Source organism: Haliotis rufescens, unplaced genomic scaffold (assembly GCF_023055435.1).
Source record: "Haliotis rufescens isolate VD_foot unplaced genomic scaffold, xgHalRufe1.0.p SCAF_4, whole genome shotgun sequence".
In the NCBI taxonomy this organism is placed as follows: domain Eukaryota; kingdom Metazoa; phylum Mollusca; class Gastropoda; order Lepetellida; family Haliotidae; genus Haliotis; species Haliotis rufescens.
The window spans coordinates 3,192,181-3,336,359 of record NW_025964112.1 but is presented as its reverse complement, the minus strand read 5'-3'; the positions used below and the strand labels follow the sequence as shown (position 1 = coordinate 3,336,359).

The 144,179-nt window shown below is 43.3% G+C and overlaps 1 protein-coding gene across 1 annotated transcript; it reads left to right on the top strand.

Moving 5' to 3' along the window:
- Positions 1 to 93,872: 93,872 nt before the first annotated feature.
- Positions 93,873 to 94,829, top strand: LOC125372411 (extracellular matrix protein A-like). Its single transcript, XM_048382354.1, has one exon. It carries the CDS (start codon positions 93,873 to 93,875, stop codon positions 94,827 to 94,829), a length of 957 nt encoding a protein of 318 aa, XP_048238311.1.
- Positions 94,830 to 144,179: the final 49,350 nt, after the last annotated feature.

The following is a 144,179-nucleotide window of genomic DNA, read 5'->3' as shown; positions in this document are numbered from 1 at the left end:
TACAAGTTTAAGATGGTACACAGTCACACAGGACACACATTGACATACAAGTTTAAGATGGTACACAGTCACACAGGACACACATTGACATACAAGTTTAAGATGGTACACAGTCAGACAGGACACACATTGACATACAAGTTTAAGATGGTACACAGTCAGACAGGACACACATTGACATACAAGTTTAAGATGGTACACAGTCAGACAGGACACACGTTGACATACAAGTTTAAGATGGTACACAGTCAGAAAGGACACACGTTGACATACAAGTTTAAGATGGTACACAGTCAGAAAGGACACACATTGACATACAAGTTTAAGATGGTACACAGTCAGACAGGACACACATTGACATACAAGTTTAAGATGGCACACAGTCAGACAGGACACACATTGACATACAAGTTTAAGATGGTACACAGTCAGACAGGACACACGTTGACATACAAGTTTAAGATGATACACAGTCAGACAGGACACACATTGACATACAAGTTTAAGATGATACAGTCAGACAGGACACACATTGACATACAAGTTTAAGATGGTACAGTCAGACAGGACACACATTGACATACAAGTTTAAGATGATACAGTCAGACAGGACACATATTGACATACAAGTTTAAGATGGTACACAGTCACACAGGACACACATTGACATACAAGTTTAAGATGGTACACAGTCACACAGGACACACATTGACATACAAGTTTAAGATGGTACACAGTCAGACAGGACACACATTGACATACAAGTTTAAGATGGTACACAGTCAGACAGGACACACATTGACATACAAGTTTAAGATGGTACACAGTCAGACAGGACACATATTGACATACAAGTTTAAGATGGTACACAGTCAGACAGGACACACATTGACATACAAGTTTAAGATGGTACACAGTCAGACAGGACACACATTGACATACAAGTTTAAGATGGTACACAGTCAGACAGGACACACGTTGACATACAAGTTTAAGATGGTACACAGTCAGAAAGGACACACGTTGACATACAAGTTTAAGATGGTACACAGTCAGAAAGGACACACATTGATATACAAGTTTAAGATGGTACACAGTCAGACAGGACACACATTGACATACAAGTTTAAGATGGTACACAGTCAGACAGGATACATATTGACATACAAGTTTAAGATGGTACACAGTCAGACAGGACACACATTGACATACAAGTTTAAGATGATACAGTCAGACAGGACACACATTGACATACAAGTTTAAGATGGTACACAGTCAGACAGGACACACATTGACATACAAGTTTAAGATGGTACACAGTCAGACAGGACACATATTGACATACAAGTTTAAGATGGTACACAGTCAGACAGGATACATATTGACATACAAGTTTAAGATGGTACACAGTCAGACAGGACACACATTGACATACAAGTTTAAGATGATACACAGTCAGACAGGATACATATTGACATACAAGTTTAAGATGATACAGTCAGACAGGACACACATTGACATACAAGTTTAAGATGGTACACAGTCAGACAGGACACACATTGACATACAAGTTTAAGATGGTACACAGTCAGACAGGACACATATTGACATACAAGTTTAAGATGGTACACAGTCAGACAGGATACATATTGACATACAAGTTTAAGATGGTACACAGTCAGACAGGACACACATTGACATACAAGTTTAAGATGATACACAGTCAGACAGGATACATATTGACATACAAGTTTAAGATGATACAGTCAGACAGGACACACATTGACATACAAGTTTAAGATGATACACAGTCAGACAGGACACACATTGACATACAAGTTTAAGATGATACAGTCAGACAGGACACACATTGACATACAAGTTTAAGATGATACACAGTCAGACAGGACACACATTGACATACAAGTTTAAGATGATACAGTCAGACAGGACACACATTGACATACAAGCTTAAGATGGTACACAGTCAGACAGGACACACATTGACATACAAGTTTAAGATGGTACACAGTCAGACAGGACACACATTGACATACAAGTTTAAGATGGTACACAGTCAGACAGGACACACATTGACATACAAGTTTAAGATGATACACAGTCAGACAGGATACATATTGACATACAAGTTTAAGATGGTACACAGTCAGACAGGACACACATTGACATACAAGTTTAAGATGATACACAGTCAGACAGGACACACATTGACATACAAGTTTAAGATGGTACACAGTCAGACAGGACACACATTGACATACAAGTTTAAGATGATACACAGTCAGACAGGACACACATTGACATACAAGTTTAAGATGGTACACAGTCAGACAGGACACACATTGACATACAAGTTTAAGATGATACACAGTCAGACAGGATACATATTGACATACAAGTTTAAGATGGTACACAGTCAGACAGGACACACATTGACATACAAGTTTAAGATGATACACAGTCAGACAGGATACATATTGACATACAAGTTTAAGATGATACAGTCAGACAGGACACACATTGACATATAAGTTTAAGATGATACACAGTCAGACAGGACACACATTGACATATAAGTTTAAGATGATACAGTCAGACAGGACACACATTGGCATACAAGTTTAAGATGGTACACAGTCAAACAGGACACATATTGACATACAAGTTTAAGATGGTACACAGTCAGACAGGACACACGTTGACATACAAGTTTAAGATGGTACACAGTCAGACAGGACACACATTGACATACAAGTTTAAGATGGTACACAGTCAGACAGGACACACGTTGACATACAAGTTTAAGATGATACAGTCAGACAGGACACACATTGACATACAAGTTTAAGATGATACAGTCAGACAGGACACATATTGACATACAAGTTTAAGATGGTACACAGTCAGACAGGACACACATTGACATACAAGTTTAAGATGGTACACAGTCAGACAGGACACACATTGACATACAAGTTTAAGATGGTACATAATCAGACAGGACACACATTGACATACAAGTTTAAGATGATACAGTCAGACAGGACACACATTGACATACAAGTTTAAGATGGTACACAGTCAGACAGGATACATATTGACATACAAGTTTAAGATGGTACACAGTCAGACAGGACACATATTGACATACAAGTTTAAGATGGTACACAGTCAGACAGGACACACATTGACATACAAGTTTAAGATGGCACACAGTCAGACAGGACACACATTGACATACAAGTTTAAGATGGCACACAGTCAGACAGGACACACATTGACATACAAGTTTAAGATGGTACACAGTCAGACAGGACACACATTGACATACAAGTTTAAGATGGTACACAGTCAGACAGGACACACACATTGACATACAAGTTTAAGATGGTACACAGTCAGACAGGACACACATTGACATACAAGTTTAAGATGATACAGTCAGACAGGACACACGTTGACATACAAGTTTAAGATGATACAGTCAGACAGGACACACATTGACATACAAGTTTAAGATGATACAGTCAGACAGGACACACGTTGACATACAAGTTTAAGATGATACAGTCAGACAGGACACACGTTGACATACAAGTTTAAGATGATACAGTCAGACAGGACACACGTTGACATACAAGTTTAAGATGATACAGTCAGACAGGACACACATTGACATACAAGTTTAAGATGATACAGTCAGACAGGACACACATTGACATACAAGTTTAAGATGATACAGTCAGACAGGACACACATTGACATACAAGTTTAAGATGGCACACAGTCAGACAGGACACACGTTGACATACAAGTTTAAGATGGTACACAGTCAGACAGGACACATATTGACATACAAGTTTAAGATGGTACACAGTCAGACAGGACACACGTTGACATACAAGTTTAAGATGGTACACAGTCAGACAGGACACACATTGACATACAAGTTTAAGATGATACAGTCAGACAGGACACACATTGACATACAAGTTTAAGATGGCACACAGTCAAACAGGACACATATTGACATACAAGTTTAAGATGATACAGTCAGACAGGACACACATTGACATACAAGTTTAAGATGATACAGTCAGACAGGACACACATTGACATACAAGTTTAAGATGGTACACAATCAGACAGGACACACATTGACATACAAGTTTAAGATGGCACACAGTCAAACAGGACACATATTGACATACAAGTTTAAGATGATACAGTCAGACAGGACACACATTGACATACAAGTTTAAGATGGTACACAGTCAGACAGGACACACATTGACATACAAGTTTAAGATGGTACACAGTCAGACAGGACACACATTGACATACAAGTTTAAGATGGTACACAGTCAGACAGGACACACATTGACATACAAGTTTAAGATGATACAGTCAGACAGGACACACATTGGCATACAAGTTTAAGATGGTACACAGTCAGACAGGACACACATTGACATACAAGTTTAAGATGGTACACAGTCAGACAGGACACATATTGACATACAAGTTTAAGATGGTACACAGTCAGACAGGACACACATTGACATACAAGTTTAAGATGGTACACAGTCAGACAGGACACATATTGACATACAAGTTTAAGATGATACAGTCAGACAGGACACACATTGGCATACAAGTTTAAGATGGTACACAGTCAGACAGGACACACATTGACATACAAGTTTAAGATGGTACACAGTCAGACAGGACACACATTGACATACAAGTTTAAGATGGTACACAGTCAGACAGGACACATATTGACATACAAGTTTAAGATGATACAGTCAGACAGGACACACGTTGACATACAAGTTTAAGATGGTACACAGTCAGACAGGACACACATTGACATACAAGTTTAAGATGGTACACAGTCAGACAGGACACATATTGACATACAAGTTTAAGATGATACAGTCAGACAGGACACACATTGACATACAAGTTTAAGATGGTACACAGTCAGACAGGACACATATTGACATACAAGTTTAAGATGGTACACAGTCAGACAGGACACACGTTGACATACAAGTTTAAGATGGTACACAGTCAGACAGGACACACATTGACATACAAGTTTAAGATGGCACACAGTCAGACAGGACACACATTGACATACAAGTTTAAGATGGTACACAGTCAGACAGGACACACATTGACATACAAGTTTAAGATGGTACACAGTCAGACAGGACACACGTTGACATACAAGTTTAAGATGGTACACAGTCAGACAGGACACACATTGACATACAAGTTTAAGATGGCACACAGTCAGACAGGACACACATTGACATACAAGTTTAAGATGGTACACAGTCAGACAGGATACATATTGACATACAAGTTTAAGATGGTACACAGTCAGACAGGACACACATTGACATATAAGTTTAAGATGGTACACAGTCAGACAGGACACATATTGACATACAAGTTTAAGATGGTACAGTCAGACAGGACACACATTGGCATACAAGTTTAAGATGGTACACAGTCAGACAGGACACACATTGACATACAAGTTTAAGATGGTACACAGTCAGACAGGACACATATTGACATACAAGTTTAAGATGGTACACAGTCAGACAGGACACACATTGACATACAAGTTTAAGATGGTACACAGTCAGACAGGACACATATTGACATACAAGTTTAAGATGATACAGTCAGACAGGACACACATTGGCATACAAGTTTAAGATGGTACACAGTCAGACAGGACACACGTTGACATACAAGTTTAAGATGGTACACAGTCAGACAGGACACACATTGACATACAAGTTTAAGATGGTACACAGTCAGACAGGACACATATTGACATACAAGTTTAAGATGGCACACAGTCAGAAAGGACACACGTTGACATACAAGTTTAAGATGGTACACAGTCAGACAGGACACACATTGACATATAAGTTTAAGATGGTACACAGTCAGACAGGACACATATTGACATACAAGTTTAAGATGGTACACAGTCAGACAGGACACACGTTGACATACAAGTTTAAGATGGTACACAGTCAGACAGGACACACATTGACATACAAGTTTAAGATGGTACACAGTCAGACAGGACACATATTGACATACAAGTTTAAGATGGTACACAGTCAGACAGGACACACGTTGACATACAAGTTTAAGATGGTACACAGTCAGACAGGACACACATTGACATACAAGTTTAAGATGGTACACAGTCAGACAGGACACATATTGACATACAAGTTTAAGATGGTACACAGTCAGACAGGACACATATTGACATACAAGTTTAAGATGGTACACAGTCAGACAGGACACACATTGACATACAAGTTTAAGATGGTACACAGTCAGACAGGACACATATTGACATACAAGTTTAAGATGGTACACAGTCAGACAGGACACACATTGACATACAAGTTTAAGATGATACAGTCAGACAGGACACACATTGGCATACAAGTTTAAGATGGTACACAGTCAGACAGGACACACATTGACATACAAGTTTAAGATGGTACACAGTCAGACAGGACACATATTGACATACAAGTTTAAGATGGTACACAGTCAGACAGGACACACATTGACATACAAGTTTAAGATGGTACACAGTCAGACAGGACACATATTGACATACAAGTTTAAGATGGCACACAGTCAGACAGGACACACATTGACATACAAGTTTAAGATGGTACACAGTCAGACAGGACACACATTGACATACAAGTTTAAGATGGTACACAGTCAGACAGGACACATATTGACATACAAGTTTAAGATGGTACACAGTCAGACAGGACACACATTGACATACAAGTTTAAGATGGTACACAGTCAAACAGGACACATATTGACATACAAGTTTAAGATGGTACACAGTCAGACAGGACACACATTGACATACAAGTTTAAGATGGTACACAGTCAGACAGGACACATATTGACATACAAGTTTAAGATTGTACACAGTCAGACAGGACACACATTGACATACAAGTTTAAGATGGTACACAGTCAGACAGGACACACGTTGACATACAAGTTTAAGATGGTACACAGTCAGACAGGACACACGTTGACATACAAGTTTAAGATGGTACACAGTCAGACAGGACACACATTGACATACAAGTTTAAGATGATACAGTCAGACAGGACACACATTGACATACAAGTTTAAGATGATACAGTCAGACAGGACACACGTTGACATACAAGTTTAAGATGGTACACAGTCAGACAGGACACACATTGACATACAAGTTTAAGATGGTACACAGTCAGACAGGACACATATTGACATACAAGTTTAAGATGGTACACAGTCAGACAGGACACACGTTGACATACAAGTTTAAGATGGTACAGTCAGACAGGACACATATTGACATACAAGTTTAAGATGGTACACAGTCAGACAGGACACACGTTGACATACAAGTTTAAGATGGTACACAGTCAGACAGGACACACATTGACATACAAGTTTAAGATGATACAGTGAGACAGGACACACGTTGACATACAAGTTTAAGATGGTACACAGTCAGACAGGACACACATTGACATACAAGTTTAAGATGATACAGTCAGACAGGACACACATTGACATACAAGTTTAAGATGATACAGTCAGACAGGACACATATTGACATACAAGTTTAAGATGGTACACAGTCAGACAGGACACACGTTGACATACAAGTTTAAGATGGTACAGTCAGACAGGACACACATTGACATACAAGTTTAAGATGGTACACAGTCAGACAGGACACACATTGACATACAAGTTTAAGATGATACAGTCAGACAGGACACACGTTGACATACAAGTTTAAGATGGTACACAGTCAGACAGGACACACATTGACATACAAGTTTAAGATGATACAGTCAGACAGGACACACATTGACATACAAGTTTAAGATGGTACAGTCAGACAGGACACATATTGACATACAAGTTTAAGATGGTACACAGTCAGACAGGACACACGTTGACATACAAGTTTAAGATGGTACAGTCAGACAGGACACATATTGACATACAAGTTTAAGATGGTACACAGTCAGACAGGACACACGTTGACATACAAGTTTAAGATGGTACACAGTCAGACAGGACACACATTGACATACAAGTTTAAGATGATACAGTCAGACAGGACACACATTGACATACAAGTTTAAGATGGTACACAGTCAGACAGGACACATATTGACATACAAGTTTAAGATGATACAGTCAGACAGGACACACATTGACATACAAGTTTAAGATGGTACACAGTCAGACAGGACACACATTGACATATAAGTTTAAGATGATACAGTCAGACAGGACACACATTGACATACAAGTTTAAGATGGTACACAGTCAGACAGGACACATATTGACATACAAGTTTAAGATGGTACACAGTCAGACAGGACACACATTGACATACAAGTTTAAGATGGTACACAGTCAGACAGGACACACATTGACATATAAGTTTAAGATGGTACACAGTCAGACAGGACACATATTGACATACAAGTTTAAGATGGTACAGTCAGACAGGACACACATTGACATACAAGTTTAAGATGGTACACAGTCAGACAGGACACATATTGACATACAAGTTTAAGATGATACAATCAGACAGGACACATATTGACATACAAGTTTAAGATGGTACACAGTCAGACAGGACACACATTGACATACAAGTTTAAGATGGTACACAGTCAGACAGGACACACATTGACATACAAGTTTAAGATGGTACACAGTCAGACAGGACACACATTGACATACAAGTTTAAGATGATACAGTCAGACAGGACACACATTGGCATACAAGTTTAAGATGGTACACAGTCAGACAGGACACACATTGACATACAAGTTTAAGATGGTACACAGTCAGACAGGACACACATTGACATACAAGTTTAAGATGGTACACAGTCAGACAGGACACATATTGACATACAAGTTTAAGATGGTACACAGTCAGACAGGACACACATTGACATACAAGTTTAAGATGGTACACAGTCAGACAGGACACATATTGACATACAAGTTTAAGATGGTACACAGTCAGACAGGACACACATTGACATACAAGTTTAAGATGATACAGTCAGACAGGACACATATTGGCATACAAGTTTAAGATGGTACACAGTCAGACAGGACACACATTGACATACAAGTTTAAGATGATACAGTCAGACAGGACACACATTGACCTACAAGTTTAAGATGGTACACAGTCAGACAGGACACACACATTGACATACAAGTTTAAGATGGTACACAGTCAGACAGGACACACATTGACATACAAGTTTAAGATGATACAGTCAGACAGGACACACATTGACATACAAGTTTAAGATGGTACACAGTCAGACAGGACACACATTGACATACAAGTTTAAGATGATACAGTCAGACAGGACACACATTGGCATACAAGTTTAAGATGGTACACAGTCAGACAGGACACACATTGACATACAAGTTTAAGATGGTACACAGTCAGACAGGACACATATTGACATACAAGTTTAAGATGATACAGTCAGACAGGACACACATTGGCATACAAGTTTAAGATGGTACACAGTCAGACAGGACACACATTGACATACAAGTTTAAGATGGTACACTGTCAGACAGGACACATATTGACATACAAGTTTAAGATGGTACACAGTCAGACAGGACACACATTGACATACAAGTTTAAGATGGTACACAGTCAGACAGGACACACATTGACATACAAGTTTAAGATGGTACACAGTCAGACAGGACACATATTGACATACAAGTTTAAGATGATACAGTCAGACAGGACACACATTGGCATACAAGTTTAAGATGGTACAGTCAGACAGGACACACATTGGCATACAAGTTTAAGATGGTACAGTCAGACAGGACACACATTGACATACAAGTTTAAGATGATACAGTCAGACAGGACACATATTGACATACAAGTTTAAGATGGCACACAGTCAGACAGGACACACATTGACATACAAGTTTAAGATGGTACACAGTCACACAGGACACACATTGACATACAAGTTTAAGATGGCACACAGTCAGACAGGACACACATTGACATACAAGTTTAAGATGGTACACAGTCAGACAGGACACACATTGACATACAAGTTTAAGATGGTACACAGTCAGACAGGACACATATTGACATACAAGTTTAAGATGGTACACAGTCACACAGGACACACATTGACATACAAGTTTAAGATGGTACAGTCAGACAGGACACACATTGACATACAAGTTTAAGATGGCACACAGTCAGACAGGACACACATTGACATACAAGTTTAAGATGGTACAGTCAGACAGGACACACATTGACATACATGTTTAAGATGATACACAGTCAGACAGGACACACATTGACATACAAGTTTAAGATGGTACACAGTCAGACAGGACACACATTGACATACAAGTTTAAGATGATACACAGTCAGACAGGATACATATTGACATACAAGTTTAAGATGGTACACAGTCAGACAGGACACACATTGACATACAAGTTTAAGATGATACACAGTCAGACAGGATACATATTGACATACAAGTTTAAGATGATACAGTCAGACAGGACACACATTGACATATCAGTTTAAGATGATACACAGTCAGACAGGACACACATTGACATATAAGTTTAAGATGATACAGTCAGACAGGATACATATTGACATACAAGTTTAAGATGATACACAGTCAAACAGGACACATATTGACATACAAGTTTAAGATGGTACACAGTCAGACAGGACACACATTGACATACAAGTTTAAGATGATACAGTCAGACAGGACACACATTGGCATACAAGTTTAAGATGATACACAGTCAAACAGGACACATATTGACATACAAGTTTAAGATGGTACACAGTCAGACAGGACACACGTTGACATACAAGTTTAAGATGGTACACAGTCAGACAGGACACACATTGGCATACAAGTTTAAGATGGTACACAGTCAGACAGGACACACATTGGCATAATAGTTTAAGATGGTACACAGTCAGACAGGACACACATTGACATACAAGTTTAAGATGGTACACAGTCAGACAGGACACACATTGACATACAAGTTTAAGATGGTACACAATCAGACAGGACACACATTGACATACAAGTTTAAGATGATACAGTCAGACAGGACACACATTGACATACAAGTTTAAGATGGTACACAGTCAGACAGGATACATATTGACATACAAGTTTAAGATGGTACACAGTCAGACAGGACACATATTGACATACAAGTTTAAGATGATACACAATCAGACAGGACACACATTGACATACAAGTTTAAGATGGTACATAGTCAGACAGGACACACATTGACATACAAGTTTAAGATGGTACACAGTCAGACAGGACACACATTGACATACAAGTTTAAGATGGTACACAGTCAGACAGGACACATATTGACATACAAGTTTAAGATGGTACACAGTCAGACAGGACACACATTGACATACAAGTTTAAGATGATACACAGTCAGACAGGACACACATTGACATACAAGTTTAAGATGGTACACAATCCGACAGGACAGAGACATTGGAATACAAGTTTTAGATGGTACACAGTCAGACAGGACACACATTGACATACAAGTTTAAGATGGTACACAGTCAGACAGGACACACATTGACATACAAGTTTAAGATGGTACAGTCAGACAGGACACACATTGACATACAAGTTTAAGATGGTACACAGTCAGACAGGACACACATTGACATACAAGTTTAAGATGGTACACAGTCAGACAGGACACATATTGACATACAAGTTTAAGATGGTACACAGTCAGACAGGACACATATTGACATACAAGTTTAAGATGGTACACAGTCAGACAGGACACACATTGACATACAAGTTTAAGATGATACACAGTCAGACAGGACACACATTGACATACAAGTTTAAGATGGTACAGTCAGACAGGACACACATTGACATACAAGTTTAAGATGGTACAGTCAGACAGGACACACATTGACATACAAGTTTAAGATGGTACACAGTCAGACAGGACACACATTGACATACAAGTTTAAGATGGTACACAGTCAGACAGGACACACATTGACATACAAGTTTAAGATGATACACAGTCAGACAGGACACACATTGACATACAAGTTTAAGATGGTACAGTCAGACAGGACACACATTGACATACAAGTTTAAGATGGTACAGTCAGACAGGACACACATTGACATACAAGTTTAAGATGATACACAGTCAGACAGGACACACATTGACATACAAGTTTAAGATGGTACAGTCAGACAGGACACACATTGACATACAAGTTTAAGATGGTACACAGTCAGACAGGACACACATTGACATACAAGTTTAAGATGGTACACAGTCAGACAGGACACACATTGACATACAAGTTTAAGATGGTACAGTCAGACAGGACACACATTGACATACAAGTTTAAGATGGTACACAGTCAGACAGGACACACATTGACATACAAGTTTAAGATGGTACACAGTCAGACAGGACACACATTGACATACAAGTTTAAGATGATACACAGTCAGACAGGATACATATTGACATACAAGTTTAAGATGGTACACAGTCAGACAGGACACACATTGACATACAAGTTTAAGATGATACACAGTCAGACAGGATACATATTGACATACAAGTTTAAGATGATACAGTCAGACAGGACACACATTGACATACAAGTTTAAGATGGTACAGTCAGACAGGACACACATTGACATACAAGTTTAAGATGATACACAGTCAGACAGGACACACATTGACATACAAGTTTAAGATGATACACAGTCAGACAGGACACACATTGACATACAAGTTTAAGATGATACAGTCAGACAGGACACACATTGACATACAAGTTTAAGATGATACACAGTCAGACAGGACACACATTGACATACAAATTTAAGATGATACACAGTCAGACAGGACACACATTGACATACAAGTTTAAGATGATACAGTCAGACAGGACACACATTGACATACAAGTTTAAGATGGTACACAGTCAGACAGGACACACATTGACATACAAGTTTAAGATGGTACACAATCAGACAGGACACACATTGACATACAAGTTTAAGATGGTACACAGTCAGACAGGACACACATTGACATACAAGTTTAAGATGATACACAATCAGACAGGACACACATTGACATACAAGTTTAAGATGATACAGTCAGACAGGACACATATTGACATACAAGTTTAAGATGGTACACAATCAGACAGGACACACATTGACATACAAGTTTAAGATGATACAGTCAGACAGGACACACATTGACATACAAGTTTAAGATGGTACACAGTCAGACAGGACACACATTGACATACAAGTTTAAGATGGTACACAATCAGACAGGACACATATTGACATACAAGTTTAAGATGGTACACAGTCAGACAGGACACACATTGACATACAAGTTTAAGATGATACACAATCAGACAGGACACACATTGACATACAAGTTTAAGATGATACAGTCAGACAGGACACACATTGACATACAAGTTTAAGATGGTACACAGTCAGACAGGACACACATTGACATACAAGTTTAAGATGATACAGTCAGACAGGACACACATTGACATACAAGTTTAAGATGATACACAATCAGACAGGACACACATTGACATACAAGTTTAAGATGATACACAATCAGACAGGACACACATTGACATACAAGTTTAAGATGATACAGTCAGACAGGACACACATTGACATACAAGTTTAAGATGGTACACAGTCAGACAGGACACACATTGACATACAAGTTTAAGATGGTACACAATCCGACAGGACAGAGACATTGGAATACAAGTTTTAGATGGTACACAGTCAGACAGGACACACATTGACATACAAGTTTAAGATGGTACAGTCAGACAGGACAGAGACATTGACATACAAGTTTAAGATGGCACACAGTCAGACAGGACACACAAGTTTAAGTTGGTAAAGTTAGAGAGGGCACACACAGATATTTGTAGTCAACCCATGGCCAGGTTCCCGGCACGTGCGACTCCATGATGACAGTTCAAAGTTCTGTTTCTGTATCTCTGTTACTGACCTGGATCAGAACACTCCTTTCCATCGCTCACGCTTCATCGCCCCAAAATTAAGGTGTTTAATATAGGCTGGTACAATTTGAATAATGAATCTTTTAATATTTATTCATGAAGGCATCTACTCGATTTTAATGTCGTGATTCATTATTTGCACGTGAATGTTAGTGAACACCACACAATAATTGTTTCACTACCAGGCGCTCATCCAGCACTTTCGTTTTACGGTTAAGATAACGCTTGCTCTACGCGCAGTGGATATTTTGCAAATAGGAATGACGCAAAAGGAAGTTGCCAGATATGATTGAAACGTAATGTCACCTTTTTGAAAACGTGATCTACAGCAAGGCAACAGTCATGACATGGCACGGACCGGTCGTCCACGGGTGACGTGTAGGGCATCACAACGCTCAACATGGGAGACGACATCGTTCGAGGTCATGTTCTACCCTTACGGCAAATGCAGGGACGTAACGTCACGTTGCAGCAGGAAATACTGAGCGTAAACACTGTGTTGCAACATAACCACTTCACAGTTGTAACGTTAATACAAAACTTTTGTAACGTTTACTCTGCCCTGTTGTAACATTAATAATGCCCTTTTGTAACGTTAATAATGCCCTTTTGTAACGTTAATAATGCCCTTTTGTAACGTTAATAATGCCCTTTGTAACGTTAATACTGAACTTTTGTAACGTAAATACTTCACAGTTGTAACTGAAACACTTCACAGTTATGACGTAAACACGGCACGGTTGTAACGTAAACACTGCCCAGCCGTGACGTAAATTCTACACATTTGTGACCTAATAAATCCCCTGTTGTAACATTAACACTGCACTGTTGTAATGTAAACATTGCCCCGTTGTAACGTAAACACTGCATAGTTGCAATGTAAACAGTTCACAGTTGTAACGTAAACACTGAACAGTTGTAACGTAAACACTGCACAGTTATAACGTAAACACAGCACAGTTGTAACGTAAACACTGCACAGTTGCAATGTAAACACTGCACAGTTGTAACGTAAACACAGCACAGTTGTAACGTAAACAATGCACAGTTGTAACGTAAACACTGCACAGTTATAACGTAAACACAGCACAGTTGTAACGTAAACACTGCACAGTTGTAACGTAAACACTGCACAGTTGTAACATAAACACAGCACAGTTGTAACGTAAACTCTGCACAGTTGTAACGTAAATACAGCACAGTTGTAACGTAAATACAGCACAGTTGTAACGTAAATACAGCACAGTTGCAACGTTAATACGGCACAGTTGTAACGTAAACATTTCACAGTTGTAAAGTAAACACTGCACAGTTGTAACGTAAACAATGCACAGTTGTAACGTAAACACAGCACAGTTGTAACGTAAACACTGCACAGTTGTAACGTAAATACAGCACAGTTGTAACGTAAATACAGCACAGTTATAACGTAAATACAGCACAGTTGCAACGTTAATACGGCACAGTTGTAACGTAAACATTTCACAGTTGTAACGTAAACACTGCACAGTTGTAAAGTAAACACTGCCCTGTTGTAATATTAATAATGCCCTTTTGTAACGTTCATGATGCCCTTTTGTCACGTTAATACTGAACTTTTGTTACGTTAACACTTCACCGTTGTAACGTTAATACAGCACAGTTGTAACGTAAATACAGCACAGTTGTAACGTAAATACAGCACAGTTGTAACGTAAACATCGCCCAGATGTAACGTAAACACTTCACAGTTGTAACGTAAACTCTGCACAGTTGCAATGTAAACCCTTCACATTTGTATCGTAAACAATGCACAGTTGTAACGTACACACTGTCTGGATCCCAAAATTGTATAAAGTGGTACTACCTTGGGTGGCAAAATCTCAGACTGAGTATAATATTTTTAAAGTCATATATCCATAGATAAAAAAAAACCTTTCAAAGCAAACCGGGACTCACAGCTTAGTGGTAGTAATCACCACATAAAGGCGGACCCTTGAGTCGAATCCACGGGACCAGATTTCAGGGTAAGGGAAACTTACCCCAGGTAGTACCAATATCTGGTCTGGCTCATTTTCTAAAAAACGTTCCTTGTCCTGTAATACAAATATCTATTGATTGTTCTCATGTTAACTTGTCCCGAGATGCAGCAGTGAAAACGGAAGGGGAATATCCAAGTTAAATTTCCTGCACAAAACATAAATCTTGTCTTCAGAGCAACAAACAATAACCTAGTAAACAACGTCCTCATTTTGTGCCAAACAGATCATTTAAAAATATCACATAACTTCATAATTGTCTAAGTAAGGATAAGAATTTATGGATGAACAACTTCTTTATTACAATTAAGAGCGACGTTTCGGTGTAGGTTCGAACACCGTTATCAAGCAAGCGACTACACCGAAACGTCGCTCTTAATTGTAATAAAGAAGTTGTGCATCCATAAATTCTTATCCTTACTTAGTACTCCAACTTCTAAATACCTATCAAAGAAGTTATTCATAATTGTCGTCTCTAACCAGGGCTCGAAGCCAAATCTAGTCCTTTTTCCTCCTGTAAATATTACAAATTTGGCAACATGTCATGACCCGATTTAAGACTATAATTTATGTGGAATGGGATTATATTTATGAAATGTATAAGACATGGTAAATGAGAAAAACATAAATGTTTCAGAAGAATAATTCCAGAACCGTTATGGTGTATTTGTACACATATCCGTTGTTCGTATAACGGTTGTCTGCATGTCCCACATGACCATATGCTAAATACAGGTATCTATTCATGCACTGTGTTCATTCTGAATGACTGACATTCACTACCTGTGACAGAATACATCCAGTATTCGTAATACGTCACATCCAGTATTCGTAATACAACACAACCAGTATTCGTAATACAACACATCCAGTATTCGTAATACAACATATCCAGTATTCGTAATACAACACATCCAGTATCCGAATACAACATATCCAGTAGTTGTAATACAACACAACCAGTATTCGTAATACAACCCATCCAGTATTCGTAATACAAAACATCCAGTATACGTAATACAACGCATCCAGTATTCGTAATACAACACATCCAGTATTCGTAATACAACACAACCAGTATTCGTAATACAACACATCCAGTATTCGTAATACAATATATCCAGTATTCGTAATATAACACATCCAGTATTTGTAATACAACACAACCAGTATTTGAATACAACACATCCAGTATTCGTAATACAACACATCCAGTATTCGTAATACAACGCATCCAGTATTCGTAATACAACACATCCAGTATTTGTAATACAACACGTCCAGTATACGTAATACAACATATCCAGTATACGTAATACAACACATCCAGTATTCGTAATACATCACATCCAGTATTCGTAATACAACACAACCAATATTCGTAATACAACACATCCAGTATTCGTAATACAACACATCCAGTATTCGTAATACAACACATCCAGTATTCGTAATACAACACATCCAGTATTCGTAATACAACATATCCAGTATTCGTAATACAACATATCCAGTATACGTAATACAACACATCCAGTATTCGTAGTACAACATATCCAGTATTCGTAATACAACATATCCAGTATTCGTAGTACAACAAATCCAGTACTTGGGCCACTAAGAAAGGGTTTCACACATTGTGTCTATGTCGAGTAGAAGCCGGGGTTTCGGGGAGACGAGCTAACGCTTGCTCTGACCAATGAGGTAACTTAGAAACGTCAACGTCATCATCATCAGTCTCCATTATTTGCCGAAACGGTATATTGATGAAAATTACATGGCCGCTACTTGTTGAGGTAATATATCTACATATCCACTATTCCTTAGGGTAAAACTATCTACATATCAACAATTCGCCAAGATAATTTGATCTACTTGAGCTAGTGCACTATTCGTTTAGTAAATTGTGCCTATATTGAGGTAAAATTATCAAGATATCCTCTAATTGTTCAGGTAAAATTATCAAGATATCCATTATTTTATCTTGGCTACATATCCGCTTTTCGCTATTCGTTGGGGTAAAATTATCTACATACCCGGTAATTATACAGGTAAAATTATCTACTTGTCAACACTGCCCAGGTAAATGATTTACATACTCAAGTACACATGTTATTAAGTAAATTATCGCTGTAAACACACCGTTCGTTTAAGTAGTATTATTTACAGATCCACAAATTGTCCATGTTATTGACACATCCACTATCCGTTGAGTTAAATGTTTGGGCAAAATGTCGAGTTTAATATTATCTACCTTTCAACGTTGCGCTGATAAGTATCAGCATATTCTCAACACACAAACGCCTGTCATCTCTCCTCATGGTTATTGTTTCCTCTGTAAGCTCAGATACATATATGCTCCTGGCTGTTGTCATGATGACTACTACGCGCCAACCTTACCACCAGACAAATCCCTTTGTTGCAATCACTTACTTTTTTTGCAAAAAGTCTGACGCACAACTATAGAAAAAAAATACAGTTCAAAGAAAATATTTCTTATATTTTAATTACAGGGAAATATAAGCCTTCATCCCTGCCAATAGCCACGTCATTATGGCCTCAGAAGGGCCCCACAAAGGCTCCTGATCTTTATTTCCCCGCACTCATAACCTCCATAATTATATTCCTCAAACACAACTTGAAAAGACATATCTAGTGTTCCTTGGCTTCAAAGAAAATGTTAATAACTGTTTAATGATTTCTGCCGAACAGATATCATACGGAGAATGAACAAAGATGAAAGAGGCGTGATGCCTGGTGTATTTGTGCACGGCGCGGACAGCGGTATTACATCAGTACCAGGAGCATCTCGGGCAAGTACCCGTAGTTCCACCACACCGTGCTGCCAGAGAAACGTCACTCAGAAGCATGGTGCAAGTATTGATTAATATACAACATCCACTGGAGGCAAACCCATTGAGTGCCGTATACATTCAACATATGTACGACTCGATTAACGTACCCAGGTCCTCGGAAGGCAAAAAGGCGTTGTCAACGTGAGCGGTCGTCGTGTTGACGCGCTGTACGTCGATGAGTGAACATGAAGATTACGTAAAACGTCAACGCCTGAGAATAAAGCGTCTGGGTTATCTAAGAACGATACGCCTCGGTCCTGAAAATCTCATTTTGGTTTGACATACGGTAGCTTGTACCTTGTAAAACACGACAGCGTGCTGGGTTTATGATTCACGAGATCGTTTAATATGTTTAAGGTGAGGTGAAATGGGGTTTAACGTTGCGTCCAAGATTATTACACTTATATAGCGACGTGCAAGCACGTGTGTGTGTGTGGCTGCTTGTACTAGTCCGGACTGATGCCGATTTATAGTGCTAGCCCACTGAGATACCATGCCGCAGTTTAACATGAATACCCAACTCAGACACGAGCCAACCAGTCCTTGTTTTAGCCCCCTAATGCAGAGCGCCAGGCAGCGCAACAACAAATGCCATCTTTTAACGTCTTTTGGTATGATGCGGCCGGGGATCAAACCCCGGACCTTCCTCTCTCCGGGCGGATGCTGTACAACTAGAACACGCAGGCGGTCTTCAATGTGTTTGAAAACTTGTACAGTTCTCTCTCCCCCCCCCCCCCCCCCCCCCCCCCCCCCGCCCCTGTATTGATGTTGCTCAAAGCGGTGTCTACCCTGCCTGCTCATGGCCTGAATTGGCTGCACGTGCAGAACCACCGCAAACCGCAACCTAATTTAAAGAAGTTCAAATATATCCTGTTACAAAAACCCAGACAAGCTTCATCATTTCTCAACACTCAACATTACTTTAAACCTAAAAATACATGATAATGGTATTCTAATCTTGGAGATATAATGGTTTTCTTTGAGTGGTTCAGTTCAAGCTATCAGACGAACTCGAATGCAGTTGTTCCTAGAATGCAATTACAATTATAAACCGTTACCAATGACGTCATTGAATGTTCCAGTAATGTTATCCTAAAGAGGAGAAAACTAAATTTTGACTTGTATTTGTCCGATTGGATAGTGTTTTAAAAAAAACCTAATTAAAACTTTGATATTTTGCAAAGGGAGGAAAGATGTCATTGAAATGACGAGCTTCTCTCCACAAGACAGACGGAATTAGTTAGATGACATGGAACCGTTGGAAGAGCTTGATTAAGTTACCAGTGAATTTACTGCATACCAATCACGTCTCCTAAAGTACCCTAGCAGAGGTTATCACATTTTACTGCTACAATGAAATGGGGTTGGCTCCAGAGCAACAATTGCCTTACTTTATATTTGGCCTTCACAAACCAGCACGTGCTATGTGCGTTAATCCGTCGTGCTTGTAAAATCAACATGTCGTAATTCTGTCATGGTGTGACAACTCCGTGAATACGTTCATATTGAGAGTGTCGGACTAAACTGCTCTTGTCTCATATCAATCCAGTATAACCGACAAATGTGCATCTCCATCGAGACAGCAGCGCTGCCCAAACTAGCAGTATTCATTGCGGGCACGAATTTGGGCTGATCTAATATTGTTCTGCGTGATTCAACTAAGACCGACGAGTGGAGGAAGAGGTGGAGGGAAATCAATGTAGGTGTCGCCGAGTCGATGAGCTTATTGTTCAGTGAATCACTTGGCATTTTTATGTTGACGGATTCCACGCTGCAGATCTCAGCTGTAAATCTGTGTTCCTACAAAGTGTTAAGCTAAATATGAAGCTGGACAACGATGCTATGTATATCTTGTCAACTGAATAAGGAGGGTAGACATTAGTGTACTTACAACCCCACCACCCGCTCCCCATCCCACCGCCCGTACCCCCGCACAACTCACTCACTCACTCAATGTAAACTTATATATACTCGCTGATAGAAAGATACAAACAGTTGGTGCAGTTGGTTGACTTACTCGTAGGTTACCTGGGACCTGTGCTAACCAGGAGACCTGCATCGCTTCGGGCTTCCATCGCACATTAAGCTGACACGCCGCGATATAACTGTAATACTGTTTAAGCGGCGTTAAACCCAACTCACTCACTCACTCACTATGCTAACCAGGGACCTGACAGACGGATTCATCGATTACTGAGGACTACCAACAACTAGAATGTCATGATGGTACGGGGAGCTTTGCTGACTTCAGAGTTCCAAACAACTGTGGCATCATGGGGTAACGGGGAGCTATACTGACCTCAGACCTCCAACAACTGTGGCATCATAGGGTAACGGGGAGCTATACTGACCTCAGGCCTCCAACAACTGTGACATGGGGTAACGGGGGATCTATACTGACCTCAGACCTCCAACAACTGTGGCATCATGGGGTAACGGGGAGCTATGCTGACCTCATGCATCCAACAACTGTAACATTATGGGGTAACGGGGGAGCTATACTGACCTCAGGCCTCCAGCAACTGTAACATGGGGTAACGGGGGATCTATACTGACCTCAGACCTCCAACAACTGTGGCATCATGGGGTAACGGGGAGCTATGCTGACCTCAGACCTCCAACAACTGTGTCTTCATGGAGCACCGGGGATCTATACTGACCTCAGACCTCCAACAACTGTGGCATCATGGGGCACCGGGGATCTATACTGACCTCAGGCCTCCAACAACTGTGTCATCATGGAGCACCGGGGATCTATACTGACCTCAGACCTCCAACAACTGTGTCATCATGGGGTAACGGGGATCTATACTGACCTCAGACCTCCAACAACTGTGTCATCATTGGGTAACTAGGAATCTATACTGACCTCAGGCCTCCAACAACTGTGTCATCATGGGGTAACGGGGGAGCTATACTGACCTCAGACCTCCAACAACTGTGTCATTATGGGGTAACGGGGGATCTATCCTGACCTCAGGCCTCCAACAACTGTGTCATCATGGGGTAACGGGGGATCTATCCTGACCTCAGGCCTCCAACAACTGTGTCATCATGGGGTAACGGGGATATATTCTAATCTGGTACAGGCTGCTCTAGGATGCCATGTGCCCGGATTCAGACATGAATTGTCTCACTAAATTTACATCTTTTTCTGCGCAAATAATACCATAATGAGTATATAATCTGTCTAACTACATCGATTGAACTAGCCAGATAAAATAATAATAATAATGTTCTGTTAATAGTTAATGCTTGCAGATGACATCTGTGCTGACAGAAGAGTCTAGGTGATGCTGCGTTATCCCCTGCCTGCAATGAATGATGCATAGGGCATCTATATAATCATCTACTTATCACGGAAACAGAGCTGGTATTTCCATCTTCACTTCACGATAATCATCAACTGCTCTCTCCAGAGGCTCCGTGCGCTCCATTTAACCACTTCCCCTATCTATATTGACTGTGTCGCAAGGGAATAGTATTAATGTTGGTGATAAACTGATAGTTATTTCAACGGAGCAAGCATTTCCAAATATCCCCCGTAGACCGGAAAAGGTTGATTAAAACATACCAGAGCCATATTGTAAATTTAACTGGGAATTGAGATTCGACCCCGTTTCGTAATCCACGTGTAGCAGAAACATCTCCATGCCCCCCACCAGCAGAATACACTGCTCGGACACAGAGTGAGTGAGTGAGTGAGTGAGTGAGTGAGTGAGTGGGTGGGTTTGAGTGAGTGAGTGAGTGAGTGAGTGAGTGAGTGAGTGGGTGTGTGGGTGTGTGGATGGGTGGGTGGGTGGGTGGGTGGGTGGGTGGGTGAGTGAGTGAGTGGGTGGGTTCGTGGGTGGGTGGGTGGGTGGGTTTGAGTGAGTGAGTGAGTGAGTGAGTGAGTGAGTGAGTGAGTGAGTGAGTGAGTGAGTGAGTGAGTGAGTGAGTGAGTGAGTGAGTGAGTGAGTGAGTGAGTGGGTTTGAGTGAGTGAGTGAGTGAGTGAGTGAGTGGGTGTGTGTGTGTGTGGGTGGGTGGGTTTGAGTGAGTGAGTGAGTGAGTGAGTGAGTGAGTGAGTGAGTGGGTGGGTGGGTGGGTGGGTTGGTGGGTGGGTGGGTGGGTGAGTGAGTGAGTGAGTGAGTGAGTATTGCGGGATCAATGCCGCGGGTGACATCATGAATGCAGGGCGACGTTTGTTTAGTAATATTCAAATCATATGATGGCGGCCTGTTAATAGACGCGTCTGGACAAGTGAATGAAATCAGTAGCAGTGAACACGGTTCCATGTTATCCTAATGACCATGTGGTGAGCGAATCATGGTAAAGAAGGATACCACCCACCCCCCACCCCCAACTACCCACCCAGCCATCCACCCAGCCACCCACCCCCAAACACACACCAACCTCTTGTACCCCACACACTCCACAACCGCCCATTCCTCTCATACGTAGATTATTTTTGTACGTTTTGAAATATTGAAAAGCCACGAGGTGTTTTTAAACAACAAGAAAACACCACCTGAATCGATACTGGATTATGATAACTATGTGTGTCGACATTCTGCCAAAGGCCAGATATCATTTTATAAGTCTCGACTGGTTATTTCTAAACCCCTTCCCTGATTAACGATAAAGCCGTTACCATCAAACATCGTTATCTGCCATTTCCGTGGCACCAAATTCCAGACCTCAAAATCCCAGCCAATCGTTTCACATAACAAATTCTATAATGTAAAACATGCCCCCCGATAATCAAATCTTGGAATTTCTTTTTGAAATATGCACCACGAGTTACAAGCTTGTTAATGATTTTACATTAGAAATGATACAGATCAAAGGTCAAGGTCGCGTGTTTCAAGCCCTCTGCCTTCACCCTGTGTCTTTAGCAGGAACATAAATAGCTATATCTAATTACATAAAGAAATTGAACATGAGATGAGATCACTTCCCGTAGTTACAGGCCTCGTATGGAGACGCGCAACACTTATAATCGATGTGCCGATGCTGGTAATGAAATCAAACGCAGTCATTTAATCGACTTAGTCTAGACAGGGGAATCGCAGTGGTTGCCATATGGAGGCTAACAATGGATAGATAGGTGTGATTGATAAAGTCACAGCCGGTTTCATGAAGGGTGTTATCTGGGCCTAACAATCCCGCAATCTGTGGAAACGGTAGCCTCCTAACTAGCCTTCGTAGCTTACATGGATATTGTGCGCTGACTTCATAGCTGATGTATCACCACCCTCACTGAAGAGTCAGGGCAGGGTCCGCCCCCCGGGGGCCCATGATGGCTCTGTGCACAATGCAGCCCCCTGACCCTGTTGTGGAATAAGTACTGGAGACATTTGTCTCAGTGGAGTTCCAAATATTGATTCTTTGGTTCACGTATATCTTGAGTTAGTGTTTCGGTGTCTATTTGAACACTGCATGGAAACGCTATATGTCGCTATCTGTATACAGTTGAGACATGGTCGGATATACTTGTGTGTAACTACAGACTACCGTCATTACAGGAAACTATCCTCAGACTACCATCACTACTACAGACTACCGTCAGTACTACAGATTATCAGCACTACTTCAGACTACCATTACTACAGCAGACTACCATCACTACTACAGACTACCGTCAGTACTACAGACTACCGCCACTCTTACAGACTACCATCACTACTACAGACTACCGTCAGTACTACAGATTATCAGCACTACTTCAGACTACCATTACTACAGCAGACTACCATCACTACTACAGACTACCGTCAGTACTACAGACTACCGCCACTCTTACAGACTACCATCACTACTACAGACTACCGTTACTACAGCAGACTACCGTCAGTACTACAGACTACCATCACTACTACAGACTACCATCACTACTACAGATTATCATCACTACTACAGACTACCATCACTACTACAGATCACCATCACTACTACAGACTACCATCGCTACTACAGATTATCATCACTACAAAAGACTACCGTCACTACTACAGACTACCATCACTACTACAGATTATCATCACTACTACTGACTACCATCACTACAGCAGACTACCGTCAGTACTACAGACTGTCATCACTACTACAGATTATCGTCACTATTACATATTACCGTCACTACTACAGATTATCATCCCTTCTACAGACTACCGTCACTACTACAGATTACCGTCACTACTACAGACTACCATCTCTACTACAGATTATCATCACTACTACAGACTACCGTCACTACTACAGACCACCATCACTACTACAGACTACCGTCAGCACTGCAGACTACCATCACTACTACAGACTACCATCACTACAGCAGACTACCATCACTACAGCAGACTACCGTCACTACTACAGACTACCATCACTACTACAGACTACCATCACTACTACTGACTACCATCACTACAGCAGACTACCGTCAGTACTACAGACTGTCATCGCTACTACAGACTACCATCACTACTACAGACTACCATCACTACTACAGACTACCATCACTACAGCAGACTACCATTACTACTACAAACTATCATCACTATTACAGACTACTAGTGACTACATCAATACTACATACTAATACAGACTTCAGTACATATCTGTTTGTACAATCACTTTGGTTTTCTTCGATGCATAAACTAACGTGTTTAATGTGGAGTTTCATTATCAATGAGTTGTCATCAACTTTGTCTAAATACGATTTGTCTTCATAGCAAGAGCCCACCAGTCGTTAGAATAGTAAAGACGATGATTACGATGCTGTAGATGTCAGTCTATTTTCAGTGTCTCTGTGTCTCAGTTTGATGTAAGGAAATACTTACATTTATCTGGTTGTCAAGTCCGTCATAATATCAACTGTCAGTGCGCCATAACGAACAACAGGAAGGATGGCTGTCGCTTCATTTGTTAGTCGCTCTGACATCTGAGTTCATAATCCCACGAAATATCGTTCAAAAATTACTTGATGCTGCTGCATAAATAACTACTCTAACACAGATCTATCGACAGATCTTGAAACGTGCATTTCTCAATACATAGACATGCTGCCCTAAGCGCTCTTTTGCTTTGTTTTTTACATCGGTCTGACAGTCTTAAAGATAACGTACTGGGCACGTATCGAGTAACTGGCATAGCTGAGTAGGAGGAGATTATCGTGTGATATGAACAATGAGTCATTCACCAGAAGTCCAGTAGCATGCATATAAACACTTATCTTGGTTTAAATGCTTGAATCATTTGTATGAGTATGACACAGTTTATTATACAATATATTTGCACAGAGCACTTTCAACTGCATAGTGAGTGAGTGAGTGAGTATGGTTTTACGCCGCTTTTAGCAATATTCCAGCAATATCACGGCGGGGGACACCAGAAATGGGCTTCACACATTGTACCCATGTCGGGAATCGAATCCGGGTCTTCGGCGTGACGAGCGAACGCTTTAACCACTAGGCTACCCGACCGCCCCTTCAACTGCATAACTGATCAATACGCTTAGACCACGATACGTATTATTATTATTATTATTATTATTATTATTATTATTATTATTATTATTATTATTATAATTATTATTATCCCGTCACCGGGTCAGTCAGCACCCCGGGGAGATTAAGAAGGTTAATAGTCACCTACCAGGTACCCAGTCACTGCTGGTGATCATAGTCATTTTGCGACCAGCAGGCTTGCCTTAGGAGACAACACATGCGTCCTTGAAACTCTCACGAGTCAGCTACCGAACACGGTCACCCATCCACCTACTCTCCGCGCCCAACGCTGCTTATCTTCACCTGATTTGTGGCCTGCGCGCTAAACATAGGACTAGTGCCACCAAAGGACGGACGGACTGCCCAACGCGACGCAGATTCGTGGACGTTGACAGACCAAAGATCATCATGGAAACAAGACTGAGATTCGAACCAATAGGAAAGCAAAATGGTTAACGCTTTGTCGCGTCACGACTCAGACCGTGTTCGAGTCCTACACCCATACATTGTTTCCCCTACTGGTATGAGGCTCGATTGTTTCTAAGAGCGGGTTGAAGTTCACTCAGTCACGCTTGGCTGCTTCATGTATTAACCCATCTTCCCGAAGCAAGTGAGTTAACTGACTATAAAAGTCCACTTTCCGACCTTGCCGAACTAGGCTGGTATTATGGAGTTACATTTTGGCTGGACTAACGAGTCTTTGCATAGTCCAGTCAAAATTGCGCACCGAAATCGAAATCCGGTTTGTAAAATGTCGTGCAGATTTCGGTCGATTGCAGGATTTGCAAAGCATGTGCACCGCCAACTCGTTGTCAACAGATATTTTCCAAGTCTTTTCATGTTTTTAATCAAGGTGCTCACGTGATTTGATGCACTTCGCTATGTAAGACCCGTTTTGTCACAATATATATCTTGATTATCAATCAGATCGTTTTGACTGGGCGCCACCATTTTGTTTGAAACAAATGCAAGTGATACGAGAGGTGAAATCTGATTGGTCCATAGGAGAGGCTTAGAAGGAACATAACTCGTAATAACCACTGGTGGCGCTACGGTCGAGCCCAGGAATTCCAGCTTAGTTCGGACTTTTATAGTCAGTTAACTCCCTTGCCTCGGGAAGATGGTATTAACCCATCAGGATGTCGGGTTATGATCATGAATCAGTCAGCACGTTTGCTACGACACAGAAAGATGTAAAAAGATGGTACTTGTTGTTGCCTTGCCTGACACTCCGCATTAAGGGGTTTAAAACAAAGACTGGTCGACTTGGTATAGTGTGTCTTAGGGGGCGTCGGTGTAAGACAACCCCTTCTGTGGTGGATACGTCCGGGCCAGTGGAAGCAGACACTCAGAGACAGGCAGACATAAGTGTAATAACCTTGAAGACGTTACTCCCCATGTCGTCTCACCTCGCCTCATTTCCGATGATGACAAACTCTTCGAAGAGTCCATAAAAGTCCCTCGGTCGAATTTTGCTCACCTTTCGGAAACTAGGTAAAGGCTGTGTTTTTTTATTCTCATCCCGGTCAATAATAAAACAACGGAAACCATGGATAGAATTAGGGGGAATGGGATTTATCGTCTCGTTCCAGATTATTTCACAGACTGATTAGGCAACGTACATGCCCTTGTGTGTGTGTGTGTGTGTGTGTGTGTGTGTGTGTGTGTGTGCATGTACTACTCTGGACTAATGTGGGGTTTTAGTGCTTGTCCACTGAGATATATTGCCGCAAATTGACATGGATACGTCACACAGACACATGCCAGGCAAGGTACCATCTTTTAACGTCTTTTGGTAGGAACAGGGAATAAACCCACGTACTTCCCCAGTACACTGAGTTTGACATGAAGGGAAAATATATAGTGACGTGCTAGTATACAGAGGTACGTGGTGCAATATAGAGGGACATGGTGTTATAATAAGGGACATGACGTTATGTAGGGGTCATGGTGTTATACAGAGGTACATGGTGTTACATAGGGGAACATGCTCTTATTGAAAGTAGCTATTACCGGGTGCAATACAGAAGTGCATGGTGTTTTACAGGCATGGTTGGAGGTATAAACACACGCGCATAGGTGACCCGAGGACAGGGCGGCATGGTCGGAGGTCTATACACACATGTGATCGAGGACAGGGCGGCATGGTCGGAGGTCTATACACACATGTGATCGAGGACAGGGCGGCATGGTCGGAGGTCTATACACACATGTGATCGAGGAGAGGGTGGCATTGGTGGAGAGCTATACTCACATGTATACGTGACCCGAGGACAGGGCGGCAGGGTTGGAGGTCTATACTCACATGTATACGTGACCCGAGGACAGGGCGGCATGGTCGGAGGTCTATACACACATGTGACCCGAGGTCAGGGCGGCATGGTCGGAGGTCTATACACACATGTGATCGAGGACAGGGCGACATGGTCGGAGGTCTATACACACATGTGATCGAGGTCAGGGCGGCATGGTCGGAGGTCTATACACACATGTGATCGAGGAGAGGGTGGCATGGTTGGAGGTCTATACACACATGTATACGTGTCCCGAGGACAGGGCGACCTGAGGATAGGGCGGCAGGATTCGAGGTCTATACACACATAGGACCTGAGGATAGAGCGGCAGGGTTCGAGATCTATACACACATGTGACCTGAGGATAGGGCGGCAGGGTTGGAGGTCTACACACATGTATACGAGACCAGAAGACGGGGCGGCAGGGCTGGAGGTCTATACACATGTATACGGGACCCGAGGACAGGGCGACATGGTTCGAGATCTATACACACATGTATACGAGATCAGAAGACAGGGCGGCATGGCTGGAGGTCTACACACATGTATACGGGACCAGAAGACAGGGCGGCATGGTTGGAGGTCTATACACATGTATACGGGACCAGAAGGCAGGGCGGCAGGGTTGGAGGTCTATACACATGTATACGGGACCAGAAGGCAGGGCGGCATGGTTGGAGGTCTACACACATGTATACGGGACCAGAAGACAGGGCGGCATGGTTGGAGGTCTATACACATGTATACGGGACCAGAAGACAGGGCGGCAGGGTTGGAGGTCTATACACATGTATACGAGACCAGAAGGCAGGGCGGCAGGGTTGGAGGTCTATACACACATGTATACGGGACCCGAGGACAGGGCGGCAGGGTTGGAGGTCTACACAGATGTATACGGGACCAGAAGACAGGGCGGCAGGGTTGGAGGTCTATACACATGTATACGGGACCCGAGGACAGGGCGGCAGGGTTGGAGGTCTACACACATGTATACGGGACCAGAAGACAGGGCGGCATGGTTGGAGGTCTATACACATATGTATACGGGACCCGAGGACAGGGCGGCAGGGTTGGAGGTCTATACACACATGTATACGGGACCCGAGGACAGGGCGGCAGGGTTGGAGGTCTACACACATGTATACGGGACCCGAGGACAGGGCGGCATGGTTGGAGGTCTATACACATGTATACGGGACCCGAGGACAGGGCGGCAGGGTTGGAAGTCTACACACATGTATACGGGACCAGAAGACAGGGCGGCATGGTTGGAGGTCTATACACACATGTATACGGGACCCGAGGACAGGGCGGCATGGTTGGAGGTCTATACACACATGTATACGGGACCCGAGGACAGGGCGGCAGGGTTGGAGGTCTATACACATGTATACGGGACCAGAAGACAGGGTGGCAGGGTTGGAGGTCTATACACATGTATACGGGACCAGAAGACAGGGCGGCAGGGTTGGAGGTCTATACACATGTATACGGGACCAGAAGACAGGGCGGCATGGTTGGAGGTCTATACACATGTATACGGGACCAGAAGACAGGGCGGCATGGTTGGAGGTCTATACACATGTATACGGGACCAGAAGACAGGGCGGCATGGTTGGAGGTCTATACACATGTATACGGGACCCGAGGACAGGGCGGCATGGTTGGAGGTCTACACACACATGTATACGGGATCAGAAGACAGGGCGGCATGGTTGGAGGTCTACACACATGTATACGGAACCAGAAGAGAGGGCGGCAGGGTTGGAGGTCTATACACATGTATACGGGACCCGAGGACAGGGCGGCAGGGTTGGAGGTCTACACACATGTATACGGGACCCGAGGACAGGGCGGCATGGTTGGAGGTCTACACACATGTATACGGGACCCGACGACAGGGCGGCATGGTTGGAGGTCTACACACATGTATACGGAACCAGAAGACAGGGCGGCATGGCTGGAGGTCTACACACATGTATACGGGACCAGAAGACAGGGTGGCAGGGTTGGAGGTCTATACACATGTATACGGGACCAGAAGACAGGGCGGCATGGTTGGAGGTCTATACACATGTATACGGGACCAGAAGACAGGGCGGCATGGTTGGAGGTATATACACATGTATACGGGACCCGAGGACAGGGCGGCATGGTTGGAGGTCTACACACATGTATACGGAACCAGAAGAGAGGGCGGCAGGGTTGGAGGTCTACACACATGTATACGGGACCAGAAGACAGGGCGGCATGGTTGGAGGTCTATACACATGTATACGGGACCAGAAGACAGGGCGGCATGGTTGGAGGTCTATACACATGTATACGGGACCCGAGGACAGGGCGGCAGGGTTGGAGGTCTACACACATGTATACGGAACCAGAAGAGAGGGCGGCAGGGTTGGAGGTCTACACACATGTATACGGGACCAGAAGACAGGGCGGCATGGTTGGAGGTCTATACACATGTATACGGGACCAGAAGACAGGGCGGCAGGGTTGGAGGTCTACACACATGTATACGGGACCAGAAGACAGGGCGGCATGGTTGGAGGTCTATACACATGTATACGGAACCAGAAGACAGGGCGGCAGGGTTGGAGGTCTACACACATGTATACGGGACCAGAAGACAGGGCGGCATGGTTGGAGGTCTATACACATGTATACGGAACCAGAAGACAGGGCGGCAGGGTTGGAGGTCTACACACATGTATACGGGACCAGAAGACAGGGCGGCATGGTTGGAGGTCTATACACATGTATACGGGACCAGAAGACAGGGCGGCAGGGTTGGAGGTCTACACACATGTATACGGGACCAGAAGACAGGGCGGCATGGTTGGAGGTCTATACACATGTATACGGGACCAGAAGACAGGGCGGCATGGTTGGAGGTCTATACACATGTATACGGAACCAGAAGACAGGGCGGCAGGGTTGGAGGTCTACACACATGTATACGGGACCAGAAGACAGGGCGGCATGGTTGGAGGTCTATACACATGTATACGGGACCAGAAGACAGGGCGGCAGGGTTGGAGGTCTACACACATGTATACGGGACCAGAAGACAGGGCGGCATGGTTGGAGGTCTATACACATGTATACGGAACCAGAAGACAGGGCGGCAGGGTTGGAGGTCTACACACATGTATACGGGACCAGAAGACAGGGCGGCATGGTTGGAGGTCTATACACATGTATACGGAACCAGAAGACAGGGCGGCAGGGTTGGAGGTCTACACACATGTATACGGGACCAGAAGACAGGGCGGCATGGTTGGAGGTCTATACACATGTATACGGGACCAGAAGACAGGGCGGCAGGGTTGGAGGTCTACACACATGTATACGGGACCAGAAGACAGGGCGGCATGGTTGGAGGTCTATACACATGTATACGGAACCAGAAGACAGGGCGGCAGGGTTGGAGGTCTACACACATGTATACGGGACCAGAAGACAGGGCGGCATGGTTGGAGGTCTATACACATGTATACGGAACCAGAAGACAGGGCGGCAGGGTTGGAGGTCTACACACATGTATACGGAACCAGAAGACAGGGCGGCAGGGTTGGAGGTCTACACACACATGTATACGGGATCAGAAGACAGGGCGGCAGGGTTGGAGGTCTACACACATGTATACGGGACCAGAAGAGAGGGCGGCATGGTTGGAGGTCTACACACATGTATACGGAACCAGAAGACAGGGCGGCAGGGTTGGAGGTCTACACACATGTATACGGGACCAGAAGACAGGGCGGCATGGTTGGAGGTCTACACACATGTATACGGGACCAGAAGAGAGGGCGGCAGGGTTGGAGGTCTACACACATGTTTACGAGACCAGAAGACGGGGCTGGAGGACAGATATTACTGGAACTGCTGGGTCATTAACCACATGTATAATTGAATGTCAGTAAAGTAGCACATTTACCGCACTCTTGCAAACAGTTTAGTACGCGTACAGTGCTACATAATACAGCCTGTTGGAAATTGGATTACGCAAATCGTAAATGTTGTTATATAATCTCTAAGCGGCATTTTTTTAATCCCACGTTGTATTACTAAACGTACGTTGGATGTATCAGCAATAGCTGTATAGGATGGTAACTTCACACTCATTCCCGTGCTCATCAAGAACACAACGGGCGACAAATCAAGAACTTTCGATTCCCGCAATCCCACATGCCACGTGAATCATTTATACTCCCTGTACTGTGTTCCCCTTGTTTTTCGTTATACATATGAAACGGAATTTCTGCTCGGATAGGTAAAGTCAAAACAAGGTAATTTGGCCAAGAACATTTAATTAAGCTTCATGTTAATCGATGTTCTGATATCGTTCAGTAACCCTCAAAAAGCCAATTCCCTTCCACTGATTTACCACTTGAACTAAATAAAGGTGACCAGTGAGACGGCCTCATTTGTTTCATATTAAGATCTATACATAAAGATTCAGAGTGACAAAATGCTCTCCACTGAGTGTATGACAAGATGGATGACGTCAACTTTCCAACAGCCTTGGCAGTTCCAGCCTTTGGTGTTCAATGGAACGCGCTCTTTCCACCAAGATTTCAAAGAGCGTCACACGACTCTTGCTCAGAAGTAGTTTTAACAAGATTACACCATTCATGCTTTCAAAAAACTTTATGGAGGACATGTGGAGAACATTTCCAAATTTGACAGATCAGTGACAAAAGTTTTGTCCGATGCTGTCTCCTATTTTGACGTGTACCAAATGGTTTTTTGGTTTTTTTTCAGGTGAACAACTGACCTACCTTGTGTTTGTGCATGTGTTTGTGACGGTTGCCACCGGGCAGGATACGCTCACCTTTTTGCGAACACCTGGTATCATCACTATTTGATGATGTGATTCATAAACACATGCTCATAATGGTCGCAATCGTACAATCGACTTTGCTTTTGACAGAGATTTCTCACGAATATGGAAAGTTATTTGACATTGCGTTTACTTGGTTGACCGTGGACGTATCTGCGTTTTTGTGCATTTGTTAAACGTGCTCTAGACATTACCCATCCATTTTGACAGGTTCGAGACCTCCACGTGACGTAGACACCCAAAAGACACGATCCAAAACTCCACGTGACTTAGACATCAATTAGGCACGGTCTAAACCGCCGCATAATGTAGACACCCATTAGACACGCCCTAGACCGCAACGAGATAGATAGATAGATAATTATTCTTTATTTCCTCCAATTGAATGAAGATAACAATATGCAGATATGATTATGTTACATGTTTAACATGAATTGGGGGTATATTTACACATGTGCATAAGCATACAAGTTTTTTAGCAGGTATCGCCATTTCCTTATAAAGCGGCTTACATTAATTATTACTTCTGCCCACACATCTCTTTCTAGTTTCAGGGGCGGTTGGGTAGCCTAGTGGTTAAAGCGTTCGTTCGTCACGCCGAAGACCCGGGTTCGAATCCCGACATGCGTACAATGTGTGAAGCCCATTTCTGGTGTCCCCCGCCGTGATATTGCTGGAATATTGCTAAAAGTGGCGTAAAACCATACTGTCTCACTCACTCTTTCTAGTTCCTTCATACATTCTATTGGACATCCACCAAGTAAAAACACAAGAATAACATCATCATCTTTCTCCCAAATCTTAACAAAATCATTTACATCCAGGATATCACATATGGTGGTAAAAAGTAAATTTCGGTCATTCATATTGATCGTGCAGGACATAAACACGTGCTTGACAATATCATTGGCAACAGTTTTACAATAGCATTCTCTAGAGACAATTTCAGCCGATCCATAGAATACAAGCCTTGCAATATTAGTTAAATGGTCATACTTCTCCAAGGCTAGTTTCCAGAGATAGGGTTCATTACTTGATCTTATTCTAACATATCTTGACAGACTGAGTCTTGAATTAAGATGGACATAAAATACATCATCTCGATGAGATTTAATAGCCTCATTCACGGCCTTGGACCAGCATTTCTTGTTAATAAATTGACAATTATTGACATAGTTAACAAGTGTATCACTTAGGTTATACTTCTGTACAAGCTGTAGCATATTATATATCGGAGATTTTCTACTCCATACATTGCATGTAAAACTATCTGTACACATAAATTGACCCAGGCGAACTAGAAACATTACTTTAAAAACACAGTTATACTGTGCATTACATAGTTTTCCTAAGAAGTAGAGTGCTCTTTTATCTATGTAATACTGTAGTGGCATGATGCCGATAGCATCCAATACAACAATACTGGGAGTGCGCCTGTGTAGTCCCTGAACTTTTTTACAAAATTGACGTTGTACAACTTCAAGCATTTCATACCCTTCAAGAGGAAGTTTACCCCATACGCTGCATCCATAGAGGTCACATCATAAGATTACCCTCTCCCAGATACGTGCTGCAGATAAAGGATTCAGACCACCAAAGTACAGCCCATTATTATGGTTAGTGTTGATGAGTACACGTAACTTTTCGCATGCAGATTTTGTACGTTCAAGTGATGATTTATCTGTACTAAGATATACATCTCCATATTTAATAGATTTCGTTTGTGGAACATGCATATCGCCAGTTGATACATTAGTGGTTTGAACCTTATTGTTTGGGCATCCAAAGTATAGAACTGCACTCTTGCTTACATTATATTTTAGCTGCCACATATGAGCATAGTTTTGAACGACATCAAGACGATTTTGCAGGCCTTTATTTGAGATACTCATAAAGTAGTGTCGTCAGCAAGAAGGATCCCAGGGCATTTACCCCATGGCAGAATTAAGCGAGAATCTGAGTTTTCAAGTTCATATAGAAGGTCATTAATAAATAGCGTGAAAAGCCAGGCGGACATTACTCTACCTTGACCTACTCCTTGATTCACGGGGAATGCATCCGACTTAAATCCTTCAAAACACCCAAATGATTTCATAGAGCTGTAGGAGAGCCTTAATATTCTCCATAGTTTACCCGTTATTCCTATATCAAACAGTTTAATAAATAATCCATGAAGCCATACCCGATCAAATGCTTTTTCGTTATCTAAGAATGCACAGTACACAGGCGACATCCTTTCATTGTAATATGCAATATTTTCTGTTAACGTAAGTACAGCCGTTTTAGCACCATAGTGACGTCTAAATCCAAATTGCAAAGGATGGGGAAATTCTATGTTATTATCTACCCACGACTCTATTCTGTTGAGAAGAAGTCTTTTTAAGAGTTTGCTTAATACAGGCGTCATTGTTATTCCTCTATAATTGGCAGGGTCATATTTATGTTTACCATGGCCTTTGTGTATAGGAAGAATTTGACCTATAGAAACTTATTTTGGAATGTATTCAAAGTTAATCATGGCATTGAATAGTAAGGCAATATGATACAGCAGAGATCTACCAGCCTTCTTTAAATGCTGATTTACAATACCGTCAGGACCAGGCGACTTTCGAACTTTAAGTCGTTTTACTGCACAGTGGATTTCATCTTTAGTGAATGGACAATGCAATGGCGATCTGGTGTCGTTATCTATATCCTCTATTGTTTCAATATTAGCACTCTGAGCATGTGCATAGTCACATTTAACATCAGGGCAAGGAGTAGCTAGTGTATGAAAATACAGTCCAAACAGATTGCAAATATCCTTTCCCTCGTAACAAGTTTGAGTGCCATAGACAAGCTTTTCAGTATTACCTTTATAGCGTTTGTAACGTTTTGTCGTTTTGTAGAATTCTTTGACATCTACTTCTGCTGCCGCGGATATTTCATTAAATTTATCCTTAGATAACTGGTGTTTTGCATGGCGATGTTTCTTACGGAAGAGACGTTTACTTTCTTTATATTTTGCATAGGCAGCATCGTTTTTGTGTCTAACTTTACCATTAGTAACCCATTGACGGCGATACTTTCGCATTTCTTTATGTAGATAATTAAGACCATCTTTCTTCCAGTAAGGTTTGAGATAGGGCCTAAAGCGTGTGGATGGAATACTACCGGTCTATGTAGACACGCATTATAGACACGCTCTAGACCGGCACGTGACGTAGACATCCAGCTCTTGGACGTAACACTACGCAGGCACTAATTATTCAGGCTCTTGACGTACACGTGACGTAGACGCCAATAAGCCACTATCTAGACCTACGCACGACGGAAGACGTTGCCCTTGACCTATGCATAGTTAGGTTTGAACATTCGTACAATGGCGTGATAGTTCAATGTTGGAGGAAAGCTCGGCATGGCGCATGATTAATGTTTACAACTTTGTGGAAACCATGAGCACTGTGATGGCGATAACAAACCAAGAATCAAAATCAGGGTGTAAGTAGCTCGAGCAAACGATCCTGGACCCCTAAGGGACGCAACTCTGCATTGTGAATTGCGGCGCCTTTGGCGACTGGGGCAACTATATCCCTCGATCTGAAGTCTATGATTTACGACCTGTTGTGTGACGGGTACTCTAAAGTCATCAAAGACAGAGATTGTCTTAATGTAAAGAAGTCATTAAGCTGTCAGATTCGAATCCAGACTTCGGTTGAATTATTATCCCCAAGGATATCAGTACTATACGCATCCTCGTGGCTTTTAAACTCCATGACACACGATACTGCCTGACTCACTTGTTAGCTTTCCTGCTAAGTCTAGTGGTCGTGAGAGGACATATATATGATAAAACCCATCACCATTCACCAACGACATAACACCACATGTCTAGCTGCCACAGTTTCTATATTCACCAACTACATAACACCACATGTCTAGCTGCCACAGTTTCTATATTCACCAACTACATAACACCACATGTCTAGCTGCCACAGTTTCTATATTCACCAACTACATAACACCACATGTCTAGCTGCCACAGTTTCTATATTCACCAACTACATAACACCACATGTCTAGCTGCCACAGTTTCTATATTCACCAACTACATAACACCACATGTCTAGCTGCCACAGTTTCTATATTCACCAACTACATAACACCACATGTCTAGCTGCCACAGTTTCTATATTCACCAACTACATAACACCACATGTCTAGCTGCCACAGTTTCTATATTCACCAACTACATAACACCACATGTCTAGCTGCCACAGTTTCTATATTCACCAACTACATAACACCACATGTCTAGCTGCCACAGTTTCTATATTCACCAACTACATAACACCACATGTCTAGCTGCCACAGTTTCTATATTCAATAACTACATAACACCACATGTCTAGCTGCCACAGTTTCTATATTCACCAACGACATAACACCACATGTCTAGTAAGAAGGCGTTGGCAGGAAGTAGGCGGTATTAAGTTGACGTTGGTAGTAAGTAGATCTTGGTAGTAGGTAGATGTTGGTAGTGAGTAGACGTTGGTAGTAAGTAGATGTTGATAGCAAGTAGATTGGTAGTAACTAGATGTTGGTAGTAAATAGATGCTGGTAGTGAGTAGACGTTGGTACTGAGTCGATGTTGGTAGTAAGTAGACGTTGATAGTGAGTAGATGTTGGTAGTGAGTAGACGCTGGTAGTAAGTAGATGTTGGTAGTAAGTAGACGATGGTAGTAAGTAGACATTGGTAGTACATAGACGTCGGTTGTGAGTAGATGTTGGTAGTAAGTAGACGGTGGAAGTAAGTAGACGTTGGTAGTGAGTAGATGTTGGTAGTGAGTAGACGGTGGAAGTAAGTAGACGTTGGTAGTGAGTAGATGTTGGTAGTAAGTAGATGTTTGTAGTAAGTAGACGTTGGTAGTAAGTAGATGTTGGTAGTGAGTAGACGGTGGAAGTACGTAGACGGTGGAAGTAAGTAGACGTTGATAGTGAGTAGATGTTGGTAGTAAGTAGACGGTGGTAGAAAGAAGATGTTGGCAGTAAGTAGACGTTGGTAGTAAGTAGATGTTGGTAGTAAGTAGACGGTGGTAGAAAGTAGATGTTGGTAGTAAGTAGACGTTGATATTGAGTAGATGTTGGTAGTGAGTAGATGTTGGTAGTAAGTAGACGGTGGTAGAAAGTAGATGTTGGCAGTAAGTAGACGTTGGTAGTAAGTAGATGTTGGTAGTAAGTAGACGGTGGTAGAAAGTAGATGTTGGCAGTAAGTAGACGTTGATAGTGAGTAGATGTTGGTAGTAAGTAGACGGTGGTAGAAAGTAGATGTTGGTAGTAACTAGATGTTGGTAGTAAATATATGTTGGTAGTGAGTAGACGTTGGTAGTACGTAGATGTTGATAGCAAGTAGACGTTGGAAGTACGTAGACGGTAGAAGTAAGTAGACGTTGGTTTAGCGTAGCCTGCTACGTGTTCACCCCTGCGGTCTGTAAATCCCCACATATTGGCCAGCCAGTTCACTCATTGTCATCACCAACCTTGTGATACAACAAGTATGTCCCGGAAATCCTAAGGGAGTGATGTCTACACGCTATGTGTAAGTTTTTTTCTGGGACAGCTGCTACATTGAAATCAATGCATCAACGAAGAGAAGGCTTCTACAAAGGGCGGGGTCCACCAGCGGCGTGTTCATGTGTAGCCCCAGTGGGGAAATAATACGTTTAGCAATAGTTAAGCAGAAACTTTGTTTTCAGTTAAAAACGCATTATTTATTTATAGCTAATGTGATAATAAATGAATGATTACTTCAAGAAAAGGAATTATTTGCATAAAAGCAATACACATCGTGCAATGCAATGAAATATATTAGCGATAATAGTCAGTAAAACAAAGGTCCAGAAGAAAGTCTGATATCCCCACAGCGTTAAGTTTACCGCCATTGTGGCCGTGTGCTCATTATACATGCTGCAGACCTCGCCCTATAAACACACTACATATTGCATGAAGTAAAGTAGATGGAATGCAGTCAAGTCCGACATCGCATAATGTAATCACGGAAAACACAAATAAACCCCTTTGTTGAAATAGGATCCGCGGGAAGGAGCGAGACCTCCCGAGATTTGGAACGTGACATGAATTCCACCGCTCTGTTTTATCCTCGACGTTCATGACTGACATTTGGCAGCATAGAAGTTACAACAAAAGCCATGGGTTCCTTCAACGATAGCTGTGGGAATTTCTCCACAACACATACTCCTAACATTATCTAACAACAAACTTGGAGATTGGTGGGTTTTTTTTATCAAGCCTGACCTGCTTCGGGATTGGGTAGCATTTCTTAAGATTTCATTGAAAAGAAATATTTTCAATAAGTTAGAAAATGGTATTATAGAATACACTGATAGCATATTGGTAAATAGTCGATGACTGCTTACGTTTAGACAGACACATTACGTCAGTGAGTGAGTGGGTCGGTTTAACGCTGTACAGTATAGATCACTATTTCATGGCATGACAGCTTGATGTGGAAGAAAAGCACTACTTGATGCAGGTCTTAGACGTTAACCAGTTCGCTGAAACCCGCGAATACGAGCATGTCAATCACTGGATTGTCTGGTCCAGACTCGCGGTCGAATTCCTGGAATATTGCCCAGCGCAAACCATTAATCTGACAGTTATCAAGGACGAATCAGGGCTACTTAGTACAAGGACTACATGTTATGATAGAAGTTCAGTAAGCACAGCAACCGTTTGGAGATCAAAGACTGACGGTTTCCAGACTGACGTCGACATCCCAGGGTTGACAGTGTCCCTCAGTATCAACAGGTGCCCGTTGGACGTCCTCCAGCTAGTTATTCACAGAATACGTCTGACCACACATCTGCAATATCATATTTACCAGTGCTACTGTGGCCCTACGTTGATCAGAACCAACAGACGTAACACAACCAACCGCCGTTTATTTTCTGTAAATGTACCAGTAAGATTGCAATTCGTGTTAACTTTCGACATTGATTTTCTCTCTTGTGACGGTGAATAGATGCTGCAATGTGTAGGGTGTAACTCAAGTGCACGAACCCCGCTGAAACATAGTGCTATTATATGTTATGTTGACGGTGCATAAATGTTGCACACATCACTACAATTAAGTTACCCAACTTGCCAATTACCGTGCGCCGTGTACATTGTGACAACACTTTCCCTCCCGACGACAGATTAGTTAGTTTCATGTGTAGGGTCTCTGTATCAGGCAGTCTTGGGCCTGCTGTTGTGATAAACTTGACAATGTGTTCCATGTCGCTATTCAAATACACTCGTGTACGCCTCAAGGGTCCTTGTGCCAAAAGAATGCTGCAATCCTGTAGTTGTGAAATTGGGTTTGATGTCGCGTTCAAGATTATACACTTCTATAGCGACGCGCATGCACGTGCATGTGGGCGTGTGTGTGCGTGTGTGTCTGCTTGTACTAGTCCCGACTAATACCTGTTTTAAAGTGCTAGCCTACAGAGATACCATGCCGCAGTTTAACATACCCAGTATACAGACTTCGAGCTCAACTTTCTTGTTTTACTATTTAATTATATAATTTCGAGCGGCAAGAGGGGCGGGTAGCCTAGTGGTTAAAGCGTTCGCTCGTCACGCCGAAGACCCGGGTTCGATTCCCGGCATGGGTACATTGTGTGAAGCCTATTTCTGGTGTCCTTCGCCGTGATTTTGCTGGAATATTGCTAAAAGCGGCGTAAAACCATACTCACTTACTCACTCACTCGAGCGGCAAGCAGGGAAACAACAAGTACCGTCGTTTAACGTCTTGTGGTCGAATTACCTACCTTCCGCTCTGCGGGCAGAGGTTCTATCCACAGGACCATGGAGGCAGTTTTATCCCACACCGACCAATAGTCTGTAAACCCAGTTACTAATTTCTCTGTCCTCTCAGTATACATGTCAGCAGACTTTACTAATCAGTTCATATGTTTTAACTAGGTGGACTAAGCAGTAATCAGATATACTTTCATTGTCAGCTTCATGTATGAAGGAAATACGATCGGGCATACAGCAACAACGCATTGATGAACACAAAGAATTTTAAACCTCGGTGGGATTCGAAATTGCAACCACTTAATTTGTAATCCGTCACGTTATCGCCTGTGCCACGAGGCTGTTGTCACATGTGTCAATTTTGCCAGTCACCATTAGCATGGTTTATTTGTACATTTTTATATTAATATTGTACCAGGTTCGTTGTAAGTGAGGTGAAATGGGGCTTAACGTCGCGTTCAAGATTATTGCTCTGATATAGCGACGTGCCGAGTTCATTGTAAGTCCTGGTGGTATATGTGTTATGCAAGTGCCTGTGAATCTGATTTGCACGTCTAATTTCAATACATATACATCTCATCTATATTTGACTTATAGGTTGATGATATGCTTTATATCGAACATGTTTAAATTCTAATAGTTGGAGTATGGGGGTGTTTTGTTCAGGTGGTGTTTAGCTATGAGGCGATAGCTCATTTCATGTGTTTAGACCCTAAACGTGTTTAGATAGAACACACAAAATGTGCTTTCCGTTTAGGGTTGAAACTGATCCCTAAACATGTCTTGTATGTATCTCCCTTCTTAACGCATTTTTACAGTGTGGTTAAAACAGTGAATTATACTGATTTAATAAGTGATATTGACTAATCCTCAGCATCTTCGTGCAATCTACCAGCCAGGATAGTGAAATCGCAGTTTACTAACCTTCTAGCCGTCGTTACTAATCACGTTAATAAAATTCACTGAACTTCTTTACTCAGTGTGATGCCTTGAATGTTGTAGTGAGTGACTATGGTTTTACGCCGCTTTTAGCAATATTCCAGCAATATCACGGCGGGGGACACCAGAAATAGGCTTCACACATTGTACCTCTGTAGGAAATCGCACCCGGGTCTTCGGCGTGTCGAGCCTTTAACCCATTGTCTACTCCCACATTAAGCTGACACGACGTGATATATCTGGAATACTATCAGAAGCTGCGTTAAACCCAACACACACACACTCACTCACATTCATTCATATCGAGCGTGAACAAGGCACCTGCTGTGTGTGTGTGTGTGTATCGGAGGCAACAACTGCTTGAGTATTTGCCGACATTGACTTCGTGTCTTAATGGCAAAATTAATGTAATCTTTTAACATAGTTTAGTCGTTTGTTTGAAAGTTGAAAGTCGACACTAAAATCTGTTTATACATACGGTGCCTCCATCCTCGAGTCCCTAGAGTAATTAATTTATACAGGGTTTATCATAACAAGTGAACTGCCGGGAAAAAGAAAGTATACACCCATGTTTGATGGTGGCTAAAATTTTAACAAACAAGAAAAGGCCTTTCGACGGATCTCAATTTCATACGGGTATGATAGTTGTTTGTAGGGCTGTGACGGGTAGCTCGGGTACCCGGGTCGGGTGGGTACTGAGAAGGACCCGGGTACCCACAGGACCCGTGGTTAGTCACGTGGTATCTTGTTTAAGGACAAAAAGTATCTAAAACTCTATGTTTAAACTACAAGTCACTCATGTTCGCAGTTCTTCCTGACTACTACGCCCATTCCTTCTGACTTTAATATGTTTGAATAAAAATAAAACTTCAGTGTATACACCAGATCGTTTCATACATGTATCTAAACACATTTTACCAGAGCTACGGTCAAACTTTTCCCAATTGGACAGTTTGCACCTACCTCTTGAGACCTACAGTGGGTACCCGGGTAGGGTCAGGTAATACGGGGGTGGGTACCAGGTAGTAAATTTGGACTCGTCCCAGCCCTAGTTGTTTGGCGAATATTTTCAGCATAGTTACGTTTTGATATGTTTTGTGTTAATTCCAAAAGTGTATACTTTCTTTTGCTCGGCAGTTACCTTTCACCAATTTGCTACCCCCGTTGTGAGTCCGAATAGAAGAACCACGTCACAGAAATAGGCGACTAATCAAGCTACACCCTTGTGTTGGAAGTTGCTGAATAGAGTGGTGAAAATGGTGAAGTCACTGCCGAGAAAGGATAGAATGGACACTGGACAATCGAGGATGTTTGCTTCCCCTGTGTTGTGTAGTTAGTGTCATACAAGAGCGTAGCAGTATCTCTTCAAATGCGCACATTTCTGATGGCTTTTTAGTTTTGTATCAATGTAATAAAGCTTTGCACTCGATGGTATTATATGCCACCCACTAAGATAGTTTAATTGTCTGCACTTTCTGACCAGTTTACCTAATCGAATAAACCTAGATATAATGTGTTTGGTCATAGTTTCTCGTCAAGGACTGCAGGCGTCTTGTTCACCGCCAGATGGCGTGTGACGGCGCCTGCAGCACGCTGAGGGTTCCACGAGGGATTTAATAACGGCGGTCCTCGACACTAAACATTCGGATCATCTCGTTTCCTTTACATTCGGAGTCACTCGTGTCCCAATCATGAAGTGAAGCCCGGGTTTGTTCCGACACACAACTCTCAGGAGGAAAGTAGCAACATGTGACGACTAAGATGAAAGGGTATTAAATGGTTTTTTCTACTGTTTTTGTGTTGGTATAGCTCCCCGCTGACCTCGCTGTTATTTAGGTTAACGTAGCTGGGAGCAGAGGGGGATGAAGAAAGATGTTAGCGGTCTCCCGCGGCCGCCCTCAGTGCAGCTCGAGTTGTCATGTCATTAAGCTTCTTCGACTGGTTTTTCTGCTCTGCCACACTTACCCCCCACCCCTACCCCCACTTTAGTACTGCGTTTACAACAATAGTCGCATTGTTATAGGATCGCGCTCATCAGCATCACACGAAGTTAAGGGTACAGCAACGTTTTTTTTATATTGACGTGACGACTTTTTATGAACATGGGTTGAACGTATCTCTGTTTAGTATACAGCTTTACTCCGAGCTGAACCAACACATGAATTATGTTGGTCTGATAGAGTACATCGCATATATTGTGATGCTGGAGTGTCTTGGTATCCACTGAGTCCCACGACGGAGTCATCTGTCTTACTAGTGATTGCACTGTTGATGTATCGGTACATGTGGTCTGTGCTATGGCAGAACCGTGCGATTACCTCCCATATTAATCTGCCAACCGTGATACGACTGGAACAGTGTTCATAGCGGCGTTAACATCACTCACTCACTCTAAGCGGCCGGTCTTTGGAAATTCTTCACTACTGTTATAGTCAAAACTGCTACTACTGCATGTACAACTGCTGTTATAGTCAAAACTGCTACTACTGCATGTACAGCTGCTGTTATAGTCAATACTGCTACTACTGCATGTACAGCTGCTGTTATAGTCAATACTGCTACTACTGCATGTACAGCTGCTGTTGTAGTCAATACTGCCTCTTATGCACATACAACTGATGTTACAGTCAATACTGCCACAACTGCATCTACAGCTGCTGTTATAGTCAATACTGCTACTACTGCATGTACAACTGCTGTTATAGTCAATACTGCTACTACTGCATGTACAGCTGCTGTTGTAGTCAATACTGCCTCTTATGCACATACAACTGATGTTACAGTCAATACTGCAACAACTGCATCTACAGCTGCTGTTATAGTCAATACTGCTACTACTGCATGTACAACTACTGTTATAGTCAAAACTGCAACAACTGCATCTACAGCTGCTGTTATAGTCAATACTACTACTACTGCATGTACAACTGCTGTTATAGTCAATACTGCTACTACTGCATGTACAGCTGCTGTTGTAGTCAATACTGCCTCTTATGCACATACAACTGATGTTACAGTCAATACTGCAACAACTGCATCTACAGCTGCTGTTATAGTCAATACTGCTACTACTGCATGTACAACTACTGTTATAGTCAATACTGCCACCACTGCTACTACTGCACGTACAACTACTGCTATAGTCAAAACTGCCACAACTGCATGTACAGCTGCTGTTACAGTCAATACTGCCACAACTGCATGTACAACTGCTGTTGTAGTCAATACTGCCTCTTATGCACATACAACTGATGTTACAGTCAATACTGCAACAACTGCATCTACAACTGCTGTTACAGTCAATACTGCCACAACTGCATGTACAACTGCTGTTAAAGTCAATACTGCTACATCTGCATGTTCAGCTGCTGTTATAGTCGATACTGCTACTATTGCATGTACAAGCACTGTTAAATTCAATACTGCTAGTACTACAAGTACAACAACTGTTATAGTTAATACTGCTACTACTGTTGTTACGGTCAGTATTGCTACTACTGCATGTACGACTGCTGTTATAGTCAATATTGTTACTATTGCGTGTACAACTGCTGTTATAGTCAATACTGCTACTACTGCATGTACAACTACTGTTATAGTCAAAACTGCTACTACTGCATGTACAACAACTGTGATAGTTAATACTACTACTACTGCATGTACAACTACTGTTATAGTCAATACTGCTGCTACTGCGTGTACAGCTGCTGTTATAGTTAATACTGCTATTACTACATGTACAACTACTGTTATAGTCAAAACTGCTACTACTGCATGTACAACTACTGTTATAGTCAATACTGCAACAACCGTCGTTATAGTCAATACTGCCACTAAGGCATGTACAACTGCCTTTATAGTCAATACTGTTAATACTACGACTACATCAACTGCCATAGTTGATACTGAGACATATATACGTGGTTGAAATGTATTGAAGAATAACGACGGATAGTAAGATACTGATGTTTAATCCATCGCGGGTGGGCAATTATTATCAGAGATTTGGGTCAGTATTACCATAACCAAATTAATTAACCTATTCTAATTGTTTTCAGAGTGTCGAACCTCCCACCCCCTGCGTCCTAGACACTCCCCCCCCCCCCCCCCCCCCTCTGTGATACAACCAACACACCTGTTCCAGTCGAGTTAAACCCATACCACACACCTGTAGTACAACGCGTCATTTTACCCCTGTCTCCGTGGATAGAAGGCAGAAGACACGCCCTTTTTGGTTTGTCGTCACAGCGCTGATGACGTCAGATATACTGTCAGTGAGTAGACTTGTACACATGTTAAATGTTGATATACACAGATGTACGTGTGTATATCAACACTTAACATGTGTACAGGTACATCTGTGTATATCAACACTTAACATGTGTACAAGTACATCTGTGTATATCAACACTTAACATGTGTACACGTACATATGTGTATATCAACATTTTACATGTGTACAAGTAGATCTGTGTATATCAACACTTAACATGTGTACAAGTACATCTGTGTATATCAACATTTAACATAGGTACAAGTACATCTGTGTATATCAACACTTAACATAGGTACAAGTACATCTGTGTATATCAACACTTAACATGTGCACACGTCTATCTGTGTATATCAACACTAAACATAGGTACAAGTACATCTGTGTATATCAACACTTAACATGTGTACAAGTACATCTGTGTATATCAACACTTAACATGTGTACAAGTACATATGTGTATATCAACATTTTACATGTGTACAAGTACATCTGTGTATATCAACATTTAACATGTGTACAAGTACATCTGTGTATATCAACATTTAACATGTGCACACGTCTATCTGTGTATATCAACACTTAACATAGGTACAAGTACATCTGTGTATATCAACACGTAACATGTGTACAAGTACATCTGTGTATATCAACACTTAACATGTGTACAAGTACATCTGTGTATATCAACATTTTACATGTGTACAAGTACATCTGTGTATATCAACATTTAACATCTGTACAAGTACGTCTGTGTATATCAACATTTAACATGTGTACAAGTACATATGTGTATATCAACATTTTACATGTGTACAAGTACATCTGTGTATATCAACATTTAACATGTGTACAAGTACATCTGTGTATATCAACATTTAACATGTGCACACGTCTATCTGTGTATATCAACACTTAACATAGGTACAAGTACATCTGTGTATATCAACACGTAACATGTGTACAAGTACATCTGTGTATATCAACACTTAACATGTGTACAAGTACATCTGTGTATATCAACATTTTACATGTGTACAAGTACATCTGTGTATATCAACATTTAACATCTGTACAAGTACGTCTGTGTATATCAACATTTAACATGTGTACAAGTACATATGTGTATATCAACATTTTACATGTGTACAAGTACATCTGTGTATATCAACATTTAACATGTGTACAAGTACATCTGTGTATATCAACACTTAACATGCGCACACGTCTATCTGTGTATATCAACACTTAACATAGGTACAAGTACATCTGTGTATATCAACACTTAACATGTGTACAAGTACATCTGTGTATATCAACATTTAACATGTGCACACGTCTATCTGTGTATATCAACACTTAACATAGGTACAAGTACATCTGTGTATATCAACACTTAACATGTGTACAAGTACATCTGTGCATATCAACACTTAACATGTGTACAAGTACATCTGTGTATATCAACATTTAACATGTGTACAAGTATATCTGTGTAGATCAACATTTAACATGTGTACAAGTACATCTGTGTATATCAACATTTAACATGTGTACAAGTATATCTGTGTATATCAACATTTAACATGTGTACAAGTATATTTGTGTATATCAACATTTAACATGTGTACAAGTACATCTGTGTATATCAACATTTAACATGTGTACAAGTACATCTGTGTATATCAACATTTAACATGTGTACAAGTACATCTGTGTATATCAACACTTAACGTGTACAAGTACATCTGTGTATATCAACATTTAACATGTGTACAAGTATATCTGTGTATATCAACATTTAACATGTGTACAAGTACATCTGTGTATATCAACATTTAACATGTGTACAAGTACATCTGTGTATATCAACATTTAACGTGTACAAGTACATCTGTGTATATCAACATTTAACATGTATAAAAGTACATCTGTGTATATCAACATTTAACATGTGTACAATTGCATTTGTGTATATCAACATTTAACATGTGTACAAGTACATCTGTGTATATCAACACTTAACATGTGTAAAGTCCATCTGTGTATATCAACATTTAACATGTAGACACATACGTCTGTGTATATCAACATTTAACATGGTCATGTAAAGTGTTTACATTCACACTCATACAGGGTCACGTGTTATGTGTTGATATACACAGATTTGATAGCTCTTATTGTATACTCAGGTATACTTAGTCCTAAGGTTGCTGTAGATATACTCTTATTAATATTAAGATTTCATACTATGCAGCCATTATGTCCGCCCGATCTCCAATTAGGGCTTCCCATGCAGAAGCAAACACAGGCCACCATGGACTGCCGTGGTGCATCATGGGTAATATGTGCGACAGAGCGTGCATGCCGTGGCGGAGACTCAGTAGCTGTTGTTATAGTGTTTAACTGTTTCCCTGTCATCTATGTCTGTCAGTGTTATCTAAACCAACTCATTTATTATTCAAGGCCTAAACCAAACGGGATTTCACCTTCTTGAAACAGAACAACTGTTGTCTACTCCTCATTATTTTCCATTTTTAAAGTTAGTAATGTAAAAACACCTGATCTATCAAACAGCCGAGCGAATACTTAAATGTGAGACAGCCAAGATGTCTGAGCACCCGAGGAAGGAAGGAGCTCGTCCATCTCCTTACGCGTGTGAGCCGTCAATATTCCCACTGTGACCATAAAACATAACTCAATATCTCAATAGTTGATCTGTCGTCATGTTATACCAACACATAAATCATTTCAATGGAAAACAAAACTTGAAACAAGAGTGAAAGGGGGATCTCCCTGTGGTCTCTTATGTGTTCTGCTCTTTCAGAAGGTAATTGACTCCCCCCGACGATCCCTCACAAAAGAGGGTTTATTTCATTGTGTTGCAAGGTGCTTGTCCAGAATACATGATGCTGAATGCTGCATTTGTCTTGTGTGCTGCAGCTGATATGAATAGCCCTTGTCACTGGACTGTGTATTATTAATGACTGACTGGCGACACCTCCAAACAACACGTGGTGTATCGAGGCGTGCCCGGAAACGCATCAGAGCCATGCCCTCAGTGTTCTATACAGACATCGCTACAAGCGACCTGCAAACATCTTTCAGAAATGAGATCTAGTTGTGTGGCTGATGGAAGGGTTATTCCGACATTAAAAGTAATCCGGTGGGTTTGAATCCCAGATTCAGCTCGATTCTGATTCTTGGTTTGTTGGTACCTTACACGTTGTTTTGCTTGAGTTTTTTGGACTTTTGTCCTTTTGAGATTTCGTCCAACATTGGCATGGTGCATTAAATACATGTTAACCTGGCGAAAAAACCCAACTCACTCACTGACTGACAGTATATCTGACGTCATCAGCGCTGTGACGACAAACCAAAAAGGGCGTGTCTCCTGCCTTCCTATCCACGGAGACAGGGGTAGAATGACGCGTTGTACTACAGGTGTGTTGTATGGGTTTAACTCGACTGGAACAGGTGTGTTGGTTGTATCACAGAGGGAGGAAAGTCTAGGACGCAGGGGGGGGGGGGGGGGGGAGGGGAGGTTCGACACTCTGAAAAAAATGAGAATGGGTGACACTGTAATTGATTGGGTAAGATAATACTCACCCAAATCTCTGATAATAATTGCCCACCCGCGATGGATTGAACAACAGAATCTCACTTACCATCGTTATCCATTATAGAGTCGGATTCTTAAATACATTTGAGCAACGTATATATGTCTCAGTATCAACTATGAAAGTTGATGTAGTCGTAGTATTAACAGTATTGACTATAAAAGCAGTTGTACATGCAGTAGTGGCAGTGTTGACTATAACCGCTGTACATACAGTAGAAGCAGTTTTGACTATAACCGCAGCTTTAGCAGTATAGACTATAAGAACAGTTGTACATGCAGTAGTAGCAGTGGTGGCAGTATTGACTATAACAGTAGTTGTACATGCAGTAGTAGCAGTATTGACTATAAGAACAGTTGTACATGCAGTAGTAGCAGTATTGACTATAAGAACAATTGTTCATGCAGTTGTAGCAGTATTGACTTTGACAACAGTTGTCCATGCAGTAGTAGCAGTATTGAATATAACAGCAGCTGTACATACAGTAGAAGTAGTTTTGACTAAAACAACAGTTGTACATGCAGCAGTAGCAGTATTGACTATAACAGGAGTTGTACATCTAGTAGTAGCAGTATTGACTACAACAGCAGTTGTACATGCAGTAGTGGCAGTATTGACTATAACAGTAATTGTATATGCAGCCGAGCAGTATTGACTATTACAGTTGTTGAACATGCAGTAGTAGCAGTATTGACTATAACCGCAGCTGTAGCAGTATTGACTAGAAGAACAGTTGTACATGCAGTAGTAGCAGTGATGGCAGTATTGACTATAACAGTTGTTGTACATGCAGTAGTAGCATTATTGACTATAACAGAAGTTGTACATGCAGTAGTAGCAGTATTGACTATAACAGTTGTTGTACATGCAGTAGTAGCATTATTGACTATAACAGGAGTTGTACATCTAGTAGTAGTAGTATTGACTATAACAGTTGTTGTACATACAGTAGAAGCAGTTTTGACTAAAACAACAGTTGTACATGCAGCAGTAGCAGTACTGACTATTACAGTAGTTGTGCATGCAGTAGTAGCAGTACTGTCTATAATAACAGTTGTACATGCAGTAGTAGCAGTATTGACTGTAAGAGCAGTTGTCCATGCAGTAGTAGCAGTTTAACTATAAGAACAGTTGTCCATGCAGTAGTAGCAGTATTGACTATAAGAACAGTTGTACATGCAGTAGTAGCAGTATTGACTATAAGAACAGTTGTCCATGCAGTAGTAACAGTATTAACTATAAATGTAGTTGTACATGCAGTAGTAGCAGTATTAACTATTACAGTTGTTGTACATGCAGTAATAGCAGTACTGACTATAATAACAGTTGTACATGCAGTAGTAGCAGTACTGACTATAAGAACAGTTGTCCATGCAGAAGTAGCAGTATTAACTATTACAGTTGTTGTACATGCAGACCCAATTACGACTAACAATGGGGCTCCAGCGTCACATTCAATCATGGGTCCCCATGGGTCTCCATGGGTCTCCAATTACGACTATCAATGGGGAGCCAGCGATACATTCTATCATTGGTCCCCATGGGTCTCCAATTACGACTTTCAATGGGGAGCCAGCGATACATTCTATCATTGGTCCCCATGGGTCCCCATGGGTCTCCAATTACGACTTTCAATTGGGAGCCATCGACACATTCTACCCAAGGCCCCCCATGGGTCTCGAATTATGACTATCAATTGGGAGCCATCGACACATTCTACCCCAGGCCCCCCATGGGTCTCCAATTACGACTTTCATTCGGGAGCCATCGACACATTCTACCCCAGGCCTCCATGGGTCTCCAATTACGACTTTCAATTGGGAGCCATCGACACATTCTACCCCAAGCCCCCCATGGGTCTCCAATTATGACTATCAATTGGGAGCCATCGACACATTCTACCCCAAGCCCCCCATGGGTCTCCAATTATGACTATCAATTGGGAGCCATCGACACATTCTACCCATGGCCTCCATGGGTCTCGAATTATGACTATCAATTGGGAGCCATCGACACATTCTACCCCAGGCCCCCCATGGGTCTCCAATTATGACTATCAATTGGGAGCCAGCGACACATTATACCTCGAGTCCCAAAAGGTCTCCATTTACGACTATCAATGGGGCACCAGCGACACATTCTACCCCAGGTCCCCATGTGTCTGACTGTGTGTTGTACGTTATAAAGACGGTAAAACAGCAATGAAGTGCAACAAAGGACCTGTCTATTTGTTCATGATCATTCAGCTTATGTTATTACATCCCTGTGTTTGCAGTGGTTCCCCTTGTCGATGTATGAATTATACATGCTTCACTATCAGTCCTGGATCTTGGATTCACAGAGACAAAAACCCTCATTTACAAGAAAAACTCACTATTTATATATATAAACTGGAAAAGGAGATAACTCAAAGATACCACAAAGATATACACTAGAAAATAGAAGTTATCAGGGGTTTTGTATCGTTTTATATCTTTTATTGTTTTTTAATTGCACTGTCAGGGTAGTATAACGTGAAGCACACAGATTATTTATCCTTCAGTATTATTTTGAGAGTGCATGGAGTCTTATACTCTCCCCAAAATAGGAGGTCATGAAATATATATGTTATGATCGATCGTATGAAGAAAGATTAGCTTTAAGATATTACTGCCAGGTATCACGGAAACAAAACCTAACGTCCAACACACCGGAAACACAGCACGTGGACCATGCACTTCCTCCGTGCGCGTGGGTAGGGGGTCATTCTTGATTTTGACAATTCAGTGAGAGGTCGTCAAATCGTCCTGAGCCATTAGTATTGTTGATTTTCACTAGCCACAGTAACACGTTAGATCTCTACTCTTGCTTTAACACTATATTTGTGATCAGATTGGGAATGTGTCGCCTTCAACGTGATGAGAAATGATCTGCATGCAGCTGATCTGCATGATCGGCGACCACGTGTTTCACCTCCATTAACAAGCCGACACATTCCTGCCAGATGCCAATGGAAATCGCAAATGGTCGCGTGTTATGTTTTTAGATGAGTCCAGATTCACTCTGGACTTTCTGGATAGGTGTCTGGAGGCGTCCTAACGAACGCCATGCAAACCTCAACGTGAGGCAACATGACAGATTAGGCAGGTGGGTCAGTAATGATATGGGTCGGGACTATTATGATTGCCAGAACGCCACTGTTACTCGTCGGAACTGTCTACCTACAGCAGCAAAACATCACCAAAGGCTATGGTCAGCCATGAGTCATGACCTTTCCCCATAGAGCACGTCTGGGACATGAATGGGATACGTGTACATCGACGTCAAAGGACACCCTCTACGTCACCAAAACCAGTGGACAAGATACCATTAAATTGTCATGGGGAACATTGTTCGGACAAAGCCACGTCGTATAAACGGCATTACTAATCCAAACATATCAACCGTTACACATGTTATATTTTTTGGATAACACTTTCTTAATACAGATGATCGTCCCACCCGGGATTCGAAACAACTCTGTCAGAGTGAGGCACCAAATCGCCAGCACACAGAGGGGTACAAAAAGTACATGATGACCAGTTTTCGGACCTTCATTTTTGTGGAAGCCTCGGTGGCTGAGTGGGTTCCATCGTTGACTTTGTGTGCTGGCGATTAGGTGCCTCACTCTATGGGCTCGAATCCCGGATGGGGCTCAAACCCAACATTTGTTACAATTGACCACTTTCTAAATGGCATTCGTGTGTTCATCTCAAACGATCACTTTTCGACGACACAAACATGTCGTCATTCTTTTCTGTTTACAGCATACCGCCAACACCGACTCCTTTCTTTTTGCTTATCCACTCATTCCCATTACTTCATACCGTCACCACAACGTCACATTGACACACCGTCACCATACCACAGCGTTGCAGTGACACACCATCACCATACCACAATGTCACACTGACACACCGTCACCATACCATAACGTCACACTGACACGCCGTCACCATACAACAACGTCACAGTGACACACCGCCACCATACAATGTACCATAACGTCACACTGACACACCGTCACCATACCACAACGTCACAGTGACACACCGTCACCATACAACAACGTCACAGTGACACACCGTCACCATACCATAACGTCACAGTGACACACCGTCACCATAACACAACGTCACAGTGACACACCGTCACCATACCACAACGTCACACTGACACACCGTCACCATACCACAACGTCACACTGACACACCGTCATTATACCACAACGACACACTGACACAAAGTATTGATATCACTACGTCTCACAGTCCCGGCCTCACTACATCACTATGTCAAAGTTTCCCACCTTCATTATATCACTACGTCACACAATGACCCGATGGGGTGGTCGCGTAGCCTACTGGTTAAAGCGTTCGCTTGTCACGCCGAAGACCCGGGTTCGATTCCCGACACGGGTACAATGTGTGAAGCCCATTTCTAGTGTCCCCCGCCGTGATTATCGCTAAAAGCGGCTTAAAACCATACTCGCTCACTCACTCACTCATACATTGACCCACCGTCACTATATCACTACGTCACACAGTGTACCACCGTCACTATATCACATGTCAAAGTGTACCACCGTCACTATATCACTACGTCACACTATGCCCCACCGTCACTATACCACTACGTCACACGATGCTCCACCGTCACTATGTCACTACGTCACACAATGCCCCACCGTCACTATATCACTTCGTCACACAGTGTACCACCGTCACTATGTCACATGTCAAAGTGTACAACCGTCACTATATCACTACGTCACACAATGCCCCACCGTCACTATATCACTTCGTCACACAATGCCCCACCGTCACTATATCACTTCGTCACACAGTGTACCACCGTCACTATATCACTTCGTCACACAGTGTACCACCGTCGCTATATCACTACGTCACACAATGCCCCACCCTCACTATATCACTACGTCACACAATGCCCCATCGTCGCTATATCACTACGTCACACAGTGTCGGACCGTCACTATATCACTACGTCACGCAGTGTCCCACCGTCACTATATCACTACGTCACACAGTGTACTACCGTCACTATATCACTACGTCACACAATGTCCCACCCTCACTATATCACTACGTCACAGTGTCCCACCGTCACTAAATCACTACGTCACACAGTGGACTACCGTCACTATATCACTACGTCACACAGTGTACTACCGTCATTATATCACTTCGTCACACAATGTCCCTCCGTCACTATATCACTACGTCACAGTGTACTACCGTCACTATATCACTACGTCAAGGTGTACTACCGTCACTATATCACTACGTCACACAGTGTACTACCGTCAATATATCACTTCGTCACACAATGTCCCTCCGTCACTATATCACTACGTCACAGTGTACTACCGTCACTATATCACTACGTCACAGTGTCCCACCGTCTCTATATCACTACGTCACACAATGTCCCACCCTCACTATATCACTACGTCACACAGTGTACTACCGTCACTATATCACTTCGTCACACAATGTCCCTCCGTCACTATATCACTACGTCACACAGTGTACTACCGTCACTATATCACTACGTCACACAGTGTACTACCGTCGCTTTATCACTACGTCACACAGTGTCCCTCCGTCATTATATCACTACGTCACACAATGTCCCTCCGTCACTATATCACTACGTCACACAATGTCCCACCCTCACTATATCACTACGTCACAGTGTACAACCGTCACTATATCACTACGTCACAGTGTACTACCGTCACTATATCACTACGTCACACAGTGTCCCACCGTCACTATATCACCACGTCACACAATGTCCCTCCGTCACTATATCACTACGTCACAGTGTACTACCGTCACTATATCACTACGTCACAGTGTACTACCGTCACTATATCACTACGTCACACAGCCCCAGCCTCACTATATCACTACGTCACAGTTTCCAACCGTCACTTTATCACTACGTGACACAATGACCCACCGTCACTAGATCAGTACGTCACACAGTCACACCCTAACTACGTCACCAAATGATCCACCGATGTGTGACCTGATCCTCAAGTACCTGAAAGACGGTTGTGTGACCGTGACGTATCCCACATAGACTAGTGTATTACCGTGACGTAACCCACATAGACTGGTGTGTGACCGTGACGTATCCCACATGGACTGGTGTATTACCGTGACGTCTCCCACATAGACTGGTGTATTACCGTGACGTCTTCCACATAGACTGGTGTATTACCGTGACGTATCCCACAAAGACGGGGGCGTGACCGTGACGTATCCCACATAGACGGGGTGTGACCGTGACGTTACCCACATAGACTGGTGCATGACCGTGACGTCTCCAACATAGACGGGGGTGTGATCGTGACGTATCCCATATAGACGGGGGTGTGACCGTGACGTATCCCACATAGACTGGTGTGTGACCGTGACGTCTCCCACATAGACGGGGTTGTGACCGTGACGTATCCCACATAGACGGGTGTGTGACCGTGACGTTACCCACATAGACTGGTGCATGACCGTGACGTCTCCAACAAAGACGGGTGTGTGACCGTGACGTATCCCACATAGACGGGGGTGTGACCGTGACGTTACCCACATAGACTGGTGTGTGCCCGTGACGTCACCAACATAGACTGATGTATGACCTCTCCCCCATGTACGGGTGTGTGGCCTCTCCCCCATTGTGTGACATTTCCCCCATGGACGTGTGTGTGACCTCTCCCCCATGGAAGGGTGTGTGACCTCTCCCTCAGGGACGGTTGTGTGACATCTCCCCCATGGACGTGTGTGTGACCTCTCCCCCATGGACGGTTGTGTGACATCTCCCCCATGGACGGTTGTGTGACATCTCCCCCATGGACGGTTGTGTGACATCTCCCCCATGGACGGGTGTGTGACCTCTCCCCCATGGAAGGGTGTGTGACCTCTCCCCCATGGACGGGTGTGTGACCTCTCCCCCATGGACGGGTGTGTGACCTCTCCCCCATGGACGGGTGTGTGACCTCTCCCTCAGGGACGGGTGTGTGACATCTCCCCATGGACGGATGTGTGACATATCCCCCAGGGACGGGTGTGTGAGCTCCCCTTCGTGAAGGGTGTGTGACATCTCCCCCATGGACGGGTGTGACCTTCCCCACATTAACGGGTTGCCATCGACAAAACACTCTCGCGTTATATCAATTAATGACTGCAATATACATTTGGAATTCGTGAATAATGAATGTTTGGCCATCACAGATTTAGCCTTGTTAATATGTTTGTGTTCGTGGCACAATGTTTTCGACATCAGCAATAACGAGGCCTACACTAATTCACTGTTTTGTTTTATTGATGTTTTGTCGTATTTTGTTCACGGGGCACCCTTGTTATTTCAGAGGAGCGAATTTGTCTTTTTTCCACATGAAGAGTTCATACGCCTTTTTCAGGCGTGTATTCTGCTGATACGAGTGTACAGATTGCAATCCCGGGCTTGTTAAGTGATTGTCTCTATTTCCAGCACAGAAATCCGCCTATTTCCTCCTGGTAATCCGGGATTGTTATTACACTGATTTCATGGCACTCATTGAAAGCTACCGACATCGACAACGGGCTGAAATCAACATCGACAGTTCGGTGTCAATATCTGACCTGATGTCAATAAACATGTATGTGGCGTTAGCCTTGATTAAGTTCGTGACGTCTAAACCTGGGGCTGTGGAACTGAGAGGAGATGGTCACGTCTCAGAATTGACCGGTCGGTGAGAATTGACCAGTCGTTCCTCGTATTGACCACCCGGGATACTTTGTCTATTTCAAACCGTGTTAATTCACTTACAGCTCAGGCAGCTTGCTATTGTGGATTCAATTAGACATGGCTGGCACCACCTTGGGATATCACATTTATAGATTAATTGGGTCTCCCTTTAGTCAACGCCGCTTATCTAAATTGCAATCTTCGTCTAAAATGCTGACTATTTGGTCAAACCACTTGGGAGCCCATCACAGATTTAAGTTGCACTGATTACATTTTATTCCGTTCAAGGGGAAGATGTACATGAGAGTCTTGGTTCACGTCAGTGCCGGGCTTACAGCTGGATCACAACGGTTGGCCGTCTGTGGGGGAGTCCATCACTCTACGTCCGCCACTTGACTGAGCCCAGCTCCCTGTTTTCAAATTAAAGGATTTTGAATTGTTTTTGGAAACAGAAAAACGAGCTGTAAATCTTCTGGAGTGTTAAGTTTTTGGGAAAATATAAGAAATTAGCAATATACAATAACATCAACACACATCACGACAATATACAAAAACACCAACACACATAACGATTATATACAATAACATCAACATACATCACGACAATACACAATAGCATCAATACACATCTCGACAATATACAATAGCATCAACATACATCACGACAATAAACAATAGCATCAACACACATCACGACAATACACAATAGCATCAACACACATCACGACAATAAACAATAGCATCAACACACATCACGACAATACACAATAGCATCAATACACATCTCGACAATATACAATAACATCAATACACATCTCGACAATATACAAAACACAAACACATAACGATTATATACAATAACATCAACATACATCACGACAATACACAATAGCATCAACACACATCACGACAATACACAATAGCATCAACACACATCACGACAATAAACAATAGCATCAACACACATCACGACAATACACAATAGCATCAATACACATCTCGACAATATACAATAACATCAATACACATCTCGACAATATACAAAACACAAACACATAACGATTATATACAATAACATCAACATACATCACGACAATACACAATAGCATCAACACACATAACGATTATATACAATAACATCAACATACATCACGACAATACACAATAGCATCAACACACATCACGACAATAAACAATAGCATCAACACACATCACGACAATACACAATAGCATCAATACACATCTCGACAATATACAATAACATCAATACACATCTCGACAATATACAAAACACAAACACATAACGATTATATACAATAAAATCAACATACATCACGACAATACACAATAGCATCAACACACATCACGACAATACACAATAGCATCAATACACATCTCGACAATATACAATAACATCAACATACATAACGATTATATACAATAACATCAACACACATCACGACAATACACAATAGCATCAATACACATCTCGACAATATACAATAACATCAACATACATAACGATTATATACAATAACATCAACACACATCACGACAATATACAATTACATCAACACACGTAACGATTATATACAATAACATCAACATATGTACACACGATGACAATAAAACATTGATAGCAGCTTGCATTTAAAATTAAAACTTTACAAGTAAAAGGACAGTGTCAGAATACGTAGAACAATCACTGAACATGACGTCATAAACGTCCTAATAAAGATATACAAAAAACACTACATATTTAAACTACTTGACAAAGTCATACTCACACTACCTGACAACGTCATACTAACACTACCTGACAACGACATACTCACCCTTCTTGACAACGTCACACTAACACTACTTGACAACGTCATACTAACACTACTTGACAACGTCATACTAACACTACCTGACAACGTCACACTAACACTTCTTGACAAAGTCATACTCACACTACTTGACAATGTCATACTAACACAACCTGACAACGTCATACTCGCACTACCTGACAACGTCATACTAACACTACCTGACAACGTCACACTAACGCCTTTAAATCGTCACCACAAAACACACATCGCACTGAAAACAAGCGATCATCCCTCAGCAACGTCATACCAAAACAATATACAAGAGCCATCGTTTGAAATCTTGAATATCAATAAAACACATCTTAATCAATCAACATGAAGTAGTTATCATTTCAAAACATCACGGTAAATTGAACATAACATTGTACATAACAGTACCCGAAAATAAGCCCACCCCGAAGGTAGAACGTAAAACATCACTCTCCACATGTACAATCCCCAGGCCATTCTCACTGCAGACATACACCGTCACGTACCCGTATGTACAATCCCCAGGCCATTCTCACTGCAGACATACACCGTCACGTACCCGTATGTACAATCCCCAGGCCATTCTCACTGCAGACATACACCGTCACGTACCCGTATGTACAATCCCCAGGCCATTCTCACTGCAGACATACACCGTCACGTACCCGTATGTACAATCCCCAGGCCATTCTCAATACAGACATACACCGTCACGTACCCGTATGTACGACCCCAGGACATTCTCACTGCAGACATACACCGTCACGTACCCGTATGTACAATCACCAGGCCATTCTCACTACAGACATACACAATCACGTACCCGTATGTACGACCCCAGGACATTCTCACTACAGACATACACCGTCACGTACCCGTATGTACGACCCCAGGACATTCTCACAACAGACATACACCGTCACGTACCCGTATGTACGACCCCAGGACATTCTCACTACAGAAATAAACCGTCACGTACCCGTATGTACGACCCCAGGCCATTCTCACTGCAGACATACACCGTCACGTACCCGTATGTACGACCCCAGGACATTCTCACTACAGACATACACCGTCACGTACCCGTATGTACGACCCCAGGACATTCTCACAACAGACATACACCGTCACGTACCCGTATGTACGACCCCAGGACATTCTCACTACAGACATAAACCGTCACGTACCCGTATGTACGACCCCAGGCCATTCTCACTGCAGACATACACCGTCACGTACCCGTATTCACGACCCCAGGCCATTCTCACTACAGACATACACCGTCACGTACCTGTATTCACGACCCCAGGCCATTCTCACTACAGACATACACCGTCACGTACCCGTATGTACGACCCCAGGACATTCTCACTACAGACATACATCGTCACGTACCCGTATTCACGACCCCAGGCCATTCTCACTGCAGACATACATCGTCACGTACCCGTATGTACGACCCCAGGACATTCTCACTGCAGACATACACCGTCACGTACCCGTATTCACGACCCCAGGCCATTCTCACTGCAGACATACACCGTCACGTACCCGTATGTACGACCCCAGGCCATTCTCACTACAGACATACACCGTCACGTACCCGTATGTACGACCCCAGGACATTCTCACTACAGACATAAACCGTCACGTACCCGTATGTACGACCCCAGGACATTCTCACTACAGACATACACCGTCACGTACCCGTATGTACGACCCCAGGACATTCTCACTGCAGACATACACCGTCACGTACCCGTATTCACGACCCCAGGCCATTCTCACTGCAGACATACACCGTCACGTACCCGTATGTACAATCCCCAGGCCATTCTCACTGCAGACATACACCGTCACGTACCCGTATGTACGATCCCAGGACATACTCACTACAGACATACACCGTCACGTACCCGTATGTACGACCCCAGGACATTCTCACTACAGACATACACCGTCACGTACCCGTATGTACGACCCCAGGACATTCTCACTACAGACATAAATCGTCACGTACCCGTATGTACAATCCCCAGGCCATTCTCACTACAGACATAAATCGTCACGTACCCGTATGTACGACCCCAGGACATTCTCACTACAGACATAAATCGTCACGTACCCGTATGTACGACCCCAGGACATTCTCACTACAGTGATAGTGGTAGAGGGAAATCTCAATGGACAGCGCTACCGCGACGAGATCATCGGCCCTGTTGTTTTACTGTTTTTGCGTCGTCATGGCCCAGGCATTACCTTTCAACATGACAACGCCCGGCCTCATATTGTTCGACTTGTTCAGGATTCTCTTCAACAAAACAACGTGAATGTCTTCCCCCGGCCGGCTCGCTCCCCTGATCTTTCACCAATTGAGCACATGTGGGAAGAGATGGATCGGCGCCTTCGACGTCAACCACGTGTTCCACAGAACTTCGAAACATGCTCCAGCAGAAATGGACAGATATCCCAAAGGACTTTGCGCGACGTTTGGTCCATTCCATGAGACGAAGATGTGTTGATTGCATCGCAACCAGAGGTGGACACACACGCTTTTGATTTGTAAATTGATATTTTGGCACGTTCATGGTTTTTTTTATGAAATCACGCATTTTCTGAAGTCAGTATGGCAAATTAAACCATTTAAACACTTACAGGAGTCTTTCATCTGTTGCAAACCAAAATTGTTTCAGATTTGGTAAAAAACATAACTTTGCATTAAATCTTATTCAATGTCACAGGAACTTTTGTTGTTCAGTATACTACACACCCACGAAGGTACACGTGTGTACAACACCAGACATTCTTTCGTCATACACAGTCACATTACCCATATGCAATGCACCAGACATTCTCACGTCATACACAGTCACATTACCCATATGTATGGCACCAGACATTCTCACGTCATACATCGTCACATTACCCATATGTATGGCACCAGACATTCTCACGTCATACACAGTCACATTACCCATATGTAATGCACCAGACATTCTTTCGTCATACATAGTCACATTACCCATATGTGATGCACCAGACATTCTCACGTCATACACAGTCACATTACCCATATGTATGGCACCAGACATTCTCACGTCATACATCGTCACATTACCCATATGTATGGCACCAGACATTCTCACGTCATACACAGTCACATTACCCATATGCAATGCACCAGACATTCTCACGTCATACACAGTCACATTACCCATATGCAATGCACCAGACATTCTCACGTCATACACAGTCACATTACCCATATGCAATGCACCAGACATTCTCACGTCATACACAGTCACATTACCCATATGTATGGCACCAGACATTCTCACGTCATACATCGTCACATTACTAATATGTATGGCACCAGACATTCTCACCTCATACACAGTCACATTACCCATATGTAATGCACCAGACATTCTTTCGTCATACATCGTCACATTACCCATATGTGATGCACCAGACATTCTCACGTCATACACAGTCACATTACCCATATGTATGGCACCAGACATTCTCACGTCATACATCGTCACATTACCCATATGTATGGCACCAGACATTCTCACGTCATACACAGTCACATTACCCATGTGTGTGCCACCAGACGTTCTCACGTCATACACAGTCACATTACCCATATGTATGGCACCAGACATTCTCACCTCATACACAGTCACATTACCCATATGTATGGCACCAGACATTCTCACGTCATACATAGTCACATTACCCATATGTGTGCCACCAGACATTCTTTCGTCATACATAGTCACATTACCCATATGTGATGCACCAGACATTCTCACGTCATACATAGTCACATTACCCATATGTATGGCACCAGACATTTTCACGTCAAACATCGTCACATTACCCATATGTATGGCACCAGACATTCTCACGTCATACATCGTCACATTACCCATATGTATGGCACCAGACATTCTAACGTCATACACAGTCACATTACCCATATGTATGGCACCAGACATTCTCACGTCATACACAGTCACATTACCCATGTGTGTGCCACCAGACGTTCTCACGTCATACACAGTCACATTACCCATATGTATGGCACCAGACATTCTCACGTCATACACAGTCACATTACCCATATGTATGGCACCAGACATTCTCACGTCATACATAGTCACATTACCCATATGTGTGCCACCAGACATTCTCACGTCATACATAGTCACATTACCCATATGTGATGCACCAGACATTCTCACGTCATACACAGTCACATTACCCATGTGTGTACCACCAGACATTCTCACGTCATACACAGTCACATTACCCATATGTATGGCACCAGACATTCTCACGTCATACACAGTCACATTACCCATATGTATGGCACCAGACATTCTCACGTCATACATCGTCACATTACCCATATGTGTGCCACCAGACATTCTCACGTCATGCATAGTCACATTACCCATATGTATGGCACCAGGCATTCTCACGTCATATACACTCACATTACCCATATGTATGGCACCAAAGGATACAACATGAGTATCCGTATGCATACATCACCATATACAACATCACCATACATCAAAAGACAAAAAAACATCAGACCCTAGCCTACACCAGACCACACAACAACTGGTATCGTTAACGCGAGTTTTTATATATACATGTAGTATAGTTCTATAAGTGATGTCAAGTCGTATGTGTCCATATCATTCTCGTGCGAGATGAAAACCAGTTGAAGTAACACCGCCACATGTGCACACTGCTCTTAGACGGATGGAATGTGTGATCCACACAATTATTTAATCCCTACTGAAATGTGACTGTCTCCTGGTCGCACGTGACATGATACAACAGATGCTCGCTGTTGCTGTAGCGTTACCAGAGACTGTAGTGTTACCAGTAGTGTTACCAGTTGCTGTAGTGTTACCATATAATAGATATGGTCCCTGGTGTTACAGAGCAACCTCCGGTCACACCGGGGACTTTATTTCCCCTGTATGATTCAACACGAGTGACACACAGTCAGGTACTTGTGATCAGCTGACGCCTCTGATTAGTCCATGTACATGCTTGTTTAACTAAACTGTACAAAAACGTATACATTGAAAGATTACGTAGCCCTTTTTTGGAAATCCGAAACGTATGTTTAGTGTTAACGTTGTGGTTGAAAAGGGTTTAAATAGATTACCGGACTTCACATTCCAAGCGAAAGATGACTCAGTGTGTGGTTTGATTGTTAATTGTATAGAATACAAGTAAGATCTGACAATAAGCCACGAAGCGTCCATTAGCTGCTGTGAATTACACTCCTTGTTAACTGTTGTCTATTACATCCCTTGTTAGCTGTTGTCTACATTCCGTGTTAGCTGTTGTCTACAATCCGTGTTAGCTGTTGTCTATTACATCCCTTGTTAGCAGTTGTCTATTACATCCCTTGTTAGCTGTTGTCTAATACATCCCTTGTTAGCTGTTGTCTATTACATCCCTTGTTAGCAGTTGTCTATTACACTCCTTGTTAGCTGTTGTCTATTACATCCCTTGTTAGCAGTTGTCTATTACATCCCTAGTTAGCAGTTGTCTATTACATCCCTTGTTAGCTGTTGTCTACATTACGTGTTAGCTGTTGTCTACATTCCGTGTTAGCAGTTGTCTATTACATCCCTTGTTAGCAGTTGTCCATTACATCCCTTGTTAGCTTTTGTCTATTACGTCCCTTGTTAGCTGTTGTCTATTACATCCCTTGTTAGCTGTTGTCTACATTCCGTGTTAGCTGTTGTCTGTTACATTCCGTATTAGCTGTTGTCTACATTCCGTGTTAGATGTTGTCTACATTCCGTGTTAGCAGTTGTCTATTACATCCCTTGTTAGCAGTTGTCCATTACATCCCTTGTTAGCTGTTGTCTACATTCCGTGTTAGTTGTTTTCTACATTACGTGTTAGCTGTTGTCTATTACATTCAGTATTAGCTGTTGTCTACATTCCGTGTTAGCTGTTGTCTATTACATCCCTTGTTAGCTGCTGTGCATTGCATCCCTTGTTGGCTGGCCATGTGTTCCAATCCCAGGTTCTATCTGATAATAATTCGTTAACAGGTGCGCTCATTGATTTCACCAAGCCAAAACGTCAACGGCAGCAATGGCTTGTTTTGTCCTTCCAAATTCAGCTGATCTCTCCGGCGTGAAACCCAACTCCGCTTTTTGAATTTTCTGAATAGCAAAATGTCGTTTGGATACACAATACGTTTCATTCTGCCGAGATATCAGTTCAATGACTGTTACATTATCTATGCACAGGTCGCCTTTGGCGTGCACAGGGACGTTTGACCTTAATCACACGAAGGCCTATATTCAATAGGGTGGTCTTACACGACGTGAACAGTTTATTTTAAACACGTTTTATGTAGAGTGAGTCCGCGCCTGTTTTCGCTATTGTTGTGCATCGGGGTAAGCATTGTATCAAAGTGAACCCTGTTTGACGATATGTGTCCAAGTGAAATAGTTCAGTTTAACACATTCTATGATGTAGGAAGTAGTTAGTAGGCAAATGCAAGTACAATGTATGTAGTGTGGCTAAATGGCGGCGTTTGGCCACGTGTAGGTATCGCGGTATATGTCAGCCCAACTCAACCACAAGTTCAACTGCTTGCTCAAATTACATGTATATGTAACGAAAATCTTCTTGTGTAAGGTAAACTTCAATCTTTCTGAAACTGAAAGTATTATTAATAATTATATAACATCCATTTTGACACTTAGCAGCACACCGGTAAAGGATGTCCTCTCTGAGATTTCATTCAGTTTAAATAAAAGATTAACGAGTCATAGAACTGCAGCAGCGTCTCTCTGTATATATGTAGACGTCCCCAATTGCCCGAAAGGGCGGTCGGGTAGCCTAGTGGTTAAAGCGTTCGCTCGTCACGCCGAAGACCCGGGTTCGATTCCCGACAAGGGCACAATGTGAGAAGCCCATTTCTGGTGTCCCCCGCCGTGATATTGCTGGAATATTGCTAAAAGCGGCGTAAAACCATACTCACTCACTCACCCAATTGCCCGACGGGCGGACGAAAGCCGTCCCTTTTAGCGAGGTTGTACTGTATTCGATCGCAAGTTATGAGTCTAACAATGACGGCTGTACAGTACTCCCTTTAACAGTGTGCACGTTGTGAAGTGCAATACTTCCCATGCTAACAGGCTACAAAAAAAACACAACCAGCAGTATATTGTATTTTCTCCAGGTATGAAGTGTAAGTTTAAGTGAGTGTATGTGAGTATGGTTTTACGCAGCTTTTTGCAATATTCTAGCAATATCACGTCGGGGGACACCAGAAATGGGCTTAACACATTGCATCAATGTCGGGAATCGAACCCGGGTCTTTTGTGTGACGAGCGAACGCTTTAACCACATGGCTACCCGTCTGCCCTTCCAGGCATGGAAGTGACTAGGTATTCACTGTTGATTAAAACGGATAAAATGGGCAACCGTGAAGTAAACAGGTATCTCAAACTGAAATGGCTTACTCCATCAGCTACCTATGCGGACATGGGTGAGGTGGGGTTTAACGTCGCGTCCAACATGTACAAGATTATTGCACTCATATAGCGTATATGCGCGTGCATGTACGTGTGTGTGTTTGTGTGGCTGCTTGTACTAGTCCGGACTGATGCCGGTTAATAGGGCTAGCACACTGAGATACCATGTCGCAGGGGGGTGGGGGGTGGTTAAGAGTGAGCCCCCAAGATGATCCAGGATCAGCAAGGCCTTCACCTGCCAACACCACGGGAAATTTTGATAAAGTGATAGCATTAGGATGATAGACGCCTCATGTCACACGTCACATAGCCAATACAATGGGCATCTTTTATGAGAGTTGAGAACATTCTGGGGAATGAGCTGGGCATGACAAATGTTTCAACATGCTGAGCTCCAGGACATTTTGAATCAGATCCAGCTGATGTTGAGCGATGTGTAACCAATGGATGAGTCGTGGGTTCCGCACTATCAGCCAGAGACTAAACACCAGTTGAAGCAATGGAAACAGCTAACGTGTCTTCCTGTTCCATCAGCTGGCAAGGTGATAGCTTCAGTTTTCTGGGATTCTGAAGAAATCCTACTGGTTGACGACCCTCACGAAAGGACAGGCTATTAATGGTCAATATTATGCAAATCTGTAAGGCAGCTGTGTGAGAATATCAAAGCTAAACGACAAGGACAACTATCTAAAGGTGGGTTGATCCATCAGCACAATGCTCCTGATCACATGACTGGTGTTACCATGGCAACACTGTGGCTTTGAGTTGATTGAAACATCCTCAGTATTCACCAGATTTGGCATCGTCCGATTTCCACCTCTTCTTAAACTTGAAGAAAGACCTGTGTTGCAGGCAAATGAGGATTAAAAGATTTCTGCTGCGGAGGACTTTGGTCACACCAGGGGGAAGTTCTCTTCTTTCACTAAGTCTAGATCAAACTAACCAAGTCTAGTTTGCTTGATCATAGGAAAGGTTCTTTCGAGAAAAAAATTTGAAGACATGTTTTCATTGACTAAGTGTTAGTCTATAATTCAGCCCACACATCCAGTTCGAGCCTGTAAATCGAAAACACTTCTAAACTGTTTTTGTTTACGCATTTGTGATATCGATCTCAAATATCCGCCTCACATTGCTATCCACATAGCTATTAAATCACCATTTATTGATGAACGCTTTGTCTATTTCATAATTAACAAAACATGAAGCATTATATGGAGATTTAATGAAGCATCGAGATCTGAATCAGTCGCGAATTCGGTCAATATCACGACTCGACATCACAGGATCGCGTCAATAGAAATCTGACTGGGGGCCTTCAAGACTTCAAAGCTTGTGTCATGTATATTTCTGCCCATTCTGCAGTTACAGGCGCTCCATTCGCGGCTCCATCCGTTTTCCTCCATTTGGCAAACTTCATTTCATGGCCTGTATATCGACCCCGTACATCAACAAGGCGAGAACGCCATTATGTCTTGAGTACCGCGCGTGTTCAGTAACAGATATATGTCAATACAATGTGTGTGTTTCCTACCCAACCGTGGTTCCATTTCACGTCTACTGATGTCCAATACGTATACAGTAAACTACGGTTATAACGAACACGCTTATAACGAACTGACGGATATAACGAACTTACTTTTTGGTCCCGACTACTTGCTGTAGTCATGCTGTATATGTACTTATAACGAACTACGGTTATAACGAACTAAAATTAGTAGTCCCTTTGAGTTCGTGATAACCGTATTTTACTGTATTTGTATTATTGTTTGTAGGGGTGCTGTCCATACTATGTCCATGTGTCCACAACACGCAAGGACAGCATACAACATATACTGGGTGTTGTATACTAGTGAGTGAGTGAGTGAGTGAGAATGGCGTTACGTCGCTTTAAGCAATATTCCAGCAACACCACGTGGGTGACACCAGAAATGGGCTTCACACATTGTATCCATGTGGGGAATCGAACCCGGGTCTTCGACGTTACAAGCGAACGCTTTAACCACTAGGCTACCCGACCACCCCTGTTGTACACGATACACATGAGTTGTACAGTCGACATGTTGTACAACTGATACGTGTTGTACTCTACTGAGACTAGCTTGGGTGTGTCGTATGGTGTTCTGGATACAACCTAACTATCGTGTTAAATATATATTTTCGTAGCGGCAAAGCGTTTCGTTACCCAGTGTATTAATAATAGCGCAATATGCTAATCTAGATTGTGTTTGTGTTGAATATGACACAGATGAGTATTCTAAGCTAAATGACACTGTCTGGGTTCGAATCGGTCTCAAGTAACCATTGCTTGTCGCAACATAAAATAGCGTCGTCGAAGTCGTCCCTCGGTGATGTGGATCGTCGTTCATGCCACCAGTAGGATTTAGAATCATCTTCTTGAAGGTACGTTTCTAACGTATTCTGTGACATACAGCCGAGATATGTATTTATTCAACCTGTTGATCACGTATTGATTTTGGGCGTTTAGTTGCGTTATCACGAATCTCCGCATGTTCATCAGGTGTAGGGTCTGCCGTATGGACACAGGTGCAGGCTTAGCAGATAACAGCTCCAGGTCACGGGTTATTCCGCAATGAAAGTCCCAGACAATAACCGTGCACAGATGTATTGGAACAATATAAAAAATCACGGTGTTCTCATTGTCGTCCCGCATTGTCCTCGCTTCGATAACAGTAGAATATTTGCTGCACTATCAAAGCTTGGAGGAAGTACTGTATTACCAGATTAGGGCACGTGACAAGGCCACACGGATTACACCTGTGATCACGTGTTCCTGGCGCGTCTATTGCAGCATTGTTACGACATGACGCATGCGCACTTGTTACCCAAGGGGCCATGCCAACTGAGCTCTGTATTCATTGGACAGTTATAAGTCGGACATTGACACGAGTCGACTGGTAGACTTGTCAGATGTCATTTGACTTAAACTTCATACACAATATTCCATGCAGGAGAGGTTCACTCACGACTCTTTTGTACTCAATCTTCTTGTGCCATCTCGGTGAAGAGGTCATCAAGGTGGTGGTCAAGCTTTTTGACCGGACGGATTGCCCCGATGGCGTTGATTATTGCTCATATTATCAGTCATCTGTTTGCCTGGTCACGATTCAGGCAGCGCGCCCATCTATCCCCTTTTGAAGCATGGAAACCATTTACACGTTCTGAACATGTATACCGGGTGTATGACTGTAAACGCGCAACTATGACTAACGATATGAACGCTGTATTGATTACCAAATTGAAATACAGGCTAGCCAGAAATCGGTACGCATAGAACAAAACTGTGAAATCAGTAAATGCCTACACAAGATCAATAAATAATCAATAAATTGTATCTAAACACACAAGTTTATGTTTACAATAAAAAAAGGCAATACAATGGGTGAAGTAGGTGGCAGCAGCAACAAGTTACAGTCCCTGGAATAAATGTTAGTGCTCTCACGAATGTCCGAAATATTGTCATCGTAGAATGCCCTGATAGAGGCCAGATCGAGGCCTGATAGAGGCCAGATCGAGGCCTGATAGAGGCCAGATCGAGGCCTGATAGAGGCCAGATCGAGGCCTGATAGAGCCCTGATAGAGGCCAGATCGAGGCCTGATAGAGCCCTGATAGAGGCCTGATAGAGGCCAGATAGAGCCCTGATAGAGGCCAGATCGAGGCCTGATAGAGGCCAGATAGAGCCCTGATAGAGGCCAGATCGAGGCCTGATAGAGCCCTGATAGAGGCCTGATAGAGGCCAGATAGAGCCCTGATAGAGGCCAGATCGAGGCCTGATAGAGGCCAGATAGAGCCCTGATAGAGCCCAGATTGAGGCCTGATAGAGGCCAGATCGAGGCCAGATCGAGGCCTGTTTCTTCTGGCATCCAGGATAGTGCTGGGAGCTGGCAGGAATTCGAGTTCTCCATTTTGGTGTACACACTGGATTAGGCAAGTAACGTTGAAACATATCAGGTCCACAAGGCCTCCGATCGCACTCTTGTCGCTCCTGGAACAATCATACCCACCATATCCTTGTTCACAACACGGACAGACAACTCTAGTTCTAGTACAAAACCGTTCTGGAAAGCTCCATTCGCAGGTGTTACGATGTTGTTGTTATTGTACCTGTGGCTCAAACGTGCTTCCACTGATGATTACTACAAACATATTTACAGCAGTTCCTATCGCCACCAACATGGGCGATATTTTAATTTATCTTCCATTCACTAACTCCCTAGGTGACTGACTATACACGACCCCACTCTGCAAGAGGACTTACAGTGAGATCGACCAGAGGTTATCAAGACGTAAAGACCATTGTCAAGCAGGATTAAAGTCTCCTCTTGACTGCTACCTGACATTTAGTCAATATGGACACGTTCTGTTGATGACCGAAACTGTTATAGTACGTCTGAAATTGTCACATAAATAGAAAATATCAAACAAATCCTGTAACCATTTTAGTGAAATAGTGGTGACGAGGAGGAGTGTGCCACTTTCTTTCAAGGTTGAAGGTAATCATTTAGAAACCAACTGGTTCAACAATTTCTACTTTTAAGACTGTAACGATCAGTACTACCGACCATGATAACGTAATGTTCAAAATAAACAAGAAGTAAATAAAAGCGACAAAACCCTTCCAATACTCAGCAAAACGTCGATTGTACGATATTGATTATATCAGGAGCATGTGGTTATGAATCACTATTACATCGTGAGAAAACCAGGCAACCTGAAGTCACTGATCTCTATGTTGGTGTGTGTAATATGGTTTGGTGCATGGTGTATAAAATAGATTGTATGGGTGATTGACGGCTGTTTCAGAAACTTAGATTTTTTTATATCATGTCTAATAAATAGGCTTACTACAACACTTGCCTTAAACTGATGTTGAAAATATAGACATAGCAGGATCTTGCATGGGTTTTGAGGAAACTAGTTATCATGATACCAAAACAAGAACATACAATATACACAACTTTTGGGGAAACGTCACTCTGATTTCGTGTTTGTTGGTACGTATCGGTGTAATTTTCCACTACTTCACGGCACACAGGTTTTGTATGGGACAGAATATGGGTAGATCTGTTGTTTTAAACTTCGATGACTGGTATGTATATTGCAACCGAGTAACTGATTGGTAGATTTGCATTTGGTATATTGCTTATTATTTTTGCAATAGTTTAGGGCCCACTTGCACAAAGCGATCTTAGCGCTAAGATGATCGTAATTCCCATACTTTAACATAGTCTTACAATAGTTGTAGCGCTAAGATCGCTTTGTGCAAGTGGGCCCTGGTCTTGTCGTGGTAAATGACACACTCTTTACTGAAGTGATGTTACCCTAGAACGACTCGTTGTTGTCTGGTGTAGTGAGGGTTCCCCTCCCGTTAAGATCCGGGTTAGAATTGATCCTCAGCAAGCCATGCTTGTCGAAAAAGGCAACTAACGTGATCGAGTGATCAGGTGCGCTAACTTGTTGGATACATGTTATTGTATCCCAATTGCATGGATCGATGTGCATGATGTCAATTATTGGATTGTCTAGTTCCATCTTCCCGAGGCAAGAGAGTAAACTGACTATAAAAGTCCAGTTTCCACCCTTGCCGAACTAGGCTGGTATTATGGAGTTACATTTTGGCTGGACTAACGAGTCTATGCATAGTCCAATCAAAATCGCTCACGTGATATGATGCATTTCGCGATGTAAGACCCGTTTCATCACAATATAGATCTTGATTATCGAGCAGATCGTCCTGACTGAGCGCCATCACTTTGTGTGAAGCAAACGCAAGTGATACGAGAGGTGGAATCTGATTGGTCCATAGGAGAGGCTTAGAAGGGACATAATTGGTAATAGCCACTGGTGGCGCAACGATCGAGCCCAGTAATTCCAGCCTAGTTCGGCAAGGGTGGAAACTGGACTTATAAAGTCAGTTAACTCACTTGCGTCGGGAAGATGGTCTAGTCCAGACTGGATTATTTTCAGACCGCCGTCATGTAGCTTAAATACTGCTGTGGGCGTCGTTAAACAACAAACAAACAAACAACGGTTCTCTGTTAATCCTTTATTCAAACACTGTCGTTTTCTACAGAATATCTGAAACTGGAACATGTGTTGTGACTGCTAGTTTAGAATAGCAACGTTTGTTTAGTCTGCAACTAAAACACAAACTGACACGGTGGAAGGTCATGGGGAACATGGGACAAAAGGTCACCTAGACTTACACAGTCACTCACTCATGATGAACCAGGACACGGTTAAACTGACAAACAAACAATAATCATACTAACAACTTTTGTCCACCAGCACGCTGGCCTCCGTGGTATTACGAAGTGGAGTGACGGCTGTGGTTGCCGATGAATGTTGATCTCTATCGTGAGCAGCAACACTAGACTAAAATCTAGTCTCTGAAATGAACATATCGTACATAAAAAAAACAGTTGTTCAGTTATCTCAATAAAAAATATAATAAAAAGGAGCCCAGTGACTCTCTTCATTTTCAGATACTGCAGTGATCTAGACTTGCCAAACATTATAGACTTGCATGGGCTGTATTTGATATATATTTGTATCAGGGTCTGTAAGACAGACTACAGCAACACGTACATTCTGTGATGAGTTCTTTGTGTTTTCGACTGTCGATTTAAATCGCACAGTTTACCAACTGAAAATGAAAAGTCAGTGTTTGAAGTTATGAAGGTGAAGCAGACAGATTATTTGAAGCAGACCCTCTCTTACTCGCCGCTATGTGGTGTATTCAGGGAAGACAGTGATCGTAGCTTCATAGGATTGGTCCTGGTTATTAACTTTGGCTGTAGCTGACGATGATCTCAGTGAACACGAGCGTGGTGTCTGTGGGTGAGTGGCGCCGGTATGTGCCCTACGCTCATCTGTGTCCGTGCGTCCGGTACAGGCACGTCATACACATACAGTATATCATTTCCAATGTACATGTGATCACATTAGATTTTTTTGTAAATAGAAGAAGGTAGAAGTACTTCTTCATACACATAACTTAACAGAGTTTAGACACACGGCACATGGTGCTCACAGACCTAACACCACACTCACCTCACGTCACGAGCAACAAACAACACCACACACACCTCATGTGACGTACCCCAAACAATAAACAGCACCCCTCACACCTCACGTCACGAACAACAAACAACGAACAACACCACACACACCTCACCTGACGTTCCCCAAACAATAAACAACACCGCACATACCTTACGTGACGTACCCTAATCAACGAACACCACACACACCTCACGTCACGAACAACGAACAAACGAACAACACCACATACATCTCAGGTGACGTACCACATACAATAAACAACACCGCACACACCTCAAGTGACATACCACATACAATAAACAACACCACATACATCTCACGTCACGAACAACAAACAACGAACAATAACACACACACCTCATGTTACGAACAACAAACAACGAACAATAACACATACACACCTCACGTCACGAACAACAAACAACGAACAATAACACACACACACACACACCTCACGTGACGTACCACATGCAATAAACAACACCACAACGGAACTGATCACACCCCGCACACACCGAGTAACACCACACAACGCATCCCATACCATACCACACCACACACAACACAACACAACACAACACAACACAACACAACACAACACAATACCACACCACACCACGCTTCCCACAACAAACCACATATTACAAACCACATCACACATACCATACGACACCACAAACAAAACACCTTGCATACCACACAACGCCATGCATTTTGTACCACAACACATATCCCACACTACACCACACCACAACACACCACACCACACCACACCACACTACACCACACCACACCACACCACACCACACCACACCCCATATTCCATACCCCACCACTGATCCCACACCGCACGTTGCATCATGTACCACACCACATCGTCTATCCCTCACCACATTAAGCATAAATCAAACACCACTCATCTTGCACATTACACAAATACACAGCAATCGTAAATATGTTTGGATCACTGTTTATGGTGTTTGTTTCAGTCACGTGACAAGTGCATTAAGTGCGATGTAATAAAACGAAAACTCAAAACAGTTATTATTTCATCGTCCTTGACAATTTCCTGAATTGTATTAAATAACTCCTTTGGGGTGGGGGTGGTTTGGGGAAGCCCCGTCCCTGCTCCACCGGGTGGGGGTGGGTGAGCCGACAGACTGCCATCCCACGAGACAGCCCCTCGGCTGGGAAACGAGCAAGCAACACGGTATCTCCGGGTTCGTGAATATTAAAACGTGCGACATATGTGCACATAAAGATGAACGTAATTGAATATGATGATATCAGCAGGTATTTGCCTGAGGGTGACGGAGTGCGGCGGACTAGGCTGAGGTCGCCCGGTGCTGTGGTGATGCTCCTACGGTAACGTTCTTTCCTCCACCGTCGTAATGTGTTGGTAACGCGATGTAACAGAAAGCACCCATTTCACAGTAGCTGTTGGAGGGTTGAACCGGTACACACTTAACCTGTCGAATTCCCTGGTCGAACGTGAGTCGCCATCCAACAGGTGTGTGTATTTCCAGATGGCGCTAGGCACAGTTTTGTAAGGTGCTGCGAATCGCCATGCAGAGTTGAGGATCCAACATTTTCCCTCGATATTATGATTAATATTTGTCAGAACCATACTCGTGCTTATGTCTGTAAAGGTGCTGGAATGGAGTCACATTGGACTTATCCCCATATTAACCCGCCGTGAACTCACTCACTCATTCACTCGTTCACTCACTCACTATATTCTTACGCAGAATCCCCAACGGAAGGCGAGCATTGGTCCAGAATCCCCAAGGGGAGACAAGCATAGATTGCTGGGATCCTATGTTTTTACCTTGAATCCCCATGGGGAGACAAGCATAGATTGCTGGGAACCTATATCCGTACCCAGAATCCCCATAGGGAGACAAGCATAGATAGCTTGGAACCTAGATCCGTACACAGAATCCCCATGGGGAGACAAGCATAGATTGCTGGGAACCTATATCCGTACCCAGAATCCCCATAGGGAGACAAGCATAGATAGCTTGGAACCTATATCCGTACCCAGAATCCCCATAGGGAGACAAGCATAGATAGCTGGGAACCTATATCCGTACCCAGAATCCCAAATGGGAGGCAAGCATTGGTTCTTACCAAGAATCCCCATAGGGAGACAAGCATAGGTAGCTTGGAACCTATATCCGTACACAGAATCCCAATGGGGAGACAAGCATAGATTGCTGGGATCCTATGTTTTTACCTTGAATCCCCATGGGGAGACAAGCATAGATTGCTGGGAACCTATATCCGTACCCAGAATCCCCATAGGGAGACAAGCATAGATAGCTTGGAACCTAGATCCGTACACAGAATCCCCATGGGGAGACAAGCATTGGTTGCTTGGAACCTATATCTGTACCCAGAATCCCCATGGGGAGACAAGCATAGATTGCTTGGAACCTAGATCCGTACACAGAATCCCCATGGGGAGACAAGCATAGATTGCTGGGAACCTATATCCGTACCCAGAATCCCAAATGGGAGGCAAGCATTGGTTCTTACCAAGAATCCCCATAGGGAGACAAGCATAGGTAGCTTGGAACCTATATCCGTACACAGAATCCCAATGGGGAGACAAGCATAGATTGCTTGGAACCTAGATCCGTATATAGAATCCCCATGGGGAGACAAGCATAGATTGCTGGGAACCTATATCCGTACCCAGAATCCCAAATGGGAGGCAAGCATTGGTTCTTACCAAGAATTCCCATAGGGAGACAAGCATAGGAAGCTTGGAACCCATATCCGTACGCGGAATCCCCACAGGGAGACAAGCATAGCTTGCTTGGAACCTATAGTTGTACCCAGAATCCCCACAAGGAGACAAGCATAGGTTACTGGGGACCTACATTCTTACCCGGAATCCCTTCAGGGAGACAAGCATAGGTAGCTGGCGACCTATATTCGTACCCGGAATCCCCTCAGGGAGACAAGCATAGGTAGCTGGCGACCTGTATTCTTACCCGGAATCCCCACAGGGAGACAAGCATAGGTAGCTGGTGACCTGTATTCTTACCCGGAATCCCGTAGGGTCCGGGGAATGCATACGGTGACGTCGCGTGTAGACGTGTGCCCATCGATCCCGCAACCAGGGGCCTCAGCTTGACATAGGGTTGTAACTATACACTGCGAGGTACTACAGTCCAATGTTTTCTCATGTGACCCACTATTAATAATGTGAGGGGAGACATGTTGTTAGAAACAATATGTTTTCGTTCAAACACGCAAATAAAACCTCTGAAGTAAGCTCGTTTCAAATTGCTCAGGATGAGAATAAGACTTCACAACACCAGTTTGTTGTGGGCATCTTATACTCTTATGCTTCGTGTCATGTTTATTCTTCAACAGCTGAAGGTATATGTACTCACCGCCAAAAGAAACGTGAACATAAAAACAGAAAGAGAAATGTGTACGTTAAATAGAGATGTTTCCAATGTGTACCACTTATGACAAAACTATCAATCAGTCAAGTTTTACCACAGTTTCTTTATTCTTATCACGATATGCTGCACGTGATTACCCCACTTTACATGCTAATCCTGCACGAGACAAATGGTGCATCCGGAGTCATGGATCTATGACGTCAGATGTGATGCGTTCATGAGCGTCGATTCACACAACATACCAGTATGTTCGTGTGTGCATCGAACCAATCTAATATCTCTGGAATATGAATAATTCTTCATATATTAACCAACATATATGGTATTCGCGTTTCTTTTGTCGGTGAGTATATATGGCGGTACGTTCCTCATTGTTTGTCATGGTGATTGACAAGGCTAAATGCAAGCGGGGAAACTAAGTGACACATATCCAAACGTGTGAATAACGCATGTATTGATATGTTATTTGCAATGATTATTTATTATTTATTATTCTCTTTATATTTAAACATGAATGCCAAGTTGGAGTTTCATGACTGACGCTGCCTTTCACTGCCTCGTCATGAAGTCTGTATACGTAGGTCTCAAGACACAAGAGACGATGAGGGCCGGATTGATTGCTTCAATGTGTGAACTGGTTTACTGTGTGTGCTCCGAATTGCTCATGTCATCAATCACTGGATTGCATGGTCTAGACGAGACTATATACATGACGTAATATTAGATGACGCTGTTGCACTGCTGGCTATGATGTAAAGATATTGCACTCGCTTGCACTCTTGACATAACTCAGCGCTAAAACCATAATTTATACAAAAAAACGTTTATTTTTATACTACCGATTCGAAACTGGCTATGGTTGTCTGAAGACGTCTTTTTGTATGACATAGGCTCAAGGTAAAATTTGATTTAAAGGAATCGCTTGCTTCTAAATGTAAATGCGAAACATGAATTAAATTTCAATTTATTCTCGTTGTGCCCATGTCAGACAGAGGGTACACCTCAATTTATTCTTACTGAATATGACACACGGCTACCCAGGTACATACGTTAACCAACAGAACTTCTATGTTTTGCATAAAAAGACTTGTATTCATATTTAAAAATAAATGTACTGGTATGGACGTTCATTATGTTAAACTATCCAACATCATCGAAAGTGGCAATGAATTCAAAGCCGCAGTATTCTTTTCATGTCTATTTGCGAAGGTTAGTTTCGTACAGCTAAAATCCCCAAATCACATTAATCTTTCCACATGAATGAATACCTCTACACCCACACAAGTGTAGAGGTCTTAGGTTAAGCTCCCGAAGTACCGATAATATCAACAAAAGATCGAGTGTACGTTATTGCAGTACATGTGAACATACAAGTGAGTGAGTGAGTGAGTGAGTGAGTGAGTGAGTGAGTGAGTGAGTGAGTGAACATTCCACTTTCTGTGTCCTGTGAAGTTATCTGTGGCAAGTTGAAATTCAACATTCAACACTTCAACAAATCAGTACCAATGTAATACGATACTCGCGATTCAGTCAATTTTGATCTTTCGAGATTAATATGTGTAATTTATTCATCGCTTTGTCGTTCTTCAAATATTTCTTGAGTCCTTCTCGCGTGGAAGGATGCTACAACATTATATCCAGGTGTGTGTGTGACACAACGTCATTAAATTATAACAATATAGTCACTAGGCAGGCATCCCAATTGTGTAGTTGTACCTGCCACAACCACCACGTATCAAAGTAGTGTAGTTATACCTGCCACATCTAACAGGTGACAAAGTAGCGTAGTTGTACCCGCCACATCCAACACGTGTCAAAATAGCGTATTATACCTGCCACAACCACCACGTGTCAAAGTAGTGTATTATACCTGCCACAACCACCACGTGTCAAAGTAGTGTAGTTGTACCTGCCACACCCACCACGTGTCAAAGTAGTGTATTATACCTGCCACAACCACCACGTGTCAAAGTAGTGTAATTGTACCTGCCACACCCACCACGTGTCAAAGTAGTGTATTATACCTGCCACAACCACCACGTGTCAAAGTAGTGTAGTTGTACCTGCCACACCCACCACGTGTCAAAGTAGTGTAGTTGTACCTGCCACATCCACCACGTGTCAAAGTAGTGTAGTTGTACCTGCCACACCCACCACGTGTCAAAGTAGTGTAGTTGTACCTGCCACACCCACCACGTGTCAAAGTAGTGTAGTTGTACCTGCCACACCCACCACGTATCAAAGTAGTGTAGTTGTACCTGCCACACCCACCACTTGTCAAAGTAGTGTAGTTGTACCTGCCACACCCACCACGTGTCAAAGTAGTGTAGTTGTACCTGCCACACCCACCACGTGTCAAAGTAGTGTAGTTGTACCTGCCACACTCACCACGTGTCAAAATAGTGTAGTTGTACCTGCCACACTCACCACGTGTCAAAGTAGTGTAGTTGTACCTGCCACACTCACCACGTGTCAAAGTAGTGTAGTTGTACCTGCCACACTCACCACGTGTCAAAATAGTGTAGTTATACCCGCCACATCCACCACGTGTCAAAGTAGTGTATTATACCTGCCACACCCACCACGTGTCAATTTAGTGTAGTTGTACATGCCATACCCACCACGTGTCAATTAGTGTAGTTGTACATGCCACACCCACCACGTGTCAAAGTAGTGTAATTGTACCCGCCACACCCACCACGCTTCAAAGTTGTGTAGTTGTACCCGCCACACCCACCACGTGTCAAAGTAGTGTAGTTGTATCCGCCACACCCACCACGTGTCAAAATTGTATAGTTGTACCCGCCACACTCTCTAAGTATCAAAATATTTTAGTGTTAACCGCCACATCCACCACGTGTCAAAGTAGTGTAATTGTACCTGCCACACCCACCACGTGTCAAAGTAGTGTAATTGCACCTGCCACACCCACCACGTATCAAAGTAGTGTAATTGTACCCGCCACAACCACCACGTGTCAATTTAGTGTAGTTGTACATGCCACACCCACCATGTGTCAAAGTTGTGTAGTTGTACCCGCCACACCCACCACGCTTCAAAGTTGTGTAGTTGTACCCGCCACACCCACCACGTGTGAAAATTGTGTAGTTGTATCCGCCACACCCACCACGTGTCAAAATTGTATAGTTGTACCCGCCACACTCTCTAAGTATCAAAATATTTTAGTGTTAACCGCCACATCCACCACGTGTCAAAGTAGTGTAATTGTACCTGCCACACCCACCACGTGTCAAAGTAGTGTAATTGCACCTGCCACACCCACCACGTGTCAAAGTAGTGTAGTTGTACCTGCCTCACTCACCACGTATCAAAGTAGTGTAATTGTACCCGCCACAACCACCACGTGTCAAAGTAGTGTAATTGCACCTGCCATACCCACCACGTGTCTAAGTAGTGTAATTGTACCTATCACACCCACCACGTGTCAAAGTAGTGTAGTTGTACCTGCCACACCCACCACGTATCAAAGTAGTGTAATTGTACCCGCCACAACCACCACGTGTCAAAGTAGTGTAATTGCACCTGCCACACCCACCACGTGTCAAAGTAGTGTAATTGCACCTGCCACACCCACCACGTGTCAAAGTAGTGTAGTTGTACCTGCCACACCCACCACGTATCAAAGTAGTGTAATTGTACCCGCCACAACCACCACGTGTGAAAATTGTGTAGTTGTATCCGCCACACCCACCACGTGTCAAAATTGTATAGTTGTACCCGCCACACTCTCTTAGTATCAAAATATTTTAGTGTTAACCGCCACATCCACCACGTGTCAAAGTAGTGTAATTGTACCTGCCACACCCACCACGTGTCAAAGTAGTGTAATTGCACCTGCCACACCCACCACGTGTCAAAGTAGTGTAGTTGTACCTGCCACACCCACCACGTATCAAAGTAGTGTAATTGCACCTGCCACACTCACCACGTATCAAAGTAGTGTAATTGCACCTGCCACACTCACCACGTATGAAAGTAGTGTAATTGTACCCGCCACACTCACCACGTATCAAAGTAGTGTAATTGCACCTGCCACACTCACCACGTATCAAAGTAGTGTAATTGCACCTGCCAAACTCACCACGTATCAAAGTAGTGTAATTGTACCCGCCACACTCACCACGTGTCAAAGTAGTGTAGTTGTACCTGCCACATCCACCACGTGTCAAAGTAGTGTAATTGCACCTGCCACACCTACCACGTATCAAAGTAGTGTAGTTGTACCCGCCACACTCTCTAAATACCATAGTAATGTAGTTGTACGCGCCACACCCACCACGTGTCAATTTAGTGTAGTTGTACATGCCACACCCACCACGTGTCAATTAGTGTAGTTGTACATGCCACACCCACCACGTGTCAAAGTTGTGTAGTTGTACCCGCCACACCCACCACGCTTCAAAGTTGTGTAGTTGTACCCGCCACACCCACCACGTGTGAAAATTGTGTAGTTGTATCCGCCACACCCACCACGTGTCAAAATTGTATAGTTGTACCCGCCACACTCTCTAAGTATCAAAATATTTTAGTGTTAACCGCCACATCAAACCAGTATGTCATTTTTACTACAGACATTCTAACTACGGTAAGTCGTCACGGCGAAGACCCGGGTTCGATTCCCGACATGGGTACAATGTGTGAAGCCCATTTCTGGTGTCCCCCGCCGTGATATTGCTGGAATATTGCTAATAGCGGCGTAAAACCATACTCACTCATTCACTACCGTTAGATTAATTTCCACATGGCACTTATCCACGTACAATATGTTTGAGTCATGGCTGTGTGCTCTTTCACAGGATGTCTTTTCTGATTAAAAGAAAAATATTACAACTACATTGTGGAGATTTATTGCCTATGTTGTCATTCACTGAATATGAAAAATCGGGGTGTTGTTCAAATAACGTCAGCTTATGTGAAGCCTCTTAAGGGAACTCCGACACCTCCCAACCACACTTACCCTTCCTCGAATTTCAAATGGTCGGTCCGTCACCGTTACGATTATTGTCCGAAAATGGCAATATTGAATGAATAAAAAACCGTAACCGAAAGCCCTTTGACTACCCCAACCTGTTCAGTATGACGTCATACATACCTGTGACATGTTTTTCCAACCGAAGTCATGGGTTATTAATCTTTGTCAAGATCGGGCAAGTCATGCAGTTCGTCAGGTGGGGTTTTAGCGAACAAACATCTCCATATTTGTCTCATTTGTTCAGCACAACAATGGAGTCTGTCATGGGCCAGGGGAGACACGTGTTCCCGTCACTGGGTGGGGATGATGATGAAGGAACTGGACCAGTGTCATGTCCACTGCCCCCTTTTGTCTGGGCGTTCCACATCTGTATCCCGCGACCTTACACGAGGGATGTACGTGGTCTGACACGACAGAGGTGGTTAGAGTACACTGGACAAGATGCTAGATTCATAACAAGGTATAGGTGACCAATGTTCATTGGACAAGATGCTTGACACACAACACCTTAGAGGTGGTCAGTGTAGAGTGGACAAGATGCTAGACACACAACACCTTAGAGGTGGTCAGTGTACAGTGGACAAGATGCTAGACACATAACACCTTAGAGGTGGTCAGTGTACAGTGGACAAGATGCTAGACACACAACACCTTAGAGGTGGTCAGTGTACAGTGGACACGATGCTAGACACATAACACCTTAGAGGTGGTCAGTGTACAGTGGACAAGATGCTAGACACACAACACCTTAGAGGTGGTCAGTGTACAGTGGACAAGATGCTAGACACATAACACCTTAGAGGTGGTCAGTGTACAGTGGACAAGATGCTAGACACACAACACCTTAGAGGTGGTCAGTGTACAGTGGACACGATGCTAGACACATAACACCTAAGAGGTGGTCAATGTATATATATATATATATATATATATATATATATATATATATATATATATATGCCAAAGTTATCGAACTTTCGCCATCACAGTTAAAGTATTTTTATTCGTAAATACGAATAACAGGGGTATGATTGCTCTGGCCTGTGTAGGTCTGTGTTACTCGGCCGGGACAAAATTTGCCGATCCTGGGTAAGAATATTCTTATCTACCATTTTTCACAGTGGTCCCATCTCAAACCTTGCGTCCACCTGAACAGCCGTAAACCAAACTCACTCATTCAAAAGTTTAAAATGCCAGTAACATTTCATGTAGATTCAAGTCACCAGTGCACGCTGGTTCTGTTACAAGCATTTACCCCCCACAGAAACCACATCACATGAACTGACACCGATATCCTAATTATTGGAAACATTCATCGTCATTATAAGAAATTATGTGGACGCACTAAGAAATTATGTTGTCATAGTGTCATGGGGCTGCAGTTGCGACGACAATCATGACAGCGGATTAAAATAATTATCCCGACCTATTGGAGCGATCTGTATGCATTATCCGCGTGCCGCTCCACGGTCCTGCTGTCCTCTACGCCCCCTCTCCATACATGTCGGTTCTTGGGATCTCATTTTTGTTATATTCTGTAATAACGAAATTATGACCAATTTTGTTTAAAAAAATATATTTTCAAGTGGTATGTGCCGTTGTGTCTTTATGTACGTGGGAGGACGGGCAGCTAAAGCGTGTCAGATACCTAATGACATCTGAGTGAGTGAGTGAGTGAGTGAGTGAGTGAGTGAGTGAGTGGGTGGGTGGGTGGGTGAGTGAGTGAGTGAGTGAGTGAGTGAGTGAGTGAGTGAGTGAAAAGACATCTGAGGGAATACATGACACTTGTTTTTGGACAGCAACTTCTTTTACAAGGTTTCAGAGCGACTTCCTGCTCCTTCATCGGGTGAATGTCAACAGTTTATACAAAGTGAGGTGAAATGGGGTTTAACGTCGCATCCTAGATTATTGCACTTATATGTGTGTGTGTGGCTGCTTGTACTAGTCCGGACTGATGCCGATTTATAGTCCTAGCACACTGAGATACCATGCCGCAGTTTAACATGAATACCCAACTTAGACACAGCATACTGACTCCGAGCCGACCAGTCCTTGTTTAAGCCCCTTAATGCCGAGCGCCAGACAGGGTAACAACAAGTACCATCTTATCGTCTTTTGGTATGACGCGGCCAGGGATCGAACCCCGGACCTTCCGCTCTCCGAGCGGACTCTCTACCATTAGACCACGGAGGCGGTCACAGTTTATACAAGATATGTATACATCAAGATGTTTCCACAACACAAGGTGGGATGAATGACCAATGCCAGAGACATAGGGTTAATGTACAAAGATAACAATACACTGACGAAGCCAATTGGGAAGGATATCTAAGTGTCTAGGTCTCTAGGCATCACACCCGTGCTCTTGGGTTTCACCAAAGTGGTAATCCTCTAAGAACTGCACCAAATGAGGCTTTACCCCAACATCAAGCTGCCGAGCTGGGAAATAACTCATTCACTCACTCACTCGCTCACCTAAAACTCACCCACCTAAAACTCACCCACCCCAAACCTCACCCATACAAAACTCACTCACTCACTCACTGAATGTGTATGTGTAGCATATAAACCACGTTTGGTATAACATGCTGAAGACATACCACATGCTTCCCTGTATACCCGGGGGAGATTAAGACTCCGGAACGGTTTAGCTTGGCGTAGGCAGAGACTGAACAGAACAAACTCGTGGTTAGTCTCGGTCACTTGGCTGTTTGCGTGTCGTCTTACCCCGAGGGCGTTGGGATGTTGCTCATGACTTCACTCACTGGTTTAACACGATCTTTGGCCGCCGAGATACATCGCAAATATTGCTGACTTCGGCTGGTGACAAAGCATTTGACTTCCATTGTTACCCTGATAACCTGTCATGGATCACTCCTCACAGCCGTGTGTAGCAGGCTGGATTCCATCATGGTGATGTAGAGACAGCGGCTTGCAATCCCACTGAGACGCACTGTAGACGCCATAAAGGTCATGTCGACCGTAATTAGATTCTGACTGACGTCAGGTTAGGCGTCATATGACACGAATAGGTGCTTGGTAAGTAATTGTATCTACCAAAGACTTCTCATGATTTAAACAATGCACTTCGTCGGATATCCAATAACTTGTCTTGCACAACTCAGCGGTAGTTTCAAAATTTAGAAAAATTGTTAATGCTAATCAGAAAGAGAATTACAGTTAACCTATGTTGCTATGGATACGGAGCGCGCCCCCGAGACATCAATGTCCCATAGGGAGCATCCAAACAACGACGTCTGTCGATATATGGGATTGACATCGGGTTTTAAAGTAGATTAGTATTTTAGTTTATTACCAATGTCGATTTTTATTTCAGCACTTTCTTTATTGAAAGAAGGGCAACTTCTCACAGTGTCACCACGATTTGTCTTTTTGTAAGGGAGAGGTCATAACCTCGTGTTGCAGGTTGTCACCTTACAGATGTATTGTGTCCGTCTAGGGCATGTCATAATATTGTTATTGGAGGTTGCCACCTAACAGATGTATTGCGTCCGTCGATGGCATGTCATGACATTGTTATTGGAGGTTGCCACCTTACAGATGTATTGTGTCCGTCGAGGGCATGTCATGACATTGTTATTGGAGGTTGCCACCTTACAGATGTATTGTGTTCGTCGATGGCATGTCATAATATTGTTATTGGAGGTTGCCACCTTACAGATGTATTGTGTTCGTCGATGGCATGTCATGACATTGTTATTGGAGGTTGCCACCTTACAGATGTATTGCGTCCGTCGAGGGCATGTCATGACATTGTTATTGGAGGTTGCCACCTTACAGATGTATTGTGTTCGTCGATGGCATGTCATAATATTGTTATTGGAGGTTGCCACCTTACAGATGTATTGCGTCCGTCGATGGCATGTCATGACATTGTTATTGGAGGTTGCCACCTTACAGATGTATTGTGTCCGTCGAGGGCATGTCATGACATTGTTATTGGAGGTTGCCACCTTACAGATGTATTGTGTTCGTCGATGGCATGTCATAATATTGTTATTGGAGGTTGCCACCTTACAGATGTATTGTGTTCGTCGATGGCATGTCATAATATTGTTATTGGAGGTTGCCACCTTACAGATGTATTGTGTTCGTCGATGGCATGTCATGACATTGTTATTGGAGGTTGCCACCTTACAGATGTATTGCGTCCGTCGAGGGCATGTCATGACATTGTTATTTGAGGTTGCCACCTTACAGATGTATTGTGTTCGTCGATGGCATGTCATAATATTGTTATTGGAGGTTGCCACCTTACAGATGTATTGCGTCCGTCGATGGCATGTCATGACATTGTTATTGGAGGTTGCCACCTTACAGATGTATTGCGTCCGTCGAGGGCATGTCATGACATTGTTATTGGAAGTTGCCACCTTACAGATGTATTGTGTTCGTCGATGGCATGTCATAATATTGTTATTGGAGGTTGCCACCTTACAGATGTATTGTGTTCGTCGATGGCATGTCATGACATTGTTATTGGAGGTTGCCACCTTACAGATGTATTGCGTCCGTCGATGGCATGTCATAATATTGTTATTGGAGGTTGCCACCTAACAGATGTATTGCGTCCGTCGAGGGCATGTCATAATATTGTTATTGGAGGTTGCCACCTTACAGATGTATTGCGTCCGTCGATGGCATGTCATAATATTGTTATTGGAGGTTGCCACCTTACAGATGTATTGCGTCCGTCGATGGCATGTCATAATATTGTTATTGGAGGTTGCCACCTAACAGATGTATTGCGTCCGTCGATGGCATGTCATAATATTGTTATTGGAGGTTGCCACCTTACAGATGTATTGCGTCCGTCGATGGCATGTCATAATATTGTTATTGGAGGTTGCCACCTTACAGATGTATTGCGTCCGTCGATGGCATGTCATAATATTGTTATTGGAGGTTGCCACCTTATAGATGTATTGTGTCCGTCGAGAGCATGTCATAATATTGTTATTGGAGGTTGCCACCTTACAGATGTATTGTGTTCGTCGATGGCATGTCATAATATTGTTATTGGAGGTTGCCACCTTACAGATGTATTGCGTCCGTCGATGGCATGTCATGACATTGTTATTGGAGGTTGCCACCTTACAGATGTATTGTGTCCGTCGAGGGCATGTCATGACATTGTTATTGGAGGTTGCCACCTTACAGATGTATTGTGTTCGTCGATGGCATGTCATAATATTGTTATTGGAGGTTGCCACCTTACAGATGTATTGTGTTCGTCGATGGCATGTCATGACATTGTTATTGGAGGTTGCCACCTTACAGATGTATTGCGTCCGTCGATGGCATGTCATAATATTGTTATTGGAGGTTGCCACCTAACAGATGTATTGCGTCCGTCGAGGGCATGTCATAATATTGTTATTGGAGGTTGCCACCTTACAGATGTATTGCGTCCGTCGATGGCATGTCATAATATTGTTATTGGAGGTTGCCACCTTACAGATGTATTGCGTCCGTCGATGGCATGTCATAATATTGTTATTGGAGGTTGCCACCTAACAGATGTATTGCGTCCGTCGATGGCATGTCATAATATTGTTATTGGAGGTTGCCACCTTACAGATGTATTGCGTCCGTCGATGGCATGTCATAATATTGTTATTGGAGGTTGCCACCTTACAGATGTATTGCGTCCGTCGATGGCATGTCATAATATTGTTATTGGAGGTTGCCACCTTATAGATGCATTGTGTCCGTCGAGAGCATGTCATAACATTGTTATTGGAGGTTGCCACCTTACAGATGTATTGTGTCCGTCTAGGGCATGTCATAGCATTATTATTGTAGGTTGCCACCTTACAGACATATTGTGTCCGTCGAGTTCATGTTTTAACATTATTCTTATAAGCTGTCACTTTACTAACGTTGAGTGTCCGTCGAGGGCATGCCATGACATTATTGTTGCAAGCTGTCACCTTACTGACGTTGAGTGTCCATTCATTATGCACATGCCATCATAATCTACTTACAGTGTATCCAGGACTATTTGAATGGATTATGTTTAGCAGTAACAAATAAGACCATATACCTGACCACAAGCTGAGTGCAGAGAGGGCTCTCCTCGGATCATCAAAAACTCCTTATGTTGATCAGCTGTTGAATCACGTCTACGAAGCGACCTTCTACTGTGTGAGTATGTTGTGGGGTGGGATGTTGGTAGGGGCGAAAAGCAACGACTACAGCGTTCAAAACATTACACTAATCTGATTAGATAATAACCAAATGGAACGTGAAATCAAATTCTGTTTGAGCTATGTGTCAGTAAAGGTCATTGATAAGAATGTCCACAGTAAGTCAACTTTGGTTGTGACATGCGTTCGGCTGAGCCTGTTCAACCTTACACACCGTCATCTTCTACAATGTGCAGTCACTACCACACAGGCTACAGCACAGGTCTGCAAACAGTTTATGGTGGCTGTCAATCATTTAAAAATATGAATATGTACATCCACGTCAGACTTGTTACTCATACAATGAACTCTTCCGCCGGAACAAAGACCCTGCTATATCATGTGCTGGTTTCGCGTCAGATCTCGTATTTTTCACACCATTTTCCGTGCTGTGTCATCATTACCAGGGATATTTCAAACCACACAAAGGAAACGAGTACATGGGTTGCACGGGATATGAAGGAGAAGTATGTATAATTCAACGATATCAACGGTTTGAATGTCACGTCATGAATTAATAAATAACATCGATGTGACCAGGCGGGCAGTGACTGTCTGACTCTCTTGTGTGTTCACTTGAGTCTCTGTCTGACTCAGTGTCTACCTGACACTGTCTACCTGACTTTCTGTCTACCTGACTCTCTATCTACCTGACTCTGTCTACCTGACTCTGTGTCTACCTGACACTGTCTACTTGACTCTGTCTACCTGACTTTCTGTCTACCTGATACTGTCTACCTGACTCTGTGTCTACTTGACTCTGTCTACCTGACTTTCTGTCTACCTGATTCTGTCTACCTGACTCTGTGTCTACTTGACTCTGTCTACCTGTCTCTGTGTCTACCTGACTCTGTCTACCTCATTCTGTCTACCAGTTTGTTTCTCTGTCTCTCATTTCGTCAGTTCATCGCTCGATCTGTTTGTCTGGTTATTGCTCTCTGTGTTTTTATCGGTCTCTCTGTTTAGTCTCTCTGTTTGTTTATATGTCTCTCAGTTTGTCTGTTAATAGCTCGATCTGTTTCACTGTTTATCGGTGTCTCTGTTAACCTTCCGATTCCATGTTTGTTTATGTGTCTCTCTGCTTGTCTATTCACCCATCTCTGTTTTGTCTCTCTGCTTGTCTATTCACCCATCTCTGTTTTGTCTCTCTGCTTGTCTATTCACCCATCTCTGTTTTGTCTCTCTGCTTGTCTATTCACCCATCTCTGTTTTGTCTCTCTGCTTGTCTATTCACCCATATCTCTGTTTTGTCTCTCTGCTTGTCTATTCACCCATCTCTGTTTTGTCTCTCTGCTTGTCTATTCACCCATCTCTCTGTTTTGTCTCTCTGCTTGTCTATTCACCCATCTCTCTGTTTTGTCTCTCTGCTTGTCTATTCACCCATCTCTGTTTTGTCTCTCTGCTTGTCCATTCGACCCTCTCTCTGTTTTGTCTCTCTGCTTGTCTATTCACCCATCTCTGTTTTGTCTCTCTGCTTGTCTATTCACCCATCTCTCTGTTTTGTCTCTCTGCTTGTCTATTCACCCATCTCTCTGTTTTGTCTCTCTGCTTGTCTATTCACCCATCTCTCTGTTTTGTCTCTCTGCTTGTCTATTCACCCATCTCTGTTTTGTCTCTCTGCTTGTCTATTCACCCATCTCTCTGTTTTGTCTCTCTACTTGTCTATTCACCCATCTCTCTGTTTTGTCTCTCTGCTTGTCTATTCACCCATCTCTGTTTTGTCTCTCTGCTTGTCTATTCACCCATCTCTCTGTTTTGTCTCTCTGCTTGTCTATTCACCCATCTCTCTGTTTTGTGTCTCTGTTTGTCTGTTTATTGGTCTCTGTGTTTTGTCTCTCTGTTTGTCTGTCTATCGGTCTCTGTGATTTTATTAGACTCTCTGTTTGCCTTCAGCTCTCTTTGTCTCCCTGAGAGTTCTTATCAGTGTCTCTGCCTGTTACCCTATCAGTTTGTTTACCCGTCGCTGTTTGTGAGTCTCTCGTTCTTTGTCTCTCTTAGTTTGCCTCGATCCCAGAGATATCTATACAGTAAAACAATTTCTAGTTGACATCACGTGCACCTACCACATGTTACCCGGCTGCCTGTTGTCTGGACGTATACCATGCCGGCCCATCAACATTTATCACGATCCGGCCACTCACGCTATAAATATACGCCAATGATATTTCATGATGTGGATATTACAATGTTACCTCTGTCAGTCCTATTGTTGTAGTCTGCAAAACAAAACCACGCTTAGCAATAGACACGTTCACATCAGCATGCACGAGAAGGACAGGTTGTACCGTACACACCCATATCACCTTACACTCCACAGCAGGTCCACTAATTAATCAGCGGGTCATATTACACCTAAATGTGACGACAGACTATATCGGTTGTTTGGTTGGTTGGTTTGATGTTTACAGCCGCACTCAGCAATATTCCAGCTATATGACGGCGGTCGGTAAATAATCGAGTCTGTACCAGACAATCCAGTGATTAATATCATGAGCATCGATCCACGCAATTGGGATCGATGACATGCATCAACCAAGTCAGCGATCCCGTTAGTGGCCTCTTACGACAAGCGTAGTCGCCTTTTACGGCATGCATGTGTTGCTGAAGACCTGTTCTACCCCGGATCTTCACGGTTCCACAGACAAAATCGGACGATTGAAAAACATACTAGTGAAGTATATGATACAATTATATGTCATTGGTGTATTTGCCACACTGTTTAATTGTGGACAAAACATCAAACCACAGTACATGAGACAGAAACTAGAACAGGTACCCGATATGTCGTTGAACAGAGTAAGATGTCGCTCGGCTACGTGACTATAAACGCAGTGTAACAGTGTAATAGACACTGTGCCCTTCCTGACAGATGTAGTAACACAACGTGACTATAAACGCAGTGTAACAGTGTAATAGACACTATGCCCTCCCTGCCATATGTAGTAACACAACGTGACTATAAACGCAGTGTAACAGTGTAATAGACACTATGCCCTTCCTGACAGATGTAGTAACACAACGTGACTATAAACGCAGTGTAACAGTGTAATAGACACTATGCCCTTCCTGCCATATGTAGTAACACAACGTGACTATAAACGCAGTGTAACAGTGTAATAGACACTATGCCCTTCCTGCCAGATGTAGTAACACAACGTGACTATAAACGCAGTGTAACAGTGTAATAGACACCATGCCCTTCCTGACAGATGTAGTAACACAACGTGACTATAAACGCAGTGTAACAGTGTAATAGACACTATGCCCTTCCTGACAGATGTAGTAACACAACGTGACTATAAACGCAGTGTAACAGTGTAATAGACACTATGCCCTTCCTGCAATATGTAGTAACACAACGTGACTATAAACGCAGTGTAACAGTGTAATTGACACTATGCCCTTCCTGCCAGATGTAGTAACACAACGTGACTATAAACGCAGTGTAACAGTGTAATAGACACTATGCCCTTCCTGACAGATGTAGTAACACAACGTGACTATAAACGCAGTGTAACAGTGTAATAGACACCATGCCCTTCCTGACAGATGTAGTAACACAACGTGACTATAAACGCAGTGTAACAGTGTAATAGACACTATGCCCTTCCTGCAATATGTAGTAACACAACGTGACTATAAACGCAGTGTAACAGTGTAATAGACACTATGCCCTTCCTGACAGATGTAGTAACACAACGTGACTATAAACGCAGTGTAACAGTGTAATAGACACTATGCCCTTCCTGACAGATGTAGTAACACAACGTGACTATAAACGCAGTGTAACAGTGTAATAGACACTATGCCCTTCCTGACAGATGTAGTAACACAACGTGACTATAAACGCAGTGTAACAGTGTAATAGACACTATGCCCTTCCTGACAGATGTAGTAACACAACGTGACTATAAACGCAGTGTAACAGTGTAATAGACACTATGCCCTTCCTGACAGATGTAGTAACACAACGTGACTATAAACGCAGTGTAACAGTGTAATAGACACCATGCCCTTCCTGACAGATGTAGTAACACAACGTGACTATAAACGCAGTGTAACAGTGTAATAGACACTATGCCCTTCCTGCAATATGTAGTAACACAACGTGACTATAAACGCAGTGTAACAGTGTAATAGACACTATGCCCTTCCTGCAATATGTAGTAACACAACGTGACTATAAACGCAGTGTAACAGTGTAATAGACACTATGCCCTTCCTGACAGATGTAGTAACACAACGTGACTATAAACGCAGTGTAACAGTGTAATAGACACTATGCCCTTCCTGACAGATGTAGTAACACAACGTGACTATAAACGCAGTGTAACAGTGTAATAGACACTATGCCCTTCCTGCCAGATGTAGTAACACAAAACAATCCGTGGAGCCAGATTACGTGTACTGATATACAGACTGTCTGGCTGTACACACATCTTGTATACGTACATCTGTCAAGGTTGGCTATACACAATGGTTTAGTACAGCTGTCAAGCTAGTCATAAGTATAAACAAGGGTTTCGTGTGTGTGTCAAGCAAGGCTAAGGACGAGTGTATAGCCTACCTTGACAGGTGTACTAAAGACGAGTGTATGGCCTACCTTGACAGGTGTACTAAAGACGAGTGTATAGCCTATCTTGACAGGTGTACTAAAGACGAGTGTATAGCCAACCTTGACAGGTGTACTAAAGACGAGTGTATAGCCTACCTTGACAGGTGTACTAAAGACGAGTGTATAAACTACATTGACAGGTGTACTAAAGACGAGTGTTTAGCCTACTTTTACAGATGTACTAAAGACGAGTGTATAGCCAACCTTGACAGGTGTACTAAAGTCGAATGTATAGCCTACCTTGACAGGTGTTCTAAAGACGAGTGTATAGCCTACCTTGACAGGTGTACTAAAGACGAATGTATAGCCTACCTTGACAGGTGTACTCAAGACGAGTGTATAGCCTACCTTGACAGGTGTACTAAAGTCGAATGTATAGCCTACCTTGACAGGTGTTCTAAAGACGAGTGTATAGCCTACCTTGACAGGTGTACTAAAGACGAATGTATAGCCTACCTTGACAGGTGTACTCAAGACGAGTGTATAGCCTACCTTGACAGGTGTACCAAAGACGAGTGTATAGCCTACCTTGACAGGTGTACAAATGACGAGTGTATAGCCTACCTTGACAGGTGTACTAAAGACGAGTGTATAGCCTACTTTGACAGGTGTACTAAAGACGTGTGTATAGCCTTTCTTGACAGGTGTACCAAAGATGTGTGTATAGCCTACCTTGACAGGTGTACTAAAGACGTGTGTATGGCCTACCTTGACAGGTGTACCAAAGACGAGTGTATAGCCTACCTTGACAGGTGTACTAAAGACGTATGTATAGCCTACCTTGACAGGTGTACTAAAGACGTGTGTATAGCCTACCTTGACAGGTGTACTAAAGACGTATGTATAGCCTACCTTGACAGGTGTACTAAAGACATGTGTACAGCCTACCTTGACAGGTGTACTAAAGACGTATGTATAGCCTACCTTGACAGGTGAACTAAAGACATGTGTACAGCCTACCTTGACAGGTGTACTAAAGACGAGTGTATAGCCTTCCCTGTCAGGTGTAACACGTAACTTTATTGTCTGTGCATATTGCAATCTTTTTTCTATCATGAATTTGGAAAATCCTCGACTTTTAATGAGGTATCAAATCACAATAAAACCACTCTGATTGAAACAACCGATTTAACAGGTGCATCACGGCGCAAACTAATATTTTCAGAATAGTACTTTTTTTGCAGTCATTGTCGGTACAATACATTTCATGCGGTCAACACGATGGAAATCTACAAGGAGAATGTATTTCAAGTTGTGAGGATAACAGAGAGCTTGCTATTAGACGCTTCTATATATACGACTGTGCCGTCATATTTTGTGCGTCACAGTGAGCGATATGACGTCATAATAGTGACGCACAGTGTAGAACGAAACCTTTCAAAGGCTTGCTTATTTTTCTTTAGGGGTGCCCGCCTTATGTCACCTTACAAAGTTGCCGTACAACATGCTTTCAATGCCTGTCATTAGCTCGTGTGAAGTATTATGTTGTAAACAAACTGCTTGAGCATATAGAGCGTCATAGTTTGTTTAAAGGTTGTTATCGGGATTCCGTAATTCAGATCGACAACCAACTCAAAACACTAGACTCAATCTATGTCACTTCACTCTATATACTTGCTGGGGGCACGGGTGGCCCAGTCGTCTAAGGCGCCGCGATTCGCTGTGCAGAGTTGCGTCCCTTGGGCACGCCAGAAACCAGAAACCAGAAATCATTGTGGGTTCGAGTCCCGGTTCGCCCTGATTATGTTTCTAGGTTAGTCAGCACCATACCCGTGCTCGTGGGTTTCACCGAAGTGGTAAACGTCTGAGACCTGCATCACTTCGGGCTTTCCTCCCACATTAAGCTGACACGCCGCGATATAACTGGAATACTGTTAAAAGCGGCGTTAAACCAAACTCACTCACTCACTCACTATATACTTGCTAACACCAAAGAGTTCGGGTTTTACTTAGTCATGGTATAACATACAGTGTTGTGTTTCAATATGGGGCTTTATATATAGATTTAACCGCGCTAAATTGAATTTGGAACCGAAAGCGCTGCGGTTAAAAATACAGGTGATCTAACTCTACTTTGAAAACACAATCTGCTAATCCAGATCGAGAAAATAAAGAATATCTATCTATATATCAAATACGTGTGTTCAACTTTCCAGACAGGTGTACTAGTAACATCAATGAAGATTACACTTGTATGTCGCGGCATAATTTGGTTACGAAGAACGCTCTGTTTGTTTTTCTATTCTGTTTTAGCAATAGCATGGTTTACTGTTAATCAATATCGGAACCCGTTAGTCATACTGCCTTAGCATGGCCAGCACTTGCAGCAGGGTGTACGAATCAATCAATACATGTGTTTCTGCATGACTTGCCAGCTACACTGGGCGGCTGATGCAACACCATCAGCTGGGCTGACATCAGCGCTGTGTATTGTAACCGGGCTGATGTGAGCAGTGCACTAAGAGAACTCCGTGCGGGGACACTGGGCGTTGTAAACACACTCTGGCAGACTTAGTCGTTGTTGATGTGTACAATGCACAGCTGATGACGTGTTGGCATTGCATCTGATTATTCTCTGACAGCCACAAACGCGTCATCCTTTCATCGAAGCAATGCGTGAATTATTCAACGACTGGTATCGACGTATTTGCCTTCTTAGTTACATATAGTCCGTCCTTTGTATTGTAAGCACTTGTTTAATCACTGACTAATTGGAGGCTGGACACTGACCGGTGTGTGTACTTTACGCTGAATAATGTATGTCCAATATATCCACATCTATTTGGACACAGTCCTTGCCATACGTCCTATATATCCACATCTGTATGGAAACAATCGTTATCATACGTACTATATATCCATATCTGTATGGGAAAAGTCCTTACCATACGTCCTATACATCCATATATGTATGGGAAAAGTCCTTACTATAGTCCTGTACATCCACATCTTTATGGACAAAGTCCCTACCATACGTCCCATATATCCGCATCTGTATGGACAAAGTCCTTACCTTAGGTCTTATATATCCACATATGTATTGACAAAGTCCTTACCATACGTCCTATGTATATATACACATCTGTATGGTCAAAGTCCCTACCATACGTCCTATATATCCACATCTGCATAGGAAAAGTCTTTACTATAGTCCTCTATATCCACATCTTTATGGACACAGTCCTTACCATACGTTCTATATATCCACATCTGTATGGGAAAAGTCCTTACTATAGTCCTCTATTTCCACATCTGTATGGTCAAAGTCCCTACCATACGTCCTATATATCTATATATGTATGGGAAAAGTCCTTACCATACGTTCTATATATCCACATCTGTATGAGAAACTATCTTACCATATGTCCTATATATATCCACATCTGTATGGACAAAGTCCCTACCATACGTCCTATATATATCCACATCTGTATGGACAAAGTCCTTACCTTAGGTCTTATATATCCACATATGTATTGACAAAGTCCTTACCATACGTCCTATATATATATACACATCTGTATGGACAAAGTCCCTGCCATACGTCCTATATATCCACATCTGTATGGACAAAGTCCTTACCTTAGGTCTTATATATCCACATATGTATTGACAAAGTCCTTACTATACGTCCTATATATATATACACATCTGTATGGTCAAAGTCCCTACCATACGTCCTATATATCCACATCTGTATGGGAAAAGTCCTTACTATAGTCCTCTATTTCCACATCTGTATGGTCAAAGTCCCTACCATACGTCCTATATATCTATATATGTATGGGAAAAGTCCTTACCATACGTTCTATATATCCACATCTGTATGAGAATCTATCTTACCATATGTCCTATATATATCCACATCTGTATGGACAAAGTCCCTACCATACGTCCTATATATCCACATCTGTATGGACAAAGTCCTTACCATACGTCCTATATATATCCACATCTGTATGGACAAAGTCCTTACCATACATCCTATATATCCACATCTGTATGGACAAAGTCCCTACCATACGTTCTATATATATCCACATCTGTATGGACAAAGTCCTTACCATACGTCCTATATATCCACATCTGTATGGACAAAGTCCTTACCTTACGTCCTATATATCCACATCTGTATGGACAAAGTCCTAGCCTTACGTCCTATATATCCACATCTGTATGGACAAAGTCCCTACCATACGTCCTATATATCCACATCTGTATCGACAAAGTCCTTACCATACGTCCTATATATCCACATCTGTATGGACAAAGTCCTCACCATACGTCCTATATATCCACATCTGTATGGACAAAGTCCTTACCGTACGTCCTATATATATCCACATCTGTATGGACAAAGTCCTTACCATACGTCCTATATATCCACATCTGTATGGACAAAGTCCCTACCATACGTCCTATATATATCCACATCTGTATGGACAAAGTCCTTACCATACGTCCTATATATCCACATCTGTATGGACAAAGTCCTTACCTTACGTCCTATATATCCACATCTGTATGGACAAAGTCCTTACCTTACGTCCTATATATCCACATCTGTATGGACAAAGTCCTAGCCTTACGTCCTATATATCCACATCTGTATGGACAAAGTCCCTACCATACGTCCTATATATCCACATCTGTATGGACAAAGTCCCTGTCATACGTCATATATATATCCACATCTGTATGGACGAAGTCCCTACCATACGTCCTATATATCCACATCTGTATGGACAAAGTACCTGCCATACGTCCTATATATCCACATCTGTATGGACAAAGTCCTTAACATACGTCCTATATATCCACATCTGTATGGACAAAGTCCTTACCTTACGTCCTATATATCCACATCTGTATGGACAAAGTCCTTACCTTACGTCCTATATATCCACATCTGTATGGACAAAGTCCCTACCATACGTCCTATATATCCACATCTGTATGGACAAAGTCCTTACCGTACGTCCTATATATATCCGCATCTGTATGGACAAAGTCCTTACCTTAGGTCCTATATATCCACATCTATATTGACAAAGTCCCTACCATACGTCCTATATATCCACATCTGTATGGACAAAGTCCTTAACATACGTCCTATATATCCACATCTGTATGGAGAAAGTCCCTACCATACGTCCTATATATCCACATCTGTATGGACAAAGTCCCTACCATACGTCCTATATATCCACATCTGTATCGACAAAGTCCTTACCATACGTCCTATATATCCACATCTGTATGGACAAAGTCCTCACCATACGTCCTATATATCCACATCTGTATGGACAAAGTCCTTACCGTACGTCCTATATATATCCACATCTGTATGGACAAAGTCCTTACCATACGTCCTATATATCCACATCTGTATGGACAAAGTCCCTACCATACGTCCTATATATCCACATCTGTATGGACAAAGTCCTTACCGTACGTCCTATATATATCCACATCTGTATGGACAAAGTCCTTACCTTAGGTCCTATATATCCACATCTGTATGGACAAAGTCCCTACCATACGTCCTATATATCCACATCTGTATGGACAAAGTCCTTACCATACGTCCTATATATCCACATCTGTATGGACAAAGTCCTTACCTTACGTCCTATATATCCACATCTGTATGGACAAAGTCCTAACCTTACGTCCTATATATCCACATCTGTATGGACAAAGTCCCTACCATACGTCCTATATATCTACATCTGTATGGACAAAGTCCCTACCATACGTCCTATATATCCACATCTGTATGGACAAAGTCCCTGTCATACGTCATATATATATCCACATCTGTATGGACGAAGTCCCTACCATACGTCCTATATATCTACATCTGTATGGACAAAGTCCTTACCATACGTCCTATATATCCACATCTGTATGGACAAAGTCCTTACCATACGTCCTATATATCCACATCTGTATGGACAAAGTCCTTACCTTACGTCCCATATATCCACATCTGTACGGACAAAGTCCTTACCTTAGGTCCTATATATCCACATCTGTATGGACAAAGTCCCTACCATACGTCCTATATATCCACATCTGTATGGACAAAGTACCTGCCATACGTCCTATATATCCACATCTGTATGGACAAAGTCCTTAACATACGTCCTATATATCCACATCTGTATGGACAAAGTCCTTACCTTACGTCCTATATATCCACATCTGTATGGACAAAGTCCTTACCTTACGTCCTATATATCCACATCTGTATGGACAAAGTCCCTACCATACGTCCTATATATCCACATCTGTATGGACAAAGTCCTTACCGTACGTCCTATATATATCCGCATCTGTATGGACAAAGTCCTTACCTTAGGTCCTATATATCCACATCTATATTGACAAAGTCCCTACCATACGTCCTATATATCCACATCTGTATGGACAAAGTCCTTAACATACGTCCTATATATCCACATCTGTATGGAGAAAGTCCCTACCATACGTCCTATATATCCACATCTGTATGGAGAAAGTCCTTAACATACGTCATATATATCCACATCTGTATGGACAAAGTCCCTACCATACGTCCTATATATCCACATCTGTATGGACAAAGTCCCTACCATACGTCCTATATATCCACATCTGTATCGACAAAGTCCTTACCATACGTCCTATATATCCACATCTGTATGGACAAAGTCCTTACCGTTACGTCCTATATATCCACATCTGTATGGACAAAGTCCCTACCATACGTCCTATATATCCACATCTGTATGGACAAAGTCCTTACCATACGTCCTATATATCCACATCTGTATGGACAAAGTCCTCACCATACGTCCTATATATCCACATCTGTATGGACAAAGTCCTTACCGTACGTCCTATATATATCCACATCTGTATGGACAAAGTCCTTACCTTAGGTCCTATATATCCACATCTATATTGACAAAGTCCCTACCATACGTCCTATATATCCACATCTGTATGGACAAAGTCCTTAACATACGTCCTATATATCCACATCTGTATGGAGAAAGTCCCTACCATACGTCCTATATATCCACATCTGTATGGACAAAGTCCCTACCATACGTCCTATATATCCACATCTGTATCGACAAAGTCCTTACCATACGTCCTATATATCCACATCTGTATGGACAAAGTCCTCACCATACGTCCTATATATCCACATCTGTATGGACAAAGTCCTTACCGTACGTCCTATATATATCCACATCTGTATGGACAAAGTCCTTACCTTAGGTCCTATATATCCACATCTGTATGGACAAAGTCCCTACCATACGTCCTATATATCCACATCTGTATGGACAAAGTCCTTACCATACGTCCTATATATCCACATCTGTATGGACAAAGTCCTTACCTTACGTCCTATATATCCACATCTGTATGGACAAAGTCCCTACCATACGTCCTATATATCCACATCTGTATGGACAAAGTCCTTACCGTACGTCCTATATATATCCACATCTGTATGGACAAAGTCCTTACCTTAGGTCCTATATATCCACATCTGTATGGACAAAGTCCCTACCATACGTCCTATATATCCACATCTGTATGGACAAAGTCCTTACCATACGTCCTATATATCCACATCTGTATGGACAAAGTCCTTACCTTACGTCCTATATATCCACATCTGTATGGACAAAGTCCTAACCTTACGTCCTATATATCCACATCTGTATGGACAAAGTCCCTACCATACGTCCTATATATCTACATCTGTATGGACAAAGTCCCTACCATACGTCCTATATATCCACATCTGTATGGACAAAGTCCCTGTCATACGTCATATATATATCCACATCTGTATGGACGAAGTCCCTACCATACGTCCTATATATCTACATCTGTATGGACAAAGTCCTTACCATACGTCCTATATATCCACATCTGTATGGACAAAGTCCTTACCATACGTCCTATATATCCACATCTGTATGGACAAAGTCCTTACCTTACGTCCCATATATCCACATCTGTATGGACAAAGTCCTTACCTTAGGTCCTATATATCCACATCTGTATGGACAAAGTCCCTACCATACGTCCTATATATCCACATCTGTATGGACAAAGTACCTGCCATACGTCCTATATATCCACATCTGTATGGACAAAGTCCTTAACATACGTCCTATATATCCACATCTGTATGGACAAAGTCCTTACCTTACGTCCTATATATCCACATCTGTATGGACAAAGTCCTTACCTTACGTCCTATATATCCACATCTGTATGGACAAAGTCCCTACCATACGTCCTATATATCCACATCTGTATGGACAAAGTCCTTACCGTACGTCCTATATATATCCGCATCTGTATGGACAAAGTCCTTACCTTAGGTCCTATATATCCACATCTATATTGACAAAGTCCCTACCATACGTCCTATATATCCACATCTGTATGGAGAAAGTCCTTAACATACGTCATATATATCCACATCTGTATGGACAAAGTCCCTACCATACGTCCTATATATCCACATCTGTATGGACAAAGTCCCTACCATACGTCCTATATATCCACATCTGTATCGACAAAGTCCTTACCATACGTCCTATATATCCACATCTGTATGGACAAAGTCCCTACCATACGTCCTATATATCCACATCTGTATGGACAAAGTCCTTACCGTACGTCCTATATATATCCACATCTGTATGGACAAAGTCCTTACCTTAGGTCCTATATATCCACATCTGTATGGACAAAGTCCCTACCATACGTCCTATATATCTACATCTGTATGGACAAAGTCCTTAACATACGTCCTATATATCCACATCTGTATGGACAAAGTCCCTACCATACGTCCTATATATCCACATCTGTATGGACAAAGTCCCTGCCATACGTCCTATATATATCCACATCTGTATGGACAAAGTCCTTACCTTAGGTCCTATATATATCCACATCTGTATGGACAAAGTCCTTACCTTAGGTCCTATATATCCACATCTGTATGGACAAAGTCCCTACCATACGTCCTATATATCTACATCTGTATGGACAAAGTCCTTAACATACGTCCTATATATCCACATCTGTATGGACAAAGTCCCTACCATACGTCCTATATATCCACATCTGTATGGACAAAGTCCTTACCATACGTCCTATATATATCCACATCTGTATGGACAAAGTCCTTATCATACGTCCTATATATCCACATCTGTATGGACAAAGTCCTTACCTTAGGTCCTATATATCCACATCTGTATGGACAAAGTGCATATTATACAATCAATGTGCTTACAGTGCTTCCCAACTGTTGTTTAGATCACACAAGATAGTATGTGTCATGTTTCTGCATACAGGTGACATGACATGACAGGTTTAAACGCGACACTGTCATGGCTGTCACGGCACTGGCACTGCACTGGCACGTTTAGGGGTCACTAAAATAGTTATAAAGTCAATTGCAAAAACATTTATTTTTAATTATTTAAAAAAACGCTAGACCTTCCAATGTTTATTGAACATATAATTGCCACCGTGTGTACATGACTCGTTGTGTTTCCTTTGGCGATTAATATTCGTGCTTTCCCAACATGTCGCATTTATATAAACGTAAATAATGTGAGTCATTTCAAACAAACATATTTGTGATTGGTAAACTTAACTTTCATTTCAGAAATGCAAACACACCTTTACACCATCAACAATCACCATCAACAGTAGCAAAGGGAGATAACTTATTAGCGATGTTAATTGCGCGTCTCCTCTCTAATCAGCAGGTCATCGTGTCAATATCGATGATGTTTGTCAGCGACAGATGTGTGTGACATTATAATCAATTAGTTCACTGCCGGGCAAGATGACATTGGTAATAAAGGTCTTACATCGTCAGAGTAGGCTGGCCCCGGCAGCTAAGAGAAGTTAGCCACTGTTCGTTTAACATTGGCGTCGTTACATAACTGTATCATTTGATCACAGATGACTTCACCTAAATAATGTCTTTACTGGTGTGGTTAAAGTTGTTTGTTGCGCGGACGCCTTTGGGTAATTTAGATTCACTAATTGTAGACCGGAGATAGTCCAGTCGAAACACAGATGTCATACCAACATTAACCAATGACTATTACATTGTTACACATAAAATTCAGATTGAGTCTTTCGGCATGCTTCAGGAAATTGAATGCTAAAATTTGTTTACATAACGGTACATTAAATATTAATGAATTTGCTATGAAAGTATATTTTTTCTCGGGAAGCGTGTTCACATGCCATTTTTACTATGTTAAAACGTGAAGGACATTAAAAAAATGTAATATGTAATATGTACAAATTCTACAGCGTCTGTTCGGACGGAACCGTTCCAAATGTTACACACTCTGTGCATTGGGATATCCTGAGCAGAGAGCATGACGACCTGTGCGATGTAGATACTCGGCGGCGCCCCCTGCCGTCACTTTGTATGTGAGGAATACATCACTAAAGCAGTAATTATGGCGACATATGCTATATGTGATCAACGATCTATTTGGGAAGTGTGATGTGTGATCGCTCCACCCTGCAGGTGTGGACAAGCCTCGTGTAACGGTTCAAAATTCTGTAGAACCGGGTTACCTATCAATACCCTTAACCCCTTGCAACTTATCAATATCCTGTTGCCCAGTGCATCTTATTAATACCCTGTAACCCCCGTGAAATTTATCAATACCCTTTACCCCGTGCAACTTATGAATATCCTGTACGCTCCGTGCGACCTATCAATACCCCATGGCCCGGGTCCGTTATCAAACAAGAACAATGCAGGGTCTGCAACATAGTTTTAATGTGACCAAGACTTTAGTGTCCACAACCTGGTTGTAATATGACCTAGAATGCAAGGTGTACAACCTGGTTGTAACGTGAGATAGAATGCAAGGTGCACAATCTGGTTTTGAAATGACCTAGAGTGCAAGGTGTACAACCTGGTTGTAACGTGAGGTAGAATGCTAGATGTACAACCTGCTTGTAACGTGAGATAGAACAGAGGGTGTACAACATGGTTCTAATATGACCTAGAATGCAAGGTGTACAACCTGGTTGTAACGTGAGGTAGAATGCTAGATGTACAACCTGCTTGTAACGTGAGGTAGAATGCTGGATGTACAACCTGGTTGTAACGTGAGGTAGAATGCTAGATGTACAACTAGGTTGTAACGTGAGGTAGAATGCTAGGATGTACAACCTGGTTGTAACGTAAGGTAGAATGCTGGATGTACAACCTGGTTGTAACGTGAGATAGAATGCTGGATGTACAACCTGGTTGTAACGTGAGGTAGAATGCTAGATGTACAACCTGGTTGTAACGTGAGGTAGAATGCTGGATGTACAACCTGCTTGTAACGTGAGGTAGAATGCTGGATGTACAACCTGGTTGTAACGTGAGGTAGAATGCTGGATGTACAACCAGGTTGTAACGTGATGTAGAATGCTGGATGTACAACCAGGTTGTAACGTGAGGTAGAGTGCTGGATGTACAACCTGGTTGTAACGTGAGGAAGAATGCAGGATGTACAACCTGGTTGTAACGTGAGGTAGAATGCTAGATGTACAACCAGGTTGTAACGTGAGGTAGAATGCTAGATGTACAACCTGGTTGTAACGTAAGGTAGAATGCTGGATGTACAACCAGGTTGTAACGTAAGGTAGAATGCTGGATGTACAACCTGGTTGTAACGTGAGGTAGAATGCTAGATGTACAACCTGGTTGTAACGTGAGGTAGAATGCTGGATGTACAACCTGCTTCTAACGTGAGGTAGAATGCTGGATGTACAACCAGGTTGTGACGTGAGGTAGAATGCTGGATGTACAACCAGGTTGTGACGTGAGGTAGAATGCTGGATGTACAACCAGGGTGTGACTAGAGGTAGAATGCTAGATGTACAACCAGGTTGTGACGTGAGGTAGAACGCTGGATGTACAACCAGGTTGTAACGTGAGGTAGAATGCTGGATGTACAACCAGGTTGTAACGTGAGGTAGAATGCAGGATGTACAACCTGGTTGTAACGTGAGATAGAATGCTGGATGTACAACTAGGTTGAAACGTGAGGTAGAATGCTAGATGTACAACCTGGTTGTAACGTAAGGTAGAATGCTGGATGTACAACCTGGTTGTAACGTGAGGTAGAATGCTGGATGTACAACCTGCTTGTAACGTGAGGTAGAATGCTGGATGTACAACCAGGTTGTAACGTGAGGTAGAATGCTGGATGTACAACCAGGTTGTAACGTGAGGTAGAATGCTGGATGTACAACCAGGTTGTAACGTGAGGTAGAATGCTGGATGTACAACCTGCTTGTAACGTGAGGTAGAATGCTAGATGTACAACCAGGTTGTAATGTGAGCTAGAATGCAGGATGTATAACCTGGTTGTAACGTGAGGTAGAATGCTGGATGTACAACCAGGTTGTAACGTGAGGTAGAATGCAGGATGTACAACCAGGTTGTAACGTGAGGTAGAATGCTGGATGTACAACCAGGTTGTAACGTGAGGCAGAATGCAGGATGTACAACCAGGTTGTAACGTGAGGTAGAATGCTGAATGTACAACCTGGTTGTAACGTGAGGTAGAATGCTGGATGTACAACCTGGTTGTAACGTGAGGTAGAACGCTGGATGTACAACCAGGTTGTAACGTGAGGTAGAATGCAGGATGTACAACCAGGTTGTAACGTGAGGTAGAATGCAGGATGTACAACCTGCTTGTAACGTGAGGTAGAATGCTGGATGTACAACCTGGTTGTAACGTGAGGTAGAATGCTGGATGTACAACCTGGTTGTAACGTGAGGTAGAATGCTGGATGTACAACCTGGTTGTAACGTGAGGTAGAATGCTGGATGTACAACCAGGTTGTGACGTGAGGTAGAATGCTGGATGTACAACCTGGTTGTAACGTGATGTAGAATGCTGGATGTACAACCAGGTTGTAACGTGAGGTAGAATGCTGGATGTACAACCAGGTTGTGACGTGAGGTAGAATGCTAGATGTACAACCAGGTTGTAACGTGAGGTAGAATGCTAGATGTACAACCAGGTTGTGACGTGAGGTAGAATGCTGGATGTACAACCAGGTTGTAACGTGAGGTAGAATGCTAGATGTACAACCAGGTTGTAATGTGAGGTAGAATGCTGAATGTACAACCTGGTTGTAACGTGAGGTAGAATGCTAGATGTACAACCTGGTTGTAACGTGAGGTAGAATGCTGGATGTACAACCAGGTTGTGACGTGAGGTAGAATGCTGGATGTACAACCAGGTTGTGACGAGAGGTAGAATGCTGGATGTACAACCAGGGTGTGACTAGAGGTAGAATGCTGGATGTACAACCAGGTTGTGACGTGAGGTAGAATGCAGGATGTACAACCAGGTTGTAACGTGAGGTAGAATGCAGGATGTACAACCAGGGTGTGACTAGAGGTAGAACGCTGGATGTACAACCAGGTTGTAACGTGAGGTAGAATGCAGGATGTACAACCAGGTTGTAACGTGAGGTAGAATGCAGGATGTACAACCTGCTTGTAACGTGAGGTAGAATGCTGGATGTACAACCTGGTTGTAACGTGAGGTAGAATGCTGGATGTACAACCTGGTTGTAACGTGAGGTAGAATGCTGGATGTACAACCTGGTTGTAACGTGAGGTAGAATGCAGGATGTACAACCAGGTTGTGACGTGAGGTAGAATGCTGGATGTACAACCAGGTTGTAACGTGATGTAGAATGCTGGATGTACAACCAGGTTGTAACGTGAGGTAGAATGCTGGATGTACAACCAGGTTGTGACGTGAGGTAGAATGCTAGATGTACAACCAGGTTGTAACGTGAGGTAGAATGCTAGATGTACAACCAGGTTGTGACGTGAGGTAGAATGCTGGATGTACAACCAGGTTGTAACGTGAGGTAGAATGCTAGATGTACAACCAGGTTGTAATGTGAGGTAGAATGCTGAATGTACAACCTGGTTGTAACGTGAGGTAGAATGCTAGATGTACAACCTGGTTGTAACGTGAGGTAGAATGCTGGATGTACAACCAGGTTGTGACGTGAGGTAGAATGCTGGATGTACAACCAGGTTGTGACGTGAGGTAGAATGCTGGATGTACAACCAGGGTGTGACTAGAGGTAGAATGCTGGATGTACAACCAGGTTGTGACGTGAGGTAGAACGCTGGATGTACAACCAGGTTGTAACGTGAGGTAGAATGCTGGATGTACAACCTGGTTGTAACGTGAGGTAGAATGCTGGATGTACAACCAGGTTGTGACGTGATGTAGAATGCTGGATGTACAACCAGGTTGTAACGTGATGTAGAATGCTGGATGTACAACCAGGTTGTAACGTGAGGTAGAATGCTGGATGTACAACCAGGTTGTGACGTGAGGTAGAATGCTAGATGTACAACCAGGTTGTAACGTGAGGTAGAATGCTAGATGTACAACCTGGTTGTGACGTGAGGTAGAATGCTGGATGTACAACCAGGTTGTAACGTGAGGTAGAATGCTAGATGTACAACCAGGTTGTAACGTAAGGTAGAATGCAGGATGTACAACCTGGTTGTAACGTGAGGTAGAATGCTGGATATACAACCAGGTTGTAACGTGAGGTAGAATGCTGGATGTACAACCAGGTTGTAACGTGAGGTAGAATGCTGGATGTACAACCTGGTTGTAACGTGAGGTAGAATGCTGGATATACAACCAGGTTGTAACGTGAGGTAGAATGCTGGATGTACAACCTGGTTGTAACGTGAGGTAGAACGCTGGGTGTACAACCTGGTTGTAACGTGAGGTAGAATGCTGGATGTACAACCTGGTTTAAATGCGACCTGCATGCCTGTAGCCAGGCAGTAATACACTGAGATTTGATGACCGGATGAACAGCAGAACACTGGCGTCAGGGAACGTGCTGGCCGACTCGAACCTCGTGTGGACAATCAGTCACAGGGGAGTAGAAGAAGAGAGGGTTTGGACACTAGGACACAAGGACACCAGGATGTGTTTGTCGCGGGTTCGAATTCGCCCGATGTGACCCTTTTATATGTCATCACTACGGTGACACCCTTATGCTTCTCCAAAGCTTCGTCATGTTTAGATTTCCTTTCATTTTAATCCGACCCGCCTTGATATGACCGAGCTATTGTTGAAAACTGCATATTAAACCTAACTCACTAACTCAAGTTACAGCACATGGGGTGATTCCTGTGACATAGGATCCAAGAGACAACCTATCTGTCCAGGCTTCTAACCTTTGTAAAACACTCACTGGATCAGGGCTGTTGTGAAAAGTGAAAATGGCTGTCATGCACGACTCAAATCAATATAATATACAACACATCAGGTTTTTCTTGCATGAACACAGCAGTATAGTTAGTCATCTGAGACAACGTTGATAAATGGCACGTACAAGAATGGACATTATATATATAGCCTGAACTCAATTTGATTCTCGATTTCCCAGGATATATATCCTTTCTAAATTATGCAAAAATAGTAGGGGACTTTTTGTTTTGAGGGGAATCAACATGACAATACACCAATGTATGGCATTGAAAGTAAGTGATTTATGTGGCAATTATATTTCCGAAGACATCAAGCTCCCGTACACAGCATTGTGACAGTCATGAAGCACTGACCTCCGACATCACGTGCAAGGGGTGGTATATATGCCAGATTTACCATTGTCACTCAGTCTCGTGGGTTAGCAGACGTATATTGTTTTCTTGGAACCAAACACCCAAAGACACTTTATTTAACACATTTAATCATTAATAAAGCAACAGGATTGATGATGCGACGTTTGCAGTGCTGGACGTTTACCTGTCAGGGGCATTTAATTGGCAGGCTGGCACAAGTCAGAATATTGTTGCCCAAACGATGCATGTTTCTCGCTCTGCCATCAGCAGTGTTGGGGTCCGATGGGTCCACCAAACACATAATGTCGATGACTGACGGCCCTCTGGACGTCAAAGTGAAACAACGCCAGCCCAGGACAGATTAGTCAGTACGGTGGCACTATGAAATCGGTTGTAAACTGCCACTCAAATAAGGGATCGCTTTGAGGTGAGGTGAAATTGGGTTTAACGTCGCGTCCAAGATTATTGCACTTATATAGCGACGTGCATGCACGTGTATGTGTGTGTGTGGCTGCTTGTACTAGTCCGGACTGATGCCGATTTATAGTGCTAGCTCACTGAGATACCATGCCGCAGTTTAACATGAATACCCCACTCAGACACAGTATACTGACTCCGAGCCGACCAGTCCTTGTTTTAGCCCCTTAATGCCGAGCGCAAGACAGGGTAACAACAAGTACAATCTTTTAACGTCTTTTTGTATGACGCGGCGCGGGATCGAACCCTGGACCTTCCGCTCTCCGGGCGGACGCTCTACCACTAGACCATGGAGGCGGTCGGATCGCTTTGAACATGTAACTGGTGGAAGAGTTCATGCCCAGGCGGTAAGAAATCGTCTGCACAGACAGCATTTTCCTGCACGTCGTCCACGTGTCATCTCACACCTTACTGCACATCTTTTGAATTAGAGGCGGCCTTTGTTGTAGGGAACGTCAGCCCAGATGATCGACGTTGGGCTAGTCCATGTTTTCTGACGAATCGACATTCACTCTCGGCTTTCAATGGCCTAAGGAATCGAGTTTGCAGACGTCCCAATGGGCGTTTTATAGAAGTTAAAGTCGTACAACATCATCGTTTTGGGGTGGGTCTATAATGGTATCGGGTGATATCACATTGACTGGCCGAACTGAGCTCCATAACATATATGGCCATTGTCACAGGTCAATACTATCGGGACAATACCATTGCACGATGCTGGCGGCGCCGGGCAACGTTTTATCTTTCAAGATGATAGTGACTCGTACCAATTGTGCCAGGAACCAATTCCTCCAACAGCAAAACATCCATGTCATGTCATGGTCAGCGTGTTACCCCTCCATCACTGAAAACGTTATACGTCAACGTCATTGTGCGTCAACGTCAAAAACCCACCCACCGCTCTCAACGAACTCGGTGTTGCTCTCAACATGATGCAACCTGGCATTGGTAGACACATCAAAAGCATGCGTCGGAGAATTCGGGCATGTCTGGCAACAGAGTCGGTTTACCCGATATGATTGACGTTGGCTACAAAATGCAAATTTCGAAGTTAACCTCCGACCTCTTTAACGACCTAATGCGCCACCATCTCATCACACCAACCATTGAAGGGGGCGGTCGGGTAGCCTAGTGGTTAAAGCGTTCGCTCGTCACGCCGAAGACCCGGGTTCGATTCCCGACATGGGTACAATGTGTGAAGCCCATTTGTGGTGTCCCCCGCCGTGATATTGCTGAAATATTGCTAAAAGCGGCGTAAAACCATACTCACTCACTCACTCACCAACCATTGAAACCCATTAGATCTGATCGCCTACTCCCCCGCAGATATGATCATATCATTTCCATTTGTTGATACATATACATCAGAAGATTTGTCTTGATGATTCCCACTGTCCCCTACTTTTTGTGCATAGTATATTATTACAAATACCCTGGACCCATTCGTCGGCATTGCTTCGTGTTGAGTCTGGTTCGCACCCCAAGACACTGCACATCGTTCCACCAATTTACTCTGATGATGTTCTTCGGGATTGAAACAAGCGGGGATATCACCAGCAGTCGACACGCTTCGTACCAGTGGGAAGGTTCCATGGCATAAGGACCCGCCCACCCTCTCGTAAATACTCTGGAAAACACTTGTTCCTGCTAATCATCATCAGCAAGACTTCTGATTTGATTAAATTTTCCGTGGTCTCGCTTCTACGAGGAGGCAAGTTTGAATTAAGGTCCATACTCGTTCAGTCGTTTTGATTGGTTGTTGGTTCAAGCCCAGGGGAAGTGAAATGATGACATAACAGAGATGGTGACATGGTGGCGATGGGTCCATAGCTTTGATATAATAGAATGGAGATATAATGCCCTGGATAAAGGAGCATGTCAGCGCTATGGTGGTCAGCTGGACTGCGTTCATATTGTTTAATTGTTTTGTTTGTTTGTTTGTTTTTGTGTTGTTTAACGCCGCACTCAGCAATATTACAGCTGAATGACGGCGGTCTGTAATAAACACTCCAGTCTGACATCATTATATCGATCTACGCAATACGGAATACGCAATACGCAAGTTGGGAGCCTGAGCACCCGATCCCTTTAGTCGCCCCTTCAAGGGTTTCAGTTAACCACGTCAACCATCGTATATGGTCTGTTACTGAAACCGATTATACATCAAGTAAAAAAATTATATTTACTGTTTTTATACGTGTGATACACGTGTAGGGACGGGACTCCACCGTGGATGTCGGATTGGTGGTGGCTTGCACGTTCACAGAGATTCCATGGTAATTCACATGCTCTGTTTGGATAGTAATCATACAGTGTCCCCAACCTAACACAGACAATAGCAGGAATAGATTGTAAATTATTTACATATCATTTTATGGTCTCTGATTAAAAAGGAGCGTATCCGTCTATTCAGTGAACTGGGCGTCAGCTGTCTCTCTGCGAGGTCAGAGGAAAACTAGCACAGGAAAACTTTAACAGGAAAATACTTTCTTTCCACTCCATATATCAATACTGAGGAAAATGTGAACTTGAGCCCAGAGGCATGTAATAACTGGACACACGTGAGTGATCATACTGTTGCACGTGTAGATGTTAAACAAAGACAGATGCAGCCACACGTGCGTGCGTGCGTGCGTGCTTGTGTGTGTCCGTGTAATGTGTGTGTGGTGTGTGTCTATGTGTGTGTGTTTATGTGCGTGCGTGTGTGTGTTTATGTGTGTGTATGTGTGTGTAAATGTGAGGTGTGCGTGTGTGGTGTGCGCGTGTGTGTGTTTATGTGTGTGTGTGGTGTGAGGTGTGATGTGAGTGTGTGTGTGTTTATGTGTGTGTTAATGTGAGGTGTGCGTGTGTGGTGTGCGCGTGTGTTTATGTGTGAGTGTTGTGTGAATTAGGTGTGTGTGTGTGAGTGTTTATGCATGTGGTGTGTGTGTGTGTGTGTGTGCTTGTGCGTGCGCGTGCGTGCGTGCGTGCGTGCGTGCGTGCGTGCGTGCGTGCGTGCGTGCGTGCGTGTGTGTGTGTTGGGGGGGGGGGGAGGTTTAACTGTTTGGTTGGTGTTATGTGGGTTATTACGGATATCGAGTGTTCGGTGATATTTGGGTACTAAATGAACCATATCATGTAAATATATGTACACACACAATGTCATGTACCTACATGGACAATGTTATGCAAATATATGGACAACCTCACGTACCTATATGAGCAATATTATTACCTTTATTGATAATATTATGTACATATATGGACAATATTATGTACCTATATGGACAATATCGTGTACCTATATGGACAATATTATGTACCTATATGGACACTATCATGTAGCTATATGGACAATATCATATACCTATATGGACAATATTATGTACCTATATGGACACTATCATGTACCTATATGGACAAAATCATATACCCATATGGACAATATCATGTACCTATATGGACAATATCATGTACCTATATGGACAATATTAAGTACATATATGGACAATATCATGTACCTATATGGACACTATCATGTACCTATATGGACAATATCATGTACCTATATGGACAATATCATGTACCTATATGGACAATATTAAGTACATATATGGACAATATCATGTACCTATATGGACACTATCATGTACCTATATGGACACTATCATGTACCTATATGGACAATATCGTGTACCTATATGGACAATATTATGTACCTATAGTGACACTATCATGTACATATATGGACACTATTATGTACCTATATGGACAATATGATGTACCTATAGGGTTGTGAAAGTACATGCAAAGTAGAACTTTGTGGCGGTAAGAGGAAACAGCGTTATACAGTGTCACCTACACAGTTCCAAATCGTCTATTAACTAGAGCATGGCTAATGTGGCGGACGCCAGCGGTAACACATCTGCTCCATGGGCGGGACTTCATCTGACATCATCTCGGGTTTAGTAAAAGACAGGATGTCGCCATTTCACACGCCTTTGGGTATAGAGTGGAGATGTGAAGGTGGGCAGGGGGTGTGGGTGTGGGTGTGAATGTGGGTGTGGGGTGTGAGGTGTGGGTGAGGGTAGGGGGTGGAGGTGTGGATGTGGATGTGGATGTGGATGTGGATGTGGGTGGAGGTGTGGGTGTGGGTGTGGATGTGGATATTGATGTGGATGTGGGTGTGGGTGTGGGTGTGGGTGGAGGTGTGGGTGTGGATGTGGATATTGATGTGGATGTGGGTGTGGGTGTGGGTGTGGGTGGAGGTGTGGGTGTGGATGTGGATATGGATATGGATATGGATATGGATGTTGATGCGGGTGTGGGTGTGGGTGTGGATGTGGGTGGAGGTGTGGGTGTGGATGTGGGTGTGGATGTGGGTTGGGATGTAGATGTGGAAGGGGGTGGAGGTGTGGGTGTGGGTTGTGGGTGTGGGTGTGAATGTGGGTGTGGGGTGTGAGGTGTGGGTGAGGGTAGGGGATGGAGGTGTGGATGTGGATGTGGATGTAGGTGTGGGTGTGGGTGTGGGTGTGGATATGGATATGGATGTGGATGTGGGTGTGGGTGTGGGTGTGGATGTGGGTGGAGGTGTGGGTGTGGATGTGGGTGTGGATGTGGGTTGGGATGTAGATGTGGAAGGGGGTGGAGGTGTGGGTGTGGGTTGTGGGTGTGGGTGTGGGTGTGGATGAGGCATGGAGGTGTGGATGTGGATGTGGATGTGGGTGGAGGTGTGGGTGTGGGTGTAAGGTGGGGGTGTAGGTGTGGGTGTGGGGTGGATATGTGGGTGTTGGGTGGAGGTGTGGATGTGGATGTGGGTGGAGGTGTGGGTGTGGGTGTGGGGTGGAGATGTGGGTGTGGGTGAGGCATGGAGGTGTGGATGTGGATGTGGATGTCGGTGTGCGGTGTAGGTGTGGGTGTGGGGTGGAGATGTGGGTGTTGGGTGGAGGTGTGGATGTGGATGTGGGTGGAGGTGTGGGTGTGGGTGTGGGGTGGAGATGTGGGTGTGGGTGAGGCATGGAGGTGTGGATGTGGATGTGGATGTCGGTGTGCGGTGTAGGTGTGGGTGTGGGGTGGAGATGTGGGTGTGGGTGAGGCATGGAGGTGTGGATGTGGATGTGGATGTCGGTGTGCGGTGTAGGTGTGGGTGTGGGGTGGAGATGTGGGTGTGGGGTGGAGGTGTGGGTGTGGGGTGGAGGTGTGGGTGTGGGGTGGAGGTGTGGGTGTTGGGTGGAGGTGTGGATGTGGGGTGGAGGTGTGGGTGTGGGGTGGAGGTGTGGGTGTGGGGTGGAGGTGTGGGTGTGGGGTGGAGGTGTGGGTGTGGGGTGGAGGTGTGGGTGTGGGGTGGAGGTGTGGATGTGGGGTGGAGATGTGGGTGTGGGGTGGAGGTGTGGGTGTGGGGTGGAGGTGTGGGTGTGGGGTGGAGGTGTGGGTGTTGGGTGGAGGTGTGGATGTGGGTGGAGGTGTGGGTGTGGGTGTGGGGTGGAGATGTGGGTGTGGGTGAGGCATGGAGGTGTGGATGTGGATGTGGATGTCGGTGTGCGGTGTAGGTGTGGGTGTGGGGTGGAGATGTGGGTGTGGGTGAGGCATGGAGGTATGGATGTGGATGTGAATGTCGGTGTGCGGTGTAGGTGTGGGTGTGGGGTGGAGATGTGGGTGTGGGGTGGAGGTGTGGGTGTGGGGTGGAGGTGTGGGTGTGGGGTGGAGGTGTGGGTGTGGGGTGGAGGTGTGGGTGTTGGGTGGAGGTGTGGATGTGGGGTGGAGGTGTGGGTGTGGGGTGGAGGTGTGGGTGTGGGGTGGAGGTGTGGGTGTGGGGTGGAGGTGTGGGTGTGGGGTGGAGGTGTGGGTGTTGGGTGGAGGTGTGGATGTGGATGTGGATGTCGGTGTGCGGTGTAGGTGTGGGTGTGGGGTGGAGATGTGGGTGTGGGTGAGGCATGGAGGTGTGGATGTGGATGTGGATGTCGGTGTGCGGTGTAGGTGTGGGTGTGGGGTGGAGATGTGGGTGTGGGTGAGGCATGGAGGTATGGATGTGGATGTGAATGTCGGTGTGCGGTGTAGGTGTGGGTGTGGGGTGGAGATGTGGGTGTGGGGTGGAGGTGTGGGTGTGGGGTGGAGGTGTGGGTGTGGGGTGGAGGTGTGGGTGTGGGGTGGAGGTGTGGGTGTGGGGTGGAGGTGTGGGTGTGGGGTGGAGGTGTGGGTGTGGGGTGGAGGTGTGGGTGTGGGGTGGAGGTGTGGGTGTGGGGTTGAGGTGTGGATGTGGATGTGGATGTGGATGTCGATGTCGGTGTGCGGTGTAGGTGTGGGTGTGGGGTGGAGATGTGGGTGTGGGGTGGAGATGTGGGTGTGGGGTGGAGGTGTGGGTGTGGGGTGGAGGTGCGGGTGTGGGGTGGTGGTGTGGGTGTGGGGTGGAGGTGTGGGTGTGGGGTGGAGATGTGGGTGTGGGGTGGAGATGTGGGTGTGGGGTGGAGATGTGGGTGTGGGGTGGAGATGTGGGTGTGGGGTGGAGATGTGGGTGTGGGGTGGAGGTGTGGGTGTGGGGTGGAGGTGTGGGTGTGGGGTGGTGGTGTGGGTGTGGAATAAGGCATAGAGGTGTGTTGGTTGTGTTATTTTGCTAAAGAGATTTCCAAGTGCAAGATGTGAACTAAATAGGGGCATCTCCGAACTTCAGGGTGATTTTCACGCAGCAATAATCATGCAACATGCGGTAACATTATCAGAGCGTTTTCTGATGTAAAAGGGGTCATGTAACTGGCGTATTTCCCAGTAAGTATTTTATCGCAATTCATATGAGAGACTTCCAACAGTTATGCACGGTACCGACTTAATCAACGGGATTGTCAACCTGCAAAAATAGGTAATCGATTAAACATTGTTGTTTTCCAATGGATAAGATGGGCAATTAATCTGGGCGGTTTCCAATATAGGTACAATTTGATGTAACTGATAAGAAAGTGTTCTAATAATTACGCAAACTTTGGTAATTGATTAGAGCCATCTTCAGTAAGCAATATAACTGATTCGTTACATTCAAAATTTGCTAATTGGTACGTAAAAAGGTTGAAACATGTACCGTCATGTGTATTAACGAACAAGGTAACAATATATGTAGCGATATGTATTCATGGACAACGTAACAATATATGTAGGGATTCATGGAGAATGTAACAATATATGAAGAGATATGTATTCATTGACAACGTAACAATGAATGTCGGGATATGTATTTTTAGACTGTGCAACAATGTATGAGAGATATGTATTTAAGGACAAGGTGACCATGCTTGTAGAGATATGTATTTAAGGACTAGGTGACCATGCTTGTAGAGATATGTATTTAAGGACTAGGTGACCATGCTTGTAGAGATATGTATTTAAGGACAAGGTGACCATGCTTGTAGAGATATGTATTTAAGGACTAGGTGACCATGCTTGTAGAGATATGTATTTAAGGACTAGGTGACCATGCTTGTAGAGATATGTATTTAAGGACAAGGGGCCACGCTTGTAGGGATATGTATTTAAGGACTAGGTGACATTACATGTAGAGATATGTATTTAAGGACTAGGTGACATTACATGTAGAGATATGTATTTAAGGACAAGGTGACATTGCATGTAGAGATGTGTATTTGAGGACAAGGTGACATTGCATGTAGAGATGTGTATTTAAGGACAAGATGACATTACATGTAGAGATATGTATTTAAGGACAAGGTGACATTGCATGTAGAGAGCTGTATTTCAGGACAAGTTGACATTGCATGTAGAGAGCTGTATTTAAGGACAAGATGACCATGCTTGTAGAGATGTCTATTTAAGGACAAGGTGACATTACATGTAGAGAGCTGTATTTAAGGACTAGGTGAAATTGCATGTAGAAATATGAATTTAAGGTCTAGGTGACCATGCATGTACAAATAATTATTTAAGGACAAGGTGGCATTGCATGTAGAGATGTGTATTTAAGGACTAGGTGACCAAACATGTAGAGATATGTATTTAAGGACAAGGTGACATTGCTTGTAGAGATATGTATTTAAGGACTAGGTGACCATGCTTGTAGAGATATGTATTTAAGGACAAGGGGCCACGCTTGTAGGGATATGTATTTAAGGACTAGGTGACATTACATGTAGAGATATGTATTTAAGGACTAGGTGACATTACATGTAGAGATATGTATTTAAGGACAAGGTGACATTGCATGTAGAGATGTGTATTTAAGGACAAGGTGACATTGAATGTAGAGATATGTATTTAAGGACAAGGTGACATTGCATGTAGAGATGTGTATTTAAGGACAAGGTGACATTGCATGTAGAGATGTGTATTTAAGGACAAGGTGACAATGCTTGTAGAGATATGTATTTAAGGACAAGGTGACATTACATGTAGAGAGCTGTATTTAAGGACAAGGTGATCATGCTTGTAGGGATATATATTTAAGGACAAGGTGGCATTATATGTAGAGAGCTGTCTTTAAGGACTAGGTGACATTGCATGTAGAAATATGAATTTAAGGTCTAGGTGACCATGCATGTACAAATAATTATTTAAGGCAAGGTGACATTGCACGTAGAGATGTGTATTTAAGGACAAGGTGACCATGCTTGTAGAGATATCTATTTAAGGACAAGATGACATTACATGTAGAGATGTGTATTTAAGGACAAGATGACATTGCATGTAGAGATGTGTATTTAAGGACTAGGTGACCAAACATGTAGAGATATGTATTTAAGGACAAGGTGACATTGCATGTAGAGAGCTGTATTTCAGGACTAGGTGAAATTGCATGTAGAAATATGAATTTAAGGTCTAGGTGACCATGCATGTACAAATAATTATTTAAGGACAAGGTGGCATTGCATGTAGAGATGTGTATCTAAGGACAAGGTGGCATTGCATGTGGAGATATGTATTTAAGGACACGGTGACCACGCTTGTAGAGATATGTATTTAAGGACCAGGTGACATTGCATGTAGAGATGTGTATTTAAGGACACTGTGACATTGCATGTAGCGATATGTATTTAAGGACAAGGTGGCATTTCATGTAGAGATGTGTATTTAAGGACACGGTGACCATGCTTGTAGAGATATGTATTTAAGGACCAGGTGACATTGCATGTAGATATGTGAAACTACCATCTAGCTGTCACGCAACACAATAACGGATGACATAGCACTTTGCACCACTGACTGAACTCCTGCAGATCACACCACACTCTCCAGATCGCCAGCTGTTGCAGTCCACAGCTTCACACCATACCGTCAGCTGATGTACACTGCTCATGCAATGAACAGGAATATGCCAGAAAGCTACAAATGGATTTTTAGCTCATCCCAACTGACTTCCGTGTCCATATGGATATCTGTCAGTTAAGAAGTTTGGAATAAGCCATTATTGGTTCAATGAAAATGAAAGACTTCATTTTGTGCTCAATGAGGGCCCATCAGTTTGTGAATGTAACCAGTAGCTGGCATTTCCTATGTTAAAATGTATCTGTACGTTCACGTTTGCGACTGTAACCCATGGTGTCATACGGGTGTAAATCAAATGCTGGTGAGTTACTAATCTGTTCATCCTACATTACGATGGGGCGTACTTATCCGGCTATATTTAAATGTATGTAAGTCTTCCTCTCCTGACAATGCCCATGACACTGTTACAGGCCCCGCACACAATGTCCGTTATACGAAGACACTATTACAGGCCCCGCCCACAATGTCCGTTATACGAAGACACTATTACAGGCCCCGCCCACAATGTCCGTTATACGAAGACACTATTACAGGCCCCGCCCACAATGTCCGTTATACGAAAACACCATTACAGGCCCCGCCAACAATGTCCGTTATACGAAGACACTGTTACAGGCCCCGCCAACAATGTCCGTTATACGAAGACACTGTTACAGGCCCCGCCCACAATGCCGTCATACGAAGACACTGTTACAGGCTCCATCCATAATGCCATTCATACGAAGACACTGGTACAAGCCCCGTCAATAATGCCATTCATACGAAGACACTGTTACAGGCTCCAGCAATAATGCCATTCATACCAAGACACTGTTAAAGACCCCGTCCACAATGTTATTCATACCAAGACACTGTTACAGACCCCGTCCACAATGCCATTCATACCAAGACACTGTTACAGACCCCGTCCACAATGTCATTCATACCAAGACACTGTTACAGGCCCCGTCCACAATGCCATTCATACCAAGACACTGTTAAAGACCCCGTCCACAATGTCATTCATACCAAGACACTGTCACAGGCCCCGTCCACAATGCCATTCATACCAAGACACTGTTACAGGCCCCGTCCACAATGCCATTCATACCAAGACACTGTTACACACCCCGTCCACAATGTCATTCATACCAAGACACTGTTACAGGCCCCGTCCACAATGCCATTCATACCAAGACACTGTTACAGGCCCCGTCCACAATGCCATTCATACCAAGACACTGTTAAAGACCCCGTCCACAATGTCATTCATACCAAGACACTGTTACACACCCCGTCCACAATGTCATTCATACCAAGACACTGTTACAGACCCCGTCCACAATGCCATTCATACCAAGACACTGTTACAGACCCCGTCCACAATGTCATTCATACCAAGACACTGTTAGAATATATGCAATACATCTCCAACAGGACACAACCACAATGGCCATCTTATGAGGGCATTGTTATTGACCACGCCCCCAGTCCCAACCATAAGAAGACACTGTTACATACCACGTCTGCAATAACCATTAAATGAAGACCTGGTTACAGGCCACGCCCACATTGCCCGTCATACGAAGACACTGTTTGAGACCGCACCCACACTGCAAATCAGACTTAGGCAGCTTTTGTGGCCACGCCAATAACGCCCACAATGTCACAGCCAGTCTCACACGGTTGCAAGTTTGTTATGACCTTGGAACGTGAAGGGAATAACAAGTGTGTAATTAATAAAAGATAGAATAAAAATTATATAATGGACAAACAGCTCGAACGTGGCTTGTGTAACGAGCATGCAGCCACAGCAAGGTTTGTGGATGGGAAAAAAACAATTAGAACGATACAGCTAGAACAAGGCTTATGTAATAGACATGCAACCAGATCTGGGTTTGTGTAAGGGAAAACCTGCGAGAACGATACGGCTAGGACGAGGTTAAGGCAACGCACAATGAGCTAGAGCAAGGCCTGTGTAAGGGAAAACAGTTAAAACGAGACTTGTATAGCAAACATGCAGCCAGATCAAGGCTTGTATGAGGGAAACACAGTTAGAACGATACAGCAAGGCTTGTGGAAGGGAAAACACCGAGAACGATACAGCAAGGCTTGTGTGACGGACATGCAGACAGAGTAAGGCTTGTGGAAGGGAACACAGTTAGAACGATACAGCAAGGCTTGTGGATGGGGACACAGTTAGAACGATACAGCAAGGCTTGTGGAAGGGAAAACACCGAGAACGAGGCTTGTTTAATGGACACGCTGCCAGATCAGGGCATGTATCAGGGAAAAACTGCTAGAACGATACAGCTAGAACCAGGCTTATGTAATGGACATGCAACCAGATCAAGGCTTGTGTCAGGGAAAAACTGCTAGAACGATACAGCTAGAACCAGGCTTATGTAATGGACATGCAACCAGATCAAAGCTTGTGTCAGGGAAAAACTGCTAGAACGATACAGCTAGAACCAGGCTTATGTAATGGACATGCAACCAGATCAAAGCTTGTGTCAGGGAAAAACTGCTAGAACGATACAGCTGTAGCAAGGCTTGTTTAAGTGGAATCAGCTTGAAGCCAGAGCAAGGCTTGCAAGGGAAAAACAGCTAGAACGATACAGCTTGAACGAGGATAGGTAGACACAATTTTATGGATAACAACTTCTTTAACGCTGTAAAAAGCGACGTTTCGTTATAGATCCTTATAGATATAATGTCAATCAAACAATTTAGAACGAGGCTTGTGTAATGGACATGAAGCCAGAGCAAGGCCTGTGTCAGCGAACACCTGGTAGCGCTAGCAGGTAGCTGGAACCTACTGTGAGAGGACTGCAGCATCTTTTGATGCCCAGTGACCGTGTGTAGGTACATGGGTACCAAGCGACAAAGATGACCTGAACAACTGTCCTTCACCCTCGAAATTAAGTTGATATAAAGTAAATACTCCGTATACACAGCCTCTTATCTTTATTGTAGTTAAAGATATTGATTGTTGGCAACACTCAAGCATACAGCCTTGTGTCTGAATGACTACCGCGTTGTGTCAGACTGACTCCCGCCTTGTGTCTGACTGACTCCTGCCTTGTGTCTGACTGACACCCAGTTGTGCCTGACTGACTCCCGCCTTGTGTCTGACTGATTACCGCCTTGTGTCTGACTAACTACCGCCTTGTGTCTGACTGACTCCAACCTTGTGTTTGACTGACTCCCGCCATGTCTCTGACTGACTCCCACCTTGTGTCTGACTGACTAACGCGTTGTGTCTGACTGACTCCCGCCTTGTGTCTGACTGACTCCCACCTTGTGTCTGACTGACTCCTACCTTGTGTCTGACTGACTACCGCCTTTTGACTGACTCCCACTTTGTGTCTGAATGACACTCGACAGGCTTGAGTAAAAGGATGATGCGCATGTCAACAATCAGTTATATACGTACAATAGTTAAACGCACGTGTCAATGATCAGTCAGATGACAAAGTTACATGCACGAGTTAATGATCAGTCACACGATATAGTCACATGCACGTGTTGGTGATAAGTCACGTGATATAGTTACATGCACGTGTCAGTGATAAGTCACGTGATATAGTTACATGCACGTGTCAGTGATAAGTCACGTGATATAGTTACATGCACGTGTCAGTGATAAGTCACGTGATATAGTTACATGCACGTGTCGGTGATAAGTCACGTGATATAGTTACATGCACGTGTCAGTGATAAGTCACGTGATATAGTTACATGCACGTGTTGGTGATAAGTCACGTGGCATAGCTTCATGTACGTGTTTGTGATCAGTCAGGTGTTCATTAGTTTAGAATCACTAAACAGATTAAGGAGACAAACAAAGAATTAGGGATAACATTGACAGCAGTGTTCACATCGTCACAAGTCAGCGTGTCGACCATCCCTTTTGTATATATTGCATTGAGATGAAATAACGTTTATTTCCGGTTTGAAGCTAAAGAGCAGAATAACCACAAGCGCTGACCGGGGAGTTCGTGAGCATGATGCCAAGGCCGGATAAATGAGCTTGAAGACCATATGCTACACATTGTGAACAATGAAATGAAAGCAGATGCAGCCACACATCCCCATGTCATCATGCAGTACTTACAAGGACGGAGCTGCGCAGTTGATGCAGTGACAGACAGAGCAGTTCATACTCAACCCGCATAAGTATTAAAGGATGTAAAGAGTGAGCAGCAATCAAGCGATGAGCTGTTTTCACTCACCGACTTACATATTGGTCGCATCACATACGAGAATATCGCCTCGCTTCATCATTGCCTTTGCATTTTCTTGTACATCGATCTATGTTCGGCTCCCAGCTAAACGGTTCTGCGAGTCGCGCGCTCTGCATCCATCTCACAGCTTCATGTCGGTCAATGAGGGGAAAGTTGCCGTCATTGTAGCTGTTTAACTTGTCATAAATCACGTCCTAATGCCTCCCTTACGTTCCCAGAATATTCAATTGCTTCGTATAAATACAGACGAAGGTTACATGTTATTTGTTTGACATACCCATCGTTGTATAGTTTGTAAAGTATATGTGTATATCGATTGTGGATCATCAAATACGTCAATATGTATTTCTTTATTAATCACAGCATATATATCCATGTTCGTCCGATGCGAAGTAAAAGCACGACTTTCAGGACACGAAGTCAGCATAAGGTACATTGATGAGGTTTCGGAGAGGAATGGCAGGATGGGTCAGGAACGATAAACAGGGTTGGACGTGAGAGGGAAGACAGGGATCAGTTATGTGGAGTGGGTCAGGATTAAGAGGCATCGTCAGGGTGCCTGACTGCCTTTTATGAGACTCAGGAATATAAGAGACACAACAAGGTATATACAGAAACGATACAGTATTACATGGTCTCTGGTACAGTAAACTACGGTTATCACGAACTCAAAGGGATTACTAATTTTATTTCGTTATAACCGTAGTTTGTTATAAGCATATATACAGCATAACTACAGCAAATAGTCGGGACCAAAAAATAAGTTCGATATATCCGTCAGTTCGTTATAAGCGTGTTCGTTATAACCGTAGTTTACTGTATATAGGAGGGGGCCAGGCGTGAGGGTCAGTACCAAGAGAGGGGCGAAGTGTGTGGAAGGGGACATGAGTATGTGACAGGGTCGGCGTACGTAACAGGGACAGGAGTGCGTGACGGGGTCAGGGGTAGGCGGCAGTGCTAGGGGTAGTTGAGAGGATAAGGATTCAGAGACAAAATCAGGGTGTAAATATCATCAAAATAATGATCACATGATGTCATCAGTTTCTTCATACTAAACTAGTGTCCAAAAGAAACGATACCAACTTATTTTCAAAATTGTTTTTTACTAAGTGAATTGTCTAGTATGAAAACGTGCCAATTCGTATTGCACATCCCAAACACAGCATAGTCGATAAAAAATACCGGGAACACGTGATCACTTCCGGGAAAAAACGTAAATTTCGTGAAAGTGACATTTCCCTCTCTTGCATGTTCTGCACGTGCATAAAAACTGTATAAAACGGCTGATCAGACACGTTGTTATCACAGCAACAAAAAGAACACAAGATATGCAACGTTTGACAGCAATCGAGAGAGAGAGAGCCGCGCACGCATCACTATCACTATCACTAGGAGTGGAAGACCACGAGTAACCACGCCCCGTGAAGATCGTTACATCCGGGTATTACACCTGAGGAACCGCACCGTAACAGCGACGTCCACGGCGGCTACAGCACTGGGACACAGGATCAGTCGACAGACCGTCTACAGGAGACTACGGCAGTATGGTATCCGGCCACGTCATCCCTACCGCGGACCGCTCCTGACGCCTCGACACCGGAACAACAGACTGATCTGGGCCAGGCGAGTTCGACGTTGGCAACGGCGGGACTGGGCACGTGTTATGTTCTCTGATGAGAGCAGATTCCTCATCTTCAGAAACGATGGACGGCAGCTTGTATACCGACGATTTGGTGAACGTTTGGCGCCTAACTGTATCCAACAGGTCCGGCCGTTTGGAGGTGGAGGGTTAATGGTTTGGGGTGGCATATGTGGTGACGTCAAAACGATGCTTGTCGTAATTCGTGGAAACCTGAATGCACAGCGTTATCTTGATGACATCCTACTGCCTGTTGTGGTGCCCTTTATTCAGCAACAGCATCGTGGACTCCTTTTCCAACATGACAATGCAAGGCCACACACAGCAAGATTGACACAGAACTTCCTTGCCAACGCCAACTTACAGGTTTTGCCATGGCCCGCATGTTCACCGGACATGAATCCCATCGAGCACTTATGGGACCACCTCGATCGGCAAATCCGACGTCGCCGTGTGCCTCCAGTCAACGTCCAGGACTTGGAACAATGTCTCCTCGAGGAATGGCAACGCATCACTCCCAACGTCATCAGACGTTTGACGTCATCAGTCCGTGTTCTGGCATGTATTGATGCTCACGGTGGACATACCCGCTACTGACTTGACTTTGAGACGTGTGGTGTGACATTTCCCGTTGTTTCTGTGATCAGTGCTCTAACGAAATGTTCATTTTTCGACCCCACCCATCTTTAAAGGCTTGTCATATTGGTTGTACAGATTTTATTGAAATGAAATTTTTGTACAGATGTTGTGAAAGGATTTCTCAAAAGCATAACACCAATCCTAAACTTCTGCATTGTTTAGTTTTTCTTTTATGTCGTTGCAAACAGGTGGTATCGTTTCTTTTGGACACTAGTTTAATTAATTTTTCCAGTCATTTTTAAAAACAAAAGCGAGACCCAATGCCCCTCTGTCTTCCTCATGGTTAGTAACAGACAAGTTTAAATACGAATCAGCCTAATAAGCAGATAAACGCACTGTGTCGGCACATTTAACCGCACTCAATTGAATTCTGAACCGAACGCGAAATTTGAGATTTTGTACGGTAGATTTAGCTCTTCCCCTGCTATTTACTTAGCTTCACCTTGTATTTACTATTAAAAATACACTTAAAGTTATAAGCCGACAATTATAAAACGTAAAATAAAGTTATCTAGCATGATGGGAAGTAGAACAGTGTGTTGTTCTGCTACGTCTATCTATTGCTTTAAGAAACCACTACAATCTCACGTGAGCAATGATTTACGTCATCACACGCCGGAAACAGAGGAGATCTGTGTTTCATGAGGCCGTGCGCTGCCAGCGCAGATCGTGCATTGGCAGCTACTCCTTCTCTGGCTGATTAGCAACACAATAATGTCCACATGAAATTTCCTTCTAGAAAACACTGTATTTCCGGCCCACCTTCACACTTTATATACAATACAAAAACTGCTCCGGTAAACATGGTGCCGTTAGCCCTTGGCACTGGTGGAGCTAAACCCATCGCAGATAATCCCAGAAACATTCACTCTTCACCTTGAGGTTTGGCTCGCCACGTCTTTCAGCAACAGTATCGGGCGCTATATGACATACTGAGGCATCTCTATAGCTATGGTCTTCTTATATGACGGCAGTGAATTTCCTGGAATGTTTTATGTTCAGGTTCTTGGTTTATTCGGGGAAGGTTTCCATTCATAAAGATGCTGTTGGCGAATGACAGAGTGAGTCTTGATTTTAGGTAACTTTTAGAAATATTCCAGGAATGCCACAGCTGGACCACCAGAAAAGCGGGTCTGCGGTCTTAATTAAATGGATCTCGATGAAGACTAACTAACACTTGAACTTGGGAACCTGCGTTGCTATAATCTGTTTACAAGATAAACATTCACAGCTCCTAGTGGGACACGTGGGGCACCCAATCGTCCCCGGCGCAACAATTCGTATTGAGTTATGTCCCTTACCCGCACCCGGATCCGTGAGACGAAAGTGCGAAGTCCAGAGCCATTCCGATTAGGATACATGGCTTGTTGCAGCCCATCAATACTACGTGTCTTCTTGCAGAACGTCAAAACAACGTGGTTTGTTGCAGCACATCAATACATCTGGGTTTGTTGCAGCACATCAATACTCCTGGGCTTGTTGCAGCACATCAATACTCCTGGACTTGTTGCAGCACATCAATACTCCTGCACATCAATACACGTGGGTTGTTGCAGCACATCAATACTCCTGGGCTTGTTGCAGCACATCAATACACCTGGGCTTGTTGCAGCATATCAATACATCTGGGCTTGTTGCAGCACATCAATACATCTGGGTTTGTTGCAGCACATCAATACTCCTGGGCTTGTTGCAGCACATCAATACTCCTGGGTTTGTTGCAGCACATCAATACTCCTTGGCTTGTTGCAGCACATCAATACTCCTGGGTTTGTTGCAGCACATCAATACTCCTGGGTTTGTTGCAGCTAATCAATACTCCTGGGTTTGTTGCAGCACATCAATACTCCTGGACTTGTTGCAGCACATCAATACTCCTGGGTTTGTTGCAGCACATCAATACTCCAGGGTTTGTTGCAGCATATCAATACACCTGGACTTGTTGCAGCACATCAATACTCCAGGGTTTGTTGCAGCACATCAATACACCTGGGCTTGTTGCAGCACATCAATACACCTGGACTTGTTGCAGCACATCAATACTCCAGGGTTTGTTGCAGCACATCAATACACCTGGACTTGTTGCAGCACATCAATACTCCTGGACTTGTTGCAGCACATCAATACTCCTGGGCTTGTTGCAGCACATCAATACACCTGGGCTTGTTGCAGCACATCAATACTCCTCGGCTTGTTGCAGCACGTCAATACTCCTGGACTTGTTGCAGCACATCAATACTCCTGGGCTTGTTGCAGCACATCAATACTCCTGGACTTGTTGCAGCACATCAATACTCGTGGGCTTGTTGCAGCACATCAATACACCTGGGCTTGTTGCAGCACATCAATATACCTGGGTTTCTTGCAGCACATCAATACTCCTGGACTTGTTGCAGCACATCAATACTCTTGGCTTGTTGCAGCACATCAATACTCCTGGACTTGTTGCAGCACATCAATACTCCTGGACTTGTTGCAGCACATCAATACTCCTGGGCTTGTTGCAGCACATCAATAATCTTGGCTTGTTGCAGCACATCAATACTCCTGGACTTGTTGCAGCACATCAATACTCCTGGACTTGTTGCAGCACATCAATACACCTGGGCTTGTTGTAGCACATCAATATACCTGGGTTTGTTGCAGCACATCAATACTCCTGGACTTGTTGCAGCACATCAATACTCTTGGCTTGTTGCAGCACATCAATACTCCTGGACTTGTTGCAGCACATCGATACTCCTGGACTTGTTGCAGCACATCAATACTCCTGGGCTTGTTGCAGCACATCAATACACCTGGGCTTGTTGCAGCACATCAATACTCCTTGGCTTGTTGCAGCACGTCAATACACCTGTGTTTGTTGCAGCACGTCAATGCTCCTTGGTTTGTTGCAGCACATCAATACACCTGTGTTTGTTGCAGCACATCAATACTCCTGGGCTTGTTGCAGCACATCAATACTCCTGGGCTTGTTGCAGCACATCAATACTCCTGGACTTGTTGCAGCACATCAATACTCCTGGGCTTGTTGCAGCACATCAATACTCCTGGGTTTGTTGCAGCACATCAATACTCCTTGGCTTGTTGCAGCACATCAATACTCTTGGCTTGTTGCAGCACATCAATACTCCTGGACTTGTTGCAGCACATCAATACTCCTGGACTTGTTGCAGCACATCAATACTCCTGGACTTGTTGCAGCACATCAATACTCCTGGGCTTGTTGCAGCACATCAATACTCCTGGGCTTGTTGCAGCATATCAATACACCTGGGTTTGTTGCAGCACGTCAATGCTCCTTGGTTTGTTCGGGACGTTTATTCTCTTCAAAGTTAAATGTACATACTTACCTACTCTATTTTCAGTGCATATGAAGTGATGCAAAAGAACCAGTCAAGGTCACTGCGAGGTTCGACCCACATCACTTTTATATGATGTACAGTACACTCACTCACTCACTCACTCACTCACTCACTCACTCACCGTAGTTGCAGCAGCGGTTGTCTCGCTATGTAATACATGTATGTCAGATTGTCAGGTAGGCACTTCATGTTCAGTATGTCTCATCAGTTTCTCTTTAACTGGAGGAAATATGGGAGTGATATCAGGAGAAAGCCGGCACTGTTTAAAGAACATGATAAGTACAGCTATTGCGTAGCCAGAAAGCGTGATCCAACTTGGAGTCTCCCCTTCTACCCTGTCTGTTTATGTAAGTTATAGCACCAGCCTCCCCGAAGCCCTCTCCAAACAGCCACCAACCTATACAAGGTGGTGTTATGTCAGCACACCATTCTATCAGCTGATCGGAACATGATGCCTGCCTTGTAACTCATGCCCTCGCAGATATAGACAAGCCCTATCAGCCGATTTAACACCGTGTTCTTGGTACTCTCAGCAATGTCGCCATCTTGACACCCCGGCGCGCGCTCAGCTTTCATTTGCAAACCAAACTTTATCTGGTCGACCTCCCGTAAAGAGGGGCCATTTCAGGCGTACAGAACAAGATTTGAACTGCTCTTGTAGAAACGGTGCCAATGGCCACATTATCAGACTCTCGTCGCAGGCCGAGTCTGCCAAGGATTGTTTGATTGAGGCTCAGACAAATTGATCATCCATGAATGAATGTAACGTCGGTACACATGTACTGCGCTGATACATGTTGATGAAATATATGGACTGAGGACATGAGACGTGATCAACTGAATGTATCCAGATGTGTGCGTTTCTCAGCGTCATCACATCTTGTACGCTGATACAGGATAATGCAGCCTAGTCACCGTGTACATGACACGCACATGACACACACATGACACACATGCACATTCCCAGATATCACCTCCGCAGTCACAAAAGGTTAATACATGTCGTAATATAACCATCTACAAACACACACACACTCACACTCACACCCGGGAACACACATACACACACTCACGCGCACACACATGCACACACACTCACACCCGGAAACACACATACACACACACACACTCACACACACTCACGCGCACACACATGCACACACACTCACGCGCACACACATGCACACACACTCACATCCGGAAACACACATACACACACACTCACGCACACATACATGCACACACACTCATACCCGGAAACACATACACAGACACACTCACGCACACACACACTCACACCCGGAAACACATACACACACACACTCACATGCACACACACTCACGCACACACACATGCACACACACTCACGCACACACACATGCACACACACTCACATCCAGAAACACACATACACACACACTCACGCACACATACATGCACACACACTCATACCCGGAAACACATACACAGACACACTCACGCACACACACATGCACACACACACTCACACCCGGAAACACATACACACACACTCACGCACACACACATGCACACACACTCACACACATGCACACACACTCACATCCGGAAAAACACATACACACACACACACTCATACCCGGAAACACATACACAAACACACACTCACGCGCACACACATGCACACACACTCACATCCGGAAAAACACATACACACACTCACAAACACATACACACACTCTCGCATACACATACACACAACATACACATATACACTACACACAACATACACACATATAAACAATTTCACACGCACACACACACACACACACACAAGCAGATGAGAGACCATATCCCCGTCTATACGTGTTTTGATATAACCACCTACACACACTCACACACACTCGCGCACACACACACACATACACACCCACCCACACCCGCAAACACACATACACACATACTCGCACACACACAAACACACACACACACTCGCATAGACATGCACACACACTCACATCCGGAAACACACATACACACACTCTCTCTCACACATACACACAACATACACACATAAACACTTACCCCAAACCCTCACATATATACACACTCGCACGCTCCTCCTCCCCCACCCCACCCATCCCCAGACACATGCACAAAAGCAGACCAGAGACCGTATCCCCGTATATGACCTCTGCACATCACACCTGTATATTACATCAACATAAATTTATCCGTCCGGTAAAGATCCGGGGTAGAATAGGTCTTCAGCAACCCATGCTTGCCGTAAATGCTGACTGTGCTTGTCGTAAGAGGCGACTAACAGGATCGGATGGTGAGGCTCGCTGACTTGGTTGATGCATGTCATCGTATCCCAATTGCGTGGATCGATGCTAATGATGTCAATCATTAGATTGTCTGGTCCAGACTCGATTATTTACAGACCTCCGTCATGTAGCTGTAATATTGCTGAGTACGGCGTTAAGCAATAAACAAACACACACAAATGTATCCAATAAGTTGTTTCAAACAATCATCTGTTTTTAAGAAATTATGTCATGTCATTTGAATCATTAGTGACAAATTGTCCACGCTATCTACTGAATGATGCTGTGTGCAACATAGCTCACCATGACTGTATAAGCCATGTTATAAACACCTGTGTGGTGTACCGTGCATTAGTGGCCGCAATGAAGACTGTAACCATGTAGATGTGATGAGATGCTGAACATGTACAAGCGTCCACGTTCTTGCCAGACAATGGAGAAACTGTTGAAGCTGTTGACGTCTTCTCCCGTCAGGTGTCAGGTTTGTTTGTTGTTGTTAACCGACCCTGCGTAGATGAAACAATGACTTTAAAAATACAATTAGTGAATGTCGGCTGCAGTTGTGTGTATGGCACGTGTTTGTTGTGGAGATCGTGTGTTGTGTGTGTCAACATGGGTAGAACTGTCCTGCATTACCGGCCCTTGTTTCCCCTGTCAGTGAAGTGACGCCACAACGGTCTTTGTGTAGCAACGTTTACAGAAACAATATTTGTAAACGAATTAAACAGTTTTATCGAATTTCTATTAGGTAATACATTGTTCCCGAATAAATTGATGGTGTGTTTTTTTTGTCAGGAATAGGGATGTTTCATGTCTTTGGCGCTGTAAATGCTTTCACGAACAACGGCACAGGCTCGCCGGTAGATTGCTGATGTCATTACTGCTTCTTGTCTGCACTGGTAACACGTACGGCATACCACGGGCGATATATTAGCGTAAAACGCAATGTACAATCTGTCACTGAAATCTACTTGTACTGACAAATTACTAGCCTACCACCACACGTGAGATATAAGCCTAATACAGTAAGTGTACACTCGATCATTGCAATCTACGTGCACAGACAAAACTTCTAGCCTACCACCACACGTGAGATATTAGCCTAATACAGTCAGTGTACAATCGATCACTGCAGTCTACGTACACAGACAAACTACTAGCCTACCACCACACGTGAGATATTAGCCTAATACAGTAAGTGTACAATCGACCACTGCAATCTACGTGCACTGACAAATAACTAGCCTACCACCACACGTGAGATATTAGCCTAATACAGACAGTGTACAATCTATCACTGCAATGTTCTAGCACTGACTGACAAGGTTTTTATCGAAAAAAATGATTTTCACAGAAAATTACATAAATAATAAATATGCTTCAGACTGTTGGAAAAAAAATGAAATTGCCGTTCTTAAATTTCATTGTTGCAAGGTGTTTGCCTTTTTTGGATTAAAAAGAAAACTATCATAAATAATCAAAGGCAATTAAAATCTTTATTTGTTATTATTTATGGCAGTTACAATCTCAATACAAACAAGAACTAACTGAAAGACGTACTCTATTTTGACGCTTGTCAGTTTTGACGGATAGATAATTAATTTCTACCAATTCTAGCTTTTGTTCATTTAATCTACTTGAAAATAACAATTACTATGCGCAAAGGCAGAGCCAATAATGCTGCACGGTAATTATTATTTAAAAAACTGTAAAATACGTCTATGGAATCATTATAAAATTTCTAAAACTCGCTGGGCCAAAAACTACAACTTACGTTGAGTCTGTTATTTCTTCAACTCATTTGGAACGAGATTATAATCATGGTGACTTTACTTCCGGAAATACATATAGCAGAAGACGCCAAACGTTAGAGCGAGAAGAATGCGATTAAACACCAAATATACGACGTGACAGTAATTAGGATGGATGTAATGTACCCAATAACATGTCCAGGAAGGTGATTACATAAGTATTTTGGTATAAATATTTTTACTTTAGTGGATTTAATGCATGAACAATATCGGAATGAACTACAAAACTTTTGATGACGTAAGCGCGTCATTACGATGAAACATTTAATTGATCTTATACCTACAATATGCATAGTTTTTTACACACAAGACGTGTACGTAATAATAATAATCATATCTTGAAGAGCTATAAAAATTTCAGAACGATTTCAGGAACGTGGGCGAAAACCGAAGGTCTCGATCGTTTACGACCGAGCCTGCCTATTACATTAATATTAAAATATCAACATCTAATCTCGTTACAAAATCGGTCCCTAAGGTACTAGCCTATCAGTAGAAGCTACTAACTCGCTTTAGTCTCCAACAAGCAAGGCCCAATACTATCACTGCAAGGCATAATACTATCACTGCAAGGCACAATACTATCACTGCAAGGCAGAGTACTACCACTGCAAGATATTAGCCCACACTGGTTAATCCTAAACATTCTTTAGCATTAAACATGTTAAAATTCGAAACATGTTTAAGCGTTAACACACCAAATGTCTATTTTGTTTAGGATTTATTCACATTCCTAAACATGTTTAGATCCAAACATGTCTTGTATATGTTTACAGTCTAAACACATGTTATTTTACAGTGTACCACAGTCAAGGGACAAACATAGTCTTAACGTTCAGTGTTATTCTCAGTAGTTTCTGGTCAAACTATACATCATATTGCTGGAATAGTACTAAAAGCGACGAACAAGTTTTCTCCCTTTTCTTGTTTTTATTCAACGTTATGTTGGCCTTTCACAACCATGACGCTGAGAGTACGTAACCACCCACTCAATCTCTGTGACGTCGGCGGCCCGGGTGGTGGGGTGGATGACGTCATCTTAGTTTGCCGTGGCATTGAATTGATATGACGTCATATGAAGAAGGGACTCTTCTCAACCAATCACTTAAGGATTGACTGTGTATTATTTTCGGTTTATTGAGGTATAATTTTTTAATTTGAAGTTTACACGAGATACGGCTTTTCCATTGGACGAGAGGCCGGTCACATGACCGCGAAATTGACATTCATAAGTGTATGAACGACACAATTTGACGTTCATACGTTTTTCACGAGACTGTGTTCTTGAAATGACGTAAACACTGACGGACTACTTCCACATTCCTGGGGAAACCCCTGGGAATTCCCAAGCATGAAAACATACATAAGCGTTCTTTCTGATCTTTTAGAACCTTTAATCTTGGTCTCAGCCTTTAAGTATGCATTGAGAAAAGTCAGAGAGCTTGACTGCATGATTGTTCACGAATATCCTCGCTACGTCCTTTCCTAATGAGCAAATGAAGAAATGCATATCTAAACTATTGTAGTGTCGACTCGATCCGTGTCTAGGCTGACATTGACCGTCTCCAGCAATCTATGAATTTACCTTAGTGTCTGTTTGACGCATCTTTAATCACCTTTCAATGATCGGCCAGTTGATTAATGATGACTAACACATGTAACCGCCACAGGTTCATCAACAACTTCGGAAATCTCTCCCGTCACGTTTATCGTGTCGGCCATTTTGACGTCTTGTACTTGATGTAAATGTATTACGACGCGCTGTCATTGTGACTGACTTACTGAGGTAGTTCTTAACAGACCTTTCTCATCTAATGAGGATATGATCTGAACACATGTGCTGCTTAAGATGTTTCTGAAGAGCAAGTTGTGCATCCATACGCCCATGTCACCTCTCTTTTTGAGGAACTATTTTACTCCGCGATATGGCTAGTTGTTGTATGGCTGTCAGTATAAACATGAAGTCACACGTTCTTAATAAAATTGTGTTTAGATCTTGGCCTACATCCTTTGAGGTAAGAAATTGTGATAAAAAAAATATAAGCAAGCTCCGACGTTCATACAGTTTGGCCCTCACTCTATGAAGGTTCATACACCGATGAACTCACACAAAGTGAAGGTCAATTCTTAAATGAATCGAAAAATCGATGTGCAAACTGTCAAGCATTAACCTTGGTCAGTGGATCTCCCCATCCGTGAACCCGATTGGTTAAATGGTATGTTATCCGCCATTACACCACAGCGTAGTTACCGCGTATAAATCATTGTATAATTGTCTCAATCGATTCTGATGAATTTGTCAAATGGATAATTGCCTGAGTACTCTGAGCCAACTCCCAATGCCAGACCAGTCTTCATGGCTAATTCTTACCTAGAGAGAGGACGTTACTTGCTCGTGACTCCTCAAGCGTCACACCCTAACCATGCTCTCAATATGCATGCTCTGTTTTCGTGAATGCGTACCCCAAGGCCTATCAGTCTTTCTAAATCAGTTATTTTGCAAAGTCATCATTAATTGCCATCACGACAAACGCGTGCGTCAAAATCCCATGCCTTCACCTTAGGCGTAATAGTAATAATTGATTCTGGTGGTAAAATTACTGTCAGTCCGGTCGCCAGCTCTCGTCTATATTCCGGAGTTTAAGCCCGAGGCTGAGAGTTAATAGATCCCAGATACCAACATATTGGACGCAGTCGATCAAAGTGGAACATCACGACCCTAACTCGTTGTTTGTTTATTGCCCTTCAGTCAATACATTATGTGCCTGTCCTTAAACATGTTCTGTCCGTCTGTCCGTCCGTCCGTCCGCCTCAGTTCGTATATCTAGTCACAGCAAGGTCACGTCTTGACAAATACTGTTAACAAAACTGTGTGCCTTTAATTGTTCCGACTTAAGCTTGTGTATCCTCAGTGAATCTGAATACTTCCAATCCAGCTGGGAATGAAACTCAAGTGAAAATTGATCCATTGACCGGGGCAATAATGTAGCCCTTTGAGCATGCTTTAGGGTGTGGACGTGGCGCATAATATATGCATGTAATCATCATTATAGCGTGTCATCTGTTTGATAGACGTTCATAATAACACCCATAATAACTATGATCATACTGGTGGAGTTGCTGCTGGCGAGAATCGTGGACGCGAAAGATATTCGAGTAATTTCGATTTATTGCAAGCTGGCAAACTAATAGGACTGTGTTAGTTGCAAGATACGTGCTGATGGCCATGGCTATCAAGAAAGGGCGTTTATACGGGGTTGTGTGTCTGCCCGCGTGTCTCTCTGCGTGTCTCCCCACGTGTCTATCTTTGTGTCTGCCTATGTGTCTGTCTACGTGTCTCGCCACTTGTCAATCAGCGTGTCTGACCACGTGTTTATATGCATGTCCCCCACGTATTTATCTGTGTGTCTGCCTACGTGTGTATCTGCTTGTCCCCATACGTGTCTATCTTTGTGTCTGCCTATGTGTCTGTCTACGTGTCTGACCACGTGTCTATCTGCGTGTCTCCCTACGTGTCTATCTGTTTGTTTACCTACGTGTCTCCGCACGTCTTTATCTGTGTGCCTGCCTACGTGTCTGTCTACGCGTCTGTCCACGTGTCTACCTTAGTGTCTCCCCACGTGTCTATATGTGTGTTTGCCTTCGTGTCTCCCCATGTCCCTATATGTGTGCCTGCCTACGTGTCTGTCTACGCGTCTGTCCACGTGTCTGTCTACGTGTCTGCCCACGTGTATTATCTGCATGACTCCTCAAGTGTCTGTCTGGGTGTCTGCTCACGTGTCTATATGCGTGTCTACCTGCGAGTCTGACCACGTGCCTATCTGCGTGTCTCCCCACGTGTTTATCTGTGTGTTTGTCTACGTGTCTATCCACGTCTCTCTCTGTATGCCTGCCTACGTGTCTGTCTACGCGTCTGTCTCCTCAAGTGTCTGTCTGGGTGTCTGCTCACGTGTCTACCTGCGAGTCTGGCCACGTGTCTATCTGCTTGTCTCCGCACGTTCCTATCGGTGTGTCTGCCTACGTGTCAATCAGCGTGTCTGACCACGTGTTTATCTGCTTGTCTCTCCATGTGCCTCTCTTTGTGTCTGCCTACGTGTCTGACCACGTGTTTATCTGCTTGTCTCTCCTCGTGCCTCTCTTTGTGTCTGCCTACGTGTCTGACCACGTGTCTACCTTAGTGTCTCCCCACGTGTCAATCTGTGTGTTTGCCTTCGTGTCTCCCCATGTCCCTATCTGTGTGCCTGCCTACATGTCTGTCTACGTGTCTTCCCACGTGTCTGTCTACGTGTGTGTCCACGTGTTTTATCTGCATGTCTTCTCAAGTGTCTATCTGGGTGTCTGCTCACGTCTCTATCTGTGTGGGGCGGTCGGGTAGCCTAGTGGTTAAAGCGTTCGCTCGTCACGCCGAAGACCCGGGTTCGATTCCCGACATGGGTACAATGTGTGAAGCCCATTTCTGGTATCCCCCGCCGTGATATTGCTGGAATATTGCTAAAAGCGGCGTAACCATACTCACTCACTCACTCACTCACTCTATCTGTGTGCCCGCCTACGTGTCTGTCTACGTGTCTTTCTGCGTGTCTGCTTACGTGTCTGTCTGCGTGTCCTCTCACGTAACTGTCGACGTGTCTGCCCACGTGTCTATCTCCGTGTCTGCCCACGTATCTATCTGCATGTCTGCCCACGTGTCTGTCTACGTGTGTGTCCACGTGTCTATCTCCGTGTCTGCCCACATGTCTACTGCGTGTCTCCATGTCTGCCTCGCCTCTCTCTGTCTGTCCACGTGTCTATCTGCATGTCTGCCCACGTGTCTGCCCACATGTCTATTGCGTGTCTCCAAGTCTGCCTCGCCTCTCTCTGTCTGTCCACGTATCTATCTGCATGTCTGCCCACGTATCTGCCCACATGTCTATTGCGTGTCTCCATGTCTGCCTCGCCTCTCTCTGTCTGCCCACGTATCTATCTGCGTGTCTGCCCACGTGTCTGTCTACGTGTGTGTCCACGTGTCTATCTCCGTGTCTGCCCACATGTCTACTGCGTGTCTCCATGTCTGCCTCGCCTCTCTCTGTCTGTCCACGTGTCTATTTGCATGTCTGCCCACGTGTCTGCCCACACGTCTATTGCGTGTCTCCATGTCTGCCTCGCCTCTCTCTGTCTGCCCACGCGTCTGCCCACATGTCTACTGCGTGTCTCCATGTCTGCCTCGCCTCTCTCTGTCTGTCCACGTGTCTATCTGCATGTCTGCCCACGTGTCTGCCCACATGTCTATTGCGTGTCTCCATGTCTGCCTCGCCTCTCTCTGTCTGTCCACGTGTTTTTGTCGTGTATGCCCGCATCTGTGTTTGCGTACATCGCCCCGCAGCCATCTGTCTCCTCCTCCATCTGTATCAGGACATCGTGTCGTGTGTCGGGAGGACGTGACAACAGGAAGTAACCCGATGTGCATTTAGATACAACTTTACGTCAGCTGTCGTCCCACTGGAAATACACCTCTCTTACCTATCCAGTTACAACTGGTGACGCTAAGTGTTAAATGATATCTTAATCACACCACATGAACTCCCTACGCAAACGTTTCAAACTCAGGAGCAAGTACGAGGGCTGGTCAGTGAGTTCCAACAATTGAGAAAGTGTTTTTAATTTTATTTTCCAACATAACCTCCCTGCTTTTCAATACACTTCTCATTTCGATAGTGAAGCTTTTCAATTCCAGTGAGGTAAAAGTTTTCTGAAACCACATTGAAAAAACATACACGACAGCTTTGAGGTCATCGTTGTCGTCATAGCGCTTTCCACGAAGGTGTTCTTTCAGTCTAGGAAACAGGTTGAAATCACTTGGTGACAGGTCTGGTGAGTATGGAGAGTGACGAAGCTCTTCGAACCCACAATGTCGCATCACAGTGGAGAGGTGTGAGAAGAGGCCTTGTCATGAAAAAGTAGAACTCAAGCAGTCAGCTTTCCTCGCTGATTCTTTTTTATAGAATCTCTCAGGCGATGAAGCAAATCTGCATAGTAGGCATCGGTAATCGTCTTTTGACATTCAAAGTGATCAACAAGGATCACGCCCTTTGCATCCCAGAATACAATGGCCATATCTTTCTTCACTGATCTTGAAGACTTAAATTTTTAGGGGCCGGAGAAGTGGAATGGTACCAGTCTTAAACATAGCTACCCAACGTATAACAGTGGAATAGCTAGGCCACTTATCCCCATACACTTGTGAAATGCGGTCATGAATTTCTTCTTTTCTCTTAAGTAAAAAAACTTGATGACGGCTCGGTACTCTTTTCCATTTCTGTGTCCATTTGGACCCCTAGCACGTTCAATTGGCTGTCACTAATGTACAAACGGCCTCAATAGACCAAATACACTTGCAATGAACTACTCAAACAATGTACTACATCGACTGGGTCCCTTTGTTATGGCCCATAGTTGAAAGTTAGTCAGGCTTAGAACTTTTTGACCAGCCCTCGTTACTTTAGTCTGCAGCTACACGTACATGAACAGATCGCCTGTCACACATGCATATACAAACACGGATACACTCACATATACACGCACACGCACACACTCACAGACGCACACACATGTACACACCCAAACCCCACCACAACCCCAGCCCTACGCTCACACCCCACACCCACACCCACACCCACACCCACACACAAAGAAACACACGCACACACAAAGACGCACCCCCCCCCCCCCCCCCCCCCCCACACACACACACACCACACACACATACATACATACATACATACATACATGTAGTTACGTCACTGCCTATAAGATTGGGTACAGCTGGAGTTATATCCATTTGTGGTCACTGTCCGACTGACCAATCACTGACCTGACGTTATATCTATGTGCACATTCCAGGAAAACTTGAAAAGTGCAACACTTGCTAAATACAATGGGTTTTTTTCCTATTACAGGATACCCATCATTCCGAAACACACAAGTGTGACATCCCCTCTATAAATATATGTCTGGCATCAACCTCCTCGTGAGGATGACGGATGTGTATGCACCTGCATGCTTCATCTGAGGCTGGGACGCCGGTCTGCTTGTTACTTTCTTTCTTTCGTTGTTGCAACATTTCAGCTATATGACGGAGTCTGTTAATAATCGAGTCTGGACAAGACAATCCAGTGATTGATATCATGAGCATCGATCCACGCAACTAGGATACAATGATATGCATCAACCAAGTCAGCGACCTTGACTACCCGATCCCATTCGTCGCTTTTTACGGCAAGCATGGGTTGCTGCATGTAGACATGTTCTTCATGGGTACCCTTATATAAGATAAGATGCTGATTGTCCAAGCACGAAGGCGTGAAGTCGTTGCTCAAGCTGTCAACCACTGGTTTAGCTGACCCCGAGCGTTATTTAGGGTCTCCGTCAGATAGTAATGATACAGCGTTAAACATCTTTCATTCACCCAATGTCCACACGTTAACGCTAGACTGACGTCACAGAGGAAGATGAGTCAAGAATGAAGTTGCTACAACGGTCGCTGGCGTAGCTCACCAGCGTTCCATCAGGACAACTGATGCATCTCCAGTCTACATGTGGGGGAACGCACCCCGGGGCGACGGACTTTCACCCCGGTCAAGTTGAACCCACTGCAAACCCAAAACTGCACATGGAACTGTAGTCTGTCTTACAGACCCTGATACAAATATATATCAAATACAGCCCATGCAAGTCTATAATGTTTGGCAAGTCTAGATCACTGCAGTATCTGAAAATGAAGAGAGTCACTGGGCTCCTTTTTATTATATTTTTATTAAGATAACTAAACAACTGTTTTTTTATGTACGATATGTTCATTTCAGAGACTAGATTTTAATCTAATGGAACTGTTCCACATCTCCCAGCCCCGTTACAAAGGCAACATGTTAGACCTCGACATGTCCAAGAATAGCTAAACACCTTCGTTAAAAACAAACAATTTAAAGCCGTAATTCAGTTTTTTTCCAAAACATCGTTATCGGGCCATGTATCTGCCATTGTCTGAACACTATAAACAAAGCACACCCGACAGTGTAATAGGTCCGTTTGGACATCGCACTACTAGCTCCAAGCCTATAAATGATGACTAACGGGAAGGGGAGTGGCCGAAGGGGAGTGGCCGGTCCTGTCGCTAACATGACCCCAGCCACCGATGACGACATACTCAACTTGGACGTTCTACAGACTGTGTCCCTACAACAAGACATGATAATTCCATCCAATCACACAATAGCGTTCTTCATACAGGATGAATGATGAATAAACTATTGTTTTATTACCGAAATACGTGACACTTGTTTCCGCATTGATTAAGGGTTTCAAATGTTATCCTCTGACACAAATCGTGTTGTGCGTAGATATGTTTCCCCATGGCACACGTTCATCACTGGAGTTCGTTGACCTTCCACGGAACCAGATAACATCTTAGGATGGCTGTTTCAATATGTGGTGGTATATCAACAGATCTGTGTCACTGTTTGCAACGCAGCTGCGACGGGAAAATGTTGATGATATCCTGATCGTCAGTTTCGTGGACGTTGATGTCACGTGTCAATTTCCAAATTGAAACAATAAGTTAACCAGAAATCTGTAGCAAAAGAATTCAGTGTGAACCCAACAAATAACTAAGAGATGGTAAAAATTAACACTTGTATTACAAAATAAACTAGGTTGACAAATGAATTTTTTATGGCAGTACACAATAGAATGGCAGTACCAAATTCAATGGCAGAAAAAATTCAATGGCAGTTTAAAATATGATAGCAGTGGTAATTATATCCACCGCGCAGCTACAGTGGTCAAGTTTCCAAGGATATCCAAGGTGAAAACAATGATCTCCACACATCCGCTGGTCTTGATGTAATGTGAGATGTAATGTGAGATGAGAGAGGCACGTTTTGTCCCCTTATATAGTCAGTCTCAATCCCTTCTTGAACATTCTATAACATACTGGATAAGTTAATGCTGTTCCAGAAGATTCTAGATTACTCTTGACGCCAAAAAGCATCTAAATATAGTAACTTCCACACCACTGCTTACATTAGCTGGTACTACATTCCTGACAACTAACTATTGTTAAAACACAATGTTATGAACTTCTACTGAATCTTAACAGAAACAATGTAATACAATTACAACATTGTTTAGCAATAGATTACATTGCCATGTAACAATGTAATGTCAGTGTCAGTGTAGAGTTGTCAAAACTTCGTGTGTTAGATGAAGTTGGTAATGAAGAAAATGACAAGACTGTTCTTTTGTATTCAGATATAAAATTATATTAGTAGTATATCTATCTCGAAATAACGCGATTCCACTTACACAATACAGTTAAAGTGAAAAACGTACACCGTCGCCTTTCTGTGCACACAAGAACCCCGTCAGTCCGCAAATACCGCAATGCGGACAAATACAGTTGCCGCCTGTGTTAAAACAAAGGGACGTAACCCCGTACTCACGACCCGTTACTCAGTGCAAATAGGTCTCTTCTTTGTCCTAGTTTTCCCTGAATACAATACTACCGCCCATCAGGAAGCATGACTATCCGGACAATTACATCAGAAACAGTACCGTCCTGACTAATACTGTCTATGGCTTGCTAACTGGCACCATCGTAGTTGGATGGGAAAACGTACGTGCAATAATTAAAGTATACCGCATAGTAGGGGGCCATCTTGCACCTGAACCAACAACCGTTGCAGGATGCTTGCCCCTTCTTGCCCCCACTCACTGTACCAGCCAGCGGTTGACACATCTAATACGATTACAGATAAACACTCGAGGCACCTATTTGTGAAGGTATTCTAAATCATGCAATCAGCAGAAGTACGCTTATCGCCCCCTCGTGTCAGTCTTACCACCCAGAGAGTGGGTAATCCCCGGGGCTAGGGAATATACAGCAGTTGATATATGGGATTGTGTGCTGGGTTTCTTCAGGTATAACTGCTCAGTTACAACATCCAGTTGTGTAACAAACCGAGACTGTAACAAAGCGTTTGGGTAGAGAGAGTCGAGACACTGTGACTGCATGCAGGTAGAAAAGCGACACAATGAATTTATGCAGATTTAGAGACGAGGCACAATGATGGCATGCAGATAGGGTGACGGGGCACAATGATGGCATGCAGATAGGGTGACTGGGCACAATGATGGCATTCAGATAGGGTGACGGGGCACAATGATGGCATGCAGGTAGGGTGACGAGGCACAATGATGGCATGCAGATAGGGTGACGGGGCACAATGATGGCATGCAGATAGGGTGACGGGGCACAATTATGGCATGCAGATAGGGTGACGGGGCACAATGACCGCATGCAGATAGGGTGACGGGGCACAATGACTGCATGCAGATAGGGTGACGGGGCACAATGATGGCATGCAGATAGGGTGACGGGGCACAGTGATGGCATGCAGATAAGGTGACGGGGCACAATGATGGCATGCAGATAGGGTGACGGGGCACAATGATGGCATGCAGATAAGGTGACGATGCACAATGATGGCATGCAGATAGAGTGACGGGGCACAATGATGGCATGCAGATAGAGTGACGGGGCACAGTGATGGCATGCAGATAGGGTGACGGGGCACAATGACTGCATGCAGATAGATTGACGGCGCACAATGATGGCATGCAGATAGGGTGACGGGGCACAATGATGGCATGCAGATAGGGTCACGGGGCACAATGATGGCATGTAGATAGGGTCACGGGGCACAATGATGGCATGCATGTTGATGAGAGACGCGACAAAAGGGACTGCATGCAGATTGAGAAACGACACAATGCATTCATGCAGGTAGAGAGACGAGGCACAATGACTGCATGCAGTTATCATTTCCGGTGATGACGAGGTTGTGTAACACCC

Bases quoted from the DNA above. Each gene is read 5' to 3' on its own strand.
- LOC125372411 (XM_048382354.1), top strand. From the start codon at position 93,873: ATGGCCTACCTTGACAGGTGTACTAAAGACGAGTGTATAGCCTATCTT.